General features: G+C 39.4%; 1 protein-coding gene and 1 pseudogene across 11 annotated transcripts; one reads left to right on the forward strand and one right to left on the reverse strand.

Moving 5' to 3' along the window:
* Positions 1-26,506: 26,506 nt before the first annotated feature.
* Positions 26,507-86,201, forward strand: znf618 (zinc finger protein 618). Of its 11 annotated transcripts, none has more exons than XM_051689110.1 (14): positions 26,507-27,016; positions 28,784-28,881; positions 52,330-52,603; positions 52,712-52,789; positions 60,502-60,549; positions 60,673-60,771; positions 65,944-66,015; positions 66,296-66,385; positions 73,426-73,515; positions 74,816-74,860; positions 75,154-75,231; positions 76,127-76,216; positions 76,500-76,622; positions 81,897-86,201. In XM_051689110.1, exons 3-14 carry the CDS (start codon positions 52,360-52,362, stop codon positions 83,426-83,428), a joined length of 2,589 nt encoding a protein of 862 aa, XP_051545070.1. In that variant the 5' UTR covers positions 26,507-27,016; positions 28,784-28,881; positions 52,330-52,359; the 3' UTR covers positions 83,429-86,201. The 11 variants fall into 11 exon arrangements, with proteins under 11 accessions (XP_051545070.1, XP_051545060.1, XP_051545079.1 ...); XM_051689100.1 differs by having other exon boundaries at positions 26,507-26,898; XM_051689119.1 differs by having other exon boundaries at positions 26,507-26,898; positions 60,673-60,762.
* A 10,251-nt stretch (positions 86,202-96,452) lies between these two features.
* On the reverse strand, positions 96,453-96,600 carry LOC127440240 (uncharacterized; annotated as a pseudogene).
* Between the last annotated feature and the right edge of the window lie 47,579 nt (positions 96,601-144,179).

Raw genomic sequence — 144,179 nt, forward strand, 5'->3', positions numbered from 1 at the left:
ATAACATAGAGACATGGGGGCAGGCTCATTTCAATTGGGACACCAATCACTCTTTAAGTATTACCTTGGAAATGGCATAGCCATGCCCTAACAACCGTTTATGGGACACTAGCAACCATCCCCCATTAACTTCCATTCAAAATGTCTCAGAAGGATATCTTCAGAACAGAATGTCGTACACACTTGGGGATTGGCTCTTTTGAGTCAGGTTAGTAAGCAACCAATAAGAATCACTCTGTTCACTGGCTAGCCATGCCCTGGCAACCATTTAGAGCACCCAAGCAACCAACTCTATTGCTTTCAATTAGAGTGTGATATCTTCGGATCAGAATGTCCTACAGACATGAGAGTTGGCTTGTTTTAATTGGATGAGCAATCAGTCTTCAACTATCATCATGGGAACTACTTAGCCACGCCCTAGCAACCATTTAGAGCACCCTAGTAACCAAACACCATTGACTTCCATTCAAAATCACTAAGATGGGTATCTCAGGATCAGAATCTCGTACAGACTTCTGGGTTGTCTTATTTCACGCAGGATAGCAAGAAGCCATGTTAAGTATCACCTTGGTAGCTGCCTAGCAACCACATTGGCTTACCCTAGCAGCCAAGTAACAAATCACAAATGGCTCTTTTGAGTCAGGTTAGTAAGCAGCCAATAAGAATCACTCTGGTCACTTGCTAGTCATGCCCTAGCAACCATTTAGAACACCCTAGCAACCACCCCCCATTAACTTCCATTCAAAATGTCTTAGAAGGATGTCTTCAGAACAGAATGTTTTAGAGACTTGCAGATTGGCTCCATTGAGTCAGGTTAGTAAGCAGCCAATAAGAAACACTCTGTTTAATGGTTAGCCACACCCTAACAACCATTTAGAGCACCCAAACAACCATCCCCACTGACTTCCATTCAAAATGGAGTGTGATATCTTCTGAGCAGAATGTCTTAGACACATGTGGGTGCTCTCATCTGATTCGTGCTGGCAAGCCGTGTTCGAACATACCCTGTGTTTGGGGGTAAAATGTACACCAGGGGGTAAAAAAGGGGGCAAAAAACCATCCCAAAAAGTCCCATAGGGTACTATGGGAAGAGATTTTTTTCCTACTATGGCAGTCAATGCAAGAAAGTTGTCAGATCATATCTCCCAATCAGAATAACATAGAGACGTGGGGGCAGGCTCATTTCAATCGGGATACCAATCACTCTTTAAGTATCACCTTGGAAATGGCATAGTCACACCCTAACAACCATTTATGGGACCCTAGCCACCATCCCCCATTAACTTCCATTCAAAATGTCTCAGAAGGATATCTTCAGAGTCAGAATGTCGTAGACACTTGGGGACTGGCTCTTTTGAGTCAGGTTAGTAAGCAGCCAATAAGAATCACTCTGCTCACTGGCTAGCCACACCTTGGCAACCATTTAGAGCACCCTAGCAACCAAACACCATTGACTTCCATTCAAAATCACTAAGATGGATATCTCAGGATTAGATTGTCGTAGACAATTCCGGGTTGACTTATTTCATAATATAACATAATAGGGATTTCGGGTTTCTTTCATTTGACTCAGGGTAGCAAGGAGCCTTTTGGGTATCACATTGGTAACTGCCTAGCAACCAAATGGGGTTACCCTAGCAACCAAGTAACAAATCACATATCTCTGCACCAGAACATCGTAGAGACTTCCGGGTTGACTTATTTCACTCAGGATGGCAAGTAGCTATGTTAAGTACCTCCCTGGTAACTGCCTAGCAAGCAAATGGGGTTACCCTAGCAACCAAGTAACAAAGTACATATCTCTGCACCAGAACATCGTAGAGACTTCTGGTTTCGTTCATTGGACTCAGGGTAGCAAGGAGCCTATAGAGTATCACCTTGGTAACTGCCTAGCAACCAAAATGATCTATCTATCTATCTATCTATCTATCTGATAGACTTCATGGTCTTATAATCTTTAAAGTTTGAACTTTTAAAACTACTACTTAAACTTGTAACTACTTCAAACTTAAAACCTTCAAAATTCAAGCTTTTACAACCACTTCAAACTTGCAGGCTAGGCTTTCTCAAGCCAACATCAAAGTTTGTCTTGACAAACTTTTTTATCTAGTTATTATTATTATTATGTTGGCTTGACAAAGACAACATACTGATATTCTATTTAAACTTATTTGGTTGGCTTGAGAAAGCCAACTTATTGAAATCCTATTTAAACTTATTAGGTTGGCTTGAGAAAGCCAACATTCTGAAATCCTATTTAAACTTATTATTATTATTATTATTATTATTATTATTATTATGAGACTAAAATTTCTGACTCTAACTCCTCCAAGAGCTTTTAAGCTACATGCACCAAACTCAGCACAGACCTTCAGACTAATCCCAAATAGTGTGTTATATCTTTTCTAACTGATCGGAAATATGGTATTCCAGTATCGGACTTCCGAATAGGCCTCATGTCTCTTTGACATCCATTCAAGGTATGAAAACTTTTTCCTGTAATAACTCCTTTAGAGGATTCAAGCTATATCCTATAACTCCACCACTCATATTTTCTATATATCACTCCATCACTTTCTTTTAATATCTTTACATCACTCTTTTTATTCTTTCTTTCACTCTATCACTTAAACACCCTAGCAACTGCATACAACCTAGCAACCATTTAGTGCATCCTAGCGACCAAAACCAATTGACTGCCATTCAAAATGGCTTTGATGATATCTCCTGATCAGAATGTTCTACAGACATGAGAGTTGGCTTGTTTGAATTGGGCAATCAGTCTTCAAGTATCATCATGGAAACTACTTATCCATGCCCTAGCAACCATTTAGAGCACCCTAGCAACCAAACACCATTGACTTCCATTCAAAATCACTAAGATGGGTACCTCAGGATCAGAATGTCGTAGAGACTTCCGGGTTGACTTATTTCACTCAGGATAGCAAGAAGCCATGTTAAGTATCACCTTGGTAAATGCCTAGCATCCACATGGGCTTACCCTAGCAACAAAGTAACAAAACAAATATCTCTGAACCAGCAAACTGTAGAGACTTCCAAGTTGACTTATTTCACTCAGGATAGCAAGGAGCCTAATTAAGTATCACTCTGGTAACTGCCTAGCAACCACATGGGGTTACCTTAGCAACCAAGTAACAAATCACATATATCTGCACCAGAACATCGTAGAGACTTCCGAGTTGACTTGTTTCACTCAGGATGGCAAGAAGCCTTGTTAAGTATCACCTTGGTAACTGCCTAGCAACCAGATGGGGTTACCCTAGCAACCAAGTAACAAATCACATATCTCTGCACCAGAACATCGTAGAGACTTCCGGGTTGACTTATTTTACTCAGGATGTAAAGGAGGCTTGATAAGTATCACCCTGGTAACTGCATAGCAACCAAGTAACAAATCACATATCTCTGCACCAGAACATCGTAGAGACTTCCGGGTTGACTTATTTTACTCAGGATGTAAAGGAGGCTTGATAAGTATCACCCTGGTAACTGCATAGCAACCAAGTAACAAATCACATATCTCTGCACCATAACATAGTAGAGACTTCAGGTTTCTTTCATTTAACTCAGGGTAGCAAGGAGCCTTTTGAGTATCACCTTGGTAACTGCCTAGCAACCAGATGGGGTTACCCTAGCAACCAAATATCAAATAACATATCTCTGCACCAGAACATCATAGAGACTTCGGGTTTCTTTCATTTGACTCAGGGTAGCAAGGAGCCTTTTGAGTATCACCTTGGTAACTGCCTAGAAACCATATAGGGTTACCCTAGCAACCAAGTAACAAATCACATATCTCTGCACCAGAACATCGTAGAGACTTCCGGGTTGACTTATTTCACTCAGGAAAGCAAGAAGCCTTGTTCTAGCAACCAGATGGGGTTACCCTAGCAAACAAGTAACAAATAAAATATCTCTGCACCAGAACATCGTAGAGATTTCCGGGTAGAGATTTCCAGAACATCATAGAGACTTCGGGTTTCTTTCATTTGACTCAGGGTAGCAAGGAGCCTTTTGAGTATAACCTTGGAAACTGCCTAGAAACCATATGGGGTTACCCTAGCAACCAAGTAACAAATCACATATTTCTGCACCAGAACATTATAGAGACTTCGGATTGCTTTCATTGGACTCAGGGTAGCAAGGAGTCTTTTGAGTATCACCTTGGTAACTGCCTAACAACCAAATGATCTATCTGTCTATCTATCTATCTATCTGATAGACTGAATGGTCTTATAATCTTTCAACTTTCAACTTTTAAAACTACTACTTAAAATTATAACTATTTCAAACATCAAGCTTTTACAACTACTTCAAACTTTCAGGCTAGGCTTTCTCAAGCCAACCTAAAGTTTGTCCACAAACTTTTAAATCTAGTTATTATTATTATCTACTGAAATCCTATTTAAACTTATTATTATTCTTATTATTATTTATTCTTCTGAGACTAAAATTTCTGACTCTAACTCCTCCTAGAGCTTTTAAGCTACATTTACCAAACTCGGCATAGACCTTCAGACTAATCCCGAATAGTGTGCTATCTTTTCTAACTGATCGGAATTATGTTATTCCAGTATCGGCCTTCCGAATAGGCCTCATGTCTCTTTTACTTCCATTCAAGGTATGAAAACTTTTTCCTGTAATAACTCATTTAGAGGATTCAAGCTACATTATATAGCTCCAACACTCATACTTTCTATCTATCACTCCATCACTTTCTTTTTATATCTTTACATCATTCTTTTTATTCTTTATTTCACTCTATCACTTTAACACCCTAGCAACTGCATACAACCTAGCAACCATTTAGTGCACCCTAGCAACCAAAACCTATTGATTGCCATTCAAAATGGCTTAGATGGATATTTCCAGATCAGAATGTCCTACAAACATGAGAGTTGGCTTGTTTGAATTGGGTGAGCAATCAGTCTTCAAGTATCATCATGGAAAATACTTAGCCATGCCCTAGCAACCATTTAGAGCACCCTAGCAACCAAACCCCTTTGACTCCAGTTTACTTATTTTAATCAGGATAGCAAGGAGCCTCATTAAATATCACTTTGGTAACTACCTAGCAACCACATGGGGTTACCCTAGCAACCAAGTAACAAATCACATATCTCTGCACCAGAACATCGTAGAGACTTCCGAGTTGACTTATTTCACTCAGGATAGCAAGAAGCCTTGTTCTAGCAACCAGACGTGGAAGTACAAACGTATATTTGCAATATAAATTTGCCAAACTGTGTTATGTGTAAACGGTTTTACGGTTTGTAACGTTAGGCAGTGTTGTTGTAGCAACACTGACCATTGTTCTTGTAGCAGCAGCGACCATTGTTGTTGTTAGCAGCAGCAACCTAGCCAATTTTAGCTGTACCAGTTTATAAACAACACATTACGTGGTAATTCACGCATAACAGGATCGTAGCAACATGCCTATAGCAATGGTAATACAGTATTGTGTATACGACTTACTAAATTGGACACAAAAAAGACAAAAGTGCTAAAAAAAAACTTTAAACCCACAGCATACTATGGTCGATGCTCTTCGTAGCCATCTTGCTTTCTGAACTTGGGATCCTCTGAGTTCGTCAGACTTTTCGAGTAGGAATTCCGACATCGGGGGGCAGTCCATTTGTCAGTTCCGGTCTCGGAACTCGGAAAATAACTCGGAGCTCCGACTTCCGAGACAAATGGAACGCAGCATAAGTTTCACTCTGGTTACTGCCTAGCAATGACATGGGGTTACCCTAGCAACCAAGTAACAAATCACATATCTCTGCACCAGAACATCGTAGAGACTTCTGGGTTGACTTATTTCACTCAGGATAGCAAGGAGCCTTGTTAAGTATCACCTTGGTAACTGCATAGCAACCAGATGGGGTTACCCTAGCAACCATGTAAAAAAACACATATCTCTGCACCAGAAAATCATAGAGACTTCCGGGTTGACTTATTTCACTCAGGATGGCAAGTAGCCATGTTAAGTATCACTTTGGTAACTGCCTAGCAACCAGATCAGGTTACCCTAGCAACCAAGTAACAAATCACATATCTCTTCACCAGAAAATCGTATAGACTTCTGGGTTGACTTATTTCACTTAGGATGGCAAGTAGCCATGTTAAGTATCACCTTGGTAACTGCCTAGCAACCAGATGGTGTTAAACTAGCAACCAAGTAACAAATCACATATCTCTTCACCAGAACATCATAGAGACTTCCGGGTTGACATATTTCACTTAGGATTGCAAGTAGCCATGTTAAGTACCACCTTGGTAACTGCCTAGCAACCAGATGGGGTTACCCTAGCAACCAAGTAACAAATCACATATCTCTGCACCAGAACTTCGTAGAGACTACCGGGTTGACTTATTTCACTCAGGATGGCAAGGAGCCTTGATGAGTATCACCCTGGTAACTGCTTACCAACCAGATGGTGTTATCCTAGCAACAAAGTAACAAATCACATATCTCTGCACCAGAACATCGTAAAGACTTCTGGGTTGACTTATTTCACTCAGGATGGCAAGGAGCCATGCTAAGTATCCCCTTTGTAACTGCCTAGCAACCAGATGGGGTTACCCTAATAACCAAGTAACAAATCACATATCTCTGCACCAGAACATCGTAGAGACTTCCGGGTTGACTTATTTCACTCAGGATGGCAACTAGCCATGCTAAGTATCCCCTTTGTAACTGCCTAGCAACCAGATGGGGTTACCCTAGCAACCAAGTAACAAATCACATATCTCTGACCCAGAACATCGTAGAGACTTCCAGGTTGACTTATTTCACACAGGATGGCAAGGAGCCTTTTGAGTATCACCTTGGTAACTGCCTAGCAACCAGATGGTGTTACCCTAGCAACCTAGCAACAAATCACATATCTCTGCACCAGAACATCGTAGAGACCTCCGTGTTGACTTATTTCACTCAAGATGGCAAGGAGGCTTGATAAGTTTCACATTGGTAACTGCCTATTAACCAGATGGGGTTACCCTAGCAACCATGTAATAAATCACATATCTCTGCACCAGAACATCATAGAGATTTCCAGGTTGACTTATTTCACTCAGGATGGCAAGGAGCCTTGGTAAGTATCACCCTGGTAACTGCTTAGCAACCAGATGGGTTTACTCTAGCAACCAAGTAACAAATCACATATCTCTGCATCAGAACATTGTAGAGACTTCTGGTTTTTTTCATTTGACTCAGGGTAGCAAGGAGCCTTTTGAGTATTGCCTTGGTAACTGCCTAGCAACCAGATGGGGATACCCTAGCAACCAAGTAACAAATCACATATCTCTGACCCAGAACATCGTAGAGACTTCCGAGTTGACTTATTTCACTCAGGATGGCAAGGAGCCATGTTCAGTATCACCTTGGTAACTGCCTAGCAACCAGATGGGGTTACCCTAGCAACCTAGCAACAAATCACATATCTCTGCACCAGAACATCGTAGAGACCTCCGTGTTGACTTATTTCACTCAAGATGGCAAGAAGGCTTGATAAGTTTCACACTGGTAACTGCCTATTAACCAGATGGGGTTACCCTAGCAACCATGTAATAAATCACATATCTCTGCACCAGAACATCGTAGAGATTTCCAGGTTGACTTATTTCACTCAGGATGGCAAGGAGCCTTGGTAAGTATCACCCTGGTAACTGCTTAGCAACCAGATGGGTTTACTCTAGCAACCAAGTAACAAATCACATATCTCTGCATCAGAACATTGTAGAGACTTCTGGTTTTTTTCATTTGACTCAGGGTAGCAAGGAGCCTTTTGAGTATTGCCTTGGTAACTGCCAAGCAACCAAATAGGGTTACCCTAGCAACCAATTTGCCATTCAGAAAAACAAGCAAGGGGTATGGATGCATAGGACTTCTTGCAGCTGGCTGTCTATCTGTATGATGTTCCTTCTGTCTGTCTGACTGTAAGACCTTCAAACTTCCAACTCTTCAAACTATTTTAAACTTTCAGACAAGGCTTTGTCAAGCCAACATAAAGTTAATCTTCAAACTTTACTATCTAGTTATTATTATTATTATGTTGGCTTGTCAAAGCCAACATTCTGATCTACTATTTAAACTTCTTCTTCTTCTTCTTCTGAGCCAAAATTTAAACAGTATCTCCTCCTAGAGCTTTCAAGCTACAACCACCAAACTCAGGTCAGACCATCAGACTGTTCTGACTTCGGTTGCTATCGCTTTTCTAACTGATTGGACTTAAGGTTACAATCAAACATCGAAAAAATCCTCATTCACTTACACTGATGGAATGTTCAGACTATTCAATCTCCAACTGTCAAAAATCCAAAAGTATACAGACACACAGAAGGCCTTTAATATGCCTTTAGCTGCTCTATCTAATTTACCACTCATACTTTCTATCTATAACTCCATCACTCTCTTTTCTATCTTTCCATCACCCCACTCTTTTTATTCTTTCTTTCACTCCATCACTTTAACACCCTAGCATCTGCATACAACCTAGCAACCATTTAGTGCACCCTAGCAACCAAAACCCATTGACTACCATTCAGAATGGCTTAGATGGATATCTCCTGATCAGAATGTCATAGAGTCTTCAGATTTGACTCAATACACTCAGTCCAGCAAGCAGCCTTTTTAGGATCACGCTGACAGCTTCCTAGCAATCAGATGGACTTAACCTAGCAACCGTATAGCAAAACACACATCTCTGCACCACAGCAACATAGAGACTTCAACTTTGGCTTATTTGATTCAGACCAGCAAGGAGCCTTTAAATATCATGCTGGACAATACTTAGCCACACCCTAGCAACCATTTAGTGCACCCTAGTAACCAAAACCCATTGACTTCCATTCATAATGGCTTAGATGGATATCTCCTGATCAGAATGTCCTACAGACATGAGAGATGGCTTGTTTGAATTGGGTGAGCAATCAGTCTTCAAGTATCATCATGGAAACTACTTAGCCATGCCCTAGCAACCATTTAGAGCACCCTAGCAACCAAACCCCTTTGACATCCATTCAAAAAGGCTGAGTGTGATATCTTCAGATCATAATGTCTAACAGACATGAGAGTTGGCTTCTTTGAATTGGGTGAGCAAATCAGTCTTCAAGTATCATCATGGAAACTAAGCCACGCCCTAGCAACCAATTTGCCATTCAGAAAAACAAGCAAGGGGTAGTGTTGCATAGGACTTCTTGCAGCTGGCTGTCTATCTGTATGATGTTTCTTCTGTCTGTCTGACTGTAAGACCTTCAAACTTCCAACTCTTCAAACTATTTTAAACTTTCAGACAAGGCCTTGTCAAGCCAACATAAAGTTTGTCTTCAAACTTTACTATCTAGTTCTTCTTCTTCTTCTTCTTCTTAGCCAAAATTTAAACGTATCTCCTCCTAGAGCTTTAAAGCTATTACCACCAAATTCGGGTCAGACCTTCAGACTGTTCTGACTCGGGTTTCTATCTCTTTTCTAACTGATCGGACTTCCGAACTGGACTGATTTTAAATTGATCCAATTCAAGGTGTGAAAACTTTTCCCTATAATAACTCCTTTAGATTATTCAGTCTACTTAGTATCACTCCACCACTCATACTTTCTATCACTCCATCACTCTCTTTTCTATCTTTCCATCACTCCACTCATTTTATTCTTTCTTTCACTCCATCACTTTAACACCCTAGCAACTGCATACAACCTAGCAACCATTTAGTGCACCCTAGCAACCAAAACCCACTGACTGCAATTCAAAATGGCTTAGATGGATATCTCCTGATCAGAATGTCCTACAGACATGAGAGTTGGCTTGTTTGAATTGGGTGAGCAATCAGTCGTCAAGTATCATTACGTAAACTATTTAGCCATGCTTTAGCAACCATTTAGAGCACCCTAGCAACCAAACCCCTTTGACTTCCATTCAAAAAGGCTGAGTGTGATATCTTCAGATCAGAATGCCCTACAGACATGAGAGTTGGCTTGTCTGAATTGGGTGAGCAATCAGTCTTCAAGTATCATCACGGAAACTACTAAGCCACGCACTAGCAACCATTTAGAGCACCCTAAAAACCAAACCCCTTTGATTTCCATTCAAAAAGGCTGAGTATGATAACTTCAGATCAGAATGCCCTACAGACATGAGAGTTGGCTTGTTTGAATTGGGTGAGCAATCAGTCTTCAAGTATCATCATGGAAACTACTTAGCCTCGCCCTAGCAACCATTTAGAGCACCCAAGCAACCAAACTCCTTTGACTTCCATTCAAAAAGTCTGAGTGTGACATCTTCAGATCAGAATGTTCTACAGACGTGAGAGTTGGCTTGACTGAATTGGGTGAGAAATCAGTCTTCAAGTATCATCATGGAAACTACTTAGCCTCGCCCTAGCAACCATTTAGAGCACCCAAGCAACCAAACTCCTTTGACTTCCATTCAAAAAGTCTGAGTGTGATATCTTCAGATCAGAATGTCCTACAGACATGAGAGTTGGCTTGACTGAATTGGGTGAGCAATCAGTCTTAAAGTATCATCATGGAAACTACTTAGTCATGCCCTAGCAACCATTTAGAGCACCCTAGCAACCAAACCCCACTGACTTCCATTTAAAATATATAGAAGGTATCTCAGGATCAGAATGTTGTAGAGACTTCAGTGTTGGCTTGTATGACTCAGAACAGCAAGCAGCCTTCTTGTTTCACAGTGGCAACTGCCTAGCAACCACATGGGCTTACCCTAGCAACCAAGTAACAAATCAAATATCTCTTCACCAGAACATCGTAGAGTCTTTCGGGTTGACTTATTTCACTCAGGATGGCAAGGAGCCTTGATGAGTATCACCCTGGTAACTTCTTAGCAACCAGATGGGGTTGCCCTAGCAACCAAGTAACAAATCACATATCTCTGCATCAGAACATCGTAGAGACTTCCGTGTTGACTTATTTCACTCAGGATGGCAAGGAGCCTTTTGAGTATCACCTTGGTAACCGCCAGGCAACCAGATGGGGTTACCATAGCAACCAAGTAACAAATCACATATCTCTGCACCAGAACTTCATAGAGACAACTGGGTTGACTTATTTCACTCAGGATGGCAAGGAGTCATGTTAAGTATCACCTTGGTAACTGCCTAGCAACCAGATGGGGTTACCCTAGCAACCTAGCAACAAATCACATATCTCTGCACCAGAACATCGTAGAGACCTCCATGTTGACTTATTTCACTCAGGATGGCAACTAGTCATGTTAAGTATCTCCTTTGTAACTGCTTAGCAACCAGATGGGGTTACCCTAGCAACCAAGTAACAAATCACATATCTCTGACCTAGAACATCGTAGAGACTTCTGGGTTGACTTATTTCACTCAGGATGGCAAGGAGCCTTTTGAGTATCACCTTGGTAACTGCCAGGCAACCAGATGGGGTTACCCTAGCAACCAAGTAACAAATCACATATCTCTGACCCAGAACATCGTAGAGACTTCCGGGTTGACTTATTTCACACAGGATGGCAAGGAGTCTTGATATGTATCACCCTGGTAACTGCTTAGCAACCAGATGGGGTTTCCCTAGCAACCAAGTAACAAATCACATATCTCTGCATCAGAACATCGTAGAGACTTCTGGGTTGACTTATTGCACTCAGGATGACAAGGAACCATGTTAAGTGTCACCTTGATAATGCCTAGCAACTAGATGGGGTTAACCTAGCAACCAAGTAACAAATCACATATCTCTGCACCAGAACATCGTAGAGACTTCCGGGTTGACTTATTTCACTCAGGATGGCAAGGAGCCTTGATATGTATCACCCTGGTAACTGCTTAGCAACGTGATGGGGTTACCCTAACAACCAAGTAACAAATCACATATCTCTGCACCAGAACATTGTAGACACTTCCGGTTTCGTTCATGTGACTCAGGGTAGCAAGAAGCCTTGTGAGTAGCACCGTGGTAACTGCACAGCAACCATATGGGGTTACCCTAGCAACCAAGTAACAAATCACATATCTCTGCACCAGAACAACGTAACGACTTCTGGTGTCATTCATTGGACTCAGGGTAGTAAGGAGCCTTTTGAGTATCATCTTGGTAACTTCCTAGCAAGCAAATGAGCTATCTATCTATCTATCTGTCTGTCTGATAGACAAAATAGTTGTAGAGCCGAGGAGGGGCGGGGCCGGGCTGGAATGATGCACGCCTGGTCCCCAATCAGCCTGATGGGGCACGCGAGGGATAAAGGCGGCCAGGGACGATGTTCGAGAGAGAGAGAGAATTGCAGGCAGCTGTACTGTGTGGTTTTTGGTTGTGTGTTTTTGGTTAAGTTTATTATTAAACTATTATTTAAGTTGTCAAGCCGGTTCTCGCCTCCTCCTTTCCATTGAACCCCTTACACTGGTGCCGAAACCCGGGAAAAAGGTTTGAAGATGGACGGAAGTCGTCCCGTAGAGTCCTCCCAGTTGGCTGAGATCCTCCAAGCCCTCGCTGGCTTACATCGGAGCCACCAGCAATCCCTGCTTGAGCTCCAGCAAGATCAAGACCGCTGGTTTGTGGAGCTCATGTGCACTCAAGCAGAGGACCGACAGGCGATCCGGAGCCTTCTCAGCCAGGAGGCATCCCCAGCCACGACCCCGGACACCCACATGCCTTTACCCCCACCTGTGTTACAAAAGATGGGGGCGGCGGACGACCCAGAGGTGTTCCTGGATCTCTTCGAGCGCACCGCCGAGATCTGGGGCTGGCCGCTCGGCCAGTGGGCGGCCCGACTCATACCGCTACTGTCTGGGGAAGCCCAACTCGCGGCTCAACAACTACCAGCGATGAGCCTCCTGGCTTTCGGAGACTTAAGGAAAGCCATCCTGCAATGGGTTGGTCGAAGTCCGGAAGAAAGTCGTCAACTCTTCCGGAGCCTGAAGCTGGAGAGCTCCGACCGCCCGTTTGCCTTCGCCCAATGGCTCTGCAACGCCTGCCGAAGATGGTTGCTAGCGGGGGACCGTGGCGTTGACGGGATCATCGACCACGTGGTACTGGAGCAATTAATACATCAACTGCCAAAAGGGACAGCGCAGTGGGTCCAGTGCCACCACCCGGCATCGCTGGAGGAAGCCATCCGGCTTGCGGAGGACCACATGGCGGCGATCCCGAGGGCGGAAGAGCCCTCCCACTCTCTCTCTCTTCCCCCTGTCTCATTTCCCTCCCCTCTCTCCTCTCGTTCTGCTCTCTCTCCAGGTCCCGTTCCTGCCCCACGCAGACGAGGAGGACTTCAGCCACTGAGACCAGTTCCTCGAGTGTGGGAGCCAACATCTTCCCCTATCCCGATGCCCCGCCGCTCTCCCCCTCAGGGGGGGCACCCGCCGACGCAAGTGCGGGCGTAGCGCCTGGGACAGCCTGCTGGAGGTGCGAGGACCTGGACCACTTCCGGGATCAGTGCCCTCTGATGGAGCTGGGGACAGTGGTGCATGTCTCTGACCTCCTGCAGGCTGCCCCCGACCGGGCTGGAGCATACCGGATACCAGTAAGTGTAAGGGGTTCAGTGGAAAGGAGGAGGCGAGAACCGGCTTGACAATTTAAATAATAGTTTAATAATAAACTTAACCAAAAACACACAACCAAAAACCACACAGTACAGCTGCCTCGAAACCATCATACCCGGCCACCTTTATTCCTCGCACACACCATCAGGCTGATTGGGGACCGGGCGTGCATCATTCCAGCCCGGCCCCGCCCTCGGCTCTACAATAGTCTTATAATCTTTAAACTTTTAACTTTTAAAACTACTAAACTTCAAGCTTTTACAGCTACTTCAAACTTTCAGGCTAAGCTTTCTCAAGCCAACATCAAAGTTTGTCTTGACAAACTTTTTTATCTAATTATTATTATTATTCTGCGACCCAAAAATTTCCAAGAGTATCTCCTCCTAGAGCTTTCAAGCTACAAACACCAAACTCGCCACAGACCTTCAGACGGGTCTGACTCGGATTGCTATATCTTTTTTAACTGATCAGACTTCCGGTATTCCCATATCGGACTTCTAAACAGGGCTGATTTTAAATTGACTCCCATTCAAGGTGTGAAAACTTTTCCTTGTAATAACTTCTTTAGAGGATTCAATCTATTTCCTATCACTCCACCACTCATATTTTCTATCTATCACTTCATCACTTTCTTTTCTATCTTTCCATCACTCCACTCTTTTTCTTTTTTCTTTCACTCCATCACTTTAACACCCTAGCAACTGCATACAACCTAGCAACCATTTAGTGAACCCTAGCAACCAAAACCCATTGACTGCCATTCAAAATGGCTTAGATGGATATCTCCTGATCAGAATGTCCTACAGACATGAGAGTTGGCTTGTTTGAATTGGGTGAGCAATCAGTCTTCAAGTATCATCATGGAAACTACTTAGCCTAGCATGCCCTAGCAACCATTTAGAGCACTCTAGCAACCAAACCCCATTGATTTCCATTTAAAATCACTTAGATGGGTATCTCAGGATCAGAATGTCTTAGATACTTCATTGTTGGCTTGTATGACTCAGAACAGCAAGCAGCCTTCTTGGTATCACACTCACAATTGTCTAGCAACCACATGGGCTTACCCTAGCAACCAAGTAGCAAAACACATATCTCTGCACCAGAATATTGTAGAAACCTCCTGTTTGACACGTTTGACACAGTCTCATGCTAGCAACACTTAGCGAAGTGCTAAAACATTCTAAAAACATGCTAGCATCTTGCTAACACATGCTGGCAACGCCTAGCGAAGTGCTAAAATGTGCTAAAAACATGCTAGCATCATGCTAACACATGCTGGCATTGCCTAGCGAAGTGCTAAAACGTGCTAAAAACATGCTAGCATCACGCTAACACGTTGGCATCGCCTAGCGAAGTGCTAAAACGTGCTAAAAACATGCTAGCATCATGCTAACACATGCTGGCAACGCCTAGCGAAGTGCTAAAACATGCTAAAAACATGCTAGCATCACGCTAACACATGCTGGCAACGCCTAGAGAAGTCCTAAAACATACTAAAAACATGCTAGCAACCCTAGGAACCAAGTAACAAATCAAATATCTCTGCACCAGAACAACGTAAAGACTTCTGGTTTCATTCATTGGACTCATGGTAGCAAGTAGCCTTTTGAGTATCACCTTGGTAACTACCTAGCAACCAAATGAGCTATCTATCTATCTGATAGACTGAATGGTCTTATAATCTTTAAACAGAACTTTTAAAACTAGTACTTCAACTTTTAGCTACTTCAAACTTAAAACCTTCAAACTTCAAGCTTTTACAACTACTTCAAACTTTCAGGCTAGGCTTTCTCAGGCCAACATCAAAGTTTGTCTTGACAAACTTTTTTATCTAGTTTACTATTACTATTATATTGACCATGGAAAATAAAGCAATGTGATAACAATTTTACCTGGTCGCAAAAAGTAGTCCAGTTTGCTGACCATTTATGCTTCGCAGAGCTAATGTGTGCTTCTAAATCACTTGCACCTTTATTAGCAACTGAAACATAAGTGCCAGCTTTACATGTCATACATTCTGCGTCCCACGGATCTCGACCTGGATGAAAGCATGGGAATTCTTTTGTGCAAATCTTCTGTAAATTTACACTTTCATTTGGGCATTGTTTCCACTCAGCTGTCATTTGCTGCTAAGGTCAAGCAAATGTTTGATGCCGAACACAACAGTGCTTAGTGCGTTCATGGAGAGATTGACAGGCAGGAATTTGGCCAATAGTTGCTGCAAGCCTCTTATAATTGACCAATTGGAGTGCGAGAAGGCAGGACTTACAAAGAGGGGTTAAAGCAATGCAAATATGCGCGCACACACAATGAAGTATTAGACCAGATGCACATCATAATGCAACTAAAGCCAAATCCCGGACATTTTCGCAAATTTTGAAATCCCGGCTGGACAATTTATTTAAGGTCCGAAAACGACGTATGGTCACCCTAGTTTATGACCCTTTCCTGGACTATTACTATGACACCTGTTTGCTGTTTGGAGTTTGTATTTCGCCTGTTTGTTTTAATAAACTTCCGCATGTGGATTCTAATCCGATAACCTCCTACAGTTCCTTACATATACTTTCAAAACGTGAAAAAAAGTGATGCAGGAGCAACCCCTGGGCATGAACACATGAAAATTGCAAATGTCGTATGCCAATCACTGCATTACATGAGACACAAAGTTTTCTTCCTCCAGGGGGCCCTAGACCAATCACCACAAACTCTCTCACCAAAGACCAAAAGTTTACAAAAAGTTCAGTGCATGAGCAGTAAGTGGTGGCAGAAATTCGGTATATTGTTGTGGTAGATTTGACAGATTAGATGATTAAATGAAAGTACGACACAAAACCATCATGAATACAGACATATTCTTAGCTGTAAACAATTATTATGATGATATGAGTTAATAACAAACATGCAATAATGTTCACTATAAATGTTTGCTGCGAAGTCGTGAGTTCAAATGATCTCCTCAGTCCATTCAGCTCTTTTGATGGCTGGAAGCCATATCCGTCTACGAGAGCCCTGGAAATAATTTTTCAACAATGAAATCCGATAAAAGTTTACATTATTGCCACCACTTCTTGTTTGATGTAAGCGGTGACGTTGCCATAGGATTGGTCTATTCATCCGCATTTAAGTATCAGAATTTTTATACCTCATTGGAGACATTTTTACACTAGATATTTAGTTATTTTTAATAAAAACTGATAATTGCAAGGACTCATACCAGTGAATGGAAATAAGCTTCAGCAGTCTCTATAAAAGAGACTTTTTTTAAAATCCTCATCCAGTAATATTAAACAACTGTGATTGGTGCATCCTGGCCAGCATTGGAAGAAGTATTGTGACAGCGCCGTCTATGCGCTGTTTCAGTAGCAGTCTGAACATCTGAAAAATTTACACCTGATTAATGATTCTGTCAAACTTTAGTTGGAGGCGGAAAGTTGTCAACACGCTGAACGTGCTGGGTAATGCCGTTGCACACCATCTCCACTATGAAAGCTGGGTCTGAGTTGGGGTGGCAAGTCCATTTTTAGGATGCAAAGCTAATTTTTAGGGTGCAAAGCTCACCCCGTGCCACCATTCTGGCCATGCCCCTAGCTGCTGTGCCATGCGTATGTTTAAACAAGGCAGAGGAAAAGAAATTGCGCACATTGGTTTGCTGAATGTGTGAAAGTGAACTACATTTGAGGACAGGTCAGTCTGCTGTGATGCAAAAAGATTTCAGTTGGATGAATTGTGAAATATATTTTTAAATTACTTAATAAGTTTAATGTTTTTTTGTTTTTTGCTATACCAATGCCACACTATGCCCTAATTCTATGTAAACAAAAGAATAAAATTGTCGGCAAGAATTCACATCCATTGCTGATATGACATTGTGCAACATTCAAGTGGGATCACCCTAATTGTAATCTGTATTATAATTGTAATTCTAATTGCAATTTACATTTACATTTAGTAATTTAGCAGACGCTTTTATCCAAAGCAACTTAAAACTGAGGAACATAGCGAGCAATTTATCATACAAGTGTCAACAATTTCTGCAGTATTGCACTGCCAAGTTTTCAAAGTTGCTGGAGTAGTATAGAAGCTAGTGCACTGTTAAATAATAAGTTAAATTAGTGTGGATTGGTCAAGTGCTCATAATAAATTTGTTTTCAGCTAATTTTTGAATATTGAGATGGTTTCAGCAGATCATGTGGAGGTTGGAAGCTTGTTCCACCACAGGAGAACAGAGAAAGTGAACGATCGTGAAATAGGCTTTGTGCCTCTTTGCCATGGGACCACCAGCGCCACTCGTTCATTGACTGCAGAGGACATGCCCAAGACCTGGAGCAGTGAATTGAAGTAAGGGGCTGCTGTTTTCAAGGCCTGATTCAAAGTCTTGACTGTGCCTTCTCTGATTTAAAATTGTACAAACTATAAAATAGTTGTTAAACTGAGTCTCACCGAATGCTGTAGGTCATCTGAGTATTTTTTCGCTAACAGTTTCATGAATACGGAGGACGTCCTACCCATTTGACAAACTGCTATAGACCTTATTCACAGTGGCACCATCTTTGAATTTTGACTGGAATGTTGACTCAAGATGGCGCCGAGTATGGCTGCTGCGTTGCGAGCTCCAACACAACACTGCAGTTTTTTGTTTGTTTTGTTCACAATTCTATGTTTTTGTCTTGGATGTTGTCTGCCTTATTGTCTATGACAGACAAACACTTTTGGACATTGGTTCTGCAATAGCACACCGAAAACCGGAAACGCAGAAGGAAAAGGGGAAATAGAGCCGGCGTTCTCATCAGAGTAAGACGTCGCGCAAATCGACCCCCGCTACCCAGTACTCTACTGGCAAATGTTCAATCTCGTTCCAACGAGAGACGAGGGACTGCTGCATTATCTGCCTTATGGAAACTTGGATGTCTGCTGAGATTCCAGATTCAGACATCGAACCCACTGGGATCTCCGTGCACCGAGCGGATAGAGCGAAAGACCTCTCAGGTAAAAGCAGAGGTGGTGGTGTATGTTTTATGGTCAACAAATCCTGGTGTGATCAGAGGAACGTACATTCTATCAAGTCTTTCTGCTCTCCTGATCTGGAATTTCTCATGCTTCTATATCGACCATTCTAGCTACCGAGGGAATTCACAGCGGTCATTATCACAGCTGTGTACATCCCCCCACAAGCCGACACAGAACAGGCACTCAAGGAACTGTACAGGATTATAAGCAAGCAGGAAACCGCGCACCCTGAAGCCGCGTTCATTGTGACCGGGGACTTTAACAAAGCCAATTTTAAATCAATCACACCAAAATACCACCAACACATCAGTTTCAACACATGAGGGGACCGGGTTTTGGACCATTGCTACTCTCCCTTCCGGGATGGCTACAAATCTCTCCCCCGCCCATCATTTGGCAAATCAGACCACTCTTCCATTCTGCTTCTGCCCGCTTACAGGCAGAAACTGAAACAGGAAGCACCCACCCTCAGAACAATCCAGTGCTGGTTGGACCAATCAGATTCTACGCTACAAGACTGTTCCGGTCTGCCTCTAATGACGACATCGATGTGTACGCTGATAGCGTAACATGTTTCATCAGAGAGCGTAGAGGATGTTGTTCCAACCAAAACAATACGGATCTACCTCAACCAGAAGCCATGGATTAATAGCGATTTTCGTGCTGCACTTGATGTGCAGACCTCCGCTTTTAATTCTGGGAATGTGGAGGAGCATAAACAAGCCAGTTCAGAGCAGCCAAACGCCAGTACAGGGTCAAGATTGAAGGACAGTTTAACACCACCAACTCTAGAAGCATGTGGCAGGGAATTAATAGCATCACAGAATAAAAGCTCTGCCATGAACACCGCTGCCTCACTCCCGGATGTGCTAAATACTTTTTATGCTCGTTTTGAGGGAAATAACACTGCCCTCACGGAGAGAGCTCTCACGGCCGAAGCTACAGAGGTTAGTTCACTCTCTGTCTCTGTAGCGGATGTAACCCATTCCTTCTGACAGGTGAATATCCGTAAAGCCACGGGTCCAGACGGCATTCCGGGCCACGTCATCAGAGCGTGCGCGAACCAACTGGCCATCTGTGGTCCCCACATGCTTTAAAACGTCCACCATTATGCCTGTACCAAAGCAATCCAAAATCACTTCGTTTAATCGCTGAAATGACTGCCGTCCTGTTGCTCTGACCCCCATCATCAGCAAATGCTTTGAGAGACTAATCAGAGATTACATCTGCTCTGTGCTGCTTCCATCACTGGACCCATTGCAGTTTGCTTACCGCAACAACCGCTCCACTGATGATGCCATTGCATCTACATTTCACACTGCTCTCTCCCACCTGGAAAAAAGGAACACTTATGTGAGAATGCTGTTTGTAGACTACAGCTCAGAATTCAACACCATAGTGCCCTCCAAGCTTGATGTGAAACTCCAGGCTCTGGGCTTAAACAGCTCGCTGTGCAACTGGATCCTGGACTTCCTGTCACGCAGATGCTAGGTGGTTAGAATGGGCAGCAACATCTCCTCATCACTGACCCTCAACACTGGAGCCCCACAGGGCTGTGTTCTCAGCCCACTCCTGTATTCCCTGTACACACATGACTGTGTGGCAACACATAGCTCCAATGCCATCATTAAGTTTGCTGATGATACGACGGTGGTAGGTCTGATCACTGACAATGATGAAATGGCCTACAGAGAGGAGGTGCTCACTCTGACATGCTGGTGTCAGGAGCACAACCTCTCCCTAAACGTCAGCAAGACAAATGAGCTTGTGGTGGACTTCAGGAGAAAAGACAGAGAACACAGTCCCATAACCATCAATGGAGCACCGGTGGAGAGAGTCAGCAGCTTCAAGTTCCTCGGTGTCCACATCACTGAGGAACTCACATGGTCCGTCCACACTGAGGCCGCTGTGAAGAAGGCTCATCAGCGCCTCTTCTTCCTGAGACGGCTGAGGACGTTTGGAATGAACCACCACATCCTCACACGGTTCTACACCAGCACTATAGAGAGCATCCTGACTGGCTGCATCACTGCCTGGTATGGCAATAGCACTGCCCACAACCGCAAAGCCCTGCAAAGGGTGGTGCGAACTGCCAGACACATCATCGGAGGTGAGCTTCCCTCCCTCCAGGACATATATACCAGGCAGTGTGTGAAAAAAGCTCAGAGGATCATCAGAGACTCCAGCCACCCAAGCCATGTGCTGCTCTCACTGCTACCATCAGGCAGGCGGTATCGCAGCATCAGGACCCGCACCACTCGACTTCATGAAAGCTTCTTCCCCCAAGCAATCAGACTTCTGAACTTGATCTTTCATGATCAATATACATCAGCACTGCACTTTATTAATCTTATTATCTCACACTGGACTGTCTTAAATTATATTCTCTCTTAACAACACACTGGCAACTGACTATCAACCGACAGCCTGAATGTCAATACAGTACAAAACAATCTACTGTATATTTTATATATACTATATATACTTTTTTTATTGTATAATGTGTATTCTATATTGTGTGTATGTGTATTCTATATTGTGTGTATTGTATACTGTACAATATTCGATATTATGTGTATTGTATACTGTATATTGTATATTATTATTTGTATATTGTGTTGTGTGTAATTATGTGTATATTAGATATGTAAATTGTGATGTGCAAATCTGTTTATTGTAAATTGGTATATGTCTCATCTATGTCTCATCACTGTCACGACTGCTGTGTTGCTCGGAACTGCACCCAAGACTTTCACCCACTATTGCACTTGTGTATATGGTTGTGACAATAAAAGTGAAGTGAAGTGGGAATGAAAACGAGGCAGTGAGGGATAGACATACCATCTCTTCAATTATCCAAAAACACTTTAAACAACTGTACAACCCATAGAAGAGATTGTACATCTATCCCTCACAGCCTAGTTGTCATTCCCATAAAAAATGTAGGCATATTTGAATGCAGAAAGTGTGTTTGGGAATTCTCTGAGTTGCTAAACCTGTTCACTTCCTCTGTCAAAAATGAATTCCTTACAGAATGCTTGTAAATACACCCATGATCCTTTTTATTTCTCCAGCACACAATGCTACACACTAGCTGCCTGTGGTGAATTTTATTGTGATACTCCACTGACCCCTGCTGGTATTTATTTTCTGCTGCTTTCACTAGGATGGATGGTAGATGAAGGACAGACGGACAGACAGATAAACAGATTTCAACCACAATGAACTCAAATTATTACATTTGAGTAAAAACTATATAAATGTATACATGAAGAACTATATAATTTTAAAGGATTTTTTTTTTAAGATCAAATAAGAAATATGTATTTGTTAGAAAAAAAAAAGAAAAAAAAGATGCATTTTCACTTGTAGTGTCAGACTTTTGAACCCCACTGTACATATATGCATATAGATATATCTAGATCATAAATGTCAGGTCAAGACAAGTTCAATAAACTGTTAAATAGCTTTTCTGTAGTCAAGACTGTATGTGCCTTTAGATCTACACCGAACTAGCTTTCAAAAATAAACCTTAAGTTTAAGTTTAGTATGAAATGTGACAACTAGCCCTGCTCTCCCCCATACCATGAAAAACAGTGAAGGTCTTCATACAAAAGGTGAGAAAATGTTTTATATATATATATATATATATATATATATATATATATATATATATATATATATATATATATATATACATACAGAGTTGGGAGAGTTACTTTTGAAATGATTTCCACTACAGATTACAGAATACATGCTGTAAAATGTAATTTGTAACATATTCCGTTAGATTACTCAAGGTCAGTAACGTATTCTAAATACTTTGGATTACTTCTTCAGCACTGATAGATTTTTTTCACTTGTTTTGACTATAAAAACTGCCAGTACGGTAAGACAAAATACACATGTTAAAAATACATTCTCTGAAAAACTGAAATATCTTATGCAGTGTTGTTTCTAAAACAAGATCAATCAAACTGATCTTGTTTTAAGGATTTTTCAATATTTTTAAAGGAAAACAATACAAAACGTATTATCAAGAATACGATTTTTGCCCTAATATCAAAGGTCTTACTAGAAAAAAAAAATTATTATCCAATGTGAATTTTCTTGCTAAAAAAAATATGATCATGCCTGGTAACGTGCATGTGAAATGGCTAGAAATAGCATTTTAGCTTAGTGTAAAGCTGACAATTTACACAAGGTTTATTTCTATTTCTTCTCCTCCAAACTTCAAGCTTACTTCTCTGTCTGCTCGTATGAATGTAACACATCATAAGGTGTTTCAGCGCTGTTCAAATGAACTTTGGATCGCATCATTTATATGTATAAATTTTTCCATCTGAAAGGACTAAATATTAAATGAAACAAATGACAATAAAATGCAATGTAATCTCTTCAGTAATCAAAATACTTTTTGAATGTAACTGTATTCTAATTACCAATGATTTAAATTGTAACTGTAGTGGAATACAGTTACTTATATTTTGTATTTTAAATATGTATTCCCATAACATGTACTCCATTACTCCCCAACACTCTGTGTGTGTGTGTGTGTGTGTGTGTGTGTGTGTGTGTGTGTGTGTGTGTGTGTGTGTGTGTGTGTGTGTGTGTATATATGTATATATGTATATATGATAGATAGATAGATAGATATATATAGATATATATATATATATATATAGATAGATAGATAGATATATATAGATATAGATATATAGATACATAGATAGAGCAGTGGTAGCTGAGTGGTTAAGGCTTTGGGTTACTGATCAGAAGGTCAGGGGTTCAAGCCCCAGCACTGCCAAGATGCCACTGTTAGGCCCTTGAGCAAGGCCCTTGACCCTATCTGCTCCAGGGGTGCTGTATCATGGCTGACCCTGCACTCTGACCCCAGCCTAGCTGGGATATGTGAAAAAGAAGAATTTTACTGTATATGTGCAAATGTATAATGTGATAAATAAAGAAAATTATAATTATTATATATATATGCCACATATTTTTGTTTAATTTTTGCTGTTTAAACTGTTTTGTGTTTCATAATTGTTTAACTGATAAAATGAAACAAAATCTGTTTTAATTGAAATTTTGAGTTAATAATTAAACTGAAAAGTCATTAAATAGCCTATAATACAATTTAAATACAGACACTTTGCGGAAGTTTTTTTTTTTTTTCTTACTTTAGGGTCTCATACAGTGGGGCCAAAAAGGTCTTACACCACATTAAATATCTTGTTTTTTAAACCAGGAAATGAACACAGTTTTAGAATTCAGAAAAATGTCAAACAAAGAATGGTTACAATGTACAATAATAATAATAAAAAAAAAAATATTTAGTATTCTGAACTATTTCTATAGGTTTCTGTAGGTTTTGTGAAATTAACATTTGTACAAAATGTCTATGGTGTTTTCAAATTCATTATTTTATTTTTTATGTTTTCATATTCATATTAGTTTTTATGCTGATAATAAAGAATGCTGAATAAAAGTATTTTCACTAGTGGTCACAGACTCAGATTCCACTGTAGGGATAGACCAAGGCTAGTGGTCAAACATTTTTCTCCTCTGAATATTTCTCAGGGTAGGTTAATTTTTGTAAGCTGTCACAGGGGAACCTGCAATTAAAAAAAGACCATTATAGGTTTTCATTCAAATGTAAGCAAAAAAAAATAAAATATTATGAAACAATTCCAGAAAGAGCGTATATGTAAATGAGTAAAAGAAAAAAGTCCATCCATTGTTTTCGCCAGTAAATATTGTAATTAATAAACTGTTTAAATGTATTAATTAACATTTAAAACACGTAACAACTTCCCCCAACAACCGGACATTTATGAAAATTATCCTTGTCTTGAGAACACAGTTCAACCTTCAATATGCAGTTGACCATTGCCTTATTGTACACCAGAGTGGTTTTATTGTGTTCACTAGTTTAAAGTTTTTGCTCGGAGGACAGAATTTACCAAAAAAAAAAAAATATTCTAATTTAAAAGGGTTTTGAATTAGGTGTTTGAAACTATCAAACAAAACCACTACTAGAAAAAAACATGTGTAATTGGACTTTTGACCGAAAACTTAAAAGGGAAAAAGGTTAATATTTTCTATTGTTTAAAGGTAACTTTTTGTTTGTGTCATCTTGGACTAACAGTGACACCTAGTGGTGTGGGTGCAGTATCATTTAAAATCAATAGTTTTCAGTTTCAGATGCCATTGCAGAAATTCACTATTCACAATCAGCCATGATTAATTTAATCCAAGAGTGAAAGTGTCCAATAACAAGACGGTTACTGAGATTAAGTGAGTAGTATTCAACTGGTCTTGTGATTCTAAAATGGCAGCCCCCACGAGGGCACCCCTGCCCCATGTAGAATAAAACAGCTTTTATAAGGTTACTGATATAACTAGAGTCCTCATCTCAAGTGAGTGGTCATGATTTTATACATATGTTTCAAAATTACCATTAATTTCTTCAGGAGTAAAACTTTTTTTAATGGGGGGAAAAATACTGAGTGCATGTTTAATAGGGGATACCAGGGCTAGTTGTCATACAGGGAAGTTGTCACATGGTAACTAAGGTTTTGAGTCAAAAGTCTATTCATAAATGCACTGTCTAACAGCAGTTTTGTATGTTGGTTTCAAATACCTGTTTCAAAGCTGCCTTAAATTAAATAATTTTTAGGAATTCTACAGTATTCTCTAAACTAAAATTCAAGATAAAAAACAAGATCATCATATTTTTGTAATAGCTGTTGGGAAAACAAGATTTCACAAGTTTTCACATTTGTTTCAACTTGTCCTGATATAAATGTATTAAATGTGATATTTTTTTTTTTACAATGAATTAATTGCACTTTCTGTTGGCACTGTTGTTCTGTGCTTCATAATTGTTCGTTTAAACTCAAATTGCCTTTAAAACATTTAAAATATGTTGTAGATGACCTTTTTACCTTAGACAGTATTTCATATTTTCTAAAGTCTTTTTCATAACAAATCAGTGCCAATAAATAGCAGGTTCCCATTGTGACAACCTATACAGTGTGACAACTTGCCCTGCTATAGGGTCAAAATGTATTCATTGAACTGTTCAATTTATTTAATGCAGTCAAGACTTTCAGATAGATGTCTGTAGATCTATACAGATACTGACTTTCAAAAATAAACCTACCCCAAGAAATAATGCTTAAAATATATTGGGTAAAAAGTGCGGCAACTAACTCCAGTCATTGCGTTCTGTAAGATTACAGAGTACTTTGTGTCATTAAGAGACAAATTCTGAGGTAAATAATCATGGGTGTTAAAAATGCATGAGGTACACGAATACTTGAAAAATATTTTTTATAAGCAGTAGCCTATAACAATGCAAAAGAATACAACAGCATGCAGTAGCCTATGTGAACGTTCACTGAAACATGCTGACACCTGTAAATTTACATTATGATTATAGGTCCTCTTTTTTTTATTATTCGAATTTGTATTTTATATCAAATTTCATGTTTTTTTTTTTTAACCATCCTACGACTCACCGCTAGGGGGAAACGATCAAACATTACAGATTTGAGAGGTAAAGCGGAAAACGACAATAAGCATAAAAGTCCTTTGCTTCAAGATTCACTTTGTAATTATTTCTATCTAAAACTCTGCAGCACAAAAATGGGTAGCTAATGTAGTAATTTGCTTTACATGTAAACATGTATGTGTATATGATAACATTATTTCCCCTCTCTGTAAAATAATATAGCAATAAACACAACTAAAGTCTTATCATGACAAAAAGCATTGTAATTTGGGCAACACACAGTTTCCATAACTGAACAAGTGACATTTTTGTGTCTAACAATTTTTTTTTAATTATTATTATTATCCTACTATATAGCTACTATTTCATAAATGTAAAACTCCTGTTCTGCATGGGCACATTTTCTATTGCATTGCAGCCTGCAGTTCAATGTTTTTGCATATCTAACCTAGTTGTTGGGCCAGCTGACGTGATATAAGCTACATAAAGGCATTGTGTGAAATTAATGCATTTGCAAATTGAGAACCTGCCCTTGCATGATGGCGGATGTGTGTGTGTCCATAGGACAGACTGCAACATTACCGTAACCGACCAACACTGAAAAATCGACCGCCAGTGGCGTATAGCTATCAGGAAGACACGAGACAAATCCATAGAAATCAAATCGGGAACTCTGTTTCTAAAAAAAAAAGAAAAAAAAAGAAAAAAAAAAAAAAAAAAAAAAAATGCTCCGGAAAGGGCCGCTTGTTTCGTCATTTTAAGATCCGAAAGGGAGGATTTCTTCATTCCCAGAAAATTTTTCCGCATGACCTGCATCATTTTGGGAGGTAACAAAGTAGCGCGAAAGCGCCTTTCCTCATTAACAAATGATATGTAATAAAATGTAACACAACTGAGTTTCAACGCTTTGATTTCAGTCATCTGGAGTTCGTTTTTGTGCACGCGGTAAGATCTGATTGCGAATTATCTCAAATGTGGTCTGAATGTGTCGTACAGTGCATGGATCGGTTGAATTGTTTCGCGGAGCAGTTTTCAAAATAAAGTTTTGAAGCGAGTTTGTGTTGCGGTTCTTCTGTTCTTTTCTCCGCGTGTTTGGATGTAAAATCGAGTTGATGCCTTTGCAGGAAATCTATGGAGTTGAAATCATACGGGGTAGGGTACAATCTGAAAACATAAAAACCACACAGAGCAGCCATGTTTGCTGAATTTTCATGAGAATTTTTCTGTTCTTTGCGATGAAAAAGATGGCTTGGCTTGATCTGTTCGGTTTATTAAGCAACTTCATGAACTGAGTTTGGAATCAGATTAATATTACGAAACTGGGGTTACTGAGTGAGAACGATATATTCGGAAAAAAAGAAAGAAAAAAAAAGAGATTATAAATGCCGTTTTTGTTTTTGCAGCAAAATTGGCGCCATCTGTCGGCAGATATTTCGAGAAATTACGAAATTACAATTAATTTTGCTTGGAGGGATTTTTTTTTCTTTCTCTCATCACTTCCCATTTTATGAACTGCATGTTTTGGTGACAGTGCGTTTGTGAATGTTTTGTTGTTGTTGTTGTTGTTGTTTTCCCTTTCGGAAAAACTGCATGATGCGTTTGTTCTCCCCATTTATTTTATGAATTTAGGAGTCAAGCTGTTTTGAAACACAACAAATTTCCTCAGTGTCATTAAAATATTAAACCGCCATTGCCAAGTCACTCTTTTTACCCTATCTGGTATTTTCCTTTCTCACACATTGATTTTTTTTTTATTTTTGTTTTCCAGCTCAACTGCAAATATTAGTGGGTGGAACATAGTTGGAATTTTCTTTTTCTTTTTTTAGTGAGTCATGATGGTCACATATATTTGGTATCTGATGATTTCTGTAAGTTACACGAGGGAAGTGATATACAGGACTATTTCGAACGTCCTCTTGAAATAACTGAAATCATATCTTTAGTTTTATGGCATGAAAAGGAGGCGATTCAGCCATTTTGTGAAAAATGGGGAAAATATGAATGTGCCTCAGCAGATTTTTATTTAACAGTAGCAGCACAGTCCTAATCCATTTCTCAAATGTTTACATTAAAATGTGTGGACGGAAAGCAATTTTCTGTTCTGGGAAGCCACATTTTGTTTTTCCGTCAGCTGTGAGATGATGGGGCCTTTTGCAATTTAATGCTGATCTTTCTTTACATTGATCTGAATTTAAGTGGTCAGAATTTGGCAGCTCTTTTCCTTAACAGTTTTTAATCTGATCAAGTCCAGTGAAGTTTGGAAAACCAAAACAAACATGTGAATGTAAATTTGCAATACTGAGTATCTGAATGCACAGTAAAGGGGAGATTGGGGCTGGTTATTACAGTAAATTTATTTATTTTTATCAGAGTTTTTGTTTTATTTTTTTCAGGGTAGGTGATTTGGAAGTCAATTTCTGTAAACAAAGTCTTGACTACAATAAATGAATAAAAATATTTTAGTTCATTGATGCACAGGAAGAAGAAGAAAAAAATGGCATAGACTGTCCTCCAACAACTAATCTATGAATAGATTTTTTTTTTCATGGATTTTTTTCAGAAGGCTGCCTTTCCCCATTTTGTGTAATAAATTTAGGGATTTTCCATGCAAGCAGTCTGGAATGGGTCTGTAATTTTCCACTGCATTTCATTGTCAGTCGATTTAACGTGGAACAGTTGGCTAATTTTTAAACCATTTACTCTTGTTTTCAGGTCTTACTCTTGTTTGGCTGTTTCAAGAAAAGGGGACAGGAAGGGAGAGAAGATTGAAGGAATAGTAGAAGAGTGTCCTCAAAGCTCTGCACCAGGAGGTGAATGCCTTTTACTGTTGAATACAAGAGTGTTTTACACCAACATAAATGGTGTACTTTTGTCTTTTTACTCAAAAGAATAGTTCACCCCAACATGAAAAGCTATCATAACTAACCCTTGAAGTTCTTCTTCTTGAGGCAACTAAGCTACAACATCAGTCCAAATTAGCACTTGGTGTATACAGAATTGGATGCAGTGTTTTCTGTTAAATCTCTCGGAAACGTTAATAATGTCCTGCTTTTTCCAAAAACAGCAATGAATGCAAAATGCCTTTTTGATATTTGTTTGACTGTAGGATAGAGCTTAGCCCAACGGTCTTTACAAAATTAGTATTTCGCTGTAGAATATGTGAAATTAGGCCTTCTTTACAGAATGTTGTAATGCTGTTTATGTAGCTCCACGGCTCATTGTTCCACTCTGTTCCTGTGTGCTTGGAGTCGGTATGTGACAATTTAACATTGTTGTTCGAGTTCTGTCTTTTTCCTGAAGGGTAAAGGAATAGTTCACCACAAAATGACAATTCTCTCATCATTTATTCGCCCTAATGCGGTCTCAAACTCGTAGAACTTTCCTCCTCCTGTGGAACACAAACGATTTTTTTTTATGCCGATATGATGCGTTTATATCCATACAATGTTAGTAAATTGGGCCCAACCCTTTTTAAGCTCCAAAAAGGACAAAGGGGCATAAAGGTAATCCATACATTTTGAGTGGTTGTATCAATCGGTTTTGGATAAGAAGCAGACCAAACTGCAACTAATTTTTCTCTAAAAATCTTGACATTTGCATCTCCTAGGAGCGATCATGATTTGAAGCTCACTCACGGTTGATGCTTGCACAGAGCATGTGTACAGCACTCTGCACATGCGTCAATCACAGTTCTCTCAGATAATCGCAGTTATAACAAATGATCGTGATCAGGTGATATAATAATCGCAACAGGCCTAATATTAAATCCTCATTTGTGTTTTTAGTTTACAGTTTTATTGTAGGTCTGCTATTTTAACCTTACTAACTACTATATCTACTATTAACCTCTTACTATTTAATCTTGAACCGAAGTTTACTTGCATTGTCTAAGGCAGAACATTTTAATTAAAAAATAACGAAGGGTCTTCCATTGAACTCATATTAGCCATATCTCGGGTTTCATATCTTAAATGTGTTGTAGTTTTGTTTTTATTTATTATTTTTTGCTTGCTAGCTGCATATTCAGTGGTCATGCACTAAAATAATTTCAGGCAACTGCACTTATACCGTCATTGACACAAATTACAGAAGTGTACTATGATTATTTGTGAGTTTTCATTGCAAACAACAACAAAGAAAACTCTGCAAATTGCATCACAATTTTTGAGCAAAGCCAAAGCAAATTTAGTCATTTTGGGCCGCATTAATCAGGAAAAAGTGCTGTGAAATCCTGGTGGGACTGACAAGAGGGTAACGAGACACATGCCACTCGTGTGTGTGTGGTGAGACTCGCTGAGAAATCAAAACATACAAGCACCACAGCGCAATAAGTTTTTATTATAATAATTCATTATTTGTTTTTTTTTTATTATTTCTTCTATTCTTGGAAATCACAATTTTAAAATTCCCAGATATTTCATGGTTTTCTCTGAAAGTGCCCTGTAACCAGATGGGTTCTATTTCTGCAGCAGAATGTTGAGTAACCCTGCCAACATGTAAATATCATTGGGCCAAAATACTGCTCCACAGCTGTATATTAAACATCAACTATATTCGGATTGCCTGTTATTGTGTTGTGTTGCACAACACTTTTGCTTTCAGTCTCTTTTGGAATGGTGATGGGAAAAAGAAATTAAGGAAAAGGGGTTCCAAGGCAGGTAGTGTCAAGTGTTTTTGGATGACTATAATCGTTGGCCAAAAGGTCATGGTTGTGACAGCCATTCTCCAGGCATAGCTTGCTGTTGGCCTTTCTTAAGCCCCGTTTACACCGCGGGCAGCATGTTGTTAGACTTTGCGAGCTGTGTCGCTGCTGGGCATTCCTACTGCTGCCGCTGCTCTAACGTTATTGGTGGACTACATAACTGGCCATAGTAGCGTTTGAAATGCTGTTTACTGATGATACTGCCGATAAAGCTAAGATATACTAATTTGACAAGAAATCAGTTCTTTTACCTCTAAAAATGCACATTCTGCAGGGGAGAGCGTTTTACATAACCTGCAGCAGTGTTTAATACATCATATCATTAAACAAGATGAATGCTATATCAATATATGAATCAAAATCACTCAATGACAACACGGTTTTCCACGCATCATTTTATTAGGCCATATCCATGTATGTGGTTGCAGACAAAAGATATAAAACAGTGAAATTGCTCACAGAAACATTTAACTTCTCCTCTGTCTAGCCTGCACTTGAGTTGACTCCAGTATCTCACACTCACCCTGCCTGGAGACGGATGACATGAGCTACACTGTCTTCACTCTCATTGGTAGTCGCTCGCGAATGTCGCTCATAATTTACATTAAAGTTTAAATTTTCTCAACTTGTCGCTCCCCACGGCAATCTGTCGCCAACGGTCACGACAGCTCATGTTGCCGGAAGTCGCTGTGCTCTCATTGAAAATGAATGGCTTGGTGTCGCTCTCTCATGCAATGTCGCTGGCAGTGTGAACGGGGCTTTAGGCTGGTATATCATCAAGATGGCGCCACGGATGGCCGCCTCGGTGTGTAGCTCTTCAGTTCTTTTGTTGTTTTTGTTTGTTTGTCCTGTGTTTAGTAATATTTTTCCTGTCAGTTTTACCAGGGACGAGCTGCTGAACATTCAGCAGCATATACCAGACAACCGTTTCCCGGTTTGTGAATATTCAGACGTCTTGCTGGACATATTAGTCAGAGGCGCAACTGTGTTTAAACGCGCTATGAGATGCAGGCGAGAGAGACGAGCAGGCGCGCTGGTCAGGCTCCGTTGGCGCGGCTTTCGAACAATGCTGCTGAGCGTTCATCTAGTGAATCTCCGCTCTCTTCCTAACAAAACGGACGAACTACAACTCACCAGTACAAACAAGGACTTTTCAAACTCTGCTGCATTGTGCTTCACAGAAACCTGGCTGAGTGAAGCCATTCCGGACAGTGCGTTACATCTGCCGGGCTTTCAGCTGTTCAGAGCGGATTGCATCGCGGAGTTAACAGGGAAAACGAGAGGCGGTGGAACATGTTTTTACTTCAGTGAAAGTTGGTGTACAGATGTAACAACGTTAAAGAGAATATGCTGTCCTAATTTGGAAGCGCTTTTTATTAACTGTAAGCCATTCTACTCACTGCGGGATTTTTCCTTGTTTATTCTGGTGAGTGTGTATATCGCGCCAAACGCGTGTGTGAACACAGCGCTGCAACAGCAGACTGATCAAATCACAGACACAGAACAACAATACCCAGTTATTATTCTTGGGTTTTTAACAAAGCAAATCTCACATGTGAACTGCCCAAATACAAACAGCACATTACATGCCCCACCAGAGACAGGAACATACTGGATCATTGTTACACAACAATAAAGGATGCATATTGCTCTGGCCCTAGAGCAGCTTTGGGACTCTCTGATCACTGTCTGGTTCATCTTCCAACCTACAGGCAGAAATTAAAATCAACCAAGCCAGTAGTAAGGACTGTAAAGAGATGGACCAATGAAGCAGAGCAAGAACTAAAAGCCTGCTTCGATTGCACAGATTGGAGTGTTTTTGAGGCTGCAGCCACAGACCTGGACGAGCTCACAGATACTGTTACATCACATATCAGTTTCTGTGAGGATATGTGCATTCCTACTAGGACTTATTTAAAGTTCAACAATGACAAACCGTGGTTTACAGCAGAGTTCAGGCAGCTTCGTCAGGCCAAAGAGGATGCTTACAGGGGTGGGGATAAAGTCTTGTACAATCAGGCCAGGAACACTCTGAACAAGGAAATCAGAGTGGCTAAAAGAAGATACTCTGAGAAGCTGATATCAAGTTTTCAGCTAACGACCCTGCATCAGTGTGGAGTGGCATGAAACAACTCCCAAATTACAGGACTCCTACCCCCAACCCTGTGGTGGACCAACAACTGGCTGACGACCTGAATGTGTTCTACTGCAGATTTGAAAATCCCAATCTCACACCCCACACCCACTCTGACCTTCACTTCACACAAACTCCAACACCTCCTGCAACCCCCCTCCTCCCCCCTCCTACTACTCAACCTGCACTTAAGATCTGTAAAGATGTTGTGAGCCGGGGCTTTCAGAAACAAAAGACTAGGAAAGCTTCAGGCCCAGATGGCGTCTCACCAGCGTGTCTTTGATCCTGTGCTAACCAGCTGGCCCCCATCTTCACACAGCTCTTCAATAGATCACTAGAGCAGTGTGAAGTCCCATGCTGCTTCAAACGCTCAATCATTATTCCTGTCCCAAAGAAACCAAAAATCACAGGACTTAATGACTACAGACCTGTCGCCCTGACGTCTGTGATCATGAAATCATTTGAGAGACTGGTGTTGGCCCACCTGAAAAACATCACTGGACCCTTTCTAGATCCCCTTCAATTCGCTTATCGAGCAAACCAGTCTGTGGATGATGCAGTCAACATGGGATTGCATCATATCCTGCAATATCTGGACAGACCAGGGACACATGCAAGGATCCTTTTTGTGGACTTCAGTTCAGCTTTCAACACCATCCCAGCTATACTCCAGAATAAATTACACCAACTCTCTGTTCCCATGTCTATCTGTCAGTGGATTACCAGCTTTCTGATGGACAGGCAGCAGCTTGTGAGACAGGGGAAACTCACTTCCAGCACCTGTACAATCAGCACTGGGGTGCCCCCCAGGGATGTGTGCTCTCCCCACTACTCTTCTCCCTCTACATCAACGACTGCATCGCCAAGGACCCCTCTGTCAAGCTCCTGAAGTTTGCAGACAACACCACTGTCATCAGCCTCATCCGAGATGACGATGAGTCTGCATATAGAAGGGAGGTTGAACAGCTGGCTGTCTGGTGCAGTCAAAACAACCTTGAGCTGAACATGCTCAAAACGGTGGAGATGATTGTGGACTTTAGGAGGAACACCCCAACACTGACCCCCCTCACCATTCTGAACAGCACTGTGGCAGCAGTGGAGTCATTCAGGTTCCTGGGCACTACCATCTCACAGGACCTGGCTGAGGATGTTCAACCTGCTACAGGCGCTGCTTACAGTTCTACTCGGCAGTCACTGAGTCTGTCCTCTCTACTTAATAACTGTCTGGTTTGGTTCAGCTACGAAATCAAACATCAGAAGACTACAAAGGACAGTTCGGACTGCTGAGAGGATTATTGGTTGCCCCCTGCCCCCCCTTCAAGAACTATACACTTCCAGAGTGAGGAAAAAGGCTGGAAAAATCTCTCTGGACCCCACTCACCCTGCCCATTACCTTTTTGAACTGTTGCCTTCTGGCCAACGCTTCAGAGCTCTGAGCACCAGAACCGTCAGGCACAGGGACAGTTTTTTTTCCCTCAGGCTATCCATCTCATGAACAGTTAAATTGCCCCATTGAGCAATAACTATGTGCAATACACAGTTTAGTCTTTTTTTATATTTATCCAACACATTCGACCTCTTCTGCCATTTCTTTCCTCTTAAAAAAAAAAAAAAAAAAAAAAAAATTTGCACTGTACATAACAGATTTGTATTTTTCACTGTACATAACATAACAGATTTGTATTAGATTTGCACTATGTGTGTGTGTGTGTGTGTGTGTGTGTGTGTGTCTGTACGTATGTGTATAATTATTTTTTATTATTATTTGTCTTGCTGCTGTTTTTGTATTGTACACTGGAAGCTCCTGTCACCAAGACAAATTCCTTGTATGTGTAATAATAATAAAGCTGATTCTGATATACTTCTGCGTTAAGCATAAGCCATAGGCTCCATGTCCTTTTAGTTCTGTGTTTGTGTGTCTGCGTTGTTCTGAGAGTACCCAGCCAAAATGCTAGTGTTCTGAGAGAAAATGCCTTTGTTTCTAAAATAACTGCTATTTTATAAATAAACAACTAATGTAATTTGTGTATTCCCAAAAAAAGTATTTATTAAACTAATTTGTCATTACAACGAACATGAACGTTGAGATTTAGTACTTATTATACATGTCGTCTGCCATGCAGAGAGAAATTAAATCAGGCAAATACTGTATGATTGTTCTGTAGTTGCTTAATAATAATAAATAAATATTTAATATTAAAACTTTGATGCTCCTTGAAATAATAAAAAAAAATGTATGACTACACTTGACCAACACAAAATAGGTGTTGTTTTAAAGCTTGGAAGCTGGATGCATAAAGGCAATATAACCAAATTTTAAGCAGTGCTTTTTAATTTGCTAACAAATCAGAATTGTTCTGTTTGCATAACTCATGAAATATGATTATTTACTGTCAAACACATCATATATATATATATATATATATATATATATATATATAGTTTCACTCAAACACAAAATACACCATATGGCCAAATGTATGTGGACACCCAAACACCACACTCAAATTTGCTAGTTGAGCATTTAATTTCAAAACAATTGGCATTAAAAGAGAATTGGTCCTCCTTAATGGCTTCCTCTCTGGAAAGGCTTTCCACAAGATGTTGAAACATGGCTGTGGGAACTTGCTTCAATTTAGGCACAAGAGGTCATCATTGAGCATCATTGAGGTCACCATCAAGCATAATTGTGGTCAGACAATGTTGATTGGCTATAGGGTCTGGCTTACAGATGGCATTTCAATTCATCCCAAAGGTGTCCAATGGGGTTCAGGTGTGGGCTTTGTGCATGCCAGTCAAGTTCTTTGACGTAAACCATTTCTTTATGGACCTTGCTTTGTGCACAGGGGCATTTTCTTGCTTGAATAGAAAAGGGCTCTCTCCAAACTGTTGTTGCAAAGTTTGAAGCATGTAGTTTTCTAGAATATCATTGTATACTGCAGTATTAAGAATTGTTTTCACAGGAATTAAGAAGTCTTTCCAAACCTGATTTGAATTAGAAGGGGTGTCCTCTAATTCTTCCTTTTGTCTACAGAGTGTGTATATAAAATAAAGCACAGAGAAATAAAAGTTTAAAGTCGTAAACAGATGTATTTTTAATGCAACGCTAATTTGGATATCTTTTTATCATCATTGGGGAGGTCTCTTTTATTGGACTAATCACAGCTGTTGTGGTCTGCATTGACGCAACAAGTTGCACGTCAGACGCTGTTGAAAAACACCATTTTGATGCAGATACATGAAACTGCCTTTGGAAAAGTGACTTGATGGCTGTCACTTCTAAAGTAGGCTACTGAAGAAATTGTTGATGTCTAGACAGTCTCCCTTTTCCAAAGGCAATTTAATTTAGACAATTTAAACTTTACAGCTCAAATAATACATGAGTTTGAGCAGAATAATTAATGTAAGGAACGAGTCTAAATTTTTTGTGGTAGTCAACATTATGCCACAAATGCTGCTGATTGAGCTTAATTTGTATTGAACCTGGAAAATTCCTTTAAATAAATTTTCATTTAAATAAATAAATAATTGGTTACTTTTAGAACTCAATCATAACTTATAACTGATGATACAACACTTATAACTCTTAGATAAAATATTTTAAGTGGTGTACGTCTACATAATTCTGTATTTTCTTTAAATTATTACTGTAATTTAGGCGATTTCATCCTCCGCTCCACCATTGCTCTGAAATGTTACAAGAGAAGTGTCATAGACGGCTATTCTCATCAACTACTTTTACAATTAAAATAGCAGGGATTTTATGATGATACCATACAATCCTATAAATAAATATATTTATTTTGATGAATGCCATTTAAAAAAAAATAATCAAATGGTGTTATTTAGTGAGTTATATTGTGAGTGTGCCTATTATGCAATTGCCACATGCAAAAACCTTCTTTTGATGGGTGTGCTCAACACAGGGATGCTGCGATCGATAGGCCGTCAGTGGTCTCATAATTTGGCCGCTCGCACAAACCGATCACCCCCGTCACAAAGACATGCAGCTGTTTCAAGACTTCAGCATCACTTTCATGCATCACAGGAGTGTGGGGGACTTTGGCCAAATGCTGTAGGATAAGGAACTTGATTCAGCAGTCAGTTATGAACTAAATCTTTTTTTTTAAATAACTCCCGCACAAATTGCAATAATAGTAGCACTTGTTCAGTCTGCAAACCTGTGTGCTCTTTTTCTGCTCTGCTATCTTTATCTCTCCACTCACGTGAGAGCATGTGTTCCCTTCATTAAAGTGAAAGAGGAACTAATATTACCAACATCCCAAAAAATTTAAAAGCAGGGAATGTAAACTCAGCAGAAAGAAACGTCCCTTTTTTAGGACACTGTATTTTAAAGATAATTTTGTAAAAATCCAAATAACTTTACAGATCTTTATTGTAAAGAGTTTAAACAGTGTTTTCCATGCTTGTTCAATGAACCATAAATAATTAATGAACATGCACCTGTGAAACTGTCGTTAAGATAAAAGCTTCCAGAGGGTAGGCTATTAAGGTCACAGTTATAAAAACTTAGGACGCTAAAGAGACCTTTCTACTGACTATGAAAAACACCAAAAGAAAGATGCCCAGGGTCCTTGCTTATCTGCGTGAACGTGCCTTAGGCATGCTGCATGGACACATGAGGACTGAAGATGTGGCCAGGGCAATAAATTGCAATGTCCGTACAGTGAGACACCTAAGACAGCGCTACAGGGAGACAGGAAGGACAGCTGATCGTCTTTGCAGTGGCAGACCACATGTAACAACACCTGCACAGGATCGGTATACATCCGAATATCACACCTGCGGGACAGGTACAGGATGGCAACAACAACTGCCCGAGTTATACCAAGTACACACAATCCCTCCATCAGTGCTCAGATTGTCCGCAATAGGCTGAGAGAGGCTGGACTGAGGACTTGTAGGCCTGTTGTAAGACAGGACCTTACCAGACATCACCGGCAACAACGTCGCCTATGGGCACAAACCCACCTTCGCTGGACCAGACAGGATTGGCAAAAAGTGCTCTTTACTGAAGAGTCGCAGTTTTGTCTCACCAGGGGTGATGGTCGGACTCGCATTTATCGAAGAACGATACATGAGGCCTGTACTCTGGAGCGGGATCGATTTGGAGGTGGAGGGTCCATCTTGGTCTGGGGCAGTGTGTCACAGCATCATCGGACTGAACTTGTTGTCATTGCCTGCAATCTCAACACTGTGCGTTTCAGGGAAGACTTCCTCCTCCCTCATGTGGTACCCTTCCTGCAGGCTCATCCTGACATGACCCTCCAGCATGACAATGCCACCAGCCAGACTGCTCGTTCTGTGCGTGATTTCCTGCAAGACAGAAATGTTAGTGTTCTGCCATGGCAGAGCCCGGATCTCAATCCCATTGAGCACGTCTGGGACCTGTTGGACCGGAGGGTGAGGGCTAGGGCCATTCCCCCAGAAATGTCTGGGAACTTGCAATTGCCTTGGTGGAAGAGTGGGGTAACATCTCACAGCAAGAACTGGCAAATCTGGTGCAGTCCATGAGGAGGAGATGCACTGCAGTACTTAATGCACCAGATACTGACTGTTACTTTTGATTTTGAACCCCCACCCCCCTTTGTTCAGGGACACATTATTCCATTTCTGTTAGTCACATGTCTGTGAAACTTGTTCAGTTTGTGTCTTAGTTGTTGAATCTTTTTATGTTCATACAAATATTTACACATGTTAAATTTTCTGAAAATAAAAGCAGTTGAAATTGAGAGGACGTTTCTTTTTTTGCTGAGTTTAGTTATAAATTAGCAAAATCCAATGGCAAAACTGCCCGTATAGGACAGTGCTTGGCCAAAACAGCTTCAAAAGAAATGTGGGCACACCACAGCTCCAAAAATTGACAATTTATTATATTCCCTCCTTAGTGACGTTTCGAGCCCTAATGGAAAATCATAGGAAAATGCTGAAATTTGGCACGCTGATGGGGTGGGTATGAACAGCCCCCAGACACAATTTAGGGTCTGTAGAAAAAAATTAATTTGCGAAATCTGAAACATTGCTATTTTTGCCATTTAACTTTTTAGCCATATGTCCTAAGTCATGAGCTTTGTGTCTATGTAGTCCTTGGGTCATGAGGATGTCAACAATACCAATTTTTATTGAATTAGATTATAAAGCAATGTGTCTTTTGAATGCTTAGTCGGATTTGTATGGAAATTGTGATGCGTCTTTGATATCATATCCTGAGGACCTGAGTAGTTTGGATACGCACCACATAGTTATCAAAATGCTTAGTCAATTTAAACAACTTTGTAAACATCATTGCTTCCTAATTCTAAGTCTTCAAAAAAATTGCAGAGAACAATTTGTAATTCTTTTTCTTTCTTTTTTTTTTTTTTTTTTTCAAAACCTGCTGACTGTCAGCTTATGTCTTTTTAGCCGCTTTAGGCTGAATCTTGTGGTAATGTGCTGTAGAGATCAAAAGGGTACTGGTTCGAGACCAACTTGGGTGAACTTGTAAACAATTGTGAATTTGTAATTTGCAACAAATCCACTCTTTCTTTCTTCCAGTTATGTTTGATATCAGCCATATCGACTCGCTGGCATCAAAAAAAAAAAGAAAAAAATATATATATATAATCTTTTGAATGCTTTGTCAGATTAAAAGAAGATTGGTATGTGTCTTTGACATGTCTCTAGAGTACCTGAGCAGTTTGGAGACAGCGTCACATACTGGTCAAAATGCTTAGTAAGCTTAACTTTTTATGTATTGTTGCTACTTCTACAAGAAATGGCAGAGAGAAATTTCTGTGTTTTTATTTATTTATTTTCAAAACCTGCTGACTCTCAGCTTGGTGTGTCCTTTTTGGTGGCTGTAAGTTCTGTGGCTGTGTGGTGCCGTGTGAAGTGCGCAGAAATGTGAAACAGAGAGGCCGGGTTCAATCCTTTCCTGAGGCGACTTGTAGAGTGGTGTTGGTTTGCTTTGCTTGTCGTATTTGGTCTGTGTGTGCTGCAATGCTTGCCGTTTCAGGGCTTGGCCCTGTTTTTGCTGCTTGCAGCTATATTTATTATTATTTCTGTGCCTGTTTTGTGCCATGTTTCCCCTTTTTGTTAGAGCAGACTTGATGGTGCTCCTAGGATGCTTTAAAGCTTTGCTAATGTTTTATACCTTTCGCCAGCTTGTGGAGCTTCATGAATTTCTGAATTTAGTGTTTGGTATGTCCCCTTTTGCTTTGATGACAGCATGCACTTGAGCTGGCATGGACAAAACCTGATGATCCATGTTAGCTCAACATGATTTGAGTGTTCCAAAGGGCATTTTATGTGCCTCAGTGAAAGCAAGAAAATCTGACCTTTTGTACAAATGTCAATGTCACAAATTTGCTTACATTTCATAAGTGATGGTCTGTCTTTTTTTTATTTTTTTTATTTATTGTCCCTACCACAGTGAAGGAATCCCAAAATATGATGCTGCAGCAACCATCCTTCTTTGTTGGGAAGGTGATCGCAGTATGATATAGATTTGCGCTGAGCTTCAAAAGTTCAGTTTAGTTCTAATCAGAGCATCAAATCTTCCTGCAGGTTTCTTACATGGCCTTTAGATTTTATCTCTCTGTTGGGATCTTCATTTCATGGAGAACTGTAACTCCTTAGAGTTGCTGGTGGCATCCTTTACTGTGGCTATTCTTGGCCAGATAATTTGGAGGATGGCCAGTTCTGGGCAAATTCAAAGTAGTTCTGCTCTACTTGAGTTTCTCAACTTTTTATTATTTGTAGTGCATGGTTGGCTACATAAAATATTGTCATAGTTTTACTGTTCTAACTAATCTGGCTTGTGATTATCTTTTTCTTTTTTTCCCCTCACTTGTCAGTATTGTACAGTACTCGTATAGAGATGAAGATAATAGAATAAAGAATTTAATTTGGGTCTGTTCCTCACACAAAGATGTCACATGCCGTCTGTAGACTTGGATTGTAGTGCGCAAATAGAATGGATTAGCTTTATGATTCTTTTAAGGTGGTTTTGTGGTGTATTTTTTTATTTATTTATTTATTTTATTTATTTTGAGCTGCAGCATATTCAAAAAGTTCCCATGCAAACAAAATAAAATAAAAATGAAGTAATGATTAAATGTTTGTAGAATTTTATTCTTTGTAACATTTTTAAAGTTTAGTCTTAAAGTGATAGAGTTGAATACGGCACCAGAACAGAATAAAACATTATAATATCAAATTAAGTAAATGCATCAATTGTGTTAAATCTGATTAAATATTGAAACTCTTCGATTTAAACATTCAATGAAAAACCAAATAATTCCATGAATTCAGTATTCAAGAATTTATTTGTGAAATAATTTGTTCATATGTAAAATGATTTACAGTTTAAATGCTGCCAATATGTTAGAATTGTACTTTTCAGTGTCTATGCAAATGTATGTCTGCTAGAGCCACACTTTCCACAAGAATACATGCGTAGATACTTTCCCAATGTGTCTGTAAAGGGATGTAAGTAGACAGTATGTGCACTTGCGTTTGTAAATGCATACACTGGCGGCCAAAAGCTTGGATTAATGTACAGATTTTGCTGTTTCGGAAGGAAATTGGTACTTTAATTCACCAAAGTGGCATTCAACTGATCACAATGTATAGTCAGGACATTACTGATGTAAAAAAACAGCGCCATCACTATTAAATGACTAAAGTCATTTTTGATCAAATCTAGACAGGCCCCATTTCCAACAGCCATTACTCCAACACCTTATCCTTGAGTAATCATGCTAAATTGCTAATTTGGTACTAGAAAATCACTTGCCATTATATCAAACACAGTTGAAAGCTATTTGTTTCTTTAAATGAAGCTTAGCATTGTCTTTTGTGTTTGTTTTTGAGTTGCCACAGTATGCAATAAACTGGCATGTCTTAAGGTCAATATTAGGTAAAAAATTACAAAAAAGATACCGCTTTCTCTAGAAACTTGTCATTCAATCATTATTTTGAGGAATGAAGGCTATACAACGCTTGAAATAGCCAAAAAACTGAAGCTTTCATACAGAGGTGTACACTACAGTCTTCAAAGACAAAGGACAGCTGGCTCTAACAAGGACAGAAAGAGATGTGGAATGATGTACAACTAAACAAGAGGATAAGTACATCAGAATCTCTAGTTTGTGAAATAGACGCCTCATGTCCTCAGCTGACAGCTTCATTGAATTCTACCCGCTCAACACCAGTTTCATGTACAACAGTAAAGAGAAGACTCAGGGGTGCAGGCCTTATGGGAAGAATTGCAAAGAAAAAGCCATTTTTGAAACGGAAAACAAAGAGGAAAGGTAGAGTGGGCAAAGAAACCGACATTGGACAACAGATAACTGGAAAATAGTGTTATGCGTCTTAACCCCATTGAGCTTTTGTGAGATCAGCTAGACTGTAAGGTGCATGAGAAGTGCCCGACAAGACAGCCACATCTATGGCAAGTGCTACAGGAAGCATGGGGTGAAATGTCACCTGAGTATCTGGACAAACTGACAGCTGGAATGCCAAGGATCTGCAAAGCTGTCAATGCTGCTCATGGAAGATTTTTTGATGAAGTAGTTTTACCTTTTTTTTTCTTTTTTTTTCAAATTGTAATAGTAATGTTTCACATTATTAATGTCCTGACTATATATTGTGATCAGTTGGATGCTACTTTGGTGAATAAAAGTACCAGTTTCTTTCCATAAGAGCAAAATCTGGACATTATTCCAAACTTTTGGCTACCAGTGTATGTAATAACATATTTGCTAAATTTGCATTACATAACTGGAATGCAAAATCATGATGAAAAAAAGAGGTAAGGCATGATTTCAAGGCATTTTTAAAGACCCCAGAATTCTAACAAAATAGGTTGCTTCTGATTCACACAAACTAATTTTGACTAACTAACGGTGTAGCATAGCTAATATATAGCCAACACATAGGCAGTTTATCAGTGTAGAAGTTGCTATTTATGTTCATTATATGTCATAGCAGTTTCAAGATGATTTTAATAATTTTGACAATTTTATTTTTTGGGTGAACTATTCCTTTAATGCTGGAAAGTCTTAAGTGGTGTTATAAGCCTTTATAATCCTTTTTATAAGCATTGTACAATTACACAGTAATGCATGTAAGCACATACACTTGTACATATTTTATAATAATAGTTTTTTTATTGAAGATTAACAACAGTCAGTATAAATATAAACTAAAAATAAATAAGAGCATCACAAACGTACATTAAATTCATCTAACAATGACAATCTTCCAGGCTTTCCTGTTATTTATAATAATAATAATAATAATAATATATGTTTGGAAATGTGTTAAATTGAACTTTAAATCACTCTTAGTCTGATGAATTAAGTTTTCAGAGTAACAAAAACGAATTAGCAATGTAGATCTTTTTTTTTTTTTTTGTATGAAGTATGATGGTATGGTGATTTTTCAAGGTTTCTGGAAGAGGAGAGAAATTTATTCTGCCTTTTTAGTTACAGAAATATTTGCCCCCATCCTGATTTCTTCTATTTTTGTGTATTTTTCATACTTAATTGTTTTAGATCTTCAAACAAGACAGCATAAAACAAAGGCAACCTGAGTAAACACAAAATACAGTTTATATATATATATATATATATATATATATATATATATATATATATATATATATATTTTTATATTAGTATTAATTTTTTTTTTTTTTAATTGAAGCAAAAAAGTGATCCAACACCTATATCACCCATGTGTAAAACTAACTGCCCCCTTAAACTTATTGGCTGGTCGTGCCACCTTTAGCAGCAACAACTGCAACCAAACGCTTCTGATAACTGGAGATCAGTCTTTCACAGCACTGAGGTGGAGTTTTGTCCCACTCTTCTTTGCAGAACTGCTTTAGTTCGGCCACATTAGCATGAACTGCCTGTTTAAGATCCTGCCACAGTATCACAATTGGGTTCAAGTCAGGACTTTGACTAGGCCACTCCAACTTTAATTTTGCTTCTTTTGAGCCATTCAGAGGTGGACATACTCCTATGCTTTGGATCATCGTCTTGCTGCATAATCCAGTTGCGCTTGAGCTGATGAACAGACGTTCTTTAGGATTTTCTGGTAGAGAGCAGAATTCATGTTCCCCTCAATTATTGCAAGTCGCCCTGGCCCTGAAGCAGCAAAGCATCCCCACACCATCACACTACCACCACCATGCTTGACCATAGGTATGATGTTCTTTTTGTGGAATTCTGTGTTTGATTATGCCAGATGTAACGGGACCCCTGTCTTCCAAACAGTTCCACTTTCAACTTCTCGGTACACAGAACATTCTCCCAAAAGGTTTGAGGATCATCATCATGTGTTTTGGCAAAATTCAAATGAGCCTTAATGTTCTTCTGGGTTAGCAGTGGTTTTCGCCTCACCACACTTCCATGGATGGCATTTTTGGCCAGTGTCTTTCTGATAGTAGAGTCCTGAACAGTGACCTTTATTGAAGTGACAGAGGCCTGCAGCTCCTTGGATGTTGCCCTTGGCTTTTTTTGACTTCCTGGATGAGTCATCGCTGTGCTCTTGGGAGGAATTTTGGAACCACGGCCACTTTTGGGAAGGCTCACTACTGTTCAATGGGGTCCTTTGGAGTCCCAGAGCCTTTGAAATTGCTTTGTAACCCTTCCCAGACTGTTGTATTTCAGTCACCTTTTACCTCATCATTTCTGGAATTTCTTTCAAATTTGGCATAGTGTGCTACTGGGTGAGACCTTTTAGTTAACTTCATACTGCTGAAAATGTTCTATTTAGGGATTGATTTGATTGAACAGGGCTGGAATTAATCAGGCCTGGGTGTGTCTAGTCCAGCTGAACCCCACTATGAATGCAGTTTCATAGATTTGAGAATTTAATAACTAAGGGGGCAAATACTTTTCACACAGGCCCAGTTGGTATTTGATAACTTTTTTGCTTCAATAAATAACATTATCATTCAAAAACTGTGTTGTTTACTCTGATTGCCTTTGTTTTATTTGTTCAGAAGAAATCACATTATTGTAAATTTCGTTTGTCTTAATTTGAGTAATCTCGAGTCTTCTGATAGAAATGTAAGCATTGTTCTAGCAGGAAGATCTTGGAATTCCTTTTATCAGGCATATTGTCCGCTCCGCTCCCCTGCCGTCATTGCTTCCGGCAGGATTTGATAGTTCAAGCAAGCATCGGAGCACTGAACCATAGGACGTGGCTTATACCAAATTATAAAATTATCATTTTATTCATAGGAGTCTTTTTGATAGAACATACTGTCATAGTGATTGATGTATGTCGTCATGAAATCAGAGACACTTTTTAAATTAATATATATTTAAATATAGATATATTTTGGTCTGTGATATACGTATTGTTCCAAATGTAAAAAGAATGTGTTGAAAATTTGTTTAAAAATCAAGCAACACATCTGAAAGACTTGCCTGTGAAAATTAGATAATTTAAGAGGAATGCCACCAAGTTGTTCAAATACAGTGCATCCGGAAAGTATTCACAGCACTTCACTTTTCCACATTTTGTTATGTTACAGCCTTATTCCAAAATGGATTAAATTCATTATTTTCCTCAAAATTCTACAAACAATACCCCATAATGACAACATGAAAGAAGTTTGTTTGAAATCTTTGCAAATTTATTAAAAAATAAAAAACGAAAAAAATCACATGTACATAAGTATTCACAGCCTTTGCTCAATACTTTGTTGAAGCACCTTTGGCATCAATTACAGCCTCAAGTCTTTTTGAGTATGATGCTACAAGCTTGGCACACCTATTTTTGGGCAGTTTCTCCCATTCTTCTTTGCAGGACCTCTCAAGCTCCATCAGGTTGGTTGGGGAGCGTCGGTGCACAATCATTTTCAGATCTCTCCAGAGATGTCCAATCGAGTTCAAGTCTGGGTTCTGGCTGGGCCACTCAAGGACATTCACAGAGTTATCCCGTAGCCGCTCCTTTGTTATCTTGGCTGTGTGCTTAGGGTCGTTGTCCTGTTGGAAGTTGAACCATCGCCCCAGTCTGAGGTCCAGAGCGCTCTGGAGCAGGTTTTCATCAAGGATGTCTCTGTACATTGCTGCATTCATCTTTCCCTCGATCCTGACTGGTCTCCCAGTTCCTGCCGCTGAAAAACATCCCCACAGCATGATGCTGCCACCACCATGCTTCACTGTAGGGATGATATTGGCCAGGTGATGAGCGGTGCCTGGTTTCCTCCAGGCATGACGCTTGCCATTCAGGCCAAAGAGTTCAATCTTTGTTTCTCATGGTCTGAGAGTCCTTCAGGTGCCTTTTGGCAAACTCCAGGCGGGCTGTCTTGTGCCTTTTACTGAGGATTTGCTTCCATCTAGCCACTCTACCATACAGGCCTGATTGGTGGAGTGCTGCAGAGATGGTTGTTCTTCTGGAAGGTTCTCCTCTCTCCACAGAGGAATGCTGGAGCTCTGTCAGAGTGACCATCGGGTTCTTAGTCACCTCCCTGACTAAGGCCCTTCTCCCCCGATCACTCAGTTTGGCCGGGCGGCCAGCTCTAGGAAGAGTCATGGTGGTTCCAAACTTCTTCCATTTATGGATGATGGAGGCCACTGTGCTCATTGGGACCCTCAATGCTGCAGAAATGTTTCTGTACCCTTCCCCAGATCTGTACCTCGATACAATCCTGTCTCGGAGGTCTACAGACAATTCCTTGGACTTCATGGTTTGGTTTGTGCTCTGACATGCATTGTTAACTGGGGACCTTATATAGACAGGTGTGTGCCTTTCCAAATCATGTCCAGTCAACTGAATTTACCACAGGTGGACTCCAATCAAGTTGTAGAAACATCTCAAGGATGATCAGTGGAAACAGGATGCACCTGAGCTCAATTTTGAGTGTCATGGCAAAGGCTGTGAATACTTATGTACATGTGATTTTTTTCATTTTTTTATTTTTAATAAATTTGCAAAGATTTCAAACAAACTTCTTACATGTTGTCATTATGGGGTATTGTTTGTAGAATTTTGAGGAAAATAATGAATTTAATCCATTTTGGAATAAGGCTGTATTCATAGCCTTTGCTCACAGCACTTTTTCCAAAATGTGGAAAAAGTGAAGCGCTGTGAATACTTTCCGGATGCACTGTAAATGTTTAGGGAAAAGATTCCACAGAGAGCAACCAAGTTCTTGAGCCAATTTATCTTAAGTGTTATTTGACGTTGTGAAATCCAAAACATTTTAACCACCATGATCATGGAGATAGCATATAATATTTTTCTTAAATTACAAGGTTTATTTTTCCACTCAAAATTAAATAATTATCTGTCAAACTTTGATAAATGCCTTTGGTATGAACTGACAGAATGCCCATGTAGAATCACACTATTCTATTAGCTGATGCAGCTTGACCATCCACCCCGTATTCGTGCGTTATTGTAGGCATATTAACCAGAGCACAGAGCCATTTCATCAGAATTTTTCTTCTTTAAGGTCGTGATTTACATCTTCCGTACTCTGCACGACTCATTGCTTCGTCCTTCTGATCTACACTTATACTTGTAAACCGTGAGTGGATTATTTTTCATCTCCCTGTTGTTGTTCTTCTGACGATAAACATATCCTTTGCACTACTGTGTTTTTGCGATTATGTATTGTCTCTTTCTTTCTAGCTAAAGAAACTAAAAAAGCTTGTTTAACGTGTCTTTTTCAATATGACATTTCACCAGTGTTTTCTTGGCGATTTATCTCTTTGTTCGGCATGAGCACTGATTGTTTTCTTTGGTCCGATCCCACGATGATGCAGCATTCACTGAGATTGTGTTCATTGCAATGCACAAAACTCAAATTGCTTTGCTCTCAGCTTGCCGCTTTAGAAAGCTGGTGCCAGTCCCCTCGAGCGAGGGAAGTGAGGATGGGATATACAGCATGAAAAGTTTGAGGATTTGTTGCCGGCTTAGGCCTGGCGTTTCTTACCTACTCCATCTCAAGTGGTTTCACCTGCTCAGTACACCCGTGATGATCTTTGGCCTGCTCTGGCATGCTGGGATCGATCATGTTTGGTTTTGCCGCCGGGGCCGTTCTTTCCATAGCTGCACGAGCAGCTTATGATTTGGTGCTCCCCCTATTCAGAGAGAGTTCAGGTCCTTCGCCCTACCACATTCATGGCATTGGTTCACGCAGTGCCACGAATTTTGCGCACTTGTCACCATGATCTCTGCCCAGGGAATTGGCAGGTGTATGGGTGGCCTGGTGTCTTTGGAGTGACACCCCTGGCTGATTTTGTTAGGGATTTGATTCTTATTTTACCCACCGTTGTGAGCTGGGAATGCGTATATAAGAGGCTTGCTGGTTAAGCCTTGCAGAGTGGTTTCTTTTGCATTCCCAGGACAGTACTCTCACTTTCCTCGCTGCTGTGGTCTGGGAATGAGAACACTAAGTCTTGTGACTGCCTTTGCAACGTGTCAGTAGGCCGGCATGTCTCGTCGTATGTTACAGACCTCGTTGTGGATGCAACGCTGTATTTAAGTCCTTATTACCATAAATCTCAACTTTCACTTTCGCTTTCAAAATGTGAAAGAATCAGAAAGTGAAAGTGGAGATTTATGGTAAAAAAGGACTTAAATATTGATCTGTTTCTCACCCACACTTATATCGCTTTTAAAGATATGGATTTAACCACTGGAGTCACCATTCACTTGCATTGTATGAACCTAGAGAGCTGAGATATTCTTCTAAAAATCATGGTTTGTGTTCTGCAGAAAAAATCTGGAATGGCATGAGGGGGTGAATAAATGAGAAAATTTTCAGTTTTGGATGAACTAATTTCCTTTAATTTCCTTGTAACTTCAATAAAAACTGAAATGTTTCCTTTGTTTAATCACTAAAGACAACTTGATTGCATGATGGATTCCTCAAGCCAGTATTTTTTTATTTATTATTATTATTTATTTTTTTATTTTTTTGTTTACTCATTTTAATGGCCAAACTCTTCACTTTATTTCATGAGTTCCCAATGCAACCCATATTGGTTACTAATTTTAATTTTATTTTGTATTTTTTTTTTATAAAGTTTCATTGGCTTTGTAAAGCAGCATATAAGTGCTGCAGAACAATAGAATTCTGCCTGTAGTTTTTATAGTTTCAAAAATCACAGCAGTACAGGTTCTTCATCTGCAGGTTGTATTGCAATTTTGATTTCCATCAAAAAATGTAATCTCTGTGTTTATGGGCTCAGTGCTGGCCTGGATGCTGCCCTGAGTTTCTAATTTTAGTCTTCTTTTGGGGATTTTTTATTTTTATTTTTTATAATTCAAGCATGCTTTTCAAAATCTCCTAGTTATTACATTTTAATTCAGAGATCATTATCATATAAATTGAAAATGCTTTGAGTTGCCCAGTCTTAAATTTTATGTGAATGAGGTGATATTTGTTTTAATCCCCCCCCCCCCCCCCAAATTTAAAATAAAAAAACAACAAAGAAATTATCCTCTGCAATATATTGGTTCATGCAAATATGCACTGCTAATAAGAACATGGCAATGTTGTTGTCAGTGTGTTCTGGTTCAAGGAAACTAGGACTGTCAGCCTAATGTTCTCCCATCATCTCCTGAAATAGCCCAAGAGAGATACATCCTCATTAGATGTTAAAATGAATGATTCTGCTCATAGTTACCACAGTTTGGTGCAAAACATCCTAACCACATCTTCCAGCAGCTTTGTTTTTCTAACTGAATCCATATAGAGGCCTTTGCACACTTTTTATGCTTCCTGGCTCTTTTCTTGATGGATCGTAATTAAGAGGTAGTAGCCGCACTTCAGGTATCTCATTTCTGAAAAAATTTGCAGAATTTCTCATTCGATGTGTGTAGAAGTTTGCCGGATATTTTATACCTGAATATTTTGAGATGCAACCAACCTATCAGTATTTAATTTATTTTTTTAAATGTGCAATCCCTGCTTTATTTCCATTTGTGTTTTTAATTTTAGGACAAGATGTAGGGCTGTACAATTCCACAAATTTTGGAATTGCTGGTTTCGAAATTGATGTGACTGGGCAGCCCAGACACACAAACTACAAAAGTCAAATGAAATCCCAGATTAAGTTTATTGTGCTACCAAAATCTCAATAATAAGCAGTTAAAATAAATAAATATATGGTACATAAAGTGGGACTTTTAATTATAAACAAGCCCGAAATACCCAGTGACTCTTATTTTGAAATGTCTGCGCTCCCAGTTGTGAACTCACTGACGGCTGATTCGCTGCATGATTCAAACTGCTAACCTAAGCTCCTGATTTCAGACCAGTTTTGTGAATGTTTTCTGCTGATTCATTATAAAGACACAGTTCAAAAGAGTCGATATGTGGCGTTATTACAGTTTTTTTAGTTGTAGTGCCCCCTATGGGTACAAGTGTATGACAATATGTGTGCATCCTCAATATGGCCTGTTGATTTATGTGTACTGGGATTCATTAAGTTTGGACTTTGCATTGAGTGTAGATATTGATCAACGAATCAAAGTGCATTCAACCGAAGGAATTGAATCGCTAATGTCTTTGGAATGATTTAACGTATCAGTTCTTTTGTTAACTATTTGTCAGTGGGGTCTGTAGATGATGTATACCAATTTCCGTGCAAATCAGGCAAACAGCCTAGGAGGAGTTTGAAAAAGTAGATTGAAAAAAAAAAAAGTAATGGTGGAATATTTTTATAGACGGAAAATAAAATTGGAGATAAGTTTTGCAGAGCTTGATGGCTGAGCCCATACGGTTGAGGAGATATGAGCAAAAACGTAAAAGTGCTTATTATAGCGCCACCTAGGATCGGACAGGTGTGTGTATGTGTGCCTGAGTAGTGGTGCATGTTTGGGACCATCCTGCCAAGTTTGGAGTAATTTACGGTCTCTGATGCCCATACATTTTTAGGGCAGAAAAATAAAGAAGAAAATCAGAACAAACCATCCACTATTACATCATGCTGTGTGAACAAAGTTAGATTAAAGAATGACCTACTGTACATTAAGAGGAACCAAATATCAGCACATGCATTGTGAGTTTACAAAGGAATAGTTAATCCAAAGATTATAGTTCTCTCATCATTTACTCACTCTTATGCTTTTTCAAACTCATGACTTTTCCCTCTGCAGAACACAAACAATTATATTTTGAAGGAGATATGATGGATATATCCAAACAGTGCAAGTCAGTATAATCCAAAACTTTCAAGCTCTTAAAAGGACACAGCATAAAGGTAATCCATATGACTCGAGTGGTTTAAGCGATACGATTGGTTTTGGGTGAGAAACAGACCAAAATGTAACTATATTCACTAGAAATCTTGACATTAACTGTCTTTGGCACGATCATGAGAAGCTTAATAGACCTTTTCACAGACTGTGACTCCTTTCTGCCTTATTTAGCAGCGGAAATCTAGCAAACATTATATGATAATTTTTTTAAATATTGAGTGCAAGTTTATAACATTATGCTTTGTGTTATGTTACCCTGAAAAAATTAATTACCACAGCTGCGAGGGGGTTTCAATTACAGCTGCTGAGAGAGTGACCGTAAATTTGGCATCTTCTCCCATCTGACTATCCACCGCTCCTTTTTTTTTTTTTTTCTCTGGAAAGTCATTCAAATGTAATAGTGGATTTTTTCTTTTGCTCTTGGAGTAAATGGGTAAGTGAAAATAATATTTGCTGTGGTCTCCCATTCACCGCTGTCGAAATGTTTACCCTGCAAACATTTACTTCTGCGTTCCAAAACCCGTCGAAAAAAAGTCTATTATACGTGCTGTACACAGTGGGCATAGCCTTGAAGTTTTGATATTTTCATGCAAGCATGCGCAAATGGGTTGGTGAAATTGCATGGAAATGGGCACGGCCAAGTGCAATTTAATTCTGAGGTTCTTCTACGGTTATTTATCAGAATAAATTTGAACGTTGTTTTTTTTTTTTTTTTTTATGTGATCGAAACTTATGTAATGATGCATGCAATGATATTTATCACAAAATGAGTTACTGTCTGGAGTTAGTATTGAAAAAAAAGTTGATCAGAAATCAATTAATTAGCATCGCTGTGAAATAATAATAATAATAATAATAATAATAATAATAATAATAAAAAAATCAGTTAATCAAAGAGAATTTTTCATTTGTTGATTTTCAAATGTGTGAACAGTCTTGCTCCACAAATAATTTGCCAGTTAACAATGAAACAAATTACACCTGACACCTGTTTCTGTCTTTTATTTTTTTATTTTATTTTTATTTAAAATCCTACCGGAGCTGCAAATTAGCTACTAGTCCATGTAACATGATATTCTTTATTGTACCTGTCAAATAAACAATTAAAAACAAATTCAGCTCTGAGGGCTACAAAGCTAATAATTCTGCTGAATTTGACTCCACTCCTGTTTTTATCTCTTGTAGTTTCAATCGCTCTTGCTGTACAGACGAGTCATGAGCTGTCAGGAGGTGCCCAACCCCAGCCAGGAGCCGAAGGACACTTCCGTAGTCCCCACAGAGGCAGGAAACACACAAGCTGTCCCTACGACCTCCCCAAAGCCTCTATCCGTCAAAGTAAAGACTGAGGTGGCTTCCCCCAGCGAGTCAGTGGCCAGTAATGGCAAAGCCAGTGACAGCAACATGCCTGCTGAGATCTGTGTGGTTTTAGGGAACAACTCGCGCAACTCTCAAACACAAGGTACAGCTCTTTCTCCAACTAATAGTTTCAGGATTAATACATTTATTTATCCATTTTCTCTTCTCTGTCTTCATCTAATACAGTCTAACAGAGTTTTCTCTTCCACAGGATCTTACATTTGTGGAATATGTGGAAAAAAGTACAAATACTACAACTGCTTTCAGACACATGTCCGAGCTCACACAGGTCTGGTTCTGTTCTTGGCCTACGGTTGGGGGTGTGGGGGGTCAAAATTACCCTTTTTTTCCTTTGGAATTCTGATTTACCATGGGATTTTGGATCAGTTTTGTCAATCAGTTATTCCTTGACATTCCATAGATAAATCAAACTCTTGTTTATGACTGTATATTTCTTTATTTTTAATATTTTTTTTTAGTTGTCATTTTCATTTGACACTCTAAGGTAAGTTTTGTCTGCAAAGTTTTTTTTTTAATTTTTTTTTTTTTACTTTTTAAAGTATAGGATATGTTTTAAAGCATAGACATTCAGGTATTCTAAACAATATTCTACATCAGCTGTCTAGCCAACCACACACAAGATGGTATGTTTTGTTTTTAAATACTTTTTTAATAATGAGAATTAAGTGAGGTTTAAAACATTACAGTGGAGAAAGCTGTTTACTCTGCACTATTAGATGGTTTGAAAGATGAAGGCTCAGAAAAAAGAATTTTGTGAAAAGCTGCAATTAATTTAAATAATATTGAATATTATCTCTTTGTTATCCTTTTTTAACTGGGTATGTAAATTAAAAGTGAACAAATAAGCATTAATTAAACATTAAAAATTGAGGGTCGGGTGGCACCATGCAAGAGTCAGACGTGTGAATGGCGAGCTCTGCGCACTTTGCTAGTTTTAATACTTTTTATGTCATAAACCGGTGAGATTTGATAGACTCAGATTCTTGACTGTTCTAGGAAGACAATGTCAAAGAATTCAAAATTCTTGAGCTCTGGAGACATTAAAAGACACTTACGTGCTCAAGCTGAAGCCCCTGAGGAGGCCGCAAGCCCGTAACTCAATTTGGACAGTGCATTGAGAGAGATTCAGCGTCAACTGTTGAACATGTCGGCAATGCTGGCGAAGGTCATTGCTGACTTGGAGGATCTTGCTGTAATATGTCAATCGATCACTGCCATGGAGACGAAATTCACTGAGATGGTTACAAGAGTGTCGGATGTTGAGAAACGGATCAATTCTCTGGAGTTATTGGAGAGGGAATTAGCTGCTAATCTGCAAGCGACCAAGGTAGACTTGGAGCATGTCTGGGAAAAGTTGAAAGACTTAGAGAATCATAGCCGGTGAAACAACGTCCGAATTGTTGGAATTCTTGAAGACGAAGGAGGTCGAGATATGGTGACATTTCTGAATGGGGTCATCCAGAGTCTGCTCGACATAACAGGCCATAAGATGGAAATCGAATGAGCTCACAGAGTTCCGGCTCAGAGATCCACTGAGGGAGACAGGCCCCAATAAATTCTGGCCAGATTTCTGAGATCATCCGATAAAGATCTCGTGTTACATGAGGCGAGGAGTAAAGGAAGGCTTTCTTGGAAGAACCACTACATTTTCTTGTTCCCAGACTTTGCGAATTTGACGAGAGAAATGTGATCGATTCAAGGAATGCAAGAAACTCTTAAATCAATGGATGTTCCCGGCCAAATAGAGAATATCAGGGGCAGTGGTGGCTCAGCGGTTAAGGCTCTGGGTTACTAATCAGAAGGTTGGGGGTTCAAGCCCCAGCACTGCCAAGATGCCACTGTTGGGCCCTTGAGCAAGGCCCTTGACCCTATCTGCTCCAGGGGTGCCGTATCATGGCTGACCCTGCATTCTGACCCCAGCTTAGCTGGGATATGTGAAAAAAAGAATTTCACTGTATGTGTGCAAATGTATAATGTGATATTAAATAAATACAATTATTATTAATTATAGATACTAAGGATGGCCGTAAAATATTTACATGCCCACAGCAAGCGATGTTCTTCATAAAGTCAATGGAGTGAGTAGATCATTGTGTGATACTTTCTATGCAGCTGAGTGGGCCTGACTCACTGAACATTCACTTGACGTCTGAGGAATCTGAGCAGCATCTTTGTTTCTTTTTGTGCTGGTTCCGCCTAACAGCTGGAGTTTGTTTTGTTGGATAGCACTCATTTGGGACAGTTTGTGGATGAATCTGCTCATTCTTTGTGCTTACGCCTCCTGTTGGTTGGAATTTGTTCTGTGGAATATTTCTTGCAAAACATTGGAGTGATTAGGGCATCTGTTGCACTCATGTAACAGCCAAGTGGGCCTGACTCACTGAACATTCACTTGACTGTCCGAGGAAACTGGGAAGATATGGGGTGGATATGTTTTCTTTAGTGCTGGCTCAAGTAAGAGCAAGAGAGTCATTACACTGATAAGTAAACATCTACAATTCAAATGTCTCAAACGGATTAAAGATAAATTAGGAAGAGTCATTATTGTTTTAGCAGAAATTCAGACCTTGATCATAGTGAAGCAAAAGTGTGTTAGCCCCCTAGTGCAACGGTGACGCTTCACAGGATGTGTAAAAATCTTGGTCTTACAGATATTTGGAGACTTTTGAACCCATCTTGTAGGGACTATATATTTTTTTCATCAGTACATAAGATTTATTCTAGAATAGATTTTTTTTTATTTATCCAAATCCCTCATTTCACCTGTTGTTGATTGTTCATTTGGAAACATTTTAGTCTCGGATCATGCCCTGGTGAGTTGAGATATTGCCACATACGGAAAAAAAGAAATCATATAGTTGGCATTTTAAAATCCTGAATTCCAACAAATGCTAAAGGCTGAAATCAGTGTCTATATGGAGACCAACTGGTCCTCGGTATCCTCTGTGGGCATGGCTTGGGAGGCACTTAAGGCAGTTCTTTGGGGTCTGATCATACAGTATGCCTCATTCACCAAAAAATCCAAAGCACGAGATCTCGTGGAGTTGGAAGGGAATATTAAAAATGCTGAGGCAGAGCTGAAGCGCCGGATGTCGTCTGATGGCCTCGGAGAATTTACCCGATTGAAATACAGATATAATACTATTTTGTCGCTGAAGGTGGAGTTTTGGCTATTCAGGGCAAGACAGTCATACTTTGAGTCAGGGGACAAAGCAGGGAAGCTTTTGGCTAGATATATAAAGCAGAGAGAGTCTTTTTCTACCATTTCCCTCAGTGAAATCTGCTGGTGATGAAATATTTACCTAGCCAGTGATTTTAATAATGCTTTTAAAGAATGATATCTTTATAGTTCCACATCTTCATCTACTGATGAAGATATTAGAAACTTTGTGGAACCATTAGTACTCCCTAATCTGATGACTGCGCAAAAAAAAATTATCTTGATTCTGAGATTAACTTGGAGGAGTTTGGTGAGGTAATTAAGGCCTTGCCTACAGGCAAGGGTCCAGATGGCTTTGCCGCTAAATTTTTTAGATCTTATGCGACAGAGCTGGCTCCACTTTTGCTAGAAGTTTATACAGAATCATTGAAGAATGGAAAAAATGGAATCTTCCGCCAACCATGACACAAGCCCGGATAAGTCTGATTCTTAAAAAGGACAAAGATCCAAGCGATCCCTGATCTGGTTAGACGTAAAAATACATTTTGGCTAACCGATTAAGGAAAGTTATGACACCTTTTATACATTTAGATCAGGTGGGGTTTATTCGGGGCCGCAGCTGTTCTGATAACATCAGGCGTCTCATCAATATGATGTGGTCTGTGGCAAATGATCAGACTCTGGTCGCTGCCATCTCACTTGATGCCGAAAAGGCATTTGATATGGTAGAATGGGATTATCTTTTTTTATAGATTTTGGAAATATATGGGTTCGGGAATACTTTTATTGGATGGAATAAGTTACTTTATAGACACCCGGTAGTGGCAGTACAAACAAATGGATTAATTTCAGATTATTTTACTCTGGACAGAGGCACTCTGCAGGGTTGCCCTCTTTCCCCATTATTGTTCTGTCTTGCCCTGGAACCATTAGCAGCTGTGATAAGAAAGATGATTTTCCAGGGGTGGTGGCGGAAGGTATGGCGCATAAGTTTATGCTTTATGCAGATAATATTTTATTATTAGTCTCTGACCCCACTAGATGTATGTCTTTGGCTCTGACAGCATACTGCCCAGTAACAGCTTTTTAGCTGGGCACCTTCCAGTAGCCCAAACAGGGCATTAAATATTTGGGTATTTTATTCCCAGCAAATCTGTGTGATTTTAGTTAGTTAATTTTGACCCCTTAATAAAAAGGTTTTCGAGCGATGTGGGCAGGTTGGCTTCATTACATTTATCTATGATTAGGAAGGTTAATGTTATTAAAATGAATTGTATTCCAAAATTTAACTATCTGATACATTCTCTCCCTATAGATGTCCCCCTCTATTATTTCAAGCAATTTGATAGCATAGTGAAGTCCTTCATTTGGAATGGTAAACCTCCTAGATTACATTTCAATAAATTACATGGGCCGATTGACAAAGGGGGGCTAGGCCTACCCAAGATTTTGTTTTATTATTATGCATTCAGTCTCAGACATTTGGCTCATTGGTCGCTTCCACCTGAGAGAGCCCCTCTCTGTTTTTGTATTGAACAGGAAATTCTTGCCCCTATTTCGCCATTGCAAAGCCTTTCTGTCAAACTAACCGGAGAAGTTAAGTTACACCGTTATCTCGCATTTGCACTCGGTATGGACAAAAGTGTCCATAGTGTTTAATTCGGACATTTATTTAAATGTTGCCTCGAGCATATGGATGAACCTAAAATTATGTATCAATAAGTCAGCTTTCTGCTGGTCAGAGTGGATTGTGAGGGGGGTTGCTACACTTGGTGACCTATATGAGAGTGGAGTGTTGAGATCCTTTGAAAATTTGGTTCAACATTTTAAGATTCCCAGATCTCAGTTTTTTAGGTACTTACAGCTGCGCCACCTGCCCTGTACTATTTTTGGGAGTAGCATACACCCCCCTAAGGCGGCAGACACTCTGGGAGTGGTGATTACTGCTTTTGGAAAAGGTCATGAGGCATCGGTGTATTACTTCCTGCTAATTCAGAGTCTGGGGCACGGAGCTTTAAGTTCTATCAAGAGATTATGGGAGAAAGATTTTAACTTGGTATTGGAGGAGGGAGTGTGGGCTAGGATTCTAAAAAACGTCAAGTCTATCTAGAGATGCAAGGGTGCGCCTTATGCAATTCAAGATTCTACATGGATTCTATTGGACCCCCTCTAGATTGAATAGGCTTGGTCTTAAAGACACACCCACCTACTGGCGATGCCAATCAGAGGATGGAGACACGGCCTATGTTTTTTGGTGGTGTGCTGATATCCAGGAATTTTGGTTGAAGGTTCAGAGTTTTGCGTGTGATGTGTTGGGCACTCTGATTTCGTTTTGCCCCAGACTCTGTGTTTTGGGCGATGGGGCGGTCATCGATATAGGAGATAAAATACATAAAAAATTGGGCCATGACCAGTGTTATGATAGGCAGGGAGATTGTTTTAAGGGGTTGGAAGTCAGCTAGAGCGCCCTCAAATCGGGAGTGGTGCGAGGAGATGGTGAGGGTGGCAGCTTTCGAGGAGGTGTCATGTAGAAGGCTGGGGATCTGGGATTCATTTGATGGGAAATGGGGCAGTTATTTTATGTTTTTGGGGGACTCTCGGGGAGGGACTGTGGAGAGAGGCGTAGTTTTAGATATGTATGATTATTATAATTTTTTTTTATTTATTTATTTTTCTGTGTGTGTACTTACAGTGCATCCGGAAAGTATTCACAGTGCTTCACTTTTTCCACATTTTGTTATGTTACAGCCTTATTCCAAAATGGATTAAATTCATTATTTTCCTCAAAATTCTACAAACAATACCCCATAATGACAACATGAAAGAAGTTTGTTTGAAATCTTTGCAAATTTATTAAAAATAAAAAACAAAATAAATCACATGTACATAAGTATTCACATTCTTTGCTCAATACTTTGTTGAAGCACCTTTGGCACCAATTACAGCCTCAAGTCTTTTTGAGTGTGATGCTACAAGCTTGGCACACCTGTTTTTGGGCAGTTTCTCCCATTCTTCTTTGCAGGACCTCTCAAGCTCCATCAGGTTGGATGGGGTGCGTCGGTGCACAGCCATTTTCAGATCTCTCCAGAGATGTTCAATCGGGTTCAAGTCTGGGCTCTGGCTGGGCCACTCAAGGACATTCACAGAGTTGTCCCGTAGCCACTCCTTTGTTATCTTGGCTGTGTGCTTAGGGTCGTTGTCCTGTTGGAAGATGAACCTTCGCCCCAGTCTGAGGTCCAGAGCGCTCTGGAGTAGGTTTTCATCAAGGATGTCTCTGTACATTGCTGCATTCATCTTTCCCTCGATCCAGACTAGTCTCGCAGTTCCTTCCACTGAAAAACATCCCCACAGCATGATGCTGCCACCACCATGCATCACTGTAGGGATGGTATTGGCCAGGTGATGAGCAGTGCCTGGTTTCCTCCAGACATGACGCTTGCCATTCAGGCCAAAGAGTTCAATCTTTGTTTCATCAGACCAGAGAATTTTTATTCTCATGATCTGAGAGTCCTCCAGGCGGGCTGTCATGTGCCTTTTACCGAGGAGTGGCTTCCGTCTGGCCACTCTACCATACAGGCCTGATTGGTGGAGTGCTGCAGAGATGGTTGCACTTCTGGAAGGTTCTCCTCTTTCCACAGAGAAATTCTGGAGCTCTGTCAGAGTGACCATCGGGTTCTTGGTCACCTACCTGACTAAGGCCCTTCTCCCCCGATCGCTCAGTTTGGCCGGGCAGCCAGCTCTAGGAAGAGTCCTGGTGGTTCCAAACTTCTTCCATTTACGGATGATGGAGGCCACTGTGCTCATTGGGACCTTCAATGCTGCAGAAATTTTTCTGTACTCTTCTCCAGATCTGTGCCTCGATACAATCCTGTCTCGGAGGTCTACAGACAATTCCTTGGACTTCATGGCTTGGTTTGTGCTCTGACATGCACTGTTAACTGTGGGACCTTATATAGACAGGTGTTTGCCTTTCCAAATCATGTCCAATCAACTGAATTTACCACAAGTGGACTCCAATCAAGTTGTAGAAACATCTCAAGGATGATCAGTTAAACAGGATGCACCCGAGCTCAATTTTGAGTGTCATGGCAAAGGCTGTGAATACTTATGTACATGTGATTTTTTTTTTTTGTTTTTTTTTTGTTTTTTTTTTTTTCCCCTTTGCAAAGATTTCAAAAAATTTTTGAAATCCATTTTTTAATCCATTTTGGAATAAGGCTGTAACATAACAAAATGTGGAAAAAGTGGAGCACTGTGAATACTTTCTGGATGCACTGTATGTGATACCATGGGGTTGTCTGTTGGGGGGAGGGAGAGGGGTAGTAGTGCGAGTTAAATGTTGATTCATTGTATATATGTTTTGTTTTTCTTTGTCATTTCTGTGATTCAATTAATTTAATCTTAAAAAAAAATAAAAAAAAATAAATAAAAAATTTGCCATTGATCTAATTTGTAAATGTTTGAAGATAAAGACAAAGAAATAAAAATACCTTTTCTTAGAAGAAAACCATTAAATCCAGTATGGGTCATTTTTACCACCTCAGTGCATTTGTGAAAGTTGTTTGGGTCATGCATCCTGGGGTTAAGAGCTTTGTTTGTAATAAATAGTACTTCAATAAAAAAAATCACAATGTTACCATAAAGTGTTTTTTTTTTTATTTTTTTTTTTTAGCATTTTAGTTTAGTATATAGTTGGGGCCAATTATTGGGTGGGGTGAAGTGCTTCTTTATTAAAAGAATCATTAAGTGGAATTTGGAACTATTAAGTAACAATAGTGACCAATTTATAGATTTGTGTAATTTGTGTGCTTTTTACTCAGAGTCAGAGAGTACAGCATCTGGAGAAGGAGCATCCCTAGGAATCAATAGTAAGTAATTTTATTTATTTTTTTGTTGTCAAAGATGTCCAGGAATTTCTTAAATCAAGTGGGAAATTGTCAGACTTGAGTAATTAAATTTCTGATTATAGAAGTCTTTTTTTTTTAATCCAGGTGCTTTCCGCTATACTTGTGATGTATGTGGGAAAAAATACAAGTACTACAGCTGTTTTCAGGAGCACAGAGACCTCCATGCTGTTGATGGTGAGCAATGTATGTCCATCTTTCCATTTGGTAATATATCCCATTCATGTTTGATTTCTTGGTTTATCTGATGAAGCACATTGTTTTTGTTACAACTGTCTGGAATGTCTGTCACACTGTCAGAAAAAAGAAAATGTGCAAAAATTTTACTTTTAGGGGCTATGTTCCCTCTAGTTTTTTTTTTTTTTTTTTTTTTTTTTTTTTTTTTGTTGCTGAGCAAATCCTGTTTCTTCAGCCACCTGAGCAGGATTATATATACAGTATATACTAGCATTTTTGTTGATGTCAATACAAGTGAAGTTTCACAATTCTTAGGAATTTGAAATATTAATACCACAGTAAAAATGGCTAATGTGCTATTGAACACAATTCTTCATTTAAAAAGTCAAATATTAATGTACATTTTACAGGGTTCCCAAGGTCATGGAAAACCTGGAAATATCAGGGAATTTTAAAATTGTGATTTCCAGGCCTGGAAAAGTCATGGAAATTAATCAAATCTTCAAAGTCATGGAAAAATCATATAATTGTTTTTTATAGTTAATATATTTTTATTTATTATGCGCTGTCCTAAAATATTTAATCGGGTGTTACATAGCACTGGAATAAAAACACATGGTGAAGAGTTTAGAATACCTGACCCAGGGCTCGACAGTAAGGACTGCCTGATGGCCCGCACATTCCACAGTTCACAATCACAGTGCACGAAATTCCCAATTTTTTCGTTTTAACATATTGTTGAAAATGAGCAATCACATTGGAACACATGAAATCAACAGTTAATTTCTATAAGACTGTAAATCCATCTCTGTCCGTTCATTTCTCTCTCATCTCTCCATGCAGCGTAGACACTGTTTAACGTGCACGCACACTCAAACAGGAGAGAGTATTGTTCCAACAGTTAAAAAAGAGCAGTTTCTCTTATTATTTCGCGTTTAGAGATGAAGCGCTGAATAAAACCTAATAAATTTGGTTAAAACCCGGTTATACATGTGGCTGGAAATCTGAGCTGCTCAGTATCCAAAATGCAAGTAGGCCTTAGGTAATGTTTATCAGAATGTAAACATTAATTCAACATGCTAAAGGCGTTTGATATGAATAGAAGCAAAGTCACTATGGTTATTATTTATTTTCAGAGCTGTTCAGCTGCAGGGTGAAGATGACTATTTAAAACAGTCTACTTCATATATTTCTCATAACACCTGTTACATTTCTCGTTGCTGGATTGTACAGATACTTGTACAGATGCTTTGTGTATCAGTCAGTGTTGGTCTTGTTTGGGTTGTCTAATTTCAAGTTTATATCCACACTCTTAATTTACTGTACACATCACAACCGATTTAGTAGCATGGTCTCCTCTCTCAGGGATTCATATGTTTATAACATTCAGCCAATAATCAAATATTTAACTCGGTGAATAAATCTTTGATCCTGCTTGTGAAAACTACACAGAGTTTAAAAGTTGACAGCAAGACCAAACGGGTGACGGAAAACCCATCATTTGCTCCACAGAACTCTTCACTAAAAAACATACGTAAATGGCTGGATGTTAATATGATGAATTTATGAATTTATATCTGTAAAGCACTGTTATGGGGTTACATAAGACATAAATCATATCTTGCAAATTATAAATGTGATACAATTTTGGGGGAAATTATCTTTAAAAAAAAAAAAAAACAAATCGCTTCAGAAATCACTTTAGCCATGATGGTAAAAACAGCTATTTTGTGTTAGTGCCAGTGAAAATTTTGGAAGGGCAAGTAAAAATCCGAACTAAATTCAATCTAAAATTAAATGTTTTCAGTTGAACTTTTATCAAACAATGTTGTGGTTTTGTTTTTTTACAAATTTGTGATTGTGATTTCGGTGCCATTTCAGAATGAAAGGCTAAATGGTTGGGCATGGAAATTAGCTTTCAAGCCATGGAAATTAATTGGCTGAAAAGAGTGGGAACCCTGATATTAACATATTCAATTTAAACTTTGAACATGTCTAATTATTGTACTAAATATGCACATCAGTGTAAAAGGGAAAAACACTGTCTCACCATTTATCAAGCACTGAAAGTTGCTTGGTGTAAAATAAACTGGAATCATGTTTAACAGGGCTCCAGACTGTGACTAAAATGTTCACTAATGCAACCAAAAACAATTTATTGCAACAATAATTTAAATTCTAGTCACCATTGGTGACAGTCGTGTTGTATGCGTTCATATGCGGTTTCGTCAGATATCATCTTGTGAGTTATTGAATATATTTTTAGAATGCGCACAACCAGTGTGTCTTGCGCCGCTTTTCACCCGTTCTGTTTCTGATGAGCTCGCTGCACCGCACTCATCAACAAACCCAGCACGAGAGAGTTGTGAACAAATTACTCTTTTGAACAGGATCTTTTTCATGAATCACCTGAAAAGAACTGAGGGTTTTAACTCAGGAGCTCAGGTTAGCAGTTTGAATCAGATTCACTTACTCAGCGAATCAGCCGTCAGTGAGCTCACAACTGGGAGCGTATACATTTCAAAATAAGAGTCCCATGTGTATTTCGGGCTTCTTTATAATTAAAGGTCCCGTATTGTGTACCACTTTTCTTCTTCTGGTAATTATTGATTGCGATTGGAGTAGCACAATAAAATGCATCTGGGATTTTATTCAATTTGCAGTCTTGTAGTCTCTGTGTCTGGGGCCATCTGGTAACATTAAAGAAAGACTAAAGCAATATTTTAAAACAATTACAATTTTTATATATATATATATATATATATATATATATATCAAGCTTTTGACACTTTTTGTACACAACTATTACACAAGGTGCAAACATTCATTGATGCTCAAGAAGACAACACTACTATTTGCATACTATACTTTATTTAGATATCTGTAATGTAGATTCTGAAGAGAAATAATAAATAAATAACCTCTTATCTCTTAATTTTATAAATTATGAAAGGGATGTGAACATTTGAGACAAAGGGGAATGCAAACTTATCTTCTCAACTATATATACTGTTTATTAAACCTTCAATGAATGGGTTATCAGCTGGCTGACTTTTCTTTGGCTTTCTATCTTGTTTCTGAACAGCAATCTAATTCAAGAAAATCTGTGATATGGCTTCAAAAACAGCCATTTGGCTCCTTAATGTTTCAGTTTAGGAGCCAATGGCTCCGAAGTAATGTTTTTAGTCTGGAGCCCAGCAAACAGTCACAAAGTACTATTCTTCAGAACGCAACACAACGAATGAAACACAACGCAAACATAATGCATACTTGTTTTCACATAAGATTTCTCTCAAGGCTTCAGCTCTTTACTGGAAAAAAAACACTGAGCATGCATTTAGGTCTAATACAAGAAATCTCTAGGTTTTCCCCACACACCTTTGAACCTGCGAGGAGTGTGTGGATGTTTTTTTTTCCAGTAAATTAGAAATATGTAAATTGGAGGGAGCTGGTCTTCTGATTAATCTGAAGGGTTCATGAATTTCGGCCTAACCCTAATCTCTTCTGTATCATCAACACAAGGAACACAGTTGTAATAAAATGAGTTTTATTTACAAAAAGATAAATAAGAAATGACTAACAAAAACTACAGAATGGTACTAATATGCTTAAAGATCAAATAAATGAATGGGTAAATAAAGTGCATAGGATGGAAAGATGTAAGTGGTTGAATTGGATGTAGCAATGGTAAAGTATGACTATTATCTTATGGAAAGATACATTGCTGTTTCTCTGTTAATTAATAAGGTGAAAACCTTTATTTACATTTAAACAAATAACTCAACAACTGTGTTTTAGAAGTGTATCCTGTTAATAACCCTCTGGACAGGGACTCTGGACAGGATATTGATGATTATTCTGTTATTGCCCCTCTCTTGTAGAGTGAGAACAGAATGAAGGTGTGGCTGTTGTAAGGATGCTTTATACCTTCCTGATGAGGAGGAGATTTCAGTTTGGCACCTTCCTATTTCAGGGTCATGATTAGCTACTGAGAACAGAGGGGAGGGCACACAGTGTGGTCAGCCCTCCCTTCTCTGTGTGGAACTTATTTGCGTACTCATTGCATGCTTAAAGTTCACAGTTAAAACAATGTCCTTAAAGTTTTATCTGTGCATTGTTCCTTTTCCAAACCTCTTCAAAAATACTCTTGGCATTTTTCTAAAGATATAGAGACCAAACATGATATTAAAAGATTAAATTTTATGCATGCATTAATTTATACCACCATAGTTCAGTTTGTGTGAACTATTGTGCTAATTGAACTACTGCAATTTACATAAACAGTTCTTTGAACAAACATGGAGTGGATGTGTTGCATTTGGTGTCAATGTTAGGAGTAAAGTTTGTGCGTAAAGATTAGTTTCAGCTTTTGCCACATGTTAAGTTAATGCTGCTTTGAGAGGTCTTGAAGAATTTTATGGTCCTTCTCACCTCTGGCCTTGGGGTGTGGGGGATTGAGAGGTTGCTAAGAAACCACTCATGGACCAATGAGAAGTCTTTTCCAGTGTGTTCGAATGTCCGGGGCCTTACTTTCTGATGTATCTGGTAGTTGTCCGAGCAGCTTATCTGATGGCTGTACAAAATTGTCTCTGAATTTGTAGAACCTCTTGAGAAAAACTTGTAAAAATAAATAAATAAAAAGTTAGGGAAAGTAACCCTCGAGGCCCAGATCCAGACCCTACCCCCAAATTAAATCCAAGAAATGGCATTGCAAGATTTTGGCTGTTCATATTAATTAACAGAAATGGAGCCTTCATTTTAAATGTTTAAAATAAACAGAAATACCAGAAAGTATAAAAAACTTTTTGCATATTAAAAATTGTAAACACAAGAAACACAAAACTCTCATACAAGTTCCTCTCACAAGTTTGTAACATCTGAGGTATGCCAAAGATTGGTATACGCCACATATAACGCAGAGTTTTGGTCGAGTTAATCATCACCTTTAGCTCGCTGGAAATAGATTTCAGCCTTGTCTGAAACCATAAGCTCCAGAGTTTAAGAGTGCTGGATCCAGACCAAGACTTTACATTATGAGACTTGGACCCCGAGCAATGGCACATTTATCTTTATTGATCAGTCACATGACCACCACCACTAGATTGAAACTCAAACACTGCTTTATGATAAAAAGACAAACCTTCTCTGAGAATTCCCCTATTTTTTTCTCAACTTGACCAGATCCATATGACCATGTGATACCTGTAGATGACCCAAAAGAGGAGACTGAACCCTACCAGAAAATGGGACCAAGTAAGAGTGCTTCCAATCCATGCTAGTTCTGATTTTTCTGCTGGTGATTTAAGATTGATTTGCTTTTCAAATAAGAAAACTTGCCTCAGTTATATTAAACAAACATGCAAATGTACTGTAGCATCATGGTTGTGCAATTGCAGCTGCTGCAATAGAGATCTGATTCTAATAGATCATCTTGATTGTCAAACAAATTAATCTTAAAATAATCATGTTGATCAGTGATGATGTATCTGTTATTCAGCCACTGTCTAATTATTGTATTTTTTTTCCTCCAAAGAAACAGGAAGTTACACATGTGAGTACTGTGGAAAACAGTACAAATACTTCAACCCTTATCAGGAGCATGTGGCTCTTCATGCTCCATTAAGTAAGTTCTCTCTTCATAACCAGTGTTTGGTGTTGACTAGAACATTGCTCTTTGCATTGTTTTTTAAACCTTCTTTGTAAGTTAAAGATTTTAGAGATTCATAGTACATTTTCTGTAGTATTTAGCAAAGCTCATTAGTAGGGATGCACCGATGCCACTTTTTTTCTTCAGATTCCGATACCAGTGTTGTTGTTTTTTTTTTTTATTATTATTTATTTATTTTTATTTTTTTGCATAATCGGTTTAGAATATCTTTTCATTATTGTGTGGAACTAATTGGGTGTACTCTTTAATATGTAAAGAAACACAAACCTCTAACTACACATTATTTCAATATAAATGTATAGCTTAAGGAAATCTTTATTGTTAACTAGTATACTGGATAATGTAGCAGAAAAAATTAACAGTAATTCCAGTATAAGTCATCAGTAGAAAAGAAGCCGTTTTTTTATTTTTTTATTCAACTTGTATCTGGACTTTAAAGGATTAAGATCTCTTAATTTGTTCAGTTTAGTTGTAAGACATCAGTCCACTTTTCATTCACAAAGTTATTTTTTGGAACCCATTCAACTTAAATATTATTAACATTTGTTAACAAATGATAATAATAATAATAATAATAATAATAATATATTATAATAGTAATATATAGTAATATATCTCAATCGTGCACCTTTTGTCACGGATCCACCGGTCTCTTTCTTCCTCACAGCCGTCACAGTGCTCACTCTCACCTGAGTTCTGATTACACGCACCTGCATATCATTAGTGGCTAATGAAGGACTGCAAATATACCCCGCTTTCACACACACTCTTTGTCTGTTCTCATCGATAGTATCTCTGAGACTCCGGAGCTTTCTACTATGTCAAACATACCTGTGTCTTCATTATTGCCTGCAAGTATCATAAGACTGTTGTGAGTTATCTGTTCATCGTGTCTATACCCTCATGCTTTTATTTTGACATTCTGAACTGTCCAGGAAGTCCTGTATGTGTCTGTTTGTAGGCAAGTTCACAGTAGTTTAATTCACTTATTCAAATTCTGGTAAAAAAAAAAAAAAAAAAAAGCACCTCCAGTGCCAGTCTAAATTCATATTATAAGTGAACCAAACTATTGAGCATCTACATCTGAGATGTTGTTTGTGAGTAGCTCTCAAATATTGCGCACCGCTTTAAGGCTAACAATAGCTGTGAGAGTGTGTCTAAACAGAGCAGCACCATTCAATAACACGCTGGAGCTGCACGTGCGTTTTATATATTTACTTATTAAATTCACAGAGCTATTGCACATCTTCAAGTGGCTTTGAATAAAATGCACGAGTCATATGAACTACTTTAATTGTGTTTTAATGGTTTTTTTATGTCATTTTATTTAGCTTGACAGTAACGAACATGACTAACAGTATCGGATTTGGATCGGGCTCGTCGGACCGATACCCGATCCGTTTTAAAACGCCAGTATCGGAGCGGTGCATCCCTATTCATTAGGCTAAATGTGGAAACCTGATCAAGAAATCTCTGTTGTAAATCTACTAAATATGTCTGCAATAAACCTTAAATTTACAGGGTCTTAAACTGATAATGCAATCTCCTTTCTGTACTTTAACCTTTAAAAGTGTCCTCTGTAAAGTCTGTCTCATTATTTTCGTCCTTCGTGTCTCCTCTCATTTATCTCTTAGTCCTGCAGTGAGGATATACAGAGGAGTTTGACATTGAAAGCTATTTAAAGTATGGTGGAAATATAGAAATGGGTCAGAGAGACTTTAGTGATGCTACCAGAATAAATTTTCAATTGTTTTAAAATTAAGGATTATTCTAATGAGCTTTAGAAATATGTAAAAAAAAAAAAAAAAAAAGTTTATGATTGGGTAAAGGTTTAGTTCATCCAAAAATGACTATTCTGTCAGATTATATTTCCCATCAATTAAAGAAAAATGTTTGTTGATCACAGTAACTGTGAAACTGGGGTTGAATGGTTGCGCTTAAGGATGGATTATGAACCGGCCACCTGGGAACTTGGGGGGGGGGGCGGGGGCTCAGGCTGAGAGGCCCACAGTGGCATGACACTCAGAAACAAAGCACTGCAAATGCAAAATTGATAGAAACAGACAAACAGTTCTTGAATGTGTGACAACCATGTTATCTCTCCCTGGGCCCCTAATCAGATTTAATTTAAAAGAATATTCCGGGTTCAATCAAGCATTTGTGGCATAATATTGATTACCACAAAAATTTATTTTGACAAGACCCTCCTTTTAAAAAAGCACAAATCTGGTTTGCAGTGAGGCACTTACAAAAGTAGTTAATGGGGGCCAATTTTTGAACGTTAAAATACCGTTTCAAAAGTATAGCCACATGACATAAACAATATCTGTGTTAACATGATTTTAGTGTGATAAAATCAGTTACTGACCTTTTCTGCGTAAAGTTTACAACTTTGTTACCATGAGGATGTAATGTCAACAAACCCTAAAATGACCGTAAAAATGACAATTTAAACAAATTTACAGCTCAAATGATACATGAGTTTTAACAGAAGAATTAATGTAAGCGCTTTTATAAAATTATACAGTGCATCCGGAAAGTATTCACAGCGCTTCACTTTTTCCACATTTTGTTATTTTTTACAGCCTTATTCCAAAATGGATTAAATTCATTATTTTCCTCAAAATTCTACAAACAATACCCCATAATGACAACATGAAAGAAGTTTGTTTGAAATCTTTGCAAATGTATTAAAAATAAAAAAAAATATCACATAAGTATTCACAGTCTTTGCTCAATACTTTGTTGAAGCACCTTTGGCATCAATTACATCCTCAAGTCTTTTTGAGTATGATGCTACAAGCTTGGAACACCTATTTTTGGGCAGTTTCTCCCATTCTTCTTTGCAGGACCTCTCAAGCTCCATCAGGTTGGATGGGGAGCATTGGTGCACAGCCATTTTCAGATCTCTCCAGAGATGTTCAATCGGGTTCAAGTCTGGGTTCTGGCTGGGCCACTCAAGGACATTCACAGAGTTGTCCCGTAGCCACTCCTTTGTTATCTTGGCTGTGTGCTTAGGGTCGTTGTCCTGTTGGAAGATGAACCTTCGCCCCAGTCTGAGGTCCAGAGAGCTCTGGAGCAGGTTTTCATCAAGGATGTCTCTGTATATTGCTGCATTCATCTTTCCCTCGATCCTGACTGGTCTCCCAGTTCCTTCCACTGAAAAACATCCCCACAGCATGATGCTGCCACCACCATGCTTCACTGTAGGGATGGTATTGGCCAGGTGATGAGTGGTGCCTGGTTTCCTTCAGACATGACGCTTGCCATTCAGGCCAAAGAGTTCAATCTTTGTTTCTCATGGTCTGAGAGTCCTTCAGGTGCCTTTTGGCAAACTCCAGGTGGGCTGTCATTTGCCTTTTACTGAGGAGTGGCTTCCTTCTGGCCACTCTACCATACAGGCCTGATTGGTGGAGTGCTGCAGAGATGTTTGCTCTTCTGGAAGGTTCTCCTCTTTCCACAGAGAAATGCTGGAGCTCTGTCAGAGTGACCATCGGGTTCTTGGTCACCTCCGTGACTCTAGGAAGAGTCCTGGTGGTTCCAAACTTCTTCCATTTACGGATGATGGAGGCCACTGTGCTCATTGGGACCTTCAATGCTGCAGAATTTTTTCTGTACCCTTCCCCAGATCTGTGCCTCGATACTATCCTGTCTCGGAGGTCTACAGACAATTCCTTGGACTTCATGGCTTGGTTTGTGCTCTGACATACAATGTTAACTGTGGGACCTTATATAGACAGGTGTGTGCCTTTCCAAATCATGTCCAATCAACTGAATTTACCACAGGTGGACTCTAATCAAGTTGTAGAAACATCTCAAGGATGATCAGTGGAAACAGCAAACAGTGTCATGTCAAAGGCTGTGAATACTTATGTACATGTGATTTTTTTTATATATTTTTTTTTTTTTATAAATTTGCAAAGATTTCAAACAAACTTCTTTCACATTGTCATTATGGGGTATTGTTTGTAGAATTTTGAGGAAAATAATGAATTTAATCCATTTTGGAATAAGGCTGTAACATAACAAAATGTGGAAAAAGTGAAGCGCTGTGAATACTTTCTGGATGCACTGTAAGCTTCACATTTCTGCCTTTAAACCCTCCAAAATTCGGCCCCCATTGGCCTCACTGTAACATTGATTTGTGTGTGTTTTTTTTTTTTTTAAGGATTATTTGCTAAAATGTGAGTGCCATTTTGTTTTTTAGTTATCAGCTATCCCTTGCACAGAGTAAAATATATAGTAAATATACTTTGTGTTATCTATTTTATTTTGAGCTGTCCTAGTAGGGCTGTCACGATTATGGAATTTAGCCCACATTTAAATACTTATTTGTCAAATAATTAACAATTTATGTGTTTTAGGGCTTGTCAAAATTATGATGATTAATTGTCATATGATGAGTAATTATCTTTGTCATACGTAAGGTGTGTGTGGGCTTAATGCACAAACACCTTAAGAAGTCATTGTCATATTTAACTGGGATTCTTTAAGAATAGAGTTATATGATTTCCTTTAAAATCGTGCAAAATATTGCACAGGGGAAGAGTGACATTAAAATTTTTTATATATATATTTCTTTTTTTAATTACAATGGTTCCAAATAATTAATATACATATTTAAAATATAATTTTAACGACATTCTACTCCTGTGCAATATTTTCTCTCTTTTTGATCAACTTTAGCCATGGGCCAACTTTAAATTTACTGCTGATGTGGAACCCAGCTGAACTGAATAGTATATTATTTTATACAATAGTAATGTCTTTCTGTCCAAATTCTTAACTTCCATGCGTTATTTTAAGGCTCTCCAATTAAAACCACCAGTCCTTATTTTGCATGAAAGAAGACCTCTGACAATCTGTATGAAAATCTGTTTATTCATTCTGTATCCTCAATGGAATTAGGGTAAGCGGACATCTCCACTGTGTCATTAACACTGCCTATATGTTACCTGCAATTTGCCATAACTCAAACGATAAATTAAAGTGAAACCGGAGCGCTATGCGCTCACTGTCAAAATCCTTGCTTAAACTCGCATGAACCCCCATGGGTGGCATGCGCTTTAAACACTTCAGAAGCAGTTAATCTTCACACACTCTTCAGAACCTGCTCTTAGGTCTGCGGTGCGGCTTGGTGAGAAGGTCCAAGATCATTTGGAGTTTCACATAATGCAATAACACCAGTAAATGCAACACAAAAACACCGCATTCGTGTAATTTCTAGATTCGCTTAAAATTCCGTCCCATGCTTGGTGCTTATATTAAGGCAGTGGAGGGGGGCCTCCAGAAAGTTGTGCTTAACAAATGCAGTCAAATCTTCAATTTGTGTAGAAATAGAGAAAAAGAAATGAGAATATTTACTTGTCTTCCCGCCATGGTGGGACAGACTAAAATCAGACTTGTTTTAGCTACTAATATAACTACTTTTGTTGTCTCAATTTTATGTAATCAATTAAAAACTTTTAACTAATTAATCACACAGTTTTCTGTGATTAATCATGATTAAATTATGGTACATGATACAGTACATTATAACATACATTAAAAAATAATCATAAATATATTTACTTTATACTTGTCTCAAAGAACTTGTGATAAATTGGTTAGTCATTATGTATTGTAATTATTGAAATATGTACATAATGTAAAATGTTCCTTTTTTTTGTGGCTGGAGTTAGACACATTTTAACAGGTATGAATCTTTGATACAAGTATATGTATACATGTCATAAAATCAGTGAACATGTAATTACAATTTGGGCAAAATTGTGTACTTTATTTTTTTTTTATAATAGGATCAAATGGGCAGATTACATGATATCAAACTTTGTCTATATATACAGTACTGTGCAAAGGTTTTAGGCACTTAAGATGTTTCACAAAAACATTTGTCGTAATATGGTTATTTATATCTTCAGCTTTAGTGTGTAAATAGGAAATATACATTTTAGACTCTCAAACATTCCTTTTGCAAAAAGAATAGAATAGAAGAACAGGGAGCCCTGCAACAGATGGCATGACCCCCACAGAGCTCCCACCCCAACACATACACACACACACACACACACACAGACAGAGTAAATCAGGGCTAGAAAATGTTACGCGTTAATCTCTGCGCTTAATAGTTTTTGTTTAACAATTAAGAAAATTAAACCTATTACTGCAGTATCTGTTTTTTTTTTTTTTTTTTTTTTTTCTGAAACTTCATGCAATGGCAGAAAGGTGTCTCAAGTTGTTCCTGTCAGGCAAAAGGCTCCAAGGGGGACGCATGTCCTGGGCATAATAAACATGGGAGCAGATTTACTGAACAGGGAATGGAGACAAGCTGCAAGGCAAGCTCCTTTATCTCAGCACATCGTCTGTAAATGCGCAGCTACTGTCGTCTGAACCAGTTTCAAAAGCGAAACTGCGAAAGAGAGACCTAGCGTGTGCACAATAGGGACTGAGAAAACTTTAGCATATTTCACTTCAGTATTCAGTATTTTTCAGTGTAGTGTCTAATAATGCTTTATCAATGCACACTTAAGTTTCTCTTAGCAATAAAGTTTGACATTAATTGAATCTGCCCAAAGTCCACTGGAAAATAGCAGAAGATTTTGCCCAAATTTTTTAATTTAACATGTCCACTGATTTTATGTATACATAGACACATTTTTACATGCATTAATCTTTGATACAAGTACAGTATAATTAACTGCAAAAAAAAAATATTTAAACAATTAAAATTAATGATGACTAACCGATTTCTTTTTATTATTATTTTTTTTTATGTTTGTTGTAATGTATCATGCACAGAAAACTGTGCGAATAATTAGTTACATTTTTGTGATCGATTCACAGCCCTAATATATATAAATATATATATTAGGGCTGAATGGTTTCCTTTTTGACTGATACATTGAGAAGGACATGTGCAATAATTTGTATTTCTCAGCATTACTCACCTTAGACTGATATCTGTAATCTTACCTGCTTGATTTATGGCTTTGCAGAGGGAAATTACAGCCTTAAAATGGAAGGGAAAATGTCAAGCCAGTCAGGACAGTCTAGTCGTGCAGACATCAGTTCCCAGAACTCAAGTGGTATGTGACATTAAAATGGGTTATGAATGGGAATCTGGGGTTTTTCAACTTTCGATTTTTCAACTGTGGCATATTTGAATATTATAGATTTTTGACTTTGCTCACAGTGATGTTTTACTGTCACAATCAAAGGTCTGTGGCGTCTTTCTACAGGTGGCCTTTCATTGTTCTGCAAGAGCTGTGAAACTTTTGTGTAAATCAGTAAATTTTACTTATCAGTAAATTTTAATATCCTTTTTTATAATGCTAGTCAAATTCTTGCACCAAAAAAAAAAAAAATTTTTGTTTACATCACCACCCTTTCTGTGACCCTGAGAGTCTGTTTTTGCAACTGCTCCTTTAAAACTTCTGTAAAAGTAAATGATTTATGATTGCTAAATGCTTTGCATGTGAAATGAATAACAGTGCTGGACCAACATTATATTAGCTACTATGTAATTAAGTTTAAAAATGCGCCTTTAAAACAATTAACTTATTGTATTTTAATGTGCTCGTGGTTCATTAATGCCATGACCGTTTTTGCAGCATAGTTTCCATAAATAATCTGGGTGGACTGGGGAAGGTAGTTTTAGGTTTTAATAAAAAATACATATATACACTACTGGTCAAAAGTTTTGAAACACTACTATATTCTAAAATGTGAAAAAAATTTATAATAAAGAATAAAAGTCATCAAAACTATGGAATAACATAAATGGAACTATGGGAATTATGTTGTGACTAAAAAAAATCCAAAATAAATCAAAACTGCGTTATATTTTAGCATCTTCAAAGTAGTCACCCTTTGCCTAAAATTTGCAGACATGTACTCTTGACATTTTCTCAACCAACTTCTTGAGGTTTCACCCTGGGATGCTTTTTAAACAGTATTGAAGGAGTTCCCATCTATGTTGGGCACTTATTGGCTGCTTTTCTTTATTATTTGGTCTAAGTCATCAATTTCAAAAATGTTAATTTAATAAAAAAAAAATAAAAAAAACAGTTTTATAATGAAATAAATGAATATGGTGGCACAATTATATTTTTGTCTACAAAACTAATTTCAAACATTTAAGCATACACCTTCAGATCAAAAGATTTTTAAGATCATGAGAAACATTTCAGTCAAGTGTTTCAAAAATTTTAACCGGTTTTGTGTGTGTGTGTGTGTGTGTGTATATATATATTGTAGTTTCCCTCCCTCTGTTAATTTGTTTTTAATTAGTCTTTTTATATATTTGGATTTTGAAGTTGTTTCATTTATAGTATTGTGTTTTTGCACAGAAGTGTTGTGTATTGACATTAATTGTTTGTCTTCCAGATACTCCAAACAGCCGGGCTTTCAGTTCTCTCCCCAGCTCTCAGAGTATGTACTTTGGAAATACTTCAGTTTTACTTTTTCATTTTCACTTGATCTCATTCTTCCAATCTTGCATATTGTCTCATGTCTTCACTCATGCCCATCTGTGTTCCATTGCATGGCTCTCAAACCTCGCAGGTTCACAGTGTTATGTTAAAACATTTTGCATAAATGCTTGACGGTGACCTAAATTTGTTAGCAGTATGTAGTGCTCTGATGTGGATCATTGGCTTGCTCTCCAAGCTTTGTCATGAGAACATTGCTGTGTTCTGAGAGAGAAACTGGACCTTGTGTTCCAGAAACCTACACGTGTGGAGCCTGTGGAATTCCATTTCAGTTCTACAACAACCTCCTGGAGCACATGCAGTCCCATGCTGGTGAGTGAGCCCAAAAAATAAAAACCTTTTCAGCTGTGAGCTCTTTCCAATTTGGACTCGTTATCTGTTTTTTTTTTTTTTACATCATATTTTGCCTCAGCACGTGGATAACATTTGAATGCAAAGAGCACGTTTTGACAGATGGCATGATGTGAGCACTGCATATCAAATTTATTTTCACATCTTTTGCTGTTTCTGATCTGTAAATAATTTTTTCATCTTTACTCATCACTTGTTCATAGGCCTGCACTAAATCGGTGCTTGCAGAATTCCACAGGATGCCAATAATTCATTCAAGTTAAAAACATCCCATCTTGCATTTATTAACCGGGTCCCCACTGCCAAGGAAAATTATGCGATTGTTTAGAAAAATGTTGTGATTATTATACTGTATGTTGCAATAGCTTTTATTTTGGCAGAAAATGGAATGAGTTTCTGTGTGAGGTTGACAACCGCTTTATAATGTGCTGCTCATAACAAATATGGTGAAATGCACTCAACTCCTTTTCTGTCCACAAAACCCTGGTGTCATTGAGTTACTTAAGATTTGTTTTGTAACTTGTAGCAGCCAAACATATTTGGAATTTAGCAAATTTGAAATTAGGGTGAATCTGGAGCGCTTTAATTACAACGCGCTCAGTGCATGGCACACCACAAATTCAACTGCACTCTGTTACTCTGAGCACTGGATGGAATTTGTGTGTATTGAGCCTCATGCTTTTCAGAGTGTGCAATTCACTAATACACTCCACTAATACTACTAATTTCATTAAATGAAATATCAGGGAATTTTAAAATTGTGATTTCACAGTTGTGATTTAAAAAATGTTATGCTAAAAATTGCTCTTTGTGAGTGCAATCTCTATAAAATGATTTTTGTTTTTGTTTTATCCAGCAATCAAGAACAACTGGAAAATTAATGGAAATACATTGTTCAAAAGGTGTGGGGACCCTGTATTAAAGGTTTTGACTAAGTTTAGCTCAGGTTTGTTAATCCATTTTTTAAAATCCATTCCACAGAATTCATAGACTTATCCCCCAAAATCTGCACAGAAAATATGAAAATTGCTGATTCCGTGTGGGCCTATTTATTTGTACATCACTTTTGTGAACACATTGCTCAAAAGAATCATCATTTTTAAGTTATTGTTTTCACTGCTTTCATAACTCTTATTGTATAAGTCTATTTCTCATTGTTTTATAGAAATTCTCCTGGAATAAGTACATTTAAGTATTTTATTTTTATCTCTCTGTTAATACTCTTGTAGCTGATAATGAGAATCATATTAAAGATGAGTCTCCGAAACCTTGCCAAGCACCTGCAGCCACACAGGAGCAGATGTGGAAACCTCCACAGCCGGCCCAACAGAGAAACCATGTACCCTCTTTTCGTAAGTTCTTGATTAGTGACATAACTAGAACCCACTCAGTGTTAAACAACAATACGCTCGCTTAATCATAAAACTGCTTATTTTTTATAGGCCAGTAAAGTTGTGCATTTGACAGTGTGTCAAGTCATTTTTATTTGTATAGCACCTTTCACAACACACATCGTTTCAAAGCAGCTTTACAGAAGATCATGCATTAACAGAAGATAAAACTGTAATATCTATAATGTCATAGTCATCATTGTGTAGTTTGATAAAATAGGATTGTGAATTATGTTTTAAAATAATTAAATAATAATTGTATTTATAACCCCAGTGAGCAACATATGGCCCTGCCCTGATAGCCAGCGTTACTTAAACTATGCGTTGCGCAACAAATTGGGTTGAGCACTCAAGCTTGGCATATTCACGACACCGCAGTAACAGCGTACACTTGCCAAACAGAAAGATGACCACTTTCTTGATTTTTCTTTTTTTTTTTTTTTTTTTTTTTGACGTTTTATTTGATCAGAAAGTGTGAGAAGCACCCACAGTGCATTCTGTGGGCAAGTACAAACTACTGTCTCTTTTAATAACAATATTAGACAGTGTCTCCTCATGCAGCACCCACAGCTCGAGGAAAAAGATGCAAAAATTCAAAACAAGGCAAAGTCAGAAATATGCGAGTATTGACTATCAATGTGGGATAAGCAAATTGCTTACGAACAATCTCTCTGCTCTGTTGTGTGTCATGTAGTGTTCATTTTGTCAGCTATTTTTTAATTTAATCTTAGTCCTGTGTCAAATGTCCTTGTTAGTTTTTATCATATTTAGTCAACCGTATCCTGTTTTTTTGTTTTGTTTTTTTTTAGTTAAGATTTAGTTGACAAAGTCTGGCCATTTTAGTCTTGTCTTAGTCAAAGAAAACCCTCAGTATTTTAGTCTAGTTTTAACATTTTAGTCATATTTTAGTCACATTTAGACAGATGCAGCATCAAGAAATCCAAGTGTTGCACTATAAGTAAATCATTGCTATGATTTTAACTTAACACAGACCCGGAGTATCCAGAAAAAGAAAACTCTACACAATCAAAATTAGGTGGTATTATACTCACAAAGTAAGTACTTTATGCAGGTTATCCAGGCATATTACTGCAGACACCTTTTTTGAGGTATGTTTTTGTAGGCAATTAGTTTTTATAGCATTCAAATTAATTTTGATGCCAAATAAAATTAATTTTGATGGTAATGTGAAGGACGATAAATGCAGCATTGTCACCAAATTCATGCAAAATACATAAGTCATTGGTCTACGCTCAATCCTATGTTACCTTTGCCGCTCATTTTCAGCTCCTTCACAACAATTTGCTAGCCTATTAGCTTAATGAGTTCGGTTTAGCTATAAAACACAGCCTATATAATGTAACACCACTGCCTTTTCTTAATATAGCTTAAGTTGTCTAATATAGTTGTTACTAGTTGTCTTAATATAGCTTAAAAAACAACAACCTAACATTACCACCAAGACGTTAACCTACCTCAATTTCTTAGCCTTCATATCATCTTCTCTTTCTCCCAAGTCCAACTGTTGCTACCATTATTTAACGAATGTTAGCTTTCCGTAAACTACTTGAAAGGGACTCCTCACTGTGCTTGCTTAGTCCTGATATGCCACGCACAGCACAGGAAAGGAAAATGCTGCTCATGCTGTCCAATGAACAGGATATTTGGATTGTAATTAAGAAGGGAAGAAAAAGACTAATATTTTCTCTTTTTTTTTTCAACGAAAATAAAGATTAATGAATTAAGTAATTTTGGTAAAGATTTTATTTTTTAAACTACATTTTAGTCTTGTCTTTTTCCTCAACAATATTGCATGTTGATATAGTCACAGTTAGTGTTTAATGACGTCGGTGCTGTCTCGTCATTGTCTCGTCTTAGTCATGGAAAAAAAGGTCATCGAACATTTTTCGTCATAGTTTTCGCTAATGAAATTAACACTAGTGTCATGCAGTTCATTTTTCATAGTTCAGTCCTAAATAAATAGACATCAGTATGACCAATAATGGTCAGCTTCACTAATTTGTTGATCTTATTTGTTGAACTATTATTCACAAACATGTGAACCTTTTACTATGGTAACCATAGTTTCTTGTTTCTTCATAGTTATAAATGTAATAGTTATTGCAATTATTTTTACTAGGCTAACTATAAAACTTGAAATATCCTTTCCTGACTAATAAGTTGCCACTGGTTTTATTTATTTATTTATTTATTTTATTAACTATAGTCACTGTGGTACTGTGCAAAAGTCTTACAAGGTGCATTATATTTTTCACAAAAACATTTGTCATAAGATGGTTATTTGATATATTCTGCTCTTAGTGTATCAGTAGGAAATGTCAATTTTAGATTTCAACATTCCCATTGCAAATAGAATTGAAAAAAAATAACAACAAGGAGTCTTGCAACTAATTTTATAGACCCCACAGAGCCCGGATCTCAACATTGATTCACTCTGGTATTACATGAAGAGAAGGAAGCAACTGAGAGAGCCTAAATAGATACCTAGAAAACCTGGAAAAACTGTCTAGATATTCTTAGGAGAATTGATGCTGTTTTGAAGGCAAAGATGGTCACACCAAATATTGATTTAACTTTTTGGTATGTTTACTGGACTTTGCTTGACATTTAATTATGAAAACTATTTATGGTATTATTTTTGAAGAAATCCTCATTAGCCCTATTCAGACGGCAATTATTTTACATGGGGAGGTAATTCCAGCATTTACAGGGGGTAGTCTGTGATTTTATTCCCGTTCGAATCCGAAATGTTGCCGTTTTTCTCCCACCTCCCCTGAGAATTCCAGGCCAAATTACCTACTGTTTTTTGACAAACATCAAAGTCGTGTGGTAATTTAATTAGCGTCCAAATCCACATCTCTGAGTTTATAATCCAAAAGCTGTTTTGGAAATCCGTTTTGACCACTGCCAAGTGCCGTACATTTGCGCTGTGCGTGGTAACAGCTCTGGCGGTAATGGACAGTTGTGAAAGTTGGAGGATTGTTTTGAAATAATTCACAATAATAAAATTACGTTGCCGCTCCACGATAGTGAGTGGGAACTCTTAAGTAGAAGGGAAATAAAAATGAGAGCCAGATCACATAAACTTTGAAATGGTCCATTATTATGGCAGCAATGTAATAAAATTTTAATATCACATTTTAATGTGGAAATGTTTACTAAATACTTTTATACATAGGGCTTGCATGACTACTCGTTTATATGGGTCAAGTAGTCCCAGAAAAGTTGCAGGGTTAATGTCTATCTTATTTAAAATGTTTAATTTCCACCTCCACTTTTTAAACACTGACAGATAATTCCAAATGATGTCTGTCATTTTGATAGATAAAACATAAGAAAACCATTTTTACCATAGCTCCTCAAATTTCATTTTAACTATTTTTACTGTCCTTGATATGTGCGGCTTCTATATTTCCTTGCGTGCGCTTAGGAGAGAGTGTGCAACTGAAGTGATGCGGTTGATGAAACATGCGTACCCACATTGACAGATTTATTTGGCTGCATTGACAAACAGTCTTGTCCCTACAGTTTCTTGATTTGTTAAATTGCTCTTTGCAAGAATTTTGGCTTGCTCCATATGTGAAAATGTACATTGTAAATGTCCGCAGCACTTTGCAGCGCGGTTCCCTCATGCTTTAATAATTTTATTTTCACTTTAGCGTAATTCCAAACATATTTAAATGCAGTTAAAGAGGACACAGTTTGTGGATTGATGAATTTTACATATAACAAGCGCAGCTGCAATCATGTGATCGACAAAAAGTCTCGCTCGTCCCCCGTGATTTAATTGTCATCCAAACGCATGAGTTTTATCACAGAGGAGTTATGAAAATTGACTTGTACAGACGACACCCTGAGAAACAATTGCCATCCGAATAGGGCTTATGCAACAAGTGCCTAAAACTTTCGCACAGTAGTGTTTTTGGCAGAACTATGGTTGCCATGGTACATGTTTATATCATGCTTTCAAGTTCAAACTGGATGCAATTGATTTGATCAGTTTCTATATATATTATTTTGTCTTTATTTCAACAATTCAAGATTGTGCATGTTTGTGTGCTTGTTCAAATGTTTAATTTCAAATAACCTGTTTTTTTGAGTATGTGAAAGAATAATAATGATTTCTGTAAGAGTCTGTCTACATCAGAAATGCTTTAATGATAAAAAGTAAATGAATGGATCTAGCAAATACAGCATGTTACAACTGGGGCCTGGGTAGCTCAGCGAGTACTGACACTGACTACCACCCATGGAGTCGCAAGTTCGAATCCAGGGTGTGCTGAGTGACTCCAGCCAGGTCTCCTAAGCAACCCAAATTGGCCCGGTTGCTAGGGAGGGTAGAGTCACATGGGGTAACCTCCTCGTGGTCGCTATTAGTGGTTCTCGCTCTCAATTGTGTGCGTGGTAAGTTGTGCATGGATTGCGGAGAATAGCATGAGCCTCCATGTGCTGCGAGTCTCCGCGGTGTCATGCACAGCGAGCCACGTGATAAGATGCGCAGATTGACTGTCTCAGAAGCAGAGGCAACTGAGACCTGTCCTCCGCCACCTGGATTGATGTAACCGCGCCACCACGAGGACCTAGTAAGTAGTGGGAATTGGGCATGCCAAATTGGGGAGAAAGGGGGATAAAAAATAAATAAGTAAATAAATAAATACAGCATGTTACAAGTGTGTGTCTGCAGGTAAACATAAAATGTCATATTTGGGTCCTGGGCTGAGATAGTTTAAAAACACCTGCTGTAAGCTAACCAGTTAGCAGGTGCTACATGTGGCTTGACCACTGTTGTTTGGAAATTTAAGTCACCACAATCATGACAACTGACCCTTTCACTAAGCTCCACCCCCTTGGTTAACATTGCTTGCTCAGCCATGCTTTACAGAAATGTATGTATGTGAGATTTCTGTTAAAGCATGACTTTTAGTTAACTGTTAAAATGATAAATTACACAAAGCGATTATAATAAAAGGCCCTTGCTACAATGTACTGTACCACTGTGTATTTGGATAATTTCTGTGGCATTATGTTTAGTACCATCCAATCACAGAGAGACATACATTAGGAAACAGCAAAAGCATTTCTGATAATATTGTGGACAGTTGATGTAGTAATACTGTTGGTAAAGTTTTTAAGGTGGGGCTTCGAGAAGGGTCAATTAACTAATCTTTTAGAGATAACATAGCCTAATTTATTTGTCACTCTCTCGTTTTGCAGAGAATAGATTACTCCCAGAAAAAGAGAGGCAACAAGTGGCTGAGCGTTTACTGAGGGTTATGTGTGTGGACCTTGGCCTTCTGGGTGTTCTCAGCAGTAAAGATTTCCTTAAACTGGCTCAGACCCTGGTGGACACTGGTGCACGTAACGGTGCTTACTCCATCCGTGAAGCCCTGGGAGATATGAGCTCGCTTGCCCTTAAGCAACTCCCTCGGATGTATAATCAGGTGAAAGTTAAAGTGACCTGTGCCCTGGGTTCCAACTCTTCCTTGGGCATTGCAGTGACCTGCCATTCACAGACAGTGGGACCCGATTCATGCTACTTGCTAACAGCATATCAAGTAGAGGGTGTGCGACTCCGACGCTACGTGTTGGGACTCAAGGAGGCCACTCTAAGGGAGAATCCTGAGCAGATACACCACTGGGTACAGAATGTTCTGTCCGAGTTCGTCATGTCAGAAATCCGCACAGTCTATGTGACTGAGCCACGCTTGTCTTCGCTAGCATTTTGCGGTCGCACCGGAGTTAGTCTCCGTTGTGCAGGTTGCTCTCTAACAGCCACAGTTCAGGCTGTACTTGGCCGGCGAAGCCTGCAAGCACGAGGGCTCCACGAACTAGGTGAGCTTCTGGCTACATGTCGCGACATTGCTGCAACGACCAGCTTTAGCCGTGAGGTTAAAGCTGCAGAGGAATCAGCCGCTCCGCCCTGCTGGGATCCAGTTGCAGAGGCCTTGCTCAAGGTTCATGACAACTTTGAGGCCACCTGCGAAGCATACGGCCGGTCCAAGAGCACCGTGCCACTCTTGCAGGGCCTGAACAAGCACCTCCTTGGCACTCTTGCATGTTTGCTAGCACCACTAAGACAGGCAGCACAGGAGCTGAGTGTCGAACGCTGCCCCACACTGCAGCACATGCTCCCTGTCTACCTTCGTCTTGAAAAACTTTTCACCTCTAAAGCTGGTGAGGCGGGTGCTGGCAGTAAGCTCTGCCACTACTTCCTGGAGGCCCTGAAGGAGAACTTTAAAGTGGAACGCATCCATCAAGTTGCAATGATCCTGGATCCACAACTGAAGCTACGGCCTGTCCCAGCATACCAGCATGAAGACATAATCTCACGAGTGTGTGACATGGCTGCTAATATTAAGGAAACAGGAAGTGGTGGATCTGGAGGAACATCTGTGGATGAGAGGGATAGCGACGGACCCTCAGCAGCCAAGCGAGGGCACCTGGACTGTGGGTTAGAGAGGGCACCATGCGGGACTGAAGAGCCACAGGTACGAAAGGAGCTGTTCCAATACCTCGGTGAACCACTGTTCAGTGGCACAGGTGATCTGTTGCAGTACTGGAGTTCGGTCATGGACCGATACCCCAGGCTAGCGCGGTTAGCACTGTGGTTGCTGGCCGTACCGGCAGTAGCTGTTCATGGAGAATGCGTGAACATATGCGAGCAGACCTTAGCCATGAAGAGAAAGCAGCAGGTCACTGCAGAGGAGATGAACAAGCTGGTCTTCCTCAAAAGTAATTTTGCTTGAGGCAGCTCAGGGCTTTCAGCTAATTGCACCATAGACTGTTTAAAATGAAGACATCAATGAACCAGATGGATGATTTATTTCTCTTTTTTCCCCTCTTTACGAAACATATTTTACGTAAGTGTCTACCATTGAGGCTCGTGATAGGCATATGCAAAGAAGAGATACAATGACAATAGATCGACAAATGCCTGTTCAGACCATAGTTTAGCTTTTCCTACAAAGCAACTCATTATGCCCTGGATTTGAACATGTTTTTAATATACTGTATTAGTTGAACATAACTTAAACAAAATTGTCATCTTTTTGAGTCAGTTGGCGATTCATTTATCCCTCTTAAAATCATTTTGTGGACCACATTAGAGTTTCAGTGAATTGATTGTTGAAATTATCAATGACAATTTAGTGAAGGTAAAAACGGGGTACTTAGAAAAAGCCATGATTTGCAATTACGTCTTTATGAAAATCACACAAAGCTCAATACCTCTTTGCGTTTTTGCAGTGGGCAAATAGACTGTATAGATCTAAGTGTTGTGATTTGGTGTGCCATGATTTAGTAACTGTTTAACCACTTTCAGTGTGTTAAGCTCAGTATTGTACAGTTGCAAGAGTTTACGGCCAGCAGAACTCCAGTTTGTAAATTAATGCTTTTGCAGTTATTTATTTTCACAATAACATTGCAATAACATGTTACGTAGCACAAGTTACTCTCAAGCTGACTTTGATGCCTTGGACCTTTTTGTAGCAGCCTTTTTCCCTCACTTTTATAGCTCACTGGCATAATTTCCATCTACAATACAATCTGCAGTAGTTAAAAATTTATTTTTGTGTTTTAATCCAATGTTGTTGGGGATCAGAAGTATATGGGATTGTTCTCTGAAGCTGTGCAAAGTTCTGGTACAGTTATGTGTGAAGTTTGAAGTTGAAATAAGGCTAAAATGTTATTCAGAATCTGTCTCTCTCACTGTCTCAGTACAAACCTTGCACAGAGGCAGCTAATTGTATTATTATTTGAATGCATTTTCTGATTGTAAGATAAGGAAAGCTAAACTAATGCTTCATTATTAATGCACTGGATTTCTGTTATCAGCATTTTCCTCATCAATCTGTAGCAGTTTATTTGAGTAGTGAAAACCTTGCAAAGTTATTCCATAAAGTTCAAACTTCCACATGAATTTTCACTGCCTTGGATCAACATTTTTAAACACTTCAGTGAATGAACAGAAGTTCTAACTTCCATGATAAAATAAATAATCTTCAAGAGTATTTTACTGTAGTTTTCATGGAAAGATGTGATTACCGGTAGTTTTATATAATTTGTCTAGTAATGACTTGAACATCTTTGTGATTTTACAGATATGCATGCAGGCAAAATAAGAGTTTGTTTATTTATTTATTTTTTATCTTTGTTTAAGAGAGCCCGAGATGCTTGTGGGGATCAGACAGGCTGCGCTGCGTTCACACAGCTGTAATCACTAATATCAACCTTTCTCAGGTTATGGAAAATGGCAGAAAATAGGGCTGTTGACAAAATTCCTGTCTGCTGTTTCAAAGTATGTACAGGACATTTGACAGTAAGTAAATGACAGCTGTTAGTAAATATGGTTTAAATTTTAAACCATGACTGTGTGAACGTAGCCATAAAGCGTGAATTGCTGAAGAACGTAGCTAATGCAAAAACTATTCTGCTGAAGAGAAATCTAGCAAGGGTGCATGTGATCGGTTGAGGTATCTCACATACCCCAAAATAAAGATGTTCATACTGGCTAGCATGTAAAGAAAAGTTTGTGTAAAAAAGGCTTTAAATTTGACCCTGAAATGGAAACAGCTGCTGTCGTATATTGTTGTATTTCTCTGTAACCACAAGAGGGCAGAAGTGTCTTTGCAAAGAGTCTCTAAAAACCTTACCTCTGTTTTCTATTCAAACATTACAGATATTTTGATAAACTCAGTCAATGAATATGATGGACTTCATGAAGGTTTTACTTTTTTGTTCATTTTTCTGAATGAATGTGTGTTAGTCTTTGGGTAAAAATGAAAATGAGTAGAATGCAACATGCTCATGCAGCCAGGTTTGTTTAAAATATACTGATATCTGAAAGTATAAAACACTGTTTTAATCACAACTATTTATGGATACACCACAGTTGTTAATATTACTCTCTGTTTGAGAAGAATTTTTTTTTTCTTCCTGTTGTTGTCTTGCTTAGTCTATATGTTTGTCATTGACAGGCATCTTTCTGATTTTGTGTATTGAGTTGTTTTAGCAGTAGGTCTAATTTATACATTTTTTTAACAACACTATTTTTATAAACATGACTGATAATGGTTTTCTCTCCTTATTGACTGTCAGTAGTGTACTACACTGTTCTGAGAATCTATCTACACTTGTAGTATGTGCTGTGTGAATAAAATATCCTCAGTGAGTTCATTTTTATATAATTTTGGATGGTTGCGCTTTATATTACAGTGTATTAATGCAAGTATTGAAAACTGCAATTACTTATGTTTATGTAATAATGTTTACGTAATGAGCAAATATTTTGCAAGTAGAATTGAAATAAAGACGAACAAGGAGTCTTGCAACAAATTGTATAGCCCCCACAGAGCCCGGATCTCAACATCATTGAGTCACTCTGGTATTACATGAAGAGATGGAAGCAATTGAGACAGCCTAAATAGATACATAAATAGATACCTCGAAAAAACTGTGTCCAGGTGTTCCTAGGAGATTTGATGCAGTTTTGAAGGCAAAGATGGTCACACCAAATATTGATTTAGCTTTTTGTTTACTGGGCTTTGCTTTACTGGACTCCTGTAGTATGTGCTCTGTGAATAAAATATCCTCAATTAATTCATAAGTTTTATATAATTTTGGTTGGTCACACTTTATATACAGTGTAGTAATGCAAGAATTGAAAACTGCAATTACTTATGTTTATGTAATAGGCCTGTTTGTAAATATTTTTTAAATAGATGATTTTGGCTTGCTATGAGGGATGTCATGGAACCTGGTCATGTTTCTCTCAAAAAAAAAAAAAAAAAATGAAATGAAAGAAAATAACACTATGTAACACAATTTTTGTTTCCTGGGTAGTAAGTGTTATTTACACGTGGGTAGTTACAATTATACTGTAAATCACTTTCACGAATCGGCCCCAAATGTACTCATCATACTTAAAGGTGTCCAGCAAGGTCTTGATGCTGTTGTAATCCTCTTTGAGGTGCACAGAGTGAGCCAGGGGAAGAGACAGGTACTTGTTACCATTATGGAGCAGCACGGCTTTGAGGCTCCTGGATGAGCTGTCAATGAAGAGGTGCAACTCATTCTGGTTACAGGTGATTCCGATTGCCTCGAACAGACTGGTCACATTGTGGCAGAAGCAGAGCCCATCTTGACGGGTGAAGAAGCTGGAAAAAGATTGGTGACGCTTCCTCTGATCTGCGACTTGCACACTTTTATCCAACAAGTTCCACTGCTTGAGACTAGATGTCAAAAGCTCGGCATTGGACTTGGTGAGACCAAGATCTCTAATCAAGTCGTTGAGGTCTTTTTGGTTGGGGCAGTATGGGTTTCTCTCCTTAGCTCCACCTCTGAAATTGTCATCTGGATCAACAACGTCTTCCTCGCTCTCTGACTTGCTGTTCTCTTCTAAAGACGGCTGCTCTCTCTCAGGAGGATCGGGTACGGGGAGCTCATGGCAGTGTGGCACCGGGGCGATGGATGGATGAAGGAAGGTCTGGATACATGATAGCAGGTGCATTCTTGCCTGTCCTATATTTAGAAGTTAGAATGTTTTAGAATGTTTTAAAATTAAAAAATTTTACAATTGTAAAAATTAAAAAAAATTTATAACATAAAAATCCGAGCAACAATTGTCCATCTTCCAGAGTTTTTTTTTTTTGTTGTTGTTTGTTTTTTTTGTTTTTTTTTGCAGTGCTCGCAGGTGAAATGAGGTGCCCACGGTTTGTGTTGATCCCTGACAGGCATGCCAAAATATGCCTTGTAGGCCTCACACATCTTAGCAGATGCTTCCAAGGAGTACTTTTTCGCTCTTGATACATAGCAAAGTGTGTCTGCTGGATGCTTGCAGACTCTTGATGCCATCTCAGAAAAATGCAGAAATGTATCCACTTAGGCAGCTGGAACTAAACAACTGGTGGGCTTAAGGCCCCTGTATTTATACTACTATTTATATTACTAGAAAGTTCTAGAAGTTACTCCAAATTTACTCAGCACTGAATCTATCTGGAATGTTCTGGAAAATAGGTAAATTTCTAAATATCACTGTTCTGGTCACAAAAGCAAAGTTTGTGGGTAATAATAGCCATTTTCTATACTTTTGAGACTTAACTACCCAGGAACCAAAAAATAAATAAAATAAATTTGTTACACTGTGTAATAATTTAAAAAAATAAAATGTTTTGCTTAAAGAAAATTTAGATTTTTATAGCATTATGATAAGTATCAATACATTATGGAGGTATCTGTTGGACTGCCTTTAAATTTTGCTGATTTAAATAGTATTCTGTAATGTATTTGAGTAAATACAGTAAAATCATTTAGAATAATGTTCAGTACAAGAAAAAAAAAATCTTAATTAGTCCTAAAAAATAAATTCCATTTTCTTTATGCAAAATCTACTTCTTCAGAAGATGGTTGTTATACGGAAGCCCTGAACCTCACTGTTTAAAGAAAAAAGAAAAGAAAAATCAGTAGGTGAATTTATTTATTTTTATTTTTTTTTTAGGTGTCTTTGTGCCTTTCCTGTGTCTATGTCCTACATTTTCTTTTCTTTTTTTTTTTTCACAATTTTGTTTTCTCTCCATTTTTTCCCCCTCAGATGTCTCTCTCCAAAATAAAACATTTTTTTTCAAATATTTTTTTCTTTCAAAAGCTATTTTTTCTTTCAAAAATATATATTTTTTTTTCTCTCAAGGAAACACATTTTTTTATGTTTGCTTGCTAGCTAACAATTAGCATGCAGTACCAGCCTCAGCTACCAGGTGCCACTATCAGTAAGCATGGGATCTTATGCTTAATGTTACAGATGACCGCTGTGGTTCTTGATCCGTTTATTTTTATGGTATAAGACATCAGGAATTTAGTCAATTTTAGTCAAGGAAAGAAACAATGATTGAGAGTCTACTAATACATGAAATCCCCCAATTAAATGTATATACAATGGTAGCCATAAATATTGGCACCCTTGGTAAATATGAGCAAAGAAGGCTGTGATAGATATGTCTTTACTGTTTATCCTTTTGATCTTTCATTCAAAATATTCACAAAAAAAATATCCTCTAATGGATATCGAACAACTGCAAACAAAAGTTTTATCAAAAAACAAATATTTTTGTCAAATATACTGTACGTGTGGCACAATTATTGGCACCCTTTTATTCAATACTTTGTGCAACCTCCCTTTGCCAAGATAACAGCTCTGAGTCTTCTCCTATAGTGCTTAAATATGTTGGAGAACACATGGCAAGGGATCTGAGACCAGTCCTCCATACAGAATCTCTCCAGATCTTTCAAATTCCAAGGTCCACATCCTGGACTCTCTTCTTCAGTTCACCCCACAGGTTTTCTATGGGGTTCAGATCAGGAGACTGAGATGGCCATGGCAGAACCCTGATTTTGTGGTCAGTGAACCATTTTTGTGTTGATTTTGATGTGCATTTTGGATCATTGTCTTGCTGGAAGATCCAACCAGAGCCCATTTTAAGCTTTCTGGCTGAGGCAGTCAGGTTTTGATTTTTTTATCTGTTGGCATTTGATAGAGTCCATGATGCCATGTATCCTAACAAGATGTCCAGGACCTTTGGCATAAAAACAGCCCCACAACGTTAAAGATCCACCACCATATTTAACCGTGGCCATGAGATACTTTTCCATATGGCTACCTATCTGTGTGCACCAAACCCATCTATGGTGTTTGCTGCCAAAAAGCTCTATTTTTGTTTTATCTGACCATAGAACCCGGTCCCATCTGAAGTTCCAGTAGTGTCTGGCAAACTGAAGATGCTTGAATTTGTTGTTGGATGAGAGCAGAGTCTTTTTTCTTGAAACCCCCACAAACAAATTGTTGTGATGTGACCCCAAGACACAACAAACTTTTGCAATTCTTCAGCTGTAATACTTGAAGAATTTTTGGCCACTCGAACCATCCTCCACACCATGCCTGGAGACAATATAGACACATGTCCTCTTTCAGGTCGATTCTTAACATCTCCAGTTGATTGGAACTTCTTAATTATTGCCCTGATGGTGGAAATAGGTATTTTCAATGCTTTAGCTATTTTCTTATAGCCATTTTCCATTTTGTGAAGCTCAACAACCTTTTGCCGCACATAATAGCTTTATTATTTGGTCTTACCCATTGTGATAGATGACTCTGCTCATATTTACTAGGGTGCCAATATTTTTGGCCACCACTGTACCCCAGGTTACTGTTTCAAATGGCATTTGTTGTGAAGTGTGACAACAGGAGTTCTTTCTGGTTGTTTGATGACATTAACCACCAGGAATATCGATGCTGCTATTGATATTGTGCTTTTTTAAAATTTGTTGGCCCATGTAAATATGTGCTAGATAGACGTCTTTTACTGTTTTGACACCTCTCGCTCTGTTTTTAGTGCTGTGTTTAAAGGGATGACTCGTGTTAGAGTTTCCCAAATGAATTAACTCTTTGGAGTGACGCGTCAGCTTCAAACCACAGCACCGTGTTGAGTTAAAGGAAGATGCAGGGCTGCTTGAGGAAATGGTGCACGCTTCATGTTCAAACATCGTCTGGCTCTCTGGTTGTCCTTGGTCTGTTAAATGAGGGGAATTTGCAATACTTTGCAAATATTGCAACGTAGGCAATGCCTGTCCCTTTGTTGTGATGCGTGTACAACTGGTAATGTTAATCATTGTAAGTAATGTTATAATTTCTGGACTAATACAATAATGCATTTTGTCATTGACGGAACTTTTAACAAAAGTAAAGTCATGCAGACTTATTTACGTTGGACCTTCATCACAATGACGCACTGATTCCAGATTGTTTTTCACCTGGCACAGTTTCTGGGTCCCTGGGTAGAATTACACATTTTCCACTGATTAAGAATAGGCCTACTATGTTGCAGGCAGTGACAGAGATTATTTTTGTTCGACTAATGTGATTTTATCATTTGAAGATCTATGTATTGTGGTTTTTAGGCTCACAGTTCACTGTGCACTTTATTCCCTGCTATCTGAGATTGTGTTTGACGCATACATGGCAATAAACATTCTTTATTCCCGAGTCCTGACAAAAAACACAATAACCATTTGTGAACACTCACAGTTAACCAAATATTACAAAAGGTTACTGTGAACATACAGTATTTAGGGTATTAAGGCACCTTTGTCTTTATCTTTAAACATTAAATGCATGCAGGACTTAAACATTTTAAAATCCTCTATAATGTTGCACGAATTCTGTCACTTATATGAATTTAAACCATCATCGTTGTACACAGCCAAGGTAAACTGCACTTTATCTTTGTGTTTGTAAGCGTTTTGTAAATCAGACGAAGTTCTCTGTAGTCCTTCAAATAAATGCGCTGCACCTGTGAGACGCAGATTCTCTGAGCACGCCGCTGTCCTCCAGCACACATTCTGCCAAACAAATGTTATTTCACATAAGGCTGACATTTATGTGGATTTATAATATGTATCTCAAAATAAATAAATAATTTGTGCCCTTTGGTTTTAGAGGCCCCTGTGCAATGGCCTAATTGGTCCGGTGGTTAATCCGTCCCTGCATATAACAGTTCCCTTTAACCAATCTATAGTACACTAAAAAATAAAAAACAGCCTATAGATTTTACCCCCAAAAAATGAGGCAGCAATTTGCGGCAACTTTCTTTGAATACATTTTCTCAATTTTGCAATATATAGGTTAAGAATATCAGGTAAAGTCTAGCTAATATAACTTAGTGCAATTTCCCTTTGTAAAATAGGCAAAATGTATGTTTAAATATTGGGTTAACTTAACCTGAAAAAACTTTAAGTAGCCTATTTTTATACCTATTTATTTCCATTATAATTATTGTAGATTTTACTAGATACACACAAGAAACACAAAAGTCATTGTTAATAATATTTATTGACCAACATGTGTACAAATGGGTTGACTAAACAAAAATCGTTCACAGATAATCATCTTTGAATGTTTTAATTCACAATACAGTAAAATTTTAATACATAAGAATCACATCTGATCTGATATCCAGTTCTTTAAAAAATGTGCTATAGTGCACAATCCTTGTTGCTGCCAGTACTTCACTGTCCTCAAAATGATAGCAAAAGAAAGATTTCCATATCACATGGGTGTTTAACAGCTAATTCTGTGTTTAATTCAGATGGGCTGCACAACTCGTTTACCACTGTACATCAGGGGCTGGTTGAACCAGCTATACGTAAGTTACAACTTAGCCTAGTTGTGGGGTAAATGGGCACTAATGCCTCCTACACACTACACGACTTTCAAAGACGTCGGATTGTGGTACCGTTCATATTACACAACTGTCTGTCTTGTCATGGAAGTCGTAGGGTTTTCAAATTACACGAGGAATCGGCGACAGGGGTGAACACATTACAAAACATTTCACTACTGACAAATCCCCAACGACTCTGCCTGGACTCCAAATTACGTTTCACAACAGAGTACACGCGAGAAGTGTTACGAGATACGAAAACAAATGCATGATCATATGATATGCATTAGAATATGATGTGTATGTTTTTAATCGCCTTTACATAATGTGTAAAGGCATCATATATTTTATTGGTTACAATATGAAAAAGTACCTTCTACTGAAAAATCTACCTATTTGCTTACCTGATTGTCCAAGAGAATTGGCAGTTTCTCTCCAACTCTTCTCTTTCTCCAACCTGCCAATGTTCCACTAATTTTTCCTCCATTTCTTCGATCCAATGAGACTTTCTTGATACCGCAGCCATGCTAGTTGATGTTCTGTTGCAGGTACATCAGGACTCCTCCCACTGAAACTTCCTGTGCCCTGTTTCTTGCTCTCTCATTGGCTGTAGGTCAACACTGCAGTTGTATTCAGTCAAAACACATTTCACATTGCGTGATTTGGAATCGCAGACAGGTCCAGATATTTAACATGCTAGATATCTCGCTGACATCAGCGACGTGTCTGCGCTTCTCTCAGATTGCGCAGAGCCATTGAAAAAGAGAGTTGCGACACTCCCATAGACTTCCTCTGTAATCGAAGAATGCTGAAGTAATGCATGTCATGGGCTGACCAATAGTTCCAAACATTGTATAGTTCCAACATGCAACCACATTCATTTTCAGTGTTTCCAAAGCACGCTAGCTGGTAAGTTGATGAAATGAACTTACCAGCTATTAAGTTCATATTCCAAGTATTCATATTCCAAGTATTAGTGGACCTCATATCAGTTTAGTCAATAGTGGTATTTTATGTAGCCAGCTTTAGTTAAAGTTTATCGTAAGATAACAGATCATGAGATTCTAAACGCAATTAGCACTAGTAGCTAACGTAAGCAACACCGTTACTGTAGCTAGCTACTATCTCCCTGTTGTGTCTTCTAGGATAAAATGATGAAGCGCAGGAGTTGAATATGGACATTTTATACTGTATTTCAACCACTATAATGATGTGTGTGTGTCTAGTCTGAGGTTTGTGAACAGCAGACATCTAGATCAGTGGTCTTCAACCCTGGTCCTCGAGTACCCCCTGCCCTGCATGTTTTATATGTTTCCCTCTTCCAATACACCTGATTCAAATTACTTGGCTGTCAACAAACTCTGCATAAGCCTGATAATGACCCATTCATTTGAATCAGGTTTGTTGGAAGAGGGAAACATATATGCAGGGCAGGGGGTACTCGAGGACCAGGGTAGAAGACCTCTGATCTAGATCACAGGATCTAGCACTACAAATAACAGGAGTGGAAGACCATGGGTGGGGGAACAACCTTTACCCTTTCACTGGACATATTGTTTAATAAAATGTTTTATTGAATGCAATTGGTTGCCTTTGTATATTCTGTACTATTGACCAAACTCCTTTCTTGGCTTAAATTGAGCAGTTACTGGTGTGATTGATATTTAGATTAGATTTAACTTCGTTATTGCATCGAGTACTATAAATATAAGTTTCGTCAATGTAGTAAATTGTAATGTGGGCTAATTAATAAAAGAACATGTTTAACAAGTCCCATTTACTTAAACAGTCTAACATTAAATGTGAAGTAAAACAATAGTTCTCAGTAGGCTACAGTACAGTAGCTAGCATAGCCATTTCTAGCTCTGCTTCACAATACTGCTGCCTAGTGTTATACGGTAATATAAATAAATGTAAATAATAATAATAAAGTAGCAGACATATAAATGATAAAACACACCAGTAACCAATGGACATTATGTGTTAATATACCGAAAATTGCTGTAAATCTAGTTGGTGCTGCTATCTGTCCTGCCGAAAACCATTCAAACTGGTTGACAGCGCGGATTTGTTTGGAACTATTGAAAGCTACGTGAACCACGTGATCGCATGTCGGCGAGATCAAAGAGTGTCACAGCTCTCTTTTTCAATGGCTCAGAGACTTGACACCGGGCGAAGCACCCTGAAAACTGCACTGTTAGAACGGTTTCATGCTGAAGAGCCGCTTAAAAGTTTTTTTTTTTCTCTCTCTCTCGTAAATGTAAATGAGTATAAATTCCAACATCATCATATACAGGTGCATCTCAATAAATTAGAATGTCGTGGAAAAGTTCATTTATTTCAGTAATTCAACTCAAATTGTGAAACTCGTGTATTAAATAAATTCAATGCACACAGACAGAAGTAGTTTAAGTCTTTGGTTCTTTTAATTGTGATGATTTTGGCTCACATTTAACAAAAACCCACCAATTCACTATCTCAACAAATTAGAATACATCATAAGACCAATAAAAAAAAAAAAAACATTTTTAGTGAATTGTTGGCCTTCTGGAAAGTATGTTCATTTACTGTACATGTACTCAATACTTGGTAGGGGCTCCTTTTGCTTTAATTACTGCCTCAATTCGGCGTGGCATGGAGTTGATCAGTTTGTGGCACTGCTGAGGCGGTATGGAAGCCCAGGTTTCTTTGACAGTGGCCTTCAGCTCCTCTGCATTTTTTGGTCTCTTGTTTCTCATTTTCCTCTTGACAATACCCCATAGATCCTCTATGGGGTTCAGGTCTGGTGAGTTTGCTGGCCAGTCAAGCACACAAAACACCATGGTCATTTAACCAACTTTTGGTGCATTTGGCAGTGTGGGCAGGTGCCAAATCCTGCTGGAAAATGAAATCAGCATCTTTAAAAAGCTGGTCAGCAGAAGGAAGCATGAAGTGCTCCAAAATTTCTTGGTAAACGGGTGCAGTGACTTTGGTTTTCAAAAAACACAATGGACCAACACCAGCAGATGACATTGCACCCCAAATCATCACAGACTGTGGAAACTTAACACTGGACTTCAAGCAACTTGGGCTATGAGCTTCTCCACCCTTCCTCCAGACTCTAGGACCTTGGTTTCCAAATGAAATACAAAACTTGCTCTCATCTGAAAAGAGGACTTTGGACCACTGGACAACAGTCCAGTTCTTCTTCTCCTTAGCCCAGGTAAGATGCCTCTGACGTTGTCTGTGGATCAGGAGTGGCTTAACAAGAGGAATACGACAACTGTAGCCAAATTCCTTGACACGTCTGTGTGTGGTGGCTCTTGATGCCTTGACCCCAGCCTCAGTCCATTCCTTGTGAAGTTCACCCAAATTCTTGAATCGATTTTGCTTGACAATCCTCATAAGGCTGCGGTTCTCTCGGTTGGTTGTGCATCTTTTTCTTCCACACTTTTTCCTTCCACTCAACTTTCTGTTAACATGCTTGGACACAGCACTCTGTGAACAGCCAGCTTCTTTGGCAATGAATGTTTGTGGCTTACCCTCCTTGTGAAGGGTGTCAATGATTGTCTTCTGGAGAACTGTCAGATCAGCAGTCTTCCCCATGATTGTGTAGCCTAGTGAACCAAACTGAGAGATCATTTTGAAGGCTCAGGAAACCTTTGCAGGTGTTTTGAGTTGATTAGCTGATTGGCATGTCACCATATTCTAATTTGTTGAGATAGTGAATTGGTGGGTTTTTGTTAAATGTGAGCCAAAATCATCACAATTAAAAGAACCAAAGACTTAAACTACTTCAGTCTGTGTGCATTGAATTTATTTAATACACGAGTTTCACAATTTGAGTTGAAATACTGAAATAAATGAACTTTTCCATGACATTCTAATTTATTGAGATGCACCTGTATGTCGAAAGGATTGAAGTCTGTCACGCAAAACATGAGTTCATTGATGTCATTAAATGAGTTTTTATTCCATCAGTTACTCTTGGTCGGAGTCTTCCGTAAATATTTAGTTCATACATAGTTACGTTCTACCAAAGTTTAATGGTGCAATGCTCAAATATTTAGTAGTGCGTATATTGTGACTTAGTGCCCATTTACGCCACAACTAGGCTAAGTTGTAACGTTCGTATATGTTGTATCTTAGGGTACTTTCACACTGGCAGTTCAGTTCGAAACAGAGCACGGTTCGCATGAAAAATTGGTAATGTGAAAGCTGTCATGTGGACCGGGGAGCGCACCGTGGAACCAAACCTGAGACTACCTGTAGGAGGTGGTCTGAGTTTGGTTGCAATGGAACTGTAGCGCGATTCGCGTGAATGTGAAAGCAACTCGGACTCGGGTGCACACTTGTTCAGGAAGTAATGTAACCTGCGCATGCGTTTTACCCAGCATGTGGGGCTGTAAGTCCTCTAAAGCCTCATACTTTTTTTTTTTTCTGTAAAACCATTTACATTAATAATGTTAAAATCCTTATCTAAGAAAGCCAGATTTGCTAAAATTGCCCACCTATCCCTCACCACAGTGCTGCACAAACTCAACGGAAAAGGTCAGGGAGCTCTTTTTTTTAAACGAATGCCCAGGGGAGAGCGTGAACGCAGTCCCCCACTACCAGAAATTATGAAGTTGACATTCCCACATTTGGGGAATTAGCAGGGGTCAGAAAAGCCAGAGTGCAATGGTTGAGCCTTGTCCTGAGGAAGCCACCTTCTTTTTTAAGATTAATATTTTTATTGATTCCAAAAAGACAAAGAAAAACAAAACATATATACAATGAATCAGCATTTAACTCCTACTACTACCCCTTCCCCTCCCCCATCAAGAACCCCACCCCGACCCCAAATGAATATCCCAGTGGTCGCGCGCACACACACACAAAAAATATATACATAATATATATATATATATATAATCATACAACTCAAACTACACCTCTCTCTCCACAGTCCCACTCTGAGAGTCCCCCAAAAACATCAAATATCTACCCCATTTCCCATTAAATGTATTCCATATGCCCGGCCTTCTTCACATGACCTCTTTGAAGGCTGCCACCCTCCCCATCTCTTCGCACTACTCCCGAATTGAGGGTGCTCCAATCGACTTCCAACCCCTAAAAACAATGTATTTATCTCCTACGTTGATGACCGCCCCATCACCCAAAACACAGAGTCTGGGGCAAAATGAAATCCGAATGCCCAACACGTCACACACAAAACTCTGTACCTTTAACAAAAATTCCTGGATCTCAGCACACCACCAAAAAACATGGGCCATGTCTCCATCCTCCGATAGGCAATGCCAGCAGGTGGGTGTGCCTTTAAGACCAAGCCTATACAGTCTAGAGGGGGTCCAATAGAATCTATGTAGGATCTTGAATTGCATAAGGCGCACCCTTGCATCTCTAGATACAGACTTGACTTTTTTAGGATCCCAGGCAACACTCCCTCCTCCAATACCAAATTAAAATCTTTCTCCCATAATCTTTTGATAGAGGTTAAAGCTCCGTCCCCCAGACTCTGAACTAGCAGGGAGTAATACACTGATGCTTGACCTCATGACCTTTTCCTCATGACCTTTTCCAAAATTAGTAATCCCCACTCCCAGAGTGTCTGCCGCTTTAGGGGGATGTATGCTACTCCCAAAAGTAGTACAGAGCAGGTGGCGCAACTGTAAATACCTAAAAGCTGAGATCTGGGAATCCCAAAATGTTGAACCAAATTATCAAAGGATCTCAACACTCCACTCTCATATAGGTCACCGAGCATAGAAACCCCCCTCACAATCCACTCTGACCTACAGAAGGGGAATTTATCAATACATAATTTTGGGTTCAGCCATATGCTTGAAGTAACATTTAAATAAATGTCTGAATTAAACACACTGGACACTTTTGCGAGATAACGGGGTGTGACTTAACTACTCTGGTTAGTTTAATAGAAAGGCTTTGTAATGGCAAAATAGGGGCAAGAACTTCCTGTTCAATACAAAACCAGGGAGGGGCTCTCTCAGGTGGAAGCAACCAATGAGCCAAATGCCTGAGACCGAATGCATAATAATAAAACTAAATCTTGGGTAGGCCTAGCCCACCTTTGTCAATTGGCCTATGTAAATTATTAAAATGTAATCTGGGACGTTTACCATTCCACATGAAGTACTTCGCTATACTATCAAATTGCTTGAAATAAGAGAGGGGGACATCTACAGGGAGAGATTGTAACAAGTAGTTACAATTCATTTTAATAACATTAACCTTCTCAGTCATAGATAAATGTAATTGAAGCCCACCTGTCCACATCGCTCGAAAACCTTTTAAGGGGTCAAAATGAACTCTAACTAAATCAGACAAATTTGCTGGGAATAAAATGCCCAAATACTTAATGCCCTGGTTGGGCCACTGGAAGGTGCCCGGCTGGAGAGCCGTTACTGGGCAGTATGCTGTCAGAGCCAAAGCTTCGGATTTAGACCAATTGACTCTGTATCCTGAGAACTTAGAAAAGGAATTAATAATTCTGTGGAGGCAAGGCATAGATCTAGTAGGTTCAGAGACAAATAATAAAATATAATCTGTGTAAAGCAGAAGCTTATGCATCATACCTCCCGCCATCACCCCTGGAAAATCATCCTCCTTTCTTATCGCCGCTGTTAATGGTTCCAGGGCAAGACAGAACAATAAAGGGGAAAGAGGGCAGCCCTGCCGAGTGCCCCTATCCAGAGTAAAATAATCTGAAATTAATTTGTTTGTACCGCTGCTACAGGGTGTCTATAAAGTAACTTAATCCAACCAATAAATGTACTCCCGAACCCATACATTTCCAAAATCTTAAAAAGATAATCCCATTCTACCATATCGAATGCCTTTTCGGCGTCAAGTGAGATGGCAGCGACCGGAAACTGATCATTTGCCACTGACCACATGATATTGATGAGATGCCTGATGTTATCAGAAGAGCTACGGCCCCGAATAAATCCCACCTGATCTATATGTATAACAGATGTCATAACCTTACTTAATTGGATAGCCAAAATTTTTGACAATAATTTTACATCTAGTTGGATCAGGGAGATTGGACGGTAACTTTTACAATCGCTTGGATCTTTGTCCTTTTTAAGAATCAGACTGATCCGGGTTTGTGTCATGGTTGGAGGAAGCTTTCCATTCTTTAATGATTCTGTATAAACTTCTAACAAAAACGGAGCCAGTTCTGTAGCATAGGATCTAAAAAATTCTGCAGCAAAACCATCTGGCCCCGGAGCCTTGCCTGTAGGTAGGGATTAATTACCTCATCAAGCTCCTCCAAGGTTATCTCAGAATCAAGTTTAGGTCAATCGTCAGTTTAGGAAGAATGGTTCCACAAAGTTTCTAATATCTTCATCAGTAGATGAAGATGTGGAACTATAAAGATCAATATAGAATTCTATAAAGGCATTATTAATATCAATGGCTGAGGTAAAAATTTCACCACCAGCAGATTTCACTGAGGGAATGATAGAAAGAGACTCTCACTGCTTTATATATCTAGCCAAAAGCTTCCCTGCTTTGTCACCCGACTCAAAGTATGACTGTCTTGCCCTGAATAACCAAAACTCCACTTTCCGTGACAAAATAGCATTATATCTGTATTTCAATCGGGTCAATTCTCTGAGGCCATCAGCTGACATACGGCGCTTCAGTTCTGCCTCTGCACTTTTAATATTTCCTTCCAACTCCACGAGTTCTCGGCTTTGGATTGTTTGATGAATGAGGCATACTATATGATCCAACCCCAAAGAATTGCCTTAAGTACCTCCCAAGCCACACCCACAGAGGATACCGAGGACCAGTTGGTCTCCATATAAACATTGATTTCAGTCTTTAACATTTGTTGGAAATCAGGATTTTGCAAAAGGTACACATTAAGGCGCCAACAACAGTGCATCCGGAAAGTATTCACAGCGCTTCACTTTTTCCACATTTTGTTATGTTACAGCCTTATTCCAAAATTGATTTAATTCATTATTTTCCTTATTTTCCATTCTACAAACAATACCCCATAATGACAACATGAGAGAAGTTTGTTTGAAATCTTTTTTTTTGGGGGGGGGGGGGCGGATTTTCCCCCTTTTTCTCCCAATTTGGAATGCCCAATTCCCAATGCGCTCTAAGTCCTCGTGGTCGCATAGTGATTGCCTCAGTCCGGGTGGCGGAGGACGAATCCCAGTTGCCTCCACATCTGAGACAGTCAACCCGCGCATCTTATCAAGGTGGCTTGTTGAGCACGTTGCCACGGAGACATAGCGCGTGTGGAGGTTTCACGCCATCCACCACGGCAACCACGCTCAATTCACCACGCGCCCCACCGAGAACAAACCACATTATAGCAACCACGAGGAGGTTACCCCATGTGACTCTACCCTCCCTAGCAACCGAGCCAATTTGGTTGCTTACGAGACCTGGCTGGAGTCACTCAGCATGCCCTGGGATTCGAACTAGCGAACTCCAGGGGTGGTAGCCAGCGTATTTTACCACTGAGCTCATTGGGAAAAAAATCACATGTACATAAGTATTCACAGCCTTTGCCATGACACTCAAAATTGAGCTCAGGTGCATCCTGTTTCCACTGATCATCCTTGAGATGTTTCTACAACTTGATTGGAGTCCACCTGTGGTAAATTCAGTTGATTGGACATGATTTGGAAAGGCACACACCTGTCTATATAAGGTCCCACAGTTAACAGTGCATGTCAGAGCACAAACCAAGCCATGAAGTCCAAGGAATTGTCTGTAGACCTCCGAGACAGGATTATATCGAGGCACAGATCTGGGGAAGGTTACAGAGAAAATTCTGCAGCATTGAAGGTTCCAATGAGCACAGTGGCCTCCATCATCCGTAACTCTTCCTAGAGCTGGCTGCCCAGCCAAACTGAGCGATCGGGGGAGAAGGGCCTTAGTCAGGGAGGTGACCAAGAACCCGATGGTCACTCTGACAGAGCTCCAGAATTTCTCTGTGGAAGGAGGAGAACCTTCCAGAAGAGCAACCATCTCTGCAGCACTCCACCAATCAGGCCTGTATGGTAGAGTGGCCAGACGGAAGCCACTCCTCAGTAAAAGGCACATGACAGCCCACCTGGTGTTTGCCAAAAGGCACCTGAAAGACTCCCAGACCATGAGAAACAAAGATTGAACTCTTTGGCCTGAATGGCAAGCATCATGTCTGGAGGAAACCAGGCACCGCTCATCACCTGGCCAATACCATCCCTACAGTGAAGCATGGTGGTGGCAGCATCATGCTGTGGGGATGTTTTTCAGCGGCAGGAACTGGGAGACTAGTCAGGATCGAGGGAAAGATCAATGCAGCAATGTACAGAGACATCCTTGATGAAAACCTGCTCCAGAGCGCTCTGGACCTCAGACTGGGGCGAAGGTTCATCTTCCAACTGGACAATGACCCTAAGCACACAGCCAAGATAACAAAGGAGTGGCTACAGGACAACTCTGTGAATGTCCTTGAGTGGCCCAGCCAGAGCCCAGACTTGAACCCGATTGATCATCTCTGGAGAGATCTGAAAATGGCTGTGCACCGACGCTCCCCATCCAACCTGATGGAGCTTGAGAGGTCCTGCAAAGAAGAATGGGAGAAACTGCCCAAAAATAGGTGTGCCAAGCTTGTAGCATCATACTCAAAAAGACTTGAGGCTGTAATTGGTGCCAAAGGTGCTTCAACAAAGTATTGAGCAAAGGATGTGAATACTTGTGATTTCTTTTATTTTTAATAAATTTGCAAAGATTTCAAACAAACGTCTTTAACGAATGTCATTATGGGGTATTGTTTGTAGAATTTTGAGGAAAATAATGAATTTAATCCATTTTGGAATAAGGCTGTAACATAACAAAATGTGGAAAAAGTGAAGTGCTGTGAATACTTTCTGGATGCACTGTATATGATTTATTTTTCTCTATATGTGGCAACACCTCTAAACTCACCAGAGTGTGATCTGAGACTAAGATGTTTCCAATTGAGCGATCAACAACAGATTAAAAAAAAAGGGACTTAGATAAAAATTTTTAAAAAATCTATTCTAGAATAAATCTTATTGGACTGATGAATACAATTTATAGTCTCTACCAGATGGGTTCAAAAGTCACCAAATATCTGTAAAACCAAGATTTTTACACATCCTGTGAAGCATCAATGTTGTTCTAGGGGGCTTACACACTTTTGCTTCACTATGATCAAGGACTGAGTCCATCAAAAGATTAAAGTCTCCACCCAATATTATATCATGAGGGGTGTCAGCAGCTTGCAACATCCCTTCAAGATCTATAAAAAAGCCCTGATCATCAGCGTTAGGTGTGTAAATAGTCAAAATCAACCTTTGCTCCTGAATTTCTGCTAAAACAATAATGACTCTTCCTAATGTATCTTTATTCTGTTTGAGACATTTGAATTGTAGATGTTTACTTATCAATGTAATGACTGCTCTTACTTGAGCCAGCACTAAAGAAAACATGTCCACCCATATCTTCCCAAATATTTCAGCTTCCTGCAGGGAAAGATGTGTTTCTTGAAGAAACACTATATCATATTTCTTACGTTTAAGAAAAGAAATAACCTTCCTCCTTTTTATGGGGTGCCCCAACCCATTCACCTTTCATGTGGAGAGAGACAATCCACTTATTTTAACATTTGGCATTTTGACATATTAGAAAAAATAAATTGTGTGTCAAAAATAAAATTATAAAGACCACATTCCAACATTAGTGCCACAGTCAGACTCCCAACTTACCCCCCGAACCAAACAAACAGAAAAAAGAAAAATGTGTGCATTAACCCCGCGCACGACAGCTGGCGTCCATACCTCTAAACACAAACAGTCCATGTGCGCCTACGAGAGTCCCCACGACAACTTTGCCATCGGATTTCTCAAGTCAGTGTTCCTGTACAAATTTTGTGAGACAGAATTACATAACAGAAAATAATCTATAAAACAAACTCCAGCCAACAGGCAGAATAAACACAAAGAACGTGTAGATTAATTCACAAAACTGTCTCGAAGGTGTGCTCTTCCACAAAACAAATTCCAGCCACTAGCAGAACCAGCACGCAAAAAATAAATAAAATAAAATAATAAAGCCGTTCAGTTTCCTCGGACAGTCAAACGAATGTTCAGTGAGCCAGCTGTTCATGAGTGCAGGAGATGACCTAATCATTCCAATGTCCTGCAAAAAATACTCCACGAAACAAACTCAATCCAATAGGACACATAAGCACAAAGAACAAGCAGATTCATCCACAACTGTGCCGAAGGAGTGTTATTCCACAAAACAAACTCCAGCTGCCAGGCAGAACCAGCACAAAAAGAAACAAAAAAGGTGCCCAGCTTCCTCAGACGGTCAAGTGTATATTCAGTGAGTGAAGTTCACTTGGGGCCACATGAGAAACACCAAATGACTTACCCCATTGTCTCGATGAAAGACAATGCTTGCTGTGGGCATGTAAATATTTTGCGGCCATTTTCAATTTGGCCGGAAACATCAGTGCAAAAGTGATCCTCCGTCGATGCAAGAGTTTCCTGAAGGAGTGTTACTACACAAAACAAATACCAGCCGCTAGGCGGAATCAACACAAAAAGAAACAAAATTGTGCCCAGCTTTCTCAGTCAAGTGTTTATTTAGCCACATGAGAAACACAAAATGGCTTACTCTAATGTTTTTATGAAGGACATCACTTGCTGTGGATATGTAAATGCCTTGCGGCCATCCTTAGTATCTATTCTCAGTTTGGCCTGAAAAACATCAGTGCAAAAGCGATCTTCCACTGATGTAAGAGATTCTTGCATTCCTTGAATCGATTACGTTTCTCTCTTGTCGAATTCGCAAAGTCTGGGAACAAGAAAATGTTGTGGTTTTTCCAAGAAATCTTTCCTTTACTCCTCGCCTCGCACAACACGAGATCTTTATCGGATGATCTCAGAAATTTGGCCAGAATTGATCAGGGCCTGTCTCCCTCAGTGGATCTGCGAGCTGGGACTCTGTGAGCTCGCTCGATTTCCAGCTTATGGCCTTTTATGTCGAGCAGACTCGGGAAGAGCTTGTCTAGGAATTTCACCACATCTCGGCCTTCCTCATGCTCAGGAATTCCAACAATTCGGATGTTGTTTCGCTGGCTACGATTCTCCAAATCCTCCAGTTTTTCCCAAACGTGTTCCAAATCCACCTTGGTCACTAACGGATTAGCAGCTAATTCCCTCTCCAATGACTCCAGATAATCAGTCCCTCTTGATGTCCGACAATCTTGTAACCAACTCAGTGAATTTCATCTCCATGGAAGTAATCGATCAACATATTACCGCAAGATCCTCCAAATCTGCAACGACTTTTGTCAGCAATGCAAAATATAATCCCCTGAAAAGGGAGTGCATCATTCCTGGAAGTACTGCCATACCAGGTTGATACATCTCCAAGATCCAAAAATAAATTAAATATATGGTCCCCGGATATGGGACATATCTGATATTAAACTGATATTAGATTTTTTCTTTCAAACATTTTTTTTTGTCACAATTGCAGTCCAATAAAGTCCAATAAAAGTCCAAAAAAAGTCCAATAAAAATACACATCATTTTATAAATAAAATAAAATCTTGCTTAAATATTTAAAATGAAATTGTTTAGATGGTGTTTTTTGTGTGTCAGTGCAAGAGTCCATGTATCAGTGTCTCCTTAAAAACAAACAAATAAAAAATAACTGATTAAAAAAATTATATGTTGGTCAGGACTGGGAGTGAGTCCTTACTAATTGGGCCATCATCTCAGTCTCCAGTACAGGCTTTCAAACTGTCATTTCAGGGGCCCAGTGGAGATCCCCTCTCCTCCGGCCCACTGGCCCACTGTTCCTGCAACCGACGTTGGTGAGGGTGCATCTACGTGCGGCCAAGGTCGATGGCGGCCGGGACCTTCTCAGTTCGACCCTGGCCCCCTCTTCCAAATGATGACAAGCGGTACCCCTGCAGTGTTGATGTTACCATGTGCTCGCTCGCTTGGAGGGGGACCGTCAGGCGTTTCCCCACCAGAAGGTTTCTGTTAGTCCAGATGGCATCCTTAATTACAGTTTACCTCGCTCTGGCTCACCCTGAATGCAGAGATGTCAAGCCCTTCAAGCCCTTACCCACCCCCAGGATGGTGAGCTTGTAGTACATCTGGATTTCACCCACTGGCAGGGACAGGAAATACAGGGTCTCGTGCAAAGAAGCACTCCCAGAGCAGATATTGTATGGTCTCCGGTGAATTACACCTAGACCGTGGGCAGATGAGGTTTTTGGCCATGCATCTGGAGTGCATAACTGCCCTGACTGGGAGGATCTTATGGGCCACCAGCTACGACAAGTCCTTGTGCCTGTTCTGGAGAGCAGGTTGGGAAACATTCCTCCAAACTTGTTTGGCCTCACCTAGTGTGAGGCCTGGAACTGGACTCACTGTTTCCTGATCCTGCACAAGAGAGATAAGAGATTTATGGTTGGTTAAAATAGTGACATCTTGCTGTTGTAAAAGGTATTTCTTTAAATATGTCTTAATAAAAATTTACTCTTTGGGAAAGCTAAAAGACACTGGGGTTTTTAGGTCTACAGGTAAAATCCTCAAAGTTCTTAGGTACGACCCCATTCAGAATCTGGTCATAGCCATTGTCTTGTTCTCTCTGGATGGGGTCACCGCATAACCAATGTGGAGGTTAGTGAAGTGGCTTCCTAAAAACAGGTGGGGGTCTGGGAGGCCTTTCCCACCATTCTCAGGCCTTCTTTTGATAACTTCCCTTTTGAGTCGTTCTCAGTTGGACCCCCATGTGGAGTAAACAAAACGCCCTCTCCAGGTCTAAAAGGAATTGTCTAGGGGGACTAAAAATAGAACATATTAGTAATATCAGTTGTAAAATTAAATCTTTAAAAATTAAAACCTTGCCTTGAATTGTCATCTGTCTCATTCCCCAAAACCCCTGTCTTTGCCTAACTTTCCCCTATCAGGTCAGTCCAACTTCCCCATCTACCACCCTCCTTGTCGAATTTTACACCTAAAATTTTTTATCTGTCTTTTTAAAATCCAAATCAAGTCCGTCCGAGGTCCAAAAAGCTGGGCCTCGGACTTGCTCTGTTGAGCTTAGCGCCTGAGGCCTGACCGTACTAGTCAGTCAAGTCCATTGCTCTTCATACAGATAAAATGTCTGTGGCTAAAATGGTCATCCATTTATAGAACACACGTCACTGTCAGTCCACAAGTTCCAGGAACGTCTACATTTAATCCATTTATCCCTTCTCAAGATCTGTGCCAGTGGCTCAAGGAAAGAGATAATGGGCACCCCTGAGGGACACCACTGCAGATACACACTGCGTTGGATAAATGCTCATTAACAAGAATTATGCTGACAAGGCTGTTGTACAGCAGTCCCACCCAGGCTATAAACCTCCCTAGAAACCCCATTTTTCTAGAACTTGAAACATGACTGGTGCGAGATGCGGTCAAAAGCTTTTTCAAAATCTAAATTTAGGACTGTTAGCCGAATGATTCTGTCTCTTGCATAACAGATGCCATCTCTGATCAGCACTAGGCTGTCTGTGATCTTCCTCCCAGGCACTGTACAGGCTTGATCCAGGTGGATCACTTCTTCTAAAACCGTCGACATTCGTGTGGCTAAAATTTAGTTAAAAAGCTTACAATCAAAGTTTAAAAGTGTGATAGGTCTCCAGTTTGAAAGAATTTAAATTTTTGGGTGAACTATCCCTTTAACCCCTCTTAGCAAGGTAAACCCCCAGCCAAATGGACGAGGCATGACAGTCACCTGACTATCCTCACATGATCTATTACCAATAGGGGGGCGACTTGCCAGCATGATTTCAAAGCGAGGGACAATCCAGAACTCGCCCCCACTCAGGACTGAGACCCCCTCTGTTTCTTTTATTCAGTCAGAACAAATGTGCACTAAAAATGTGTATCAAATGAAATCATGAGACAATCACGTGTAAAAATCAGACAGAACCACTACTGATCTAAACAGATTTTCAATGGATTAAGCGCTTTGAACTCTCTTTAAGCACAGGACCCAGAATAACTCGCTACATGAAACAACTTTTCCTATTTTTTTCTTACAGTGCCTCCACTCATATTCTAGGACAGGGGTCCCAAACTACGGCCCTCCAAACTATTTTAACTGGCCCACAGAACCATGCCTGTCACACGTTTTGGTGGCTTTTTATGCCTGTAAGACTGACTATAGTGTGAGCCAATACCATTAGAGTACAAGCTGTAAAGGAGCATATCATTAGTTCCACCTGCTGAACGAATACACCCCTTCACTGAAGTTTGAGTTGGACGTTTGAGTCTGAACGAGATAAGACGTCTCTTTCATGATGGAACTGAATGTACTGGCACAATTGTTCGCGAACGAAATGCATGAATCAGTAATCATTGACGAGGATCTGCTGAACAACTAAACGAGAGGAGGCGGCAAGTTGTTTGTTTAATTAGGCAATCTCTTTCAACAAGAAAATGGGCCTGATTAATTAAGAATACAATGAAGTGATTGACAACTTATTACAATGGCATACAGACTTTATTGAAACTCATAATTATTTTTTAGACTAGTATTGTCTTTTTTTGTATAGCTTGATAAAAAGTCATGCTCAGCAGTTCACAGTATGATAGATATGCTTTCTGACATTTGCAGGGAAACGCTTATGATGCCTAAACACTTTGCAGTGCTGAAGTCTCTTAGCAAAATTGTTGACAAGCAAATTTTAAGAAATGATAATTAGACTTTATCCAGTCTTGTATAACACTGCTTTTCCTTATTTAAAGCATAAAACATGGTAATTTGTTGCCATTTACTGGAGAAAAAATGCAATTTGCAGAAATGGTCAATGAATGAATCATTGAACTAATCTGAACAGCTCTTTTTGGTGAACAGATTCAAAAGACTTGAGTCACTGAGATGAATCAAAATCATCATCACTACTAGATAGAGTACCTATTACAAGTTCTTTAAACCAATGGATGGACAATTCAGAATGGAATTTTAAAAACACTTAATTATTGGGAGTCACGTGGCGCCATGCGAGGTTCGGACGTGTGAACGGCGAGCTCTGCACACTTTGCTAGTTTTAATACTTGTGTCATAATCCGGTGAGATTCGATACACTCGCTTTCATAACTGTTCTATGAAGACAATATGTCAAAGAATTCAAAATCCTCAGGCTCTGGAGACATTAAAAGACATTTACGTGCTCAAGTTGAAGCCTCTGAACAACAGGCCGAAAGCCCAGGACTCAGTTTGGCCGGTGTGGTGGAAGAGATCCAGCGTCAACTGTCGAAAATGACGGCAATGCTGATGAAGGTCGTTGCTGACTTGGAGGATCTTGCTGTAATACGTCGATCAATCACTGCCATGGAGACGATTTCAAGAGTGGGGGACGTCGAGAAACGGATCGATTATCTGGAGTCATTGGAGAGGGAATTAGCTGCTAACCCTGAGCTTTCAAGGCAGGCTTGGAGTGCGTTTGGGAAAAGTTGGAAGACCTTGAGAATCATAATTGGCAAAACAACATCCGAATTGTTGGAATTCCTGAGAACGATGAAGGCCGAGATATGGTGAAATTCCTAGACGAGCTCTTCCCGAGTCTGCTCGACATAACAGGCCATAAGCTGGAAATCAAGCAAGCTCACAGAGTTCTGGCTCAGAGATCCGCTGAGGGAGACAGGTCCAATCATTTCTGGCCAAATTTCTGAGATCATTCAATAAAGATCTTGTGTTACGCGAGGCGAGGAGTAAAGGAAGGATTTTTTGGAAGAACCACAGCATTTTCTTGTTCCCAGACTTTGAGAATTCGACGAGAGAAACGTGATTGATTCAAGGAATGCAAGAATCTCTTACATCAATGGAAGGTCGTTTTTGCACTGAAGTTCCTGGCCAAATTGAGAATAGATACTAAGGATGTCCGCAAAATATTTACATGCCCGCAGCAAGCAATGCCCTTTATAAAGTTAATGGAATAAGTCATTGTGTGATGCTCTCGATGCAGCCAAGTAAGCCTGACTCACTGAACATTCTCTTGACTGTCCGAGGAAACTGAACACCTATTTTGTTTCTCTTTGTGTTGGTTCCGCCTAGCGGCTGGAGTTTTTGTGGAATAACACTCTTTCGGGACAGTTTGTGGATGAATCTGCACGTTCTTTGTGCTTATGCCTCCTATTGGATGGAGTTTGTTTTGTGGAATATTTCTTGCAAACATTGGAGTGATTAGGGCATTTATTGCACTTGTGTAACAGCTGAGTGGGCCTGTCTCACTGAACATTCTCTTGACTGTCCGAGGAAACTGAGTGCCTATTTTGTTTCTTTTTGTGTTGTTTCCGCCTAGCGGCTGGAGTTTGTTTTGTGGAATAACACTCCTTTGGGACAGTTTGTGGATGAATCTGCACGTTCTTTGTGCGTATGCATCCTATTGGATGGAGTTTGTTTTGTGGAATATTTCTTGCAAATTATTAGAGGGATTAGGGCATTTGTTACACTCATTTAACAGCCGAATGGGCCAGCTCACTGAACATTTGTTTAACTGCCTGAGGAAACTGAACGTTCTTTTTTTTTTTTTTTTGTGCTGGTTCCGCTAGTGACTGGAGTCTGTTTTTTGGAGGAGCACACCTTTGGGACAGTTATGTGGATGAATCTACACGTTCTTTGTGCTTATTCCGCCAATTAGTTGGAGATTGTTTTATAGATTATTTTCTGTTGTGTAATTCTGTCTCATAAAATTTGTATAGAAGCACTGGACTTGAGCAATCCAATGGCAAAGTTGTCACGGGGACTCTCATAGGCATACATGGACTGTTTGAGTTTGGAGTGATGGACGCAGGTTGGCGCTGTCGTGCGCTGGGTTAATGCACATGTCTTTTTCTTTTTTCTGTTTGTTTGGTTCTGGGGGAAGTTCGGGGTTTGATTGTTGCACTAATGTTGGTATGTGGTCTTTATCATTTTATTCTTGACATCAATCTATTTTATCTAATATGTCAAAATATCAAATGTTAGTATGAGTGGATTGTCTCTCTCCATGTGGAATGTGAATGTGTTGGGGCAACCCAAAAAAGAAGGAAGGTTATTTCTTTTCTTAAACTTAAGAAATATGATATAGTGTTTCCTCAAGAAACACATCTTTCCCCACAGGAAGCTGAAAATTTTTGGAAGATATGGGGTGGACATGTTTTCTTTAGTGCTGGCTCAAGTAAGAGCAGGGGAGTCTTACATTGATAAGTAAACATCTACAATTCAAATGTCTCAAACAGAATAAAGATAAATTAGGAAGAGTCATTATTATTTTAGCAGAAATGAAGGTTGATTTTAGCAGAAACAAAGGTTGATTTTGGCTAATATTTATGCACCTAATGCTGATGATCGGACCTTTTTTGTAGATCTTGAAGGGATGTTGCAAGCCACTGGCACCCCACATAGTATAATATTGGGAGGAGACTTTAATCTTTTGATGGACTCAGTCCTTGATCATAGTGAAGCAAAAGTGTGTAAGTCCCCTAGAGCAACATTGACGCTTCACAGGATGTGTAAAAATCTTGGTCTTAGATATTTGGAGCCTTTTTTTTTGTCATTAACAATTTTTATTGTTTCCAAACTCAAATCAACACAAACAGCCATTGAAAACACGGAATCAACTTTCATCAACATATGCCCCCCTCCCTCCTGCCACCCAATACACATCCCAGTGGTCAGACACTGAATAACAACAGACGCACATACAAGCAGACAGTCCAAAGAAAATACTCAATGACATAAAAAGACACAAAAAATTTACCAACAAAAAAGAAAAAGAGTTCCACATATCAATCACTTACATACATTCAATTCAAAATGTCCCTCTCCACTGCTCCTCCCTGGCAACCCTCTAGGAAGGCCAAATAAGTGCCCCACTTCTTGTCAAAGGCACCCAAACTGCCCAGCCATCTATGCGACATCTTTTCAAAGGCCGGTGTACCACTCTTGAAATGAGGGTGCACCAGCCGACTTCCATCCCCCAAGAAACACCTTCCTGCCGATCATTACGCTGGTAAGGACCCAGTTTTTATGGGTTTATTCCCTAAGTTAATACCCACCCCATCACCCAAAATACAAAGTCTGGGGCAGAGTAAAAGTGCTCAAGACCTCACAGACATAACTCTGAACCCTCGACCAAAACTCTTGAATCTTGGTACAGAACCAAAAAACGTGGGCTATGTCCTCATCCTCCAATTGGCATCGCCAGCAAGTAGGTGTGTCTTTAAGGCCAAGCCTATACAATCTAGAGGGAGTCCAATAAAAATGATGCAGAATCTTAAATTGAATGAGGCGCACCCTTGCATCCCTAGAAATAGACTTGACATTTTTAAAAATCCTACCCCATTCTTCATCCTCCAGTACTAAATTCAAGTCTCTCTCCCATAACTTCTTAAGAGATGTGATATTTGGAGACTTTTGAACCAATCTGGTAGGGACTATAATCAGTCCATAAGATTTATACTAGAATATATATTTTTTTAATCTATCTATGTCCCTCATTTCATCTGTTGTGGATTGCTCAACTGGAAACATCTTGGTCTCAGATCACACCCTGGTGAGTTTAGAGGTGTTGCCACATACGGAGAAAAATAAATCATATAGTAATTGGCGCTTTAATGTATCCCTTTTGCAAAATCCTGAATTCCAACAAATGTTAAAGGCTGAAATCAATGTTTATATGGAGACCAGCTGGTCCTCAGTATCCTCTGTGGGCATGGCTTGGGAGGCACTTGACCCTCTGGGGTCTGAGGGTGTTTTGGGCCTCGGAGATGTTTTGACATGCCTTGACATTTGTGCTTTTTTCAGTTGCTTAAAAACATATTAATGGATAAAGTCTGATAACACTGTATTCAGCACAAACTGGGCTACAATAATATGTGAGCAACATGTATGTACATGTTTGTATTTTTGAGAAAATAACATTTATGCGTGGCTTTTGAAATAACAAAAATTGTAAGTCACTGAAATAAGGCCACATAACACATACTAAACATTTGTTCACAAGACGTTTGAGAACTGGATCTTGCAGCCTAGAGTTTTTGCTACAAAAATGATGTGAAAACCATCCTGATCACTCATTCATACAAAACAATATAGTCATTTAACTTTTGTAAGACACTTTTAGTGTTAGAAAGGCCATATGCGAGGAGGCGTGGATGATCATGAATATTGATGTGATTCACACCTATATACAAAGACCCCTCCCCTGAGAGAGAATGAATGTGAGGAGACTTAATGATTGAATATATTGTTTGTAGCTTATTCACAAAATCAAGTTTAAGTTAAAAGAAGTAATCTGACTCTACATTTTCTTTACATAAAGACTTTACTTAAAAACCTTAGACCTACACCTTTAATGTTTTTAAAAGAAGTCTCTTCTGCTCACCAAAGCTGCATTTATTTGATCCAAAATACAGATATTGTGAAATATTTTTACAATTTAAAATAACTTTTCTATTTAAATATATTGTAAAATTCAATTTATTCCTGTGATCAAAGCTGAATTTACAGCATCATTACTGCAGTCTTCAGTGTCACATGATCCTTCAGAAATCATTCTGATATGCTGATATTTCTAATATGGGCATATTTACAGCACATTTTACACATTTACACCTGAACAGATATTTGCAAGCACAAGCTTCGTTGATGATAATGAGGCAGCATAAACACTTAGTTAAAATATAATCTAAACATTAATATTATTTTTATATCATATTACATATCGTATTGATATCATACAGCATACAATTTATATACCTGCTTTAGCCGAAACAACATTTAAATGTAACTAAAACTTGCCTATCAGGACATATTTCAAATTTCAGTACTCTGAATCCTGGCTGGCAAGTCTGGAAATAGTCCAACTAGTAAAATATGTACATATTTATATAAAATAGCATGTCAACTAATGTAAGTAAAGACTTTTTGGAAATGCCATCTTCCAAACGCACAGAAAAGTTAATGAACTTGATGCTTTTTAAGGCATTGTTGGGGTCGTTTACCATTTGCATTGATCCCCTCAGCACATTACCGTATAAATAGCACGCTCTGCTGGTGGGTGTGATCACATTAGGGATAGTAAGCTGAGCCAGGAGAAACTGTACATCGCTTTGTTTCATACAGATTACATTGCAGGAGAATATTTGTTTTAAATTTGAATTGTTTTATTTAAAAGTAGACATTTTAAGCTTTTATTAGACATATGTTTCATGTTTTTGTGATAAATATTCGTGGAGTTTCAGTTCATTTTTGTGACGTGTTTCAGAAAGATGCTCACGGAGACAGAGACGGCTGAAAGCGCACCCTGTGTATTTTCTTTATTTGACAAAAGCACAAGGTTTTGTTGTTATTGTGAGTGTACACAAATAAAAGTAGACCCTTTATAGTCTCTAATGATGTCTTACACTTATCTGTATGCCCAAAAATGATGGAGTATTTTAAGTTGTTTCCGCTGTTATGAGGAAAAAATCCAGCAGGACGCGCCGGCACGTCCGTCGACCCCAGAGGATTAAAGCCGTTCTTAGGGGTCGGATCATACAGTATGCCTCATTCATCAAAAAGTCCAAAGCACGAGAACTCATGGAGTTGGAAGGGAATATTAAAAGTGCCGTGGCAGAGCTGAAGTGCTGAATGTTGTCTGATGGCCTCAGAGAATTGACCAGATTGAAATACAGATATAATACTATTTTGTCACAGAAGGTGGAGTTTTGGCTATTCAGGGCAAGACAGTCATACTTTGAGTTGGGGGACAAAGCAGGGAAGCTTTTGGCTAGATTTATAAAGCAGAGATAGTCTTTTTCTACCATTCCCTCAGTGAAATCCGCTGGTGGTGAAATTTTTACCTTGGCCATTGATATTAATAATGCTTTTAAAAAATTCTATCTTGATCTTTATAGTTCCACATCTTCGTCTACTGATGAAAATATTAGAAACTTTGTGGAACCATTAGAACTCCCTAAACTGACGACTGAGCAAAACAGTTCTCTTGATTCTGAGATAAACTTGGAGGAGCTTGGCGAGGTAATTAAGGCCTTGCCTGCAGGCAAGGCTCCGGGGCCAGAGGGCTTTACTGCTGAATTTTTTAGATCTTATGTTACAAAACTGGCTCCACTTTAGCTAGAAGTTTATACGGAATCATTAAAGAATGGAAAGCTTCCGCCAACCATGACACAAGCCCGGATCAGTCTGATACTTAAAAGGACAAAGATCCAGGTGAGTGTAAGAGCTACTGTCCAATTTCACTGATCCAGCTAGACGTTAAAATATTGTCAAAAATTCTGGCTAACCGATTAAGTAAAGTTATGACATCTCTTATACATATAGATCAGGTGGGGTTTATTCGGAGCCGCAGCTCTTCTGATAACATTAGGCATTTCATCAATATCAATATCATGATCAGACTCCGGTCGCTGCCATCTCACTTGACACCGAAAAGGCGTTTCATATGGTAGAATGGGATTATCTTTTTAAGATTTTGGAAATATACGGGTTCGGGAATACTTTAATTGGATGGATTCAGTTACTTTATAGACACCTGGGAGCAGCGATACAAACAAATGGATTAATTTCAGATTATTTTACTCTGGATAGGGGCACCTGGCAGGGTTGCCCTCTTTCCCCATTATTGTTCTGTCTTGCCCTGGAACCATTAGCAGCCTTGATAATAAAGGAAGATGATTTTCCAGGGGTGGTGGTGGGAGGTATGGCGCATAAGGTTTTGCTTTATGCAGATGATATTTTATTATTCGTCTCCGACCCGACTAGATCTATGCCATGCCTCCACAGAATTATTAATTCTTTTTCTAAGTTCTCAGGATACAGAGTCATTTGGTCTAAATCTGAAGCTTTGTCTCTGTCAGCGTACTGCCCAGTTATGGCTTTTCACCCGGGCGCCTTCCAGTGGCCCAAACAGGGCATTAAGTATTTGGGCATTTTATTCACAGCAAATTTGTCTTGACTTAGAGTTCATTTTGACCCCTTAATAAAAAGGTTTTCAAGTGATGTGGACAGGTGGGCTTCATTACATTTATCTATGATTGGGAAGGTTAATGTTATTAAAATGAATTGTATTCCAAAATTTAACTACCTGCTGCAGTCTCTCCCTGTAGATGTCCCCCTCTCTTATTTCAAGCAATTTGATAGCATAGCGAAGTCCTTCATTTGGAATGGTAAGCGTCCCAGATTACATTTCAATAGTTACATAGGCCGATTGACAAAGGTGGGCAAGGCCTACCCAAGATTTTGTTTTATAATTATGCATTCGGTCTCAGACATTTGGCTCTTTGGTCGCTTCCACCTGAGAGAGCCCCTCCCTGGTTTTGTATTGAACAGGAAGTTCTTGCCCCTGTTTCGCCATTGCAAAGCCTTTCTATCCAACTAACTGGAGAAGTTAAGTTACACTCCATTATCTCGCATTTGCACAAGGTAATGGACCAACAGAGCTGAGATATTCTTCGATAAATCTTCATTTATGTTCTGCAGAAGAAAGTAAGTCATAAACATTTGGGATTCAGTTTGATTTTCTGAAATAGATCAGTTCAGTTGTCACTTTGATTGTCAACTAACAAACACCATGAGTGTTCAACATCACATACATGTGATGAAAAAGATGTGTTAAATACTGTTGTCATGACCAAGTTTATTATGGTAAACTAAGTATAAAAAATAAAAAAGACGAAAATGAAATGTAAATAAAAACATTTTCGTAAACTGAAATAAAAATATAAATAGCATAATTGGAAAAACTGAAACTAAACTAAAATACATTTTCATGGCTCTGAAACTAACTAAAATAAAAAAAAAATAATAATCTTGAAAAATATTTAGTTTTCTGTTTTTTGTTTTTGCAATATGTTTTTAAACCGTTAAACCCGCCATTACCGTAACATGAAGAAAACACTAGACGGTGATTGACAGCCTATTGACCTAACTGCACAAGCAACAAAGCAGGGACACACCCTGGGGTGCCGCCAGTACTGGCTAAGGGTGTCGCGAAATGTCCGCTCAGTTTAATATTTTAATTGTAATTGATGTTTAAAGTACCGGCAGTACCGAGTACTGATTCAGTTCTGTAACCGCCCGCTGTTTGAGTGCAGCCAACTGCTTTCAAACGTTCACAGGCATATGTCTGTGCGTGAACGCTTATGTCTCGCTGTGAATGCAGCTGTGCATGTGAACAGTCAAATGAGCTTCTTGGTCAAAATAGACCTTATTCACAGCAGCGCCATCTTTGATTTTTAATAGGAATGACAACGAGGCTGTGAGGGATAGATGTGCAGACCCTTCAATGAATTGTACTGCAGTTTAAAGTGTTTCTGGATCGTTCCGCAGATAAAATATCTGTCCAAGAACATTCAGTATACAAAGAACTCCAGACAACATGAGTTGTGATCTAGGAGCTTTATACAGCTTTACACCGTTTGTGCCATTGAAGAGATTGTAAGTCTATCTCTCACAGCCTCTTTGTCATTCCCATTAAAAAATCAAAGATGGCACTAGCATGAATAAGGTCTATGCCCCTCTTGAAGAGACCAAATCTGCCATCAAAGCGATATTAATGCAAACACAGTCAACTCGAGGGAGAAACCAATGAACTTTCGACTCAGTTTTAAGATAAACCCCCTCTCCCACGTGCCACTAGTATGAGATGCAAGACAGTCTGTCATTAGACGGTTATTTGTGGTTATTTGTAGAGGTATGTGTAGTTTACATGCTCTTTGAAGGCACTGGCAGCGCAAAAGTTTCGGATGCAAAGCTTATCAGAAGGTAATGTACACTAATACACTAACATTGCTGCTGTTAAATGCAGCGCACATTCCTCCTCGAGTGTACACAATTGAAGGGAGCCGTTAACCGCGATGCAGTCAACATGCTTTTTTAAAATGCAATTTAAAAGTTTTCAAAAAAGATTTATTAATTTGCTTTTTTATTGTTAAATTTAATTGCATTTTAAACATGAATTAACTAATAATAATATTTTTTTTAATATAATTACATTTTTAAACAAATTATACATTTATAAATTGGTTTATTTATGCACGTTTTATTCTCTATTGATCTATTATTATTATTAGTGATCTATTATTATGCTAAATGTGAAGAGCATAGTTTGGATAATTTGGTCTTGGAAGAATTTTACAAGTGTCTCAATTCATTTTTAAATTAGTGTGCATGTAAACACTAAAACTGAGCACTTAATAAGCATTTTATACTTAAGTCTAGTCCAGCGCTTCTCAACACGCAGCCCACGGCCGCATGCGGCCCTCGAGTCATCTTTTGCAGCCCGCCTTATGATATCATCATCAGAAACACATGATTTATTAACTTAACACTTACATTAGCAAACACCACTGATGAAATGAAGGAACAGTTCAAGAACACTTTGTCTCTGAATGAGAATGACAATGAGGCTGTGAGGGATAGACTTACCATCTCTTCAATGGCACGAACGGTTTAAAGCTGTATAAAGCTCCTAGATCACATATGATTTTCCACAACTCATATTGTCTGGAGTTCTTTGTATACTGGATGTTCTTGGACAGATATTGTACCAATGTTTTGTCCATGGAATGATCCAAAAACACTTTAAACTGCAGTACAGCCCATCGAAGAGACTGTAAGTCTATCCCTCACAGCCTTGTTGTCATTCCCATTAAAAATCAAAGATGGCGCTAGCGAGAATGAGGCCTATAAGGTAGTTTTGATACCTTTTACCTTAGATTGGAGCAGTCAGACCACCTACCTGCAGTAATCAACAAAGAACACTAGGGGGAAATGAAATCCTTCTCAATAGACAAATCATGTGAGGAAGATGTATATATTGAGTCAAACAGCTTATCAGGGCAGTATCGTTTTTTTTTTTTTTTTTTAAATGCTATTGTTAATTATCCCTTTATTACATGCTATTTTAATGATCCTTTAAAAATACCTGTTATTTAATATATATATACAGTATATATATATATATATGAGAGAGAGAGAGAGATCGAGAGAGAGAGAGATCTATGTTTAGAATCAATTATGACAAATTCAACATCTGTAATTCAACTCAACACAGTAGGTTAAGTGTCCCTGTACATTTGCAAGTCATCAGACGTCTAAAACGTGTTCTGTAATTTTATGGCTATTTTGGAATTTTCTGGGTGACCAGGGGCCAGTGAATAAAATGACCTGGTAAGCTTCACTTATTTGGTCACCTTATCACCTCACCTTCATTAAAACATCATATTGCTGTTCGGACACTTTATTTTTTCAGAACAATGAAGGATTGTATCTTTCATATGTGTAAAATAGCACATTTTGACAATTTTTGCATGTTTCCCCGAAATGTAGAGGTACTGTAGCTGCACAAAAATGCACTCTAAAGTGATGCTTGAGTGAGCAGGAAATTTCATTTAACAAATCCGTCTTAACGCAACCAAAGTGAGATGCTTCAAAAGCATCCGTCTGATGCATATGTAGATTGACGCATTCTAAGAAAAGCCCTTAGAATAAATCTATCGTTGACAGATTGAAGAATTAAAATGCAAATTTGATTACTGTGTTCTGTAGGCCAATGATATACTTATGTTCTATAATATGGAAATAAACAATATATTGTCTTATCAATGCCACAATAATGTAATTCATTTTAATTATCTGCATTTGAATCATTATTTGTTGTTTGTTGGGCATCATTTTCATAAAGTAATAAACACATGGAGGAAACAAGTGTAATGTGTGTGACTAGTCCTGCAAAACCTGGTGTGATGCTAATAATGCTTTCATTGGTCACCAGTCTGGTGTGTAATAATGCGAGTAGCCTAGGACTCTTACTGAATAGAAACATGCTAGGATGGTCAACTGCACAACAGAAAGATTGCAGCACATATCAAATGTTGCACAGATGTGTAATACATGCTCAAGTCCTTCCGAGTTCATTCTTTCAAAGTAGCTTGGCAAGACTGGTCTTCATGAGAACACAAGTCCGTTCTCTGCGTTCTTAGCATTGAGAAACACCCATTATGCCTATGTCAGAGCCATAGAAAATTACATCTATTTATGCGAAAATAAATAGACAATTACGAAAATATATGGTTTGTCTATATTTTCCAAGTGTCTTTGGTATATTCATGTTTATTGACAGTTCTGGAGCTGTCACTGCAGCAGAGCTGCACAGCTTTCATCTACAGCATGGTGGATATTCTAAACAGTTGTCAACATAAAAGTAATGTTGTTTTTTTTCTAAAATATCTATAAAATGGTTAATAACTCAGTGTTCATTTAATGTGTTTAGACCTATAACTTTATTTAAAAAAAAAAAAAGAAAACATTCAATGACATAAAAGCATCTCTTAAATTATGTACATGTTTGAAATGTTGTAAGTTAAAATTAATTTTGATACTTTTTTTTTATATAGTAAAAAATGCCAAGGTAAAAAAACCATCCAGCTAACAAACTCACTGACTATTTATACACAGACACTAATTGCAATTTAAAAAGCCACAGGTGTGGGAAATTAACCTTTAAGTGCCATTTAAACCTGTGTGTGTCACCTTGTGTGTCTGTAACAAGGCCAAACATTCAAGGGTATGTAAACTTTTGATCAGGGCCATTTGGGTGATTTCTGTTACCATTATGATTTAAAAAGGAACCAAACAACTATGTGATAATAAATGGATTCATATGATCACTATCCTTAAATAAAAGACAGTTTTTTTGCATGATCAGTCATATTTTCAAAATCAATGCCAAAATTTCACAATTTCTGCCAGGGTATGCAAACTTTTGAGCACAACTATATATATATATATATATATATATATATATATATATATATACACACACACACTACCTGCAAAAACACTTACTCATTCTTTATTATAATGTTTTTTCCACATTTTAGAATAATAGTCAAGTCATCAAAACTATGGAATAACATAAAAGGAACTATGGGAATTATGTTGTGACTAAATAAAATCCAAAATAAATAAAAACTGTATTATATTTTAGCATCTTCAAAGTAGTCACCCTTTGCCTAGAATTTGCAGACATGTACTCTTGACATTTTCTCAACCAACTTCTTGAGGCATCACCCTGGGATGCTTTTTAAACAGTATTGAAGGAGTTCCCATCTATGTTGGGCACTTTTTGGCTGCTTTTCTTTATTATTTGGTCCAAGTCATCAATTTCAAAAACTTTTTTTTTTATTTTTTTATTTTTTTTATTAAATTGTAGTTTTATAATGAAATAAATGTATATGGTGGCACAATTATATTTTTGTCTACAAAACTAATTTCAAACATTTAAGCATACGCCTTCAGATCAAAAGATGTTTAAGATCATGAGAAACATTTCAGTCAAGTGTTTCAAAACTTTTGACCGGTAGTGTGTGTGTGTGTATGTATATATATATATATATATATATATATATATATACACACACACTACCGGTGTATATATATATATATATATATATATATATATATATATATATATATATATATATACAGGTGCATCTCAATAAATTAGAATGTCGTGGAAAAGTTCATTTATTTCAGTAATTCAACTCAAATTGTGAAACTCGTGTATTAAATAAATTCAATGCACACAGACTGAAGTAGTTTAAGTCTTTGGTTCTTTTAATTGTGATGATTTTGGCTCACATTTAACAAAAACCCACCAATTCACTATCTCAAAAAATTAGAATACATCATAAGACCAATAAAAAAAACATTTTTAGTGAATTGTTGGCCTTCTGGAAAGTATGTTCATTTACTGTATATGTACTCAATACTTGGTAGGGGCTCCTTTTGCTTTAATTACTGCCTCAATTCGGCGTGTCATGGAGGTGATCAGTTTGTGGCACTGCTGTAGTGGTATGGAAGCCCAGGTTTCTTTGACAGTGGCCTTCAGCTCATCTGCATTTTTTGGTCTCTTGTTTCTCATTTTCCTCTTGACAATACCCCATAGATTCTCTATGGGGTTCAGGTCTGGTGAGTTTGCTGGCCAGTCAAGCACACCAACACCATGGTCATTTAACCAACTTTTGGTGCTTTTGGCAGTGTGGGCAGGTGCCAAATCCTGCTGGAAAATGAAATCAGCATCTTTAAAAAGCTGGTCAGCAGAAGGAAGCATGAAGTGCTCCAAAATTTCTTGGTAAACGGGTGCAGTGACTTTGGTTTTCAAAGAACACAATGGACCAACACCAGCAGATGACATTGCACCCCAAATCATCACAGACTGTGGAAACTTAACACTGGACTTCAAGCAACTTGGGCTATGAGCTTCTCCACCCTTCCTCCAGACTCTAGGACCTTGGTTTCCAAATGAAATACAAAACTTGCTCTCATCTGAAAAGAGGACTTTGGACCACTGGGCAACAGTCCAGTTCTTCTTCTCCTTAGCCCAGGTAAGACGCCTCTGACGTTGTCTGTGGTTCGGGAGTGGAATACGACAACTGTAGCCAAATTCCTTGACACGTCTGTGTGTGGTGGCTCTTGATGCCTTGACCCCAGCCTCAGTCCATTCCTTGTGAAGTTCACCCAAATTCTTGAATCGATTTTGCTGGACAATCATAAGGCTGCGGTTCTCTCGGTTGGTTGTGCATCTTTTTCTTCAACACTTTTTCCTTCCACTCAACTTTCTGTTAACATGCTTGGATACAGCACTCTGTGAACAGCCAGCTTCTTTGGCAATGAATGTTTGTGGCTTACCCTCCTTGTGAAGGGTGTCAATGATTGTCTTCTGGACAACTGTCAGATCAGCAGTCTTCCCCATGATTGTGTAGCCTAGTGAACCAAACTGAGAGACCATTTTGAAGGCTCAGGAAACCTTTGCAGGTGTTTTGAGTTGATTAGCTGATTGGCATGTCAAAATATTCTAATTTTTTGAGATAGTGAATTGGTGGGTTTTTGTTAAATGTGAGCCAAAATCATCACAATTAAAAGAACCAAAGACTTAAACTACTTCAGTCTGTGTGCATTGAATTTATTTAATACACGAGTTTCACAATTTGAGTTGAATTACTGAAATAAATGAACTTTTCCACGACATTCTAATTTATTGAGATGCACCTGTATATAAATTTTGGAATTGATTTTGAAAATATGACTGATCATGCAATAAAACTGTCTTTTATTTAAGGATAGTGATCATATGAAGCCATTTATTATCACATAGTTGTTTAAATCATAATGATAACAGAAATCACCCAAATGACCCTGATTAAAAGTTTACATACCCTTGAATGTTTGGCCTTGTTACAGACATACAAGGTGACACACACAGGTTTAAATGGCAAGTAAATGGTAATTTCCCACACCTGTGGCTTTTTAAATTGCAATTAGAGTCTGTGTATAAATAGTCAATGAGTTTGTTAGCCCTCACGTGGATGCACTGAGCAGGCTAGATACTGAGCCATGGGGAGCAGAAAAGAACTGTCAAAAGACCTGGGTAACAAGGTACTAAATTATCCAGGATCTGCTCTCTTTTCTGAATCACATACTACAGGTACCAGCCTACCATGAATAATGTAGTTATGCTGCTTGACCTAGTAGCTATTTCCGATTTCTCAAGTAAGTGTTACATAACAGTACTTGAATGTGATAATGTTTCTGGGTCGAAGAAAGCCCATAAAGAAAGCGCTGGGATTCGTCTGATTAAAAGATGAGCCTCATCAGGTGAGAATGAATTACATTCATCCATCAGGAATTGGTTCCTGGGAGAGTTGGATAGAAAATGGAGCTTGAACGTTGACATATTCCAAATGATGAAACTATAAATGGAATTCCATTAGCAAAATGTGCAAAAGGACACGCCCCTCACAAGTTCATGCTGTGGATTGATGATAAAAAGCAACTATGTAATGACAAAACCCAGAGAAATTCCACATATCATCTGAGGAATGATAACTTGGTAACACTTTTCAATAAGGTTTCATTTGTGAACATTAAGTAAGAACATTAGTTAACATGAACTAACAATGAACAATCATTTTACAGCATTTGTTATAGAGGAACATAGTACAACATAGAAACACATTTTTAAAATCAAAAGTTGGATATGTTAACGTTAGTTAGTGCACAATGAAGTAACATGAACTAACAATGAACAAATGTTTTTTTTATTTTTTTATAAGCTTACATTAACAAATAATATCAAATGCTGTAAAAAAAATGTCTAATGTCACGAATCTGAAAAGCTGCACATGGATCTCAACTTCGTTGACTGATCATTACACCTAATGCATTAACTAATGTTAATGAATGGAACCTTATTGTAAAGTGTTACCAATAAAAAGTGTTACTTTAACAGCTACAATAGTGACGTTCAAGATCAGGATCAGAGGATCAGGAATTACTGATTTTGAGTCCCTTTATGGTCTCAAGTGTAATTTTTAAATTCATTGTGACAGATACTTGAAAAACCTTCTATTTAAATAGGACTACTTTAATCTATATAAATTCCATTCAGTGCAAGCCCTACGTAATAAGCGAAATAGGTAGCAGCATAGGACCTCGCGACCACCAGAAGGCCCTCTATCAAGGTTCAGTATAGTATCCTAGTTTTAACTTGACAGTGGATGGGAAGTTTGCGTATGCTTTTCGGGAGAAAGTAAGCAAGAAGAAAAGTATTGATTGTCTGTGATACTGTGGGGTGACTGTGAGAGGTTGTACTTCCTTCACCAGTTGAGGAAGTTCAACCTGCCACAGGCGCTGCTGATACAGTTCTACTCAGCCGTCATTGAGTCTGTCCTCTGTACTTCAATAACTGTCTGGTTTGGTTCAGCTATGAAATCAGACATCAGAAGACTACAAAGGACAGTTCGGACTGCTAAACGGATTATTGGTTGCCCCCTGCCCTCCCTTCAAGAACTGTACACTTCCAGAATGAGGAAAAGGGCTGGAAAAATCACTCTTGACCCCACTCACCCAGCCCACTACCTTTTTGAACTGTTGCCTTCTGGCTGGTGCTACAGAGCACTGGGCACCAGAACCGTCAGGCTCAAGGACATTTTTCCCTCAGGCTATCTATCTCATGAACAGTTAAAACTGCCCCATTGAGCAATAATTATGTGCAATACACAGCTTAGTCTTTATATTTATCCAACATATCCTACCTCTTCTGCCATTACATTCCCTTGCACTATCTGTATATCAAGTCAAGTCATTTTTATTTGTATAGCACTTGTCACAACACACATCGTTTCAAAGCAGCTTTACAGGAAATCATGCATTAACAAAAAATGAAACTGTAATATCTATAAAGTCTTAGAGTGATCATTGTGTAGTTTGATTAAATATGATTGTAAATTGTGTATAGAAATTAAATAAATAATAATTGTATTTAGAAACCTTGTGAGCAAGCTGACACAAAACTCCATAAACTGTTGGATTAATGGAGAAAAATAACCTTGGGAGAAACTAGGCTCACTGTGGGAGCCAGTTCCCCTCTGGCTAAACAACATGAATATAATGTCAATATTAGTTATTTATGTGCAGTGCAAATCATGGTTTTAAATTTGTAAATTAAGTAAGCATTAAGGGCCATTGTTTAAAAAAAAAAAAAAAAAAAAGAAAAGATTGTTTTTTTTTTACTTTAAGATTAAGGACTAATGTATTTGAAGCTCATTCTGGATTAACTGCAGAAATTCACATTGTCACATTATTACAGTCCTTTGTTAGTTGGCTGATGAAGGCTTTTGTTGGCAATTAAATGATAGTCTATGTATTCCATTTCAAGAGTGTAGTCCATCAATAATTTTAAAGTTTCTTGGGACATGTCCTAAGGATAGCGAGGAGTTAATAATATTAAGAAGAGGTTCTGAGATTACTGGGAATACCTCTTTTAAGAGCTTAGTTGGTATTAGGTCTAACATTCATGTTGTGGCTTTTGATTTTTTGAAGTTTCCTTAGCTCTTCATGACCTATGACAGCGAAGGATTGAAGCTGCTTGTGAGCAAAATTATGAGACACTGTTTTTTAAGGTGCTGTGACAGTTTATTGCATAGTTCCAATTTTATTTCTGATTATTTAAATTTTATCAGTAAAGAAATTCATGAAGTCATTTCTATTGTGCTATGACGGAATATCTGGTTCAGTCAAGGCAGCCACAGTACTGAATTAACACCTAGGATAGTTGTGGTTATTTTCTATGAGTTTGCTAAAATATGCTGACCTGGCTGCTTTTAGTGCCTGTCTGTAGCTACAGACACTATCCTTCCATGCACCGCAAAATACCTCTAATTTTGTATTCTTTCACTTGCGCTCTATTTCCCGAGCTGCTCTCTTGAGAGCATGAGTGTGATCATTGCACCACGGTGCGAGGCTTTTTTCATTAATTTTCTTTATTCGAAGGGGGGCAACACTATCAAGAGTGCTAGAGAAGACTGTATTTATACTTTCTGTTATTACATCAAGTTCTTCTAGACTTTTTGGCATATGTTATTTGTTGAGTATGTGATACAATTCTGGAAGATTATTAGTGAAGCTATCTTTAGTGGTCGAAAGAATAGTTCTACCTGAACGATAGCGTGGTGTAGATTGAGTGACATTAGCTGATCGCAACAAACAAGAGACGAGGTAATGATCTGAGTTGTCATTGCTCTGCGGTAGAATGTCTATAGTATCAACATCAAGTCCACATGACAGAATTAAATCTAGCCTATGATTATGGCGATGAGTTGGTCCTGTCACATTTTGTCTGACTCCAAGAGAGTTGAGAATATTGATAAATGCTAATCCCAATGTGCCAGTTTCATTATCTATGTGAATGTTGAAGTCACCAACAATTAAAGCTCTATCTATATTAACTACTAAATCTTATAGAAAATTTGCAAATTCACCACGGAAACCAGCGTAAGGCCCGGGTGATCTATATACTGTAGCATGGGTAAAAGACGACAGAGATTTTTTATTTATATCTGATGGTGTCATATTAAGCATTATTAGTTCAAAAGACTTAAACTTATATCCTGTCCTCTGAGTAACACCAAAATCTTCACTGTAAATTGTAGCAACACCTCCTTCTCAACCCTTCAGTCAAGACTCATATTTATAACAATAACCTGGGGGAGTAGATTCATTTAAACTAATATATTCATCTGGTTTAACCCAGGTTTCAGTCAAACAGAGTGCATCCAAATTATAATCTGTAATAATTTCATTTACAATTAGTGCTTTGTTAGAAAGAGATCAATTGTTTAGTAGCCCTACCTTTATATGATGTTTATCTTCAATTTTATTTATTTTTTTAAGTTTGACCTTAATCAAATTTTTTCCCAGCCTTCTATAAATCACCTCCTCGAATGCTGCCACCCCGCCCATCTCCCCACACCACTCCCGGAACGAGGGTGCCCCAGCCGAATTCCATCCCATGAGGATGATCCGTCTGCCGATCATAACTCCGGCTAGGACCCAACTTTTTAAATGTCTATCCCCAATATTAATGACCGCCCCATCGCCTAAGATACAGAGTCTGGGGCAAAATGAAAATTGAGTGTCCAATATGTCACACACAAAGCTCAGAACCCTCAACCAAAATTCTTGGATCTTAATATATCCCCAAAAAACATGGATTGTGTCCCCGTCTTCTGATTGACATCACAAGCAGGTGGGTGTGTCTTTAAGACCAAGCCTATACAATCTAGAGGGGGTCCAATAGAATCGATGTAAAATCTTAAATTGCATCTCTAGATGTAGACTTGAAGTTTTTTAGAATCCTAGCCCACACTCCCTCTCCAATACCAAGTTTAAATCTTTCTCCCATAATCTCTTGAGAGAAGTTGAAGCTCTGTCCCCCAGACTCTGAATTAACAGGGAGTAATACACTGATGCCTCATGACCTTTTTCAAAAGCAGTAATCACCACTTCCAGAGTATATGCCTCTTTAGGGGGGTGTATGCTACTCCCAAAAATAGTACAGAGCAGGTGGCACAGCTGTAAATACCTAAAGAAGTGAGATCTGGGAATCCTAAAATGTTGAACCATATTTTCAAAGGATGTCAACACTCCACTCTCATATAGGTCACTGAGCATATTAACCTCCCTCACAATCCACTCTGACCAGCTGAAGGGGACTTATTAATACATAATTTTGGGTTCAGCCATATGCGCGAAGCAACATTTAAATAAATGTCCGAATTAAACACTCTGGTCACTTTTGTCCATTCCACGTGCAAATGCAAGATAACGAGATGTAACTTAACTTCTCTGGTTAGTTTAATAAAAAGGCTTTGCAATGGCAAAATAGGGGCAAGAACTTCCTGTTCAACACAAAACCAGGGAGGGGCTCTCTCAGGTGGAAGCGACCAATGAGCCAAATGTCTGAGACCGAATGCATAATAATAAAACAAAATCTTGGGTAGGCCTAGCTCACCTTTGTCAGTCGGCCTATGTAACTTATTGAAATGTAATCTGGGACGCTTACCATTCCAAATCAAGAACTTCGCTATGCTATCAAATTGCTTGAAATAAGAGAGAGGGACATCTACAGGGAGAGACTGTAGCAGGTAGTTGCATTTTGGAATACAAAATTACACAAATTTGCTGGGAATAAAATGCCCAAATACTTAATGCCCTGTTTGGGCCACTGGAAGGCACCCAGCTGAAAAACATTACTGGGCAGTACACTGTAAGAGCCAAAGCTTCAGGTATAGACCAATTGACTCTGTATCCTGAGAACTTAGAAAAGGAATTAATAATTCTGTGGAGGCAAGGCATAGATCTAGTGGGGTCGGAAATGAATAATAAAATATCATCTGCATAAAGCAAAAGCTTATGTGCCACACCTCCCGCCACCACCCCTGGAAAATCATCTTCCTTTCTTATCACAGCTGCTAATGGTTCCAGGGCAAGACAGAACAATAATGGGGAAAGAGGGCAATCCTGCTGGGTGCCCCATCTAGAGTAAAATAATCTGAAATTAATCCATATGTTTGTACCACCGCTACCAGGTGCTGTTACAAAGTAACTTAATCCATCCAATAAAAGTATTCCCGAACTCGTATATTTCCAAAATCTTAAAAAGATAATCCCATTCTATCATAACAAATGCCTTTTCGGCTTCAAGTGAGATGGCAGCGACCGGTGTCTGAGAATTTGCCACTGACTACATAATATTGATGAAATGCCTAATGTTATCAGAAGAGCTGCGGCCCCAAATAAACCCCTTCTGATCTATATTTATAAGAGATGTCTTTACTTAATCGGTTAGCCAAAATTTTTGACAATATTTTTATCTCTAGCTGAATCAGGGAAATTGAATGGTAACTCTTACACTCGCTTGGATCTTTGTCCTTTTTAAGAATCAGACTGATCCGGGCTTGTGTCATGGTTGATGGGAGCTTTCAATTCTTTAATGATTCCATATAAACTTCTAATAAAAGTGGAGCCAGTTCTGTAGCATAAGATCTAAAACATTCCATGGCAAAGCCGTCTGGCCCCGGAGACTTGCCTGTAGGCAAGGCCTTAATTACCTTGCCAAGCTCCTCCAAGGTTATCTCAGAATCAAGAGAATTTTTTGCTCAGTCGTCAGTTTAGGGAGTTCTAATGGTTCCACAAAATTTATAATATCTTCATCAGCAGATGAAGACAGCATTCTTTAAAAGCATTATTAATATCAATGGCCACGGTAAAATTTCACCACCAGCAGATTTCACTGAGGGAATGGTAGAAAAAGACTCTCTCTGCTTTATATATCTAGCCAAAAGCTTCCCTGCTTTGTCCCCCGACTCAAAGTATGACTGTCTTGCCCTGAATTGCCAAAACTCCACCTTCCGTGACAAAATAGTATTATATCTGTATTTCAATTGGGTCAATTCTCTGAGGCCATCAGAAGACATTTGGTGCTTCTTATCTGAGGCCATCAGATGACATTCGGTGCTTCAGCTCTGCCTCGGCACTTTTAATATTCCCTTCCAACTCCACAAGTTCTCGTCCTTTGTATTTTTTGATGAATGAGGCATACTGTATGATCCAACCCATAAGAACCGCCTTAGGTGCCTCCCAAGCCACGCCCACAGAGGATACCGAGGACCAGTTGGTCTCCATATAAACATTGATTTCAGCCTTTAACATTTGTTGGAATTCAGGATTTTGCAAAAGGCATACATTAAAGCACCAATTATATGATTTCTTTTTCTCCATATGTGGCAACACCTTTAAACTCACCAGGGCATGATCTGAGAATAAGATGTTTCCAATTGAGCAGTTAACAACAGATGAAATGAGGGACTTAGATATAAAAAAAATCTATTCTAGAATAAATCTTATGGACTGATGAAAAAAAAAATTATAGTCCTTACCGGATGGGTTCAAAAGTCTCCAAATATCTGTAAGACCAAGATTTTTACACATCCTGTGAAGCATCAATGTTGCTCTAGAGGGCTTACACACTTTTGCTTCACTATGATCAAGGACTGAGTCCATCAAAAGGTCCTCCCAATATTATATCATGAGGGGTGCCAGCAGCTTGCAACATCCTTTCAAGATCTATAAAAGCCCTGATCATCAGCGTTAGGTGCGTAAATATTAGCCAAAATCAGACTTTGTCCCCGAATTTCTGCTAAAACAATAATGACTCTTCCTAATTTATCTTTAATCTGTTTGAGACATTTGAATTGTAGATGCTTACTTATCAGTGTAATGACTCCCCTGCTCTTACTTGAGCCAGCACTAAAGAAAACATGTCAACCCCATATCTTCCCAAATTTTTCAGCTTCCTGCAGGGAAAGATGTGTTTCTTGAAAAAACACTATATCATATTTCTTAAGTTTATGAAGAGAAATAACCTTCCTTCTTTTTATGGGGTGCCCCAACCCATTCACATTCCACGTGGAGAGTGACAATCCACTCATACTAACATTCAACATTTTGACATATTAGAAAAAGTAGATTGTGTGTCAAAAATAAAATTATAAAGACCACATTCCACATTAGTGCAACAATCAAACCCTGAACCTCCCCCTGAACCAAACAAACAGAAAAAAGAAAAACGTGTGCATTAACCTTGCGTACAACAACGCCAACCGGCATCCATCCCTTTAAACTCAAACAGTCCATGTACACCTACGAGAACCCCCGCGACAACTTTGCCGTCTAATTGCTCAAGTCCCGTGTTTCTATACAAATTTTGTAAGACAGAATTACACAACAGAAGATAATCTATAAAACAAACTCCAGCCAATAGGCGGGATAAACACAAAGAACATGTAGATTCATCCACATAACTGTCCCGAAGGTGTGTTCCTCCACAAAACAAACTCCAGCCTCTAGCAGAACCAGCACACACACACACACATACACACAAAAAATAAAAAAAATAATAATAATACAAAAATAAAAATAAAAAAGGCTGTTCAGTTTCCTGGGACAGTCAAATGAATGTTCAGTGAGCCGGTGCATTCAACTGCTACATGAGTGCAGCAAATGATCCAATCACTCCAATGTCCTGCAAGAAATAATCCACAAAACAAACTCCAACCAATAGAAGGCGTAAGCACAAAGAACGTGCAGATTCATCTACAAAACTGTCCCGAAGGAGTGCTGCTACACAAAAAAAACCTCCAGCTGCTAGGATGAACCAGCACAAAAAGTAACAAAAAGGTGCTCAGTTTCCTCGGACAATCAAGTGGATGTTCAGTGAGTTGGTTCACTTGGCTGCAACATGAGAACCACAAAATAACTTACTCAGTCATTAACTTTATGAAGAACATTGCTTGCAGGGGACATGTAAATACTTTACGGCCATCCTTAGTATATATTCTCAATTTGGCCAGGAACATCAGTGCAAAAGCGACCTTCCATTGATGTAAGAGTTTCTTGCATTCCTTGAATCGATCACGTTTCTCTCTTGTCGAATTCACAAAGTCTGGGAACAAGAAAATACTGTGGTTCTTTCAAGAAATCTTTCCTTTACTCCTCGCCACGCATAACATGAGATCTTTATCGGATGATCTCAGAAATTTGGCCAGAATTGATCGGGGCCTGTCTCCCTCCACGGATTGCCGAGCCGGGACCCTGTGAGATTGCTCGATTTCCAGCTTATGGCCTGTTAGTGTGTGTGTTGCTCTATGTACTTCCAGCATCCGAAAGAGTATCTACCGGCTTCTCTTTCTCACTGACCTCCACTAACATTCGGATGCGTGCCTCTAACTCATTAATCTTATCCGTCAGCTTGACTAATTTGTTACATTTATCACATGTAAACCCCTCACTGCTGACGGAAGAAGCTATAGTAAACATGTGGCATGTAATGCAGGAAGAAATAACATGAGCGGATGCCATGACGTACTGCAACTGTTTGTTGTTGTTGTGGTTGTTCTTGAGTGGCGAGGTATTGAGAACAATGTGGTTCCTAATCAGTAGATGTTTGAGATTGATGCAATAATCCGTGTAAATCACAGTGGAGAAAACAAATGCAGGCAGCCAAGAAGCGAGATGTAGACAAGTGGAAAAGCAGAAAAAAGAAAGAAAAAACCGAGAGAAAGCTACAATCGTGCAGCGTGCTGTCAGCAACAGGAACTGGAACAGGAAGTGACTGGTAGAGAGCATGACAAGACGCATGAAAGCTGTGATTGAAAATCAGGGTTATCCACCAAATATTGATTTCTGAACTCTTAAACCATTAGTATTGTGTTGTTTAAAAATTAATATGAACTTGTTTTCTTTGCATTAATTTGAGGTCTGAAACACTGCATCTTTTTTGTTATTTTGACCAGTTTTCATTTTCTGCAAATAAATACTGTAAATCACAGTATTTGGAATTTGGGAGAAATGTTGTCAGTACTTTATAGAATAAAACAAAAATGTTCATTTTACTCAAACACATACCTATAAATAGTAAATCCAGAGACAGATTTGTATTTGTGCATACTGTATATACAGCTCTGGAAAAAAATTAAGAGACCACCGCAAAGTTATCAATTTCTCTGGATTTACTATTAATATGGACCATTGGAGCCTCTACCCAAGGAAGATGCAGTTTGCCGACAGGGAAACGATTTTGCGGAAGATATCACATGGGGTTGCCTTCGGGGAACCAGCACATGTGGAGCACCTACCTCAGTACAGCGGCTCATTAGTGCACATACTGGACCGGTCAGCGAGTTTCTCCACAAACTCAACTGCCAGAAGGCTAAGGAGGAAAGTCATCCATGGAACACAGTCTGTGAACACGACTGGGAGTCAAGAGCACACGTCTTCACCTCAAGGGAGGGGAAAGGCACTATGCGCAAGCGGTACACCCGACCACTTGTCCCGGAACTTACCTGCTCGTGCCTGCCAATACATGGGACGAGACCGGCTCAACCCGGAGATTGTAGAACCTTGCAAAGGTGTTGGGTGTTCCCAGCCCGCTGCTCTGCAGATATCTGCCAAAGAGGTGCCACTGGCCAGGGCCCAGGAGGCCACCACACTCCTGGTAGAGCGGGCTCTTAACCCCGCGGGGGTGGCACATTCTGAGCCTGATATGCCATCGCGATGGCGTCAATGACCCAGTGGGCGATCCTCTTCTTTGGAGACAGCGCTTCCTTTCCGCTGTCCACCAATGCAGACAAAGAGCTGCTCGGAGCTTCTAAGGCTCTGCGTGTGATCCAAATAGATGCGTAAAACTCACACCGGACATAGCAACGCCAAGGCTGGGTCTGCCTCCTCCTGGGGCAGCACTTGCAGGTTCACCACCTGATCCCTAAAAGGGGTCATGGGAATCTTGGGCACATAGCCCTGGAGGGATTCAACCTCCTAGCGCCTCTCAGGAACCTGATGATCAAGTCGTGCTTCCCCAAGTACTTACCATCTACTGCATCATGATGAGCCGAAATAGCAGCTACATACACCTTCAGGGTGGAGGGGGACAGCCGCCCCTCCAGCCTCACCTGCAGGAAGGAAAGCACCGATCCGACTGCGCATCTCTGGGGGTCTTTGCATCGGGAAGAACACCACTTAGCGAACAGACACCACTTCAAAGTATTCAGGTGCCTCATAGAGGGAGCCCTAGCCTGAGTGATCGTGTCTACTACTGCGGGTGGTAGGCCACTTAGGTCTTCTGCATCCCGTCCAGGGGCCAGATGTGGAGATTCCAGAGGTCTGGTCGCAGGTGCCAGATGGTGTCCCATCCCTGAGAAAGAAGGTCCTTCCTCAGGGGAATTTGCTGGGGGGGTGGTCTGTCATGAGGAGCGTGAGATCCGATAACCACGTCTGGATGGGCCAGTAGGGTGCTACTAGGATGATCTGCTCCTTGTCCTCCCTGACCTTGCACAGGGTCTGTGCAAGTAGGCTCACTGGGGGAAACTCGTATTTGCGTAGTCCAGGGGGCCAGCTGTGTGCTAGCACATCTATACCAAGGGGTGCCTTGCTCAGGGCGTACCAAAGTGGGCAGTGGGAGGATTCCGACTTGAGACGCTGCTGACTCCAGAGGAGGAGACGGCAGGCAAGTTGTGACATGCAACAGGAGCGTAGACTGCCTTGATGGTTGATGTAAGCTACCGTCGCTGTGTTGTCCGTCTGGACCAACACATGCTTGCCCTGGATCAATGGCCAAAACCTCCGCAGGACGAGCAGTACTGCCAACAACTATGCAGTTGATGTGCCAACGCAGTCGCGGGCCAGTCCAGGATGCCATATGCCCCAGGAGCCTCTGAAAAAGTTTCAGTGGAACAGCTGTCCTCCATCTGAATGCCTTCAGACAGTTCAGCACCAACTGTGCACGCTCGTTCGTGAGGCGCGATATCATCGAGACTGAGTTCAACTCCAAACCGAGAAAAAAAATGCTCTGAACCAGGGAGAGCTTGCTCTTTTCCCAGTTGACCCGAAGCCCCAGTCGGCTGAGGTGCTGGAGCACGAGGTCCCTGTGTGCGCACAGCAACTCTTGAGAGTGAGCTAGGATTAGCCAGTCGTCGAGATAGTTGAGGATGAGGACGCCCACTTCCCTTAGCGGGGCAAGGGCTGCCTCTGCGACCTTCGTAAAGATGCGAAGGGACAAGGACAGGCTGAAGGGGAGGACCTTATACTGGTACGCCTGGCCTTCGAAGGCAAACCGCAAGAAAGGTCTGTGTTGAGGTAAGACCGAGACGTGGAAGTATGCGTCCTTCAGGTCTACCGCCATGAATCAATCTTGATGCCGGACGCTTGCTAGAATGCGTTTTTGCGTCAGCATCTTGAATGGGAGTCTGTGCAAAGCCCGGTTCAGTACTCGCAGGTCCAGGATTGGTCGCAACCCACCGCCTTTCTTCGGTACGATGAAGTAAGGGCTGTAGAACCCTTTCTTCATCTCGACTGGAGGGACAGGCTCATGCTCTTGCACAGAAGGGTAGCGATCTCCGCACGTAAGGTAGCGGCGTTCTTGCCCTTCACCGAGGTGAAGCGGACGCCGCTGAACCTGGGCGGGCGCCTGGCGAACTGAATCGCATAGCCGAGTCGGACGGTCCGGGTCAGCCATCGCGACGGGTTGGAAAGCGCGAGCCACGCGCCCAAACTCCGGGCGAGGGGGACTAAGGGAATGATCACGTCGCACGTACCGGTGGGTGGGGCCTCGCGGCGGGGCAGAGCTCGAGGTGCCACGTCGAGGGGATTCGAGCCCCGTGGCCATGCTGAGTCCAGGGACATCGAAGCACTTACCAGAGACCTTGCCTTTTTGACACACACACACACACACACACTGTTACGATGTACAGAAAACACAATGCGCTCAATTCTGTCAAACAGTTTTTTCTTTGGATGATACAAGAATACGTATATGCAGGGCTTGAGTTGAGGGGGGATGCAAAGGGATGGCATCCCCCTTGTTACAAGAAATACCAAAAAGCATCTGCCTTGTAAAACTACCATCGCCTTTAGATCAATTTTGTCATGTATTACATAAAATTAAATATTACATATTTTATTTACTTGCATGATTAGTTCTAATACGTTTGATAAATAACAGACTTTAAATAAAGGCAATTAGCTGGTCAGAATTAGATTTCGACGTGTGAGGTTGCCAGATTTCTATAGGTGAAATCCCCAATCAGATCTGGACACTTGTACAGTTTGGATATATGCTGCCAGTGTGACGCTTTAGACATGCAATCTGGCAACCTTAAGCACACTTTCAAACATGGTCAAGTAGTAGATTGGAGTAGAAAAAATGCATGTCTGCAAAAACTTTTTTTTATGATCAGAACGTGGATTCTTTTTACAAGATTCAATATAAAATACAATTACAGAGGGTAACAGGTGCATATTATGGCCATGTGTCCTAAGAATCAATGAACTGACACTCATTTTTGTCAAGATCTATTAAATTAAAAATACATTAAAAAAAATTACATTAAAAAAAATGCAATTCACACAAACCATTTACTTGAATACACCTCTTCTATGATGAATATTTTTCAATTGCTGTGTTTAAAGTCATTTTGATATTTTTTCTAGGGCTTAAATGTAATGTGGTGTCCAGAGACTGTAAAAAAACAAACAAACAAACAAACAAACAACAAAAAAAGGCAGTCTCATTAAAAGCTGAAATTCCTGAAAAAAGAAATGTTGGCATGACTAGTGCAGAATAATCGTTTATTGTTATTTCTTAAAAAAAAAATTAGCAGTGAAACAATTGTTTTAAAATATGATTTAAAACTCTATTCTCCACCATATTAAAGTCACTGGGCAAAACCAACATGTAGGTAGTTATTTTGTTGTTTATATTGACCATAAAATCCATGAAACAGAGCGGACACCTGAAGTTTTAAAAACATCTGATATTTATTTTGACATTTTTATGAAAAGGCACATTTTGTTCATGTGGTGTAACCTTGAGAACACTTCTTGATATTTTTGACTCAAAAATTCACAATATTTAGTAAAAAAAAAATTATAATAATAATAATCTTGAAAAATGTGTTTGAAAACTTTTTGGAAATTAATGAAGTTTTTTATACTCTCATGTATTCAAAGTGCAAATAAAGTATTATTTATTATTATTATTATTATTATTATTATTAATGGTTACACCACAAGACATTTATTGTTATTTTTTGGGTAGAAAATGCTATAAAGGTTTTTCAAAAAAATTATGAAACCAAATTGGACACAAAGATTACATTTCTGAGAACTTGACACAAGTGTTTTAAAGTAGATTTTTAAAAGATTTCTCATTATAACACATTGTACAACCTTATTTGTCAATTACCCATAAGTATTATGGGTCCCCCCCAAAAAGAAATCTTTGACTACACCATCCCACTTGAATTTTTTGTACAAATCGACCACTGCTTATATGTACCTAAAATGTATGACATGTGAGATGTTGTGTTAGTGTTTCACTGTATAATGTATGGAGAAGACAGGTTCATACGTGAAAACTGTTGGAATGAGAGACGCTCTTTGTTAATCAGTAGCCTATCCTTCAGAATCCAAGAGGAGTATCTTGGAAAATGCAAATGTGTGTTATATTTTAAGCATTTCAAATGTCACCCTCCGTTTTGCCTTCTGTCGCTTTCTCCAATTGAAAATGTATTCGTAACTGTAATACGTGCCGTGTAAATTGCCATTAACCATGCGTGTCCACTAGCGCAGAACTGAGCGGGCGCATTGCGCATCTTAATATCAGCTGTGCACAACGTTACACTGCGTGATACGTTAATTCTGGTGATTCCCATGTAAATTTAATTATGATATTACCAATCATCACGCATATACATGATGATTTTATTGACCGATATAGCTATCAGAGATAATACACACTCTATGTACGTTACAGACGTGCCCCAAAGCGGCAGTCCTCTTGGGTTGCGGGCATTGAGCAGATTTCTTTCATGCCAGTGGACACGTATTGTAGAGTGGAGAGGAAAGGCGGGTAGATCGAAGGAGAGTAGTTTGGTTACAAATAGGTTAATGACGTATTGATCTGGCAGTGATAATTCCGAGTGAATAGCCATAAAGTTTCTGTTCAGATTGTCTGCCAAGATTTTCAGCAGAGTCCCGGACAGGATTTCTAGAGTATGTACAGGTATGGTTACTCAAGGTACACGGAGTTACAAACAGTAGTGATGTGTGATTTTGGTCATTTTGCCCACCTACAGTACAAGTCATTCATTTAATGCAGACAATTCATTTCCTATTTAACTTTACTCACAGGTACATTTTACAATTTCTTAATGCACGTCCACACCCATCTATGGATTTATTTTTTTCAACCACAAGGTGACACTGTGGCCTCCAAGTTTCACTCTGGAGCACTCCCAGCTGGATTGTTGTGTCTGAAGTGGAAAGCACGCCCCATTATTACCATACAGACACAGATATGTAGAAATAAAAATTAAAAAAAAATGTAGAAATAATTTTTTTTAGAATTAAATATGGAAATATATGAATGTGGAAATAAATAAATGTGGACATATATACATGTATAAATAAATCTATAAATAAATATGTGTAGAAAAACAAATTAGAAAATAAATACATGTGGAAATACATTAATATGGAAATAAATACAGTAATACATAAATAAGGAAACAAAAGTATAAATACTCATGTCAGATTTTAACATTTATTTATATGTACACATTTAAATTTTTTACATTTCTTTTAAGATTTAGTTTTTTATAATTTAGGCAGAAATGGTCTTCTATAGTTGTGGGTGGTTGTCGGATTATTTCTGTGTGGTTGCTAGGTGGTTAGGAACCACAAGGGTGGCTGTTATTGTTGAGTCTAGTGTTATAATTCAGAGTTACCTTTTACCACAAGAAGCAAGAAGACAGACTGGTTAAATGAAAAAGAAACAGCTGTGAACACCATGTATGTTCTAGCATTAGTGACCATACTGGTGTTTGCCTATGGGACAAATCACATCATCAAGACCCACTCTGAGAAGCACTTTTCTCTTCTAGAAGCTGAACCCCTTGTTCTCTATTCCGCCGCCATCAAATCATCAACTTCTTGATGTATAAATAGCACAGGAAAAATCATAACGGGGGTTTTGAGCACTTGCAGTATTTATACAGACACGTTATGCAACTTTCTGATGTAGGACCACAAACCACGGAATTGGGCTGCATTCCCAGCTAGCCAAGACTCCTATTGAGAGGCCTGGCTAGAGAATGTGAAACCAACAGTTCCTGGCAAAGCATTCAACATTCAGGCTTATGTGAGTAACGCTTTGGAATACTGTTTCATACTTTATAGGTAACTATGCAGGAATTAAATGCAAGACAAATGAGTAGTACTACATTAACACTTCAGTCACTACTATTAAATAATGTAGAAACATAATTAATTAATCAGTAAGTAATAGCGATCTGATGATGCAAGAAGGCAGAATAGGGCTTTTATCTATTGTCCACCAGAGGGTGGAGGAGTGGAGATCGAGGACCAGGTGACGGCGTGTCTGGGAACGGCGAGTACATTTTTCCTCTCTCTCCTCTCTCACGGTCACTCCACGTTGGCCTTTCCCTCTCCTCTTTTTGTTGTTTTGTCCCCCCCCCCCCCATATTCACACATATTCAAAACATATTCTTGTGACATTAAATTCATTAACCATATACTGCATAATACACACTTTACTGGTGTACAATATCTTTTATCAAACCTAGAGCAGGATATAATGCTTATAAAGGCTGGTGCTCACAGTGGCAGTCATGAAAGAGTGCCAGTGGCCTTTCATAAGTTTAATACACAGCAATTAGTGTAAACATTATTTCCACAATCGATTACAAAAGATACCCCAAATAATACAGAAGCTGGACACATACAGAACAACATCGCTTTAGTTAAGGTAAGCGTAAGGTAAGGTAGTCAAGATACTCTACCAGGCACTATAGACCAGTGATTTAGAGTGGTGTCATGTTCATAACTGATTTCCGGTTAAAGAACACATGACGCATATGCATCACTAATGATGCTGTGAAATAAATTATAATATTTTGGTGTATTAAAACATTGTTATTGTTTATGTATGATTAACTTTGAACTAGAAACTGCAGTATAAGAGCAGCTCTATATTGTGCTGATGTCCATCCTGTTTTTTAAGTCACACATCCTGTGTTTAAGTAAAAAAAAATAATACCTCCCTTCCTGTTTCTAACAAAAATTCTGCTGTGGTCAGATGTGCTAAAATTACATGCGATAAGCATGAAGATTGGACATGTGCACAATTGAAATTATGGGAAGAAAAAGAGTTTCAAGAAAACTTTAGCCTGAACTAAATAGAAAAGCTTAAACATTTAGAGGATGTTGATTCTAAAAATGAAAAGAAAACAAAACTAGATTGGAAGGCATTTGGAGAATGGAAAGCAGAAGCGATGTTGAGAGATAATAAAAAAATTAAATCTGGGTGACGGGGGAAATTAAACAATGTGCTAAGTTGTCAACAAGGAAAGTTCACCAGGAACTTGACTGCACTCCACTGGGGAACTCGCCATGGCCGCTGACCTATGCACTGGCCCAGGCCATGTCTGAGGGCAGAAGTGGCAGTGGCCCGTCACCATTGTACCCAGAGGTCCCGTAGCCACAGACACTGCTGGTGTTCTAGCAGAACTAGAGGGCGACAGGATCCCCTGGAGAGCAGAACCCCAGGAAGAGACCAATACCAGTCCCCGTTTAAGCTTGCAACCTACTAACTCAGCACACCAAAGTCAATCACGTGGCCTGAATGTGCCCAGATGCCAATGGTTGAGGTGGCGAATCCAAGAGAGGGAGAGGAAGACCCCCCTCCCACTATCCCGGTCTACCGGGCCTGGACTAACACAGACCTCAGAGAGGTAATGGCCAGCGTACCACAGCCAAGTGAGACTGGGGCCAGGAGTTCGGGGTCCAATTCCGAGAACTGATCCGCCAACATTGACCCACACCTGAGATTAAAAGACTCTTAATCAGGTGGCTATTGGGCATTTAATCACTCATTTGGGGGCTCATTATGAGAAAAGAATGGACTGGGGAAAAGTTAAAGACTGTAAACAAAACCCAGGAGAAGCTGTATCAGATTAACATTTGCGCCTCTCGGATGTGTTTTGTGTGCACAGCGGCCTAACCCCTTCCACAGGTTGCAGTGATAGCCCCTATGAACAGCAGCTAAAAACATGCCTGGTGGATGGGCTTCTGCCAGACACTAAACACCATGTGGTGCACTCTAATTCAACTCTAACTCTAATTCAATTGGCTCAAAAATTGGTCACAAAGAGGGAAACTGACTTCATGCAGCTGCCAGACCTGCATCGTATGGCCTATGTCAAGTGCACGCCGGGCCCAGACCCGGATTTTGAGAGAGACTGCTTAAGGCAGGGATATGAGATAGAGGGCATAATGCCTGTTTTTGAGTAACTGGTAGAGAAAGGAGTGATTGTGCCGTGTCCAGGCTCCCCTTGTCGCACACCTATCTTTCCATTTAAGAAGGCTTCATAAAAAGGGCAGCCCACAGATTAAAGGTTTGTCCAAGATCTGAAAGCAGTAAATTATACAGTTTATGCACGAGCCCCGGTAGTCCCAGATCCCCACATAATCTTAACACAGGTACCTGGTGTACTATTCTGTAGTAGATTTGGCCAATGCATTTTTCAGCATTCCAGTGCCTCCTGATTCACAATACTGGTTTGCATTTACATTTAAGAATAAGACATTGACCTATACCACTGCCAAACTTGGATATGATATTCTATGTAGATGGGTCAAGTAGAAAAGATCCCCAAATGGGTGAAAAAAAGTGGGTTATGCTGTTGTTACTAATTATAATATTGTTGAATCCAGCAGGCTGCCAGGACATCTATCGGCCTAAGCAGCCAAATTAGGTCTTCTATCCTAGGAGCAGGTCTACGTGTCACTATCTACATGGACAGCAGATACTGTATGCCTTTGAGGTGGTACACGATTTCGGTACATTGTGGAAAATGAGAGGGTTTCTTACTTCAACTGGTAAACAAATTTCACATGGTAAACTTGTCTCTAATTTCCTTAAGGCTATTTTGCTCCCACAGGAAGTGGCTGTGTGCAAATATGAAGCACACACTAAAGTGCAAGACCAAGTTTCAAAAGGGAATGATAGTGTGGATGTGGCTGCGAAAGCTGCAGCTCAAGCACCAGCACACACAGCTATGCAAATGACTTCCACACCCATGACCACATCTGTTTCTTTACAGGAACTAGCAGAAGCCCAGAAAAACACTCCTGCACAAGAATGTAAACAATGGAAAAACTCTTGTTGTACATATGTAAATATTGTGTGGTATGGACTTAATGGTAACCCATGTTTGCCTAAATGTTTATTTCCAAATCTAGCTAGGTTGACACACGGGCAGGACCATGTGTCAAAAGAGGGGATGGTAGAGACTGCGAATAGATATTGGTATACACAAGGCTTCTCAAATTATTCTGGAAAATCTGTAAAATTTTGTTCAAAATGTTTAGTGCGCCTAAGAAACAACATTGGCAGAGGGTGGAAGAGTTAGATGATGCAATGTTAAATTACTGCATGATTCTCTCCAACTTTCTAAAGTCTATTCACACACAGGTGAAAGCAGCCTTGCCTACTCCATCAAAGGGACCACTTCATTCTCTGAGACTGGGTGGTGCAAAAGGAGAAATTGGAGGAAGCCTAGGTGGACTGGGCCCTACCAGGTGCTGTTGGTGACCAACTCAGTGGTAAAAATCACAAAGAGGGCTACCTGGATCCATGCCAGCCACTGCAGGAAGGCCCAGTTGAGCCCGGAGGAGTGGGATAAGGAAGGATCAGCGAGCACCTCAGTGCTTAGCAGCGGGGCCAAGGGATCGCAGCTCACACTAGGCATGCCACTAACTTTGACAGAGGCAGAAGTGTCCCTTAGAGGGACCAATAAGGGTCAGGAAAATTGAGGGGGCCCTAAGATTGGGAGTCGAAGATCAGATGCGAGAACACAAGGATACAACCACAACAGGAAATAAGAAACCCACCAAGCACCTGATGGTGTAAACTTTTCGGACACACACAGAACTGTCCAAAGTATGACCCAGACTTGTATACAGTTTCCCCTTCTTAACTGATTGGTCGTAAGGTGTCAGGGCCAGTGTTGGACAGGGAAATGGGGAGGCCACTGACTGCCTCTCTGATAGGCCACCCACTCACTTCTTGGAGGTATTATACCCTGATATATCAACTGAATTGAACTGATGAACAAGTAATTAAGTATGTTTTAAGAAATGGTTTAAAAGGGATCTTAGTGTAAAATTCAATAGATGGATTTGAGGGACTAGCTCTCCTTTTGTCTGAAAATGTATGACAATTGAATTTACTTAATACCTCTGAGTAAATCTACTGAATCAGAGAATGGCAGGATGTATAGGGAAGCTAGGTCAAGGAGAAAGTGGAACTAAGTGGTGGGGATGTTGTGGCAGCGGGGGCGTGGTCAAGTGTCCGTCTGGAGAGAGACAAAGCGGTAAGGGCGCTTGCACCTGAGCTAGATTATGTGTAACACCTGTTTCTAATTCCAGTGAGCATGGGGGGAGTGGCATATAAGCAGCCACACCACCAGCAGAGAGAGTGAGAGAGTCTGGCACAAGGAAGGCCACAGTGCTCCTGAAGCTGCTAAGTTTAATCTGTTATGTTTGTGAAGCTGATGTGTTTAAGTTACTAGTGCCTGTGAAGCTAATAAGTTTGTGAAGTTGTAAAGCATTGAAGTAGCCAATTAAAAGTCCTACCTGAGCCTGGAAAAACCTGTTTCTCTGTGTTCTCCTTCCCTTCTGTTTGTGAGCTGTTACACTGGTGCCGAAACCTGGGATCTTGAAGTACGCCCCATGGAGTCCTCCCAGTTAGCAGAGATCCTCAAATTCCTTGCTGGCTTACACCAGTCCCACCAACAATCCCTGCTTAAGCTCCGGCAAAATCAAGATTGCTGGTTCTTCGAGATCCTTCGGGCTCAAGCAGAGGACCAGCATGTGATCTGGAGCCTTCTCAGCCAGGAGAGAGCCCCGGCCGCCTCCCCAGACAACCACAGCCCCATGCCCCCACCCACCCTTCTGATTAGGGGGGTCAATGACAACCCAGAAGCCTTCCTCGACTTGTTCGAGCGGACCACTGAGATATGGAGCTGGCCACGTGATCAGTGGGCGGCCAGGCTCCTCCCGTTGCTGTCCGGGGAAGCCCAGCTCGCAGCACAACAACTGCTGGCAGTGAACCTCCTGGCTTATGAGGACCTGAAGAAGACCATCCTGCAGCGGATTGGCCGCAGTCCGGAGCAGCATCGCCAGCTCTTCCGGTCGATGAAGTTGGAGACGACCGGCCACCCATTTGCCTTCACCCAACAGCTCCGAGATGCTTGCCGGAGATGGCTGCTGGCGGGCCAGGTGGTATTGGAGCAGCTTGTCCATCGGCTACCACGAGGAATGGTGGAATGGGTCCAGTGCCACCGCCCGGCGTCGCTGGAGGCGGCTGTTTGATTGGCGGAGGACCATGTGGCGGCATACCAGAGGGCGGAAGAGCCCTCCCACTCTCTCTCCCCTCCCCCTGTGTTTTCCCTGTTCTCTTCCCCCTCCCTCTGCTCTCTCCCCAGAGCCTGTTCCTGCCCCACAGAGGCGAGGAGTCCCGCCACTGAAGCCAGTTCCCCGCATGCAGGGTGTTGCATCGCCCACAGCAGCGATGGTGCCTCACCGCTCTCCCCCTCAGGTGGAAGTGTCTGCCGATGCAGCTGTGGGCGTGGCGCCTGGACCGGTCTGCTGGAGTTGCGGGGATCGGGGACACTTCCGGGATCAATGCCTTGTGATGGAGCTGGGAACGGTGGTCCGGATCCCCGACACTCTGCAGGCTGCCCCTGATCGGGCCGGAGTGTACCGGATACCGGTAAGTGTCAAGGGGGGTACTCACCAAGCATTGGTGGACACGGGTTATAATCAGACCACTATCCACCAACACTTGGTTCAACACGAGGCTTTGGGCACAGCTAAAACGGTGAGGGTGAAGTGTGTGCATGAGGATATTCACAACTACCCTGTGGTGACCCGTGTTATTAAATTTCGGGGAACAAAACAGAGTGGAGGCCGCAGTTAGTTCCCACCTCACCCATCCGCTGATTTTGGAGACTAATTGGCCTGAATTTAGAAATGTATTAAAGGGAATATGCGCGGACGGGTCCTGCACTAAAGCAATGAGATGTGAGATGCTCTGGCAGGGGAGGCAGAGCCAGGGCCGTCTTCGTCTGCTCCACGTCAGGATGATGTGAGGGGGGAGAGGCTGCAGCCCCTCCCATCCTCGGGGGATTTCCCAAAGAGGATTTCCCTTTGGAGCAGTCGCGAGACGAAACCCTCTAGCATGCCTTTGACCAAGTGAGGTCAA

This window comes from Myxocyprinus asiaticus, chromosome 4 (assembly GCF_019703515.2).
Source record: "Myxocyprinus asiaticus isolate MX2 ecotype Aquarium Trade chromosome 4, UBuf_Myxa_2, whole genome shotgun sequence".
NCBI lineage: Eukaryota > Metazoa > Chordata > Actinopteri > Cypriniformes > Catostomidae > Myxocyprinus > Myxocyprinus asiaticus.

Coding starts and splice junctions, on each gene's coding strand:
- znf618 (XM_051689110.1), top strand. CDS start 52,360: ATGAGCTGTCAGGAGGTGCCCAACCCCAGCCAGGAGCCGAAGGACACT. Junction 60,772..65,943: donor TGCTGTTGATGGTGAGCAAT/GTATGTCCATCT, acceptor CAACTTGACCAG/ATCCATATGACCATGTGATA. Junction 66,386..73,425: donor GGCTCTTCATGCTCCATTAA/GTAAGTTCTCTC, acceptor ATGGCTTTGCAG/AGGGAAATTACAGCCTTAAA.